This window comes from Cherax quadricarinatus, chromosome 31, assembly GCF_038502225.1.
Source record: "Cherax quadricarinatus isolate ZL_2023a chromosome 31, ASM3850222v1, whole genome shotgun sequence".
NCBI lineage: Eukaryota > Metazoa > Arthropoda > Malacostraca > Decapoda > Parastacidae > Cherax > Cherax quadricarinatus.
In genome coordinates this window covers 11,933,546-12,077,724 of record NC_091322.1, presented here as the reverse complement: position 1 = coordinate 12,077,724, position 144,179 = coordinate 11,933,546, and the positions used below count along the sequence as shown (strand labels likewise).

The 144,179-nt window shown below is 40.0% G+C and overlaps 4 protein-coding genes across 12 annotated transcripts in view; 2 read left to right on the top strand and 2 right to left on the bottom strand.

The window, feature by feature from the left end:
* Positions 1-23,506, bottom strand: part of mRpL3 (mitochondrial ribosomal protein L3) — a 49,131-nt gene extending 25,625 nt beyond the window's left edge. Inside the window, exons 1-6 of the mRNA XM_070090205.1 lie at positions 23,197-23,506; positions 14,087-14,180; positions 10,489-10,695; positions 7,274-7,396; positions 3,831-3,991; positions 1,590-1,779 (exon numbers count right to left, since the gene is read on the bottom strand). Coding sequence (XP_069946306.1) covers positions 1,590-1,779; positions 3,831-3,991; positions 7,274-7,396; positions 10,489-10,695; positions 14,087-14,180; positions 23,197-23,288 — 867 coding nt within the window. The 5' untranslated portion in view covers positions 23,289-23,506. The remainder of the gene's footprint in view (positions 1-1,589; positions 1,780-3,830; positions 3,992-7,273; positions 7,397-10,488; positions 10,696-14,086; positions 14,181-23,196) is intronic.
* A 10,774-nt stretch (positions 23,507-34,280) lies between these two features.
* Positions 34,281-62,915, top strand: Ercc1 (DNA excision repair protein Ercc1). Of its 3 annotated transcripts, none has more exons than XM_053789229.2 (6): positions 34,281-34,396; positions 52,923-53,065; positions 54,351-54,493; positions 54,673-54,867; positions 55,154-55,339; positions 62,579-62,915. In XM_053789229.2, exons 2-6 carry the CDS (start codon positions 52,933-52,935, stop codon positions 62,816-62,818), a joined length of 897 nt encoding a protein of 298 aa, XP_053645204.1. In that variant the 5' UTR covers positions 34,281-34,396; positions 52,923-52,932; the 3' UTR covers positions 62,819-62,915. The 3 variants fall into 3 exon arrangements, with proteins under 3 accessions (XP_053645204.1, XP_069946304.1, XP_053645212.1); XM_070090203.1 differs by lacking the exon at positions 34,281-34,396 and adding an exon at positions 41,628-41,756; XM_053789237.2 differs by lacking the exon at positions 34,281-34,396 and adding an exon at positions 42,822-42,952.
* A 4,506-nt stretch (positions 62,916-67,421) lies between these two features.
* LOC128697507 (phosphatidylinositol transfer protein beta isoform) lies at positions 67,422-90,361 on the bottom strand. 5 transcript variants are annotated; one of them, XM_053789249.2, is made up of 10 exons: positions 89,706-90,361; positions 86,064-86,160; positions 85,842-85,872; positions 83,846-84,009; positions 82,863-82,998; positions 77,444-77,518; positions 73,515-73,682; positions 71,584-71,705; positions 70,573-70,663; positions 67,422-70,398 (listed from the first exon to the last, which is right to left on the bottom strand). In XM_053789249.2, the coding sequence occupies exons 2-10, from the start codon at positions 86,090-86,092 to the stop codon at positions 70,360-70,362; spliced, it is 855 nt and encodes a 284-aa protein (XP_053645224.1). In that variant the 5' UTR covers positions 86,093-86,160; positions 89,706-90,361; the 3' UTR covers positions 67,422-70,359. The 5 variants fall into 5 exon arrangements, with proteins under 5 accessions (XP_053645224.1, XP_053645243.1, XP_053645233.1 ...); XM_053789268.2 differs by having other exon boundaries at positions 82,863-82,962; positions 89,706-90,341; XM_053789258.2 differs by lacking the exon at positions 86,064-86,160 and having other exon boundaries at positions 89,706-90,351.
* A 4,454-nt stretch (positions 90,362-94,815) lies between these two features.
* On the top strand, positions 94,816-132,169 carry LOC128697530 (phosphatidylinositol transfer protein beta isoform). Of its 3 annotated transcripts, XM_053789299.2 has the most exons (9): positions 94,816-94,944; positions 97,040-97,070; positions 102,359-102,522; positions 103,577-103,676; positions 114,592-114,669; positions 120,662-120,829; positions 121,479-121,600; positions 122,337-122,427; positions 130,695-132,169. In XM_053789299.2, exons 1-9 carry the CDS (start codon positions 94,928-94,930, stop codon positions 130,734-130,736), a joined length of 813 nt encoding a protein of 270 aa, XP_053645274.2. In that variant the 5' UTR covers positions 94,816-94,927; the 3' UTR covers positions 130,737-132,169. The 3 variants fall into 3 exon arrangements, with proteins under 3 accessions (XP_053645274.2, XP_053645289.2, XP_053645281.2); XM_053789314.2 differs by lacking the exon at positions 114,592-114,669; XM_053789306.2 differs by lacking the exons at positions 94,816-94,944; positions 97,040-97,070 and adding an exon at positions 95,561-95,734.
* The last annotated feature ends 12,010 nt before the right edge of the window (positions 132,170-144,179 follow it).

Here is a 144,179-nt window from a genome sequence, read left to right as displayed (position 1 = left end):
GCTTTAGCCACCAGGCCACCGGGCCACCGGGCCACCGAGGACAGGCGCAGAGTTATGTAAACAAACCAGGCGAACACAAGTCTTGTAAACAAAGTGTACACGTCTGGTTTGTGTACAAGTTACATTGTGTACAAGTTGTCTCTACATTGATATGGTAGAATAAATAAAGAAGAACACTCCCAATCTCATGTAACACCATTTTTAGAAGAAATGACGCTCTAAGTGAAGGCAATGGAAGCAAGTCACTCTGTCTGACTTTTTTTTGGGTTATCCCAGGTTCTCTACGCATATGCTGTTATGTATGCTAATCTATGTAACTGTATTTGTGTATACCTGAATAAACTTGCTTACATACATACGAAAGGAATAATTTTCTACAGTTACCCCCAGTAACACATTTTCTCTGATGTTGGACCAGAGAAAATGTTATTCTTGTCGTCACTCGTAAAAGTCTGGCTACCACATCTCATATTTGTTTATTTATTCTATTGTGGGGTGCATTTATCATCTTTATATGTTATGTATAGTGTTTATTATATAATTTTGAAAAAAATATCATGGATGGATTAATGAAAATGTGTATATTAACGTAATATACGACATTTAATGAGACTCGGTGATTATTATTATTATTATTATTTCTAATATGGCATCATTTGTGCAAGTCATCTGGCTACCACATCTCATATTTATGTTTATTTATTCTACTGTGGGGTGTATTTATCATCTTTATATGTTACGCATCATGTTTATTATATAATTTTGAAAAAATATCATAGATGGATTAATGAAAATATGTATATTAATGTAATATACGACATTTAATGAGACTCGGTGATTATTATTATCATTACTAATAAGACACTCTTACTGATTTTAATGTGAACCTACACGTCAGCGCAGTATGCAAGTTTATTTAGGTACAGGTATACATAAGCATAATTATCAGAGTATATATAAAATATGAAATAACTTTTAAAAACACTTGAAATTTTGGAGTTTCCAGACATAACAGAGAGACTTAGTGCTTACGGATCTCACAGAGAATGTAAACAAACAGGGTGGGGCATGGTGACCGTATTAGAAAGTCAGGTGGGGAAGCTGTATAGTGAGTTTTGGTTATGATTTGAAATGACCGTATTAGCGGGATGCCGTAAAGCGAAACGCCGTAAAGCGGGGCCCTACTGTATAACATTAGCATATAAATTAAGGATAAGTCGCATTGGCATTAACTGCAACATTCCCATGCTGTTTTGAATTTTCTTCTTCACTATCCATAAACCTTGAAAGTCGTGCAGTGATGCTGCAAATTGGTAGACTGTCTTTCTTGAAAGGCAACAAGGTAGCAAATGATGCTGAATCTATTTTCATTTTCGGTTCATTGAAGGGTTTATAAAAGTTGTAAATTGAAATGTGTAAATATTCATTAATACTGAAATGTTATTACCATTCAAAATAAATTGTCTATAATTTCCATTCCTTTCCTGAAGAGAAGGGATGGATCTAGAAAAGTTACCTTCTATCTACTGAACCCAAAATGCACAAAAAAAATATTTATTTAATCCACCCAAGAATTAACCGAAACTTACCTTAAGCCCAATCAATATTCTTCTCTCCCTGCCCATGTGTCCTGGCATCTTTTGACCTGGAAGCACTCGGGCCTTTTCGCCACCACTGCCAATATTTCCTCCTCTTCGGTGACTCTTGGTCACTCCATGTGAGGCTGGCATTCCTTTAAATCCCCATCTTTTCATCACACCTTGAAAACCTCTATCAATCCTGTCAAATCATAAACATATTACCTCCTCAGGTCTTTACATACATCCATACATTTGAAACCATGAAAAAGATATGAAGTTCATCTTCAAAAACCCCTAAAAGATGTGTCATCAGCAAAGAGCAACTGAGGTAACTCCTACATTGTATCAGACCCAACATTTTTTAATCCCACACCTCTTCCCAACATCCTAGTACAGTCTCTCCTCACTTAATGACAGAGTTCCGTTCCTAAGAATAGGTCGGTAAACAAATTGGTCATTAAACGAGGAGCATACTATACTGGTAGTGAGTTTGTGACAACCATCTTCAAATATTGTTTTAATGTCCTTTGCATCATTTATAACATTTTTAGTATATTTTCAAATGTTTATACAGTTGTGTACTGGATACTGTAACAAACAGAATAGAGGAAATCAGCTCTAATACACATTACTTAGGTATGCACATTGGTCAGAGATCTGGTCGTAAGTCCAAGCAGTCGTTAAACGAGTATGTCATTAAGTGAGGAGAGACTATGAACTTTTTTCACAACCCCATCTATAAATGTTAAACAATCATGGTGACATCATATATCCCTGTCCAATTCTTACTGTCACTAGGATATAGTCCCCCTTCTCTCCTACACATCCTAACCCGAGCCTCACTAACTGCATAAAAAATCTTTCACCCTTACTTTACCTCCTTTTCCATACATTTGCAATATCTTCCCTATCCACCCTATCATATTCCTTTCCTAAATCCATAAATGCAACAGACAGCTCTTTATCCTAAGTATTGCTCACTAATATGCTTCAATGTTCAATGTCAACACTTGTTCTACACATCCCCTACCCGTCCTAAATCCTCCCTGCTCCTCTGCAGTCCTACTTACTGCCTTGCCCCTAATCCTTTCAACAACAGGTTTTTCCCACCAGCCGTCTTCCACTGGGGTAGGGTGACCCAAAAAAGAAGAAACACTTTCACTATCATTTACTTTATCACTGTTTTACCAGAGGCATGCCAATACTACAGTTCAGATCAAAGCAGCAAATATCACCACCCCTCCTTCACAGCAGAAGCATTGTACTTACCTTCTCCAGGACTCAAGTCCTCTTATCCCCTTTTTCCTTATATAAGGGAACTATGCATGCTCTCTGCCACTACTATGGTACCTTCCCTTCTGTCACGCATATACTGAACAAACAAGAACCACTACATCACACTAGCCCCATCTATCCCAGCTGATACCCCCTTTCTCCACATCCACTTCAGTCTCCTCCTCACTCCTATACAATGTTATTCCTCCCTGCTCCATGCATGAAATCACTGCCTCCCCTCCACCACTAACATTCAACAAATCAAAATATTTTCTCCATCTTACCAATATCTCCACCTTTCCATCTAACATCCTTCTGCTTGCATTTTTAGCTGCTACATCCATCTACTCTCCAGATTTCCTCACCTTATTGATCCCTTTTCAAAACAGTTTCCTAGTCTCAGCAAAATTTGTTGATAATGACTCACCCATTCTCTCAATGGCTCTCCTTTTTAACTTCCTCACCACTCTTAACCTCTCTTCTTCATATACTCTACCTTCAGTCTATCACTTTTACATTGTAAAAACCTCTCGTATGTTAATTTTTTCTCCCTTACCAGCTTTACCTCAACAATCCACCAATCACTCCTCTTTCCACCTGCATCCACCCTCCTATACCCACAAACCTCCACTGCCCACTCTTAGCAATGTATTCTTAAATTTACCCCTTACTTCAATCTCCTTTCCTACACTTTCTCTAGCCCACCTTTTTTCCAGTACATGTAGTTGACTGTGTTTCCAAAACTGTCTCTCTCTTTAATTCACTTGTTTTCATTTCCCTCTTACCAACTGGTGCCAGTCTCCTTGTACTCCATCTACTCCTTACTTTTACTGTAGCTACCACTAAATAATGATTTGATATCTTCCAAATTAATTTTTTTTTACTAGTGAAAAAATGCAAAGAAAAAAGTAATCAGCCCTTTACTCCAGGTAAATTAGTTGCTTTCTTTAAATTAACATAAGACAATAAACTTACGTGACACCAGCAATATCAACATAATATCCAGGCCGGAAATGAGACGCATAAAGGGGTGTGCCTGGAGCCAACTTGGCATTAGGTGTGATAAGAAATTTACTCAGTTTTTTCTTTGGGAGAACTCCCGAGTCCGAAAACATATTGAAGTACTCCTTTGTGACCTGAAATAAAAATTTAAATATGTACTGTACTGGAAATAATAAATTACTTTATCAATAGATTTGAGCATACTTCAAGGTGGTTTGGACATTTATAGAGGATACAGCAAATAGGATGGCTGAGGGTGTATAAATCTGTAGCTGATGGTGGGTGAGGTAGGGGGTCATCCTAGGAAAGGCTGAAGACAGGGGAGGATAAAGGAGGTTTTGTATGTGAAGGGCTTGGACATCCAAGAGGCGTACGTGAGCATGTTGGATGGATGTGGAGGCGAGTGGTTTTTATGGCTTGACGTGTTATGGGAGTGTGAGCAAGGTAGAATTTATGAAGGAATTCAGGAAAACCAGTGAGTCGAACTTAGTGCAGGAGGTGGGAAGTACAGCACCTGCACTTTGAAGGAGAGATGGAGATACTGCAGTTGGGAGAGGTACCTGAGCCATTATGTCAGTGTGCCTCTGGCAAGATGATGATGGAGTGAGTAATAAACCATTTCTTCTTCTTAGGGTTACCCTACCTCAGTGGGCGATGGCTGGTGTGTTTAAAAAAAATCCTGTCTATTTTCATTTATCTCATTAATGCAACACAATGAAAAATGGAAAATTCTGAGTGCCCAAACTGCAGATCCACTACCTATGAACCAATTATATTAAAGGAATAAGAATATAAAAATGGAGGAGCACTGCATTATGTCTTTTGGGCCATTGCATGCAAGTCTTAAATCCAACCCTTCTCACTCATACTTTTGTCTGTCTTATTTTTAAGCTACCCAATGACCCTACCCATAAGACGAAGCTCGTAAAAAGCCTATGAGAGCGTTTTCCCCCAATCACTCAGGTACCAAGCAGTCTGTTCCTCTGTCCCCACATTCTTGTCAAAGCAAAATTTAATTTTTTCCTTACTGTGTCAGTAACAATAAAGAGGGAGGATTGCTGCAGAACAAAACTAACAACCCTGGTAATCATCAGAGAACAATTGGCTGATACGTATATGTACTTACAAGTTTCTAAATAAATAGTTAATTCCTATTTTTTTTTTTTTTGCCTTTCATTCTGACTTCTTCCCTTTCATTTCCAATACTAAATTGTAAATACCTGTAAAGGCAAAGTTGCAGAGTTTATCAAGCAAAAGGACTTTGACAGGCTGCAAGATCCTTGATCCCTGTATCTGCATAGTGTCTAAAATGTAGATTAAGATTTATATATACCCTTTCAGGGTCCGTGCTGTAGATCTACAGCTTTACGTTGAGGGTCCAAACCGTACATATACGCCATGAGCTCAGCTCACTCTGATAAGCTGTGAGCGGTAAATTTGGGCCTAGATATGAGAGGATACATCCATGTGGTATGTGTGCACCACATAAAACAAATCCTGCAGCACACGATGCATAATGAGAGAAATAAAACAGACAGTAATTTTCGATTAAAACAGCGACTTTGCAGTGTTTTTCATATGTTTTTATAGTTGTATTTGCGATTTCTTGGTCTCATTTGATAGAATGGAAGATATATTACAGAAATAGAAATGATTTTGATTGGGTTTATTACTGAAAATGGCTGAAACTGAGCTCAAGGTAGCGGAAATGTTAAATTTTTGCCGATGTTCAAGGGTAAACAAATGACCTCACACGTCTAATACACGCCAGCTGGTGGGTCTAATATATGTTCACAAATGTGGTGACATTATTTATACAATTACTGTATTACAATATTGCATAACAGTAAATCTATTTTTTGGTTTGAATAAAAATTCATTATGTGAATTAAAAATCAAAAATGGAATTCATTTGTAAAGCCTGAAAACGTAAATAATGAACAGAGGAAATGTTAGTTTAGTGCCAGGAATGCCTGCATTGTTTATTCTGGACCCTATTTTGAAATTGGAATATTTTGAACTTTGCATTAAATTGGCCAAATTACCAATTTCCGATCACTTTATTTTGTAGTTGAAACAGTTGACTTGGCGATTTCTTGTTCTCAATCGATAGAGTAGAAGTAATACTAGTGAAATAGCTAAGAATTTGGTCGACTGGAATAATGTAATTGGCCTAAAATGGGAGTCAAAGTCGGCAAGATCGTTGGTGCGTAAATATCACCGACACATCAAAATTCGCGAGAGCATAATTTCGTCAATTTCCCACCAAATTTCGTACTTTTTGTTTTATTACCTTCAGAAAAAGATTATCTACCATTTCGTAAGAAAAAATAAAAATTATTTTTTGAAAATTCTTGGGCCCTGATGCACACTTTGAAATTCAGCCTCTGGACCCTGAAAGGGTTAATGGCCTCTGATCTGCCTATGTCCTTTCAATGACTGAGTATAGAGCAATAAGTTTATGGATAATCCTCAGATGAATATTGTCAATGGTAAAAACAATGATTGTTGTAAACTGTATTCCTGTTCTGGAGTCTGCTAATTTCTTTGTAGTGTTAAAGGTTGTCCATGAGAACAAGTGGAATCCAGATTGCTGAAAACTTTCCTGGAGCTGTGTGATTGTGCATGAGGTTTAGAATGAAGTCACTCTCTAATCTATCACTTTCCTTACAAATGCTACTGGAGTGCAGGGTTGAGAGCACACAGTTCAGTATAAATCTTTTATCAACATTTGTATTGGAGACTACATTGTGAATGTGTTCAGTAGTTCCTGTCAATGCTACAGAGACTGTTCCCTAGTTTCCTGGCTTTGTGCAAGGTATCACTGATCAGTGAAGTGATGATTTTGGCACACTCCAGAAAGTAGGTCCAGCCCAGATACAAGAAGAGAAGACCAAAGTAGCAGAATTGGATTGAGGAAGATGTGAGAAGTTCAAATAAATAAATAAAAAAAAAAAGCCAAGATGCTAAACAAAGATGCATAGGTAGATTAAACACATAATTAAGACAACAATTTACTTGTAGATCAAGCTGCACACATTACTTACATATTCCCAAGTTTCCTATATATGTACACACTATACACTTTAAAAAGCTTGGTCTGCCAATGAAATATTCTTAATATTGTGTCCAAACTGCTTATGTGTCCGTTTTGCAACTTGACAGTATTTTATACCACTTATGCCCATCAATTAATTAGTTCACAGAAAGATCAGCTAACTCAGGCAACACTTAAAAAGTAATGAGTGCGTAAAAGAATAACTAATTTGAATGCAGTGCACTGTTAGCTATGATTATTTCTGTGAATGAGCAAGGCTGAGAAAAAACAAATCCAATAATAATTGCAATTAAGATAAAGTTAAGATGAAAACAGGAAGATGTAGGCAAGGTGAGCAGAAACTAATGTGAAAACTTACCATTCTAGGATCAGCTGAATCTGATCCAATAATCAGGGCACCAAATTCTCTCTTCCTCTTTTTAACTCTATGCTCAATTAACTCTTCTGGTGGTATGTACTTAATCACATGATTGTCAGATACCTGAAATTTCACACAAGTTAGATATGCATAAGTAAAGCTTTTATTGCAAGACTTACAGTGTGTTGCCACACAGAATAATATGGAATAATGCCAATTAGTAGGTAAAATCCAAAAAAAAATTTTTCTCTATATACCATGTAAACTAAGGGAGGAGGAAGTTAGGGTGAGATATAAGTAACTATTGGCAGAAAGGTGGGCTAGTGCAAGTATGAGAACTGGGGGGTGGGGATAGGGGGGGGTTAAAGAGGGTTGGAATAGTTTTAAAAATGCATTATTAGAATGTGGGGCAGAAGTTTGTAGCTACAGGAGGGTGGGTGCAGGAGAAAAGAGGACTGATTGGTGGAATGATGATAAAGGGCATGATAAAAGAGAAAAAGGTAGCTTATGAGAGATTTTTACAAAGCAGAAGTGTTATGAAGTGCAGAGTATATGGAGAGTAAAAGAAAGGTGAAGAGTGGTGAGAGTGTGCAAAAGGAGAGCAATTTTGATGAAAATAAGAGAAGATTTTGGAGTGAGATAAACAAGTTAAGAAAGCCTAGGGAACAAATGGATTTGTCAGTTAAAAACAGAGTAGGGGAGTTAGTATATGGGGAGCTGGAGGTATTGGGTAGATGGCAGGAACATCTCAAGGAACTTTTAAATGTTGATGAAGAAAGGGAGGTGGTAATTTCATGCACTGGTCAGGGAGGTATAACATCTTTCAGGAGTGAAGAAGAGTAGGATGTGAGTGTGGGGGAGGTGCATGAGGCATTACGTAGAATGAAAGGGGGTAAAGCAGCTGGAACTGATGGGATCATAACAGAAATGTTAAAAGCAGGGGGGATATAGTGTTGGCAGAGAAGCAAGGAGGCTTTAGAGTGGGTAGGGGATGTGTAGATCAAGTGTTTACATTGAAGCATATATGTGAACAGTATTTCAATAAAGGTAGGGAAGTTTTCATTGCATTTATGGATTTAGAAAAGGCATATGATAGAGTGGACAGGGAAGCAATGTGGCAGATGTTGCAAGTATATGGAATAGGTAGTAAGTTACTAAATGCTGTAAAGAGTTTTTATGAGGACAATGAGGCTCAGGTTAGGGTGTGTAGAAGAGGGAGATTTCTTCCCAGTAAAAGTAGGTCTTCAATAGGGATGTGTAATGTCACCATGGTTGTTTAATATATTTATAGATGGGGTTGTAAAAGAAGTAAATGCTAGGATGTTGGGGAGAAGGGTTGGATTAAATTATGGGGAAGTAAATACAAAATGGGAGTTGACACAGTTACTTTTTGCTGATGATACTGTGCTTATGGGAGATTCTAAAGAAAAGTTGCAAAGGTTAGTAGATGAGTTTGGGAGGTTGTGTAAAGGTAGAAAGTTGAAAGTGAACATAGATAGAGTAAGGTGATGAGGGTTTCAAATGATTTAGATAAAGAAAAATTGGATATCGCATTGGAGAGAGGGAATACGGAAGAAGCGAATGTTTTCAGATATTTGGGAGATGACTTATAAGCAGATGGGTTTATGAAGGATGAGGTTAACCATAGAACTGATAAAGGAAAAAAGGCGAGTGGTGCGTTGAGGTATCTGTAGAGACAAAAAACGTTATCCATGGAGGCAAAGAAGGGAATGTATGAAAGTACAGTGGTACCAACACTCTTATATGGGTGTGAAGCTTGGGCTACAAATGCTGAAGCAAGGAGGTGGCCGGAGGCAGTGCAGATACCCTGTCTAAGGGCAATGTGTTGTGTAAATATTATGTAGAGAATTCAGAGTGTGAAAATTAGGTGGTGTGGAGTTACTAAAAGTAGTAGTCAAGAGGGCTGAAGAGGGGTTGTTGAGGTGGTTTGGTCTTTTAGAAAGAATGGATCAACGAAAAATAACTTGGAGAGCGTATAAATCTGTAGAGGAGGGAAGGCGGGGTAGGGGTCATCCTTGAAAAGGTGGGAGGGAGGGGGTAAAGGAGGTTTTGTGGGTAAGGGGTTTGGATTTCCAGCAAGCACGTGTGAGTGTGTTAGATAGGAGTGAATGGAGACGAATGGTTTTTGGAACCTGACGAGCTGTTGGAGTGTGAGCAGGGTAATAATTAGTGAAGGGATTCAGGGAAACCAATTACAGTGGACCCCCGCATAACGATTACCTCCGAATGCGACCAATTATGTAAGTGTATTTATGTAAGTGCGTTTGTACGTGTATGTTTGGGGGTCTGAATTGGACTAATCTACTTCACAATATTCCTTATGGGAATAAATTCGGTCAGTACTGGCACCTGAACATACTTATGGAGTGAAAAAATATCGTTAACCGGGGGTCCACTGTATTTTTATATAGCTGGATATGTTATATATCTTTATATATGCTTCTAAACTGTTGTATCTGGGTGCCTCTGCAAAGACAGTGATTATGTGTGAGTGAGGTGAAAGTGTTGAATGATGATGAAAGTATTTTTCTTTTTGGGGATTTTCTTTCTTTTTGGGTCACCCTGCCTCGGTGGGAGACAGCCAACTTGTTGAAAAAAAAGAAAAACACAATGAACCCTGATAAACTCCCTTCACTCAACCTGATCTCAAAATATTAGAAGACTCATCCTCTAGTACAAGGCCACAATACGTTAACTATTAAAAGCAAAATGTGCAGAGAGAATGCTAGAAATTATTGGAGTATCAGTATCTGTTACTGCTTCACTGTGTAGAAAAAGGACCTCTACCTCTTAATGGTTCTCTTAAAAGTAACTACCAGAGGGCTACACACTGCCCAATTATAATACAATACTTATCCTTTATTTTGTAAAAAAAAAAAAAAAAAACGGTACTATCCATGTTGAAAGTCAAAACTTACTATGCAAGAAAACTTCAAAATACCTTTCAGAAATACATAATAAATGTAGTAAAAGGCTAAAAATATTATTCATAACATATTCTAAATCATGACTGAATAAGCAGATGTAATATGATGCCAACACCTGAAAATTATTTTGCCAATGGCAATTCACATTAAATATACAGAGTATATGATATATTTTTCAGTTAATATAATTATCATAATTTAGAACCTGTTTGTGAGGGGATGCTAAATAAAGTAAGACAATTCTTGTAAAATTATGGGTGAGCTTACTTGCAATAATGTTGTTAAAAGCCTTGTACCATCTTTGGTCCACAGAGGGTATATACCAATCTTTTTTGCAATGACTCCACACCTAAGTGATTTTTCATTCCAAACACCTCTTTCCCATGGATCTGACTTCAATGGAGAGGAATACTGGTCTGCAATAACTTCACTGACAAAGGCTTCATTCTCTGATGTCAAGTTCTCAGGGTATCTCTGATAAAATAAATATTACATCAATAACAGTATATACAGTACTGTAAGCAATACTTACATAATTATTTGCACAGAATTGTATAATCAAATTATGTAGTTGATACACTGTACTAAAACTCAAAGGGGGCAGAGTAGGAGAAGCCACATAATTAGCCATACATATAAACCAGAGTCAACAAGGGCAGAGGAATTCAGTGAATGGGTAAAATATTTTGAAAAATTACTGAAAAGGATAAAAAAAATCCTGCACCTAATACTTGATATATTATGGTCATCTTGACAAAGCAATGTATAATGAAATATGCAGAAGTTAGAAAGTTGTGCAGCAAGATGCAAGAGTGGGAGGTATATTGACTGAGTTATAGATGGTGCATAATAAGAAAAGCAAATCTCTGACCTTGCATTCAGTTTAAAATAGCAACTTTGGGGTGTTTTCTAGGATGGTTTTATTGGCTGTTTCTTGGTATCAATTGATATAATGGAAAACTTACTCCTTAATATATAGGCATATCAAAGGAGGGGATGGGCAGTTAAGAAATCAATATATTCAATTAAAGAGAGAAATAAAGAAAGGAATAAGAAAAGCAAAAAGGGATTATGAGGCTAAGGTCGCAAGGGATTTAAAGACTAACCCAAAAGAGTTCTTTCAGGTATACAGAAGTAAGATTAGGGACAAGATTGGCGCACTTAAGAGTAACTCTGGTCAGATCACTGACAGTGATAAGGATATGTGTGAAATTCTCAGTGCCTACTTCCTCTCAGTTTTCACCCAAGAAAATACTAGCGATATTCCTGAAATAATAGATTATGTAGAACAGGATGATGATAAACTATGCACAATTGCAGTAACTAGTGACATGGTCCTCAGACAAATAGAGAAACTAAAACCTAACAAATCCCCAGGTCCTGATGAACTGTTTGCAAGGGTGTTAAAGGAATGTAAAGAGGAACTCAGCATACCTTTGGCTAATCTTTTTAACATATCACTACAAACTGGCATAGTGCCTGATAAGTGGAAAATGGCAAATGTAATACCTATTTACAAGGCAGGTGACAGGTCCTTGGCTTCGAACTATAGACCAATAAGCCTTACCTCCACAGTGGGAAAATTTATGGAATCAATAATTGCCGAAGCAATTCGTAGCCATCTTGATAGGCACAGATTGATTAATGAATCTCAACACGGTTTTACAAAGGGGCGTTCCTGTCTTACGAATTTACTAATTCTTTTCACTAAGGTGTCTGAGGAGGTAGATCATGGTAATGAATATGATATTGTGTATATGGACTTCAGTAAGGCTTTCGATAGAGTTCCACACCAGAGGGTATTGAGGAAACTTAAGGCACACGGAATAGGAGAAATTTTTTCCTAGGTAGAGGCATGGCTGACAAATAGGCAGCAGAGAGTTTGGATAAATGGGGAGAAATCAGAATGGGGGCACGTCACAAGCGGTGTTCCTCAGGGGTCAGTGTTGGGCCAGTTGTTGTTCACAATTTACATAAACGACATAGATGAGGGAATAAATAGCGACATAAGCAAATTTGCTGATGACACCAAAATAGGCCGTCCAATTCATTCTAATGAGGACACTAGAGCACTCCAGGATAATTTGAATAGACTGATGCAATGGTCAGAGAAGTGGCAGATGCAGTTTAATATTGACAAATGCAAAGTTCTAAATGTTGGACAGGTAAATAACCATGCCACATATAAACTAAATAATGTAGATCCTAATACTACTGATTGCGAAAAGGATTTAGGAGTTCTGGTTAGTAGTAATCTAAAACCAAGACAACAGTGCATTAGTGTTCGCAATAAGCTAACAGAATTCTTGACTTCATATCTAGAAGTATAAATAATAGAAGTCCTCATGTTGTTCTTCAACTCTATATATCCTTGGTTAGGCCTCATTTAGACTAAGCTGCTCAGTTCTGGTCACCGTATTACAGAATGGATATAAATGCACTGGAAAACGTACAGAGGAGGATGACAAAGATGATCCCATGTATCAGAAATCTTCCCTATGAGGATAGACTGAGGGCCCTGAATCTGCACTCTCTCGAAAGGCGTAGAATTAGGGGGGATTTGATCGAGGTGTATAAATGGAAAACAGGAATAAATAAAGGGGATGTAAATAGCGTGCTGAAAATTTCCAGCCAAGACAGGACTCACAGCAATGGTTTCAAGTTGGAAAAATTCAGATTCAGAAAGGATATAGGAAAGCACTGGTTTGGTAATAGAGTTGTGGATGAGTGGAACAATCTCCCGAGTACAGTTATTGAGGCTAAAACATTGTGTAGTTTTAAAAATAGGTTAGATAAATACACGAGTGGGTGTGGGTGGGTGTGAGTTGGACCTGACTAGCTTGTGCTGCTGGGTCTGGTGCCGTGCTCCTTCTTTGAGTGGAGGTGACCAGACTGGGTGGGTCATTGGGCTAATCCAGGGGGGAAGGGGACATGGACTTGCTCTGCATGGGTCAGTAGGCCTGTTGCAGTGTTCCTTCTTTCTAATGTTCTTATGTTCTTAAGTATAGATAATTTTGAATGGTTTCAGGACCAGAAGTACTGTAGCTTGAACTCAGGCTGAAAGTAGCAGAAACATTTGAGTTTTGATGATTTTCCTGAGAATGGGTAAGGTCTTCCTTCCTTGATTTGTTTGATGGGTTTTTACTAGGTCTGCCAATCATTCCTGGATGTATTTTATTATCCAAAAACATAAGGTAAAACTTTTTTTTTGGGGGGGGGGAGGGCAAGAATGCTGCTTTAGTGGTTGGAATACTTACAATGTTTATTTTGGACTCTAAATTGGAATTTTTTGTAAATTGTGAAAATTTTGCCAAATTAATGACTTCTGTACACTTTACAGGGTAGTTCTGAAAGTTGAATGGGGTTTCACGTGCTCAATCAATAGGACAGAAGGAATACTAGCAAAGTAACTAATATTTTTTCAATGAAAATGGCTTAAAATAGAACTCAAAGTGAGTGAAATTACCAATGCATAAACTGCTCCCAGACCACCATCTTTGGACCTGTGTAATTCCACAAGTTTTCCCTCAAATTTTATATTTTTAGTGTAATTACTTTCAGAAACAAATTCTCTACTGTTTCAGAAGCATTTTTTAAATTCCTGACACAGTTAATGCTTTTACGGTAATTTCAGGGTTTCAACAGTTATGGGGTTAAAAAATGGCATAGTATTAGTGTTAATCCTATAATGCATATTCAACCTAAAATAGTGCTGTATAAAACATTCATAATTAACCAAAGTTCTATGAAATAAAACTTCATATAAAGACAGACAACGAATACACATCACTACAAGGACTCGTGCAACTGCCAACAATGGCAAGTAGATATGAATTAAAGGAAAAGAAAAACATTTGAGACTCACTGTTCTTGTAGTTTTGGGTAGCCAGAATGGTGGTTGAGTATGTCTTCGTTTTACTCTTGACATGGACCGTGTCTGTGTTGTACACACTAGAGACCTGGAAAATATGGTTAGGTACAGTAGTTATCTATCATTGTACGTATATACAGTGGTCCCTCGTTTTTCATAGTTAATCCGTTCCTGGAGTTGCTACTATTAACGAAATCTACGATTTGAGAATCAATTTTCCCCATAAGAAATAATGTAAATACAATTAATCAGTTCCTGACACCCAGAAGTATTAAAACAAACAAATTTTTTACATGAATTATACATGTAGTACATAAACAATACAATGGGAAATGATGAATGAAACATTAACAGCATAACACTTACCTTTATTGGAGATTCTTCTTAGTGTATGGGAGACTGGAGGAGGAGAGAGATTGGATTATTTATAGTTTGGAAGGGGAATCCCCCTCCATCAACACCTCTGGTACCATTTGCTTTTCTGGGGTTGCTTCTCTTCTCTGTTTCTTAATGCCACTAGGACCACCTTGAGAGTCACTGGAGTCCTGTCTCGCAAAATAACTGTGGAGAGAGCTCTGTTTCTGGTGTCTCTTTAACACTTCCCTAAAATGGCCCAAGACTTTGTCACTGTACATGTTGCCAACATGGCTTGCAACAACCTTGTCAGGGTGATGTTTCTCCATAAAGCTTTCCATCTTACCCCACATAGTAAAAATCTCTTTAATTTCTGAAGAAGGCACCTTCTTCCATCTCTCTTCTTCCTCCTCTGCAGCAAGATTCCGAGCTGCGATCTGTTGCTGTTCCTGCTGAAGCTCTTGCAGCTCCTCAGTGGTGAGCTCTTCATTGTGGTCTTCCACCAATTCTTCCACATCCTCCAAACTCACATCCAACCCCATGGAACTCCCCAGTGCCACAATTGATTAAACAACAGACATAGGCAAGTGTATGGTGTAGGAGGTAGGTTACTGAAAGCAGTGAAGAGTTTTTACGAGGATAGTGAGGCTCAAGTTAGAGTATGTAGGAAAGAGGGAAATTATTTCCCAGTAAAAGTAGGCCTTAGACAAGGATGTGTGATGTCACCGTGGTTGTTTAATATATTTATAGATGGGGTTGTAAGAGAAGTAAATGCGAGGGTCTTGGCAAGAGGCGTGGAGTTAAAAGATAAAGAATCACACACAAAGTGGGAGTTGTCACAGCTGCTCTTTGCTGATGACACTGTGCTCTTGGGAGATTCTGAAGAGAAGTTGCAGAGATTGGTGGATGAATTTGGTAGGGTGTGCAAAAGAAGAAAATTAAAGGTGAATACAGGAAAGAGTAAGGTTATGAGGATAACAAAAAGATTAGGTGATGAAAGATTGAATATCAGATTGGAGGGAGAGAGTATGGAGGAGGTGAATGTATTCAGATATTTGGGAGTGGACGTGTCAGCGGATGGGTCTATGAAAGATGAGGTGAATCATAGAACTGATGAGGGGAAAAGAGTGAGTGGTGCACTTAGGAGTCTGTGGAGACAAAGAACTTTGTCCTTGGAGGCAAAGAGGGGAATGTATGAGAGTACAGTTTTACCAACGCTCTTATATGGGTGTGAAGCATGGGTGATGAATGTTGCAGTGAGGAGAAGGCTGGAGGCATTGGAGATGTCATGTCTGAGAGCAATGTGTGGTGTGAATATAATGCAGAGAATTCGTAGTTTGGAAGTTAGGAGGAGGTGCGGGATTACCAAAACTGTTGTCCAGAGGGCTGAGGAAGGGTTGTTGAGGTGGTTCGGACATGTAGAGAGAATGGAGCGAAACAGAATGACTTCAAGAGTGTATCAGTCTGTAGTGGAAGGAAGGCGGGGTAGGGGTCGGCCTAGGAAAGGTTGGAGGGAGGGGGTAAAGGAGGTTTTGTGTGCGAGGGGCTTGGACTTCCAGCAGGCATGCGTGAGCGTGTTTGATAGGAGTGAATGGAGACAAATGGTTTTTAATACTTGACGTGCTGTTGGAGTGTGAGCAAAGTAACATTTATGAAGGGGTTCAGGGAAACCGGCAGGCCGGACTTGAGTCCTGGAGATGGGAAGTACAGTGCCTGCACTCTGAAGGAGGGGTGTTAATGTTGCAGTTTAAAAACTGTAGTGTAAAGCACCCTTCTGGCAAGACAGTGATGGAGTGAATGATGGTGAAAGTTTTTCTTTTTCGGGCCACCCTGCCTTGGTGGGAATCTGCCAGTGTGATAATAAAATAAAACATAGGCTCATCAGGGTCAGTCCCAAACCCTTCAAAATCCCTCTTGTCAACACAATCTAGCCACAATTTTCTCCAGGCAGAGTTCAAAGTCCTAGTAGTCACTCCCTCCCAAGCCATACCTATAAGGGTTATGCAGTGGAGGATGCTGAAGTGTTCTCTCCAAAATTCCCTTAGGGTCAAGTGAGTGTCTGTGGTCACAGTCAAGCACCTGTGAAACATTGCTTTGGTGTAGAGTTTTTTAAAGTTTGCAATGACCTGCTGGTCCATGGGCTGGAGGAGAGGAGTGGTATTCGGGGGCAAGAACTTTACTGTGATGAACCAAAACTCCTCGAAAATTAGGTCATCCAAGTGTGGAGGATGAGCAGGTGCATTGTCCATTACTAGCAGGCACTTGAGATCCAATTTCTTTTCCAGGAGGTAATTCTTCACACTAGGGCCAAACACTTCATTGAACCATTCGGCGAAAATTTCTCTCGTGACCCATGCCTTACTATTAGATTTCCAAAACACACAATTTACTCTTCATAACATTGTTTTTCCTGAACACTCTGGGATTTTCAGAATGGTACACTAGTAATGGCTTCACTTTGCAATCCCCACTAGCATTAGCACATAACATTAGCATCAGCCTGTCTTTCATAGGCTTGTGTCCTGGCATTGCCTTTTCCTCCTGTGTAATGAAGGTCCTCTTTGACATTTTCTTCCAAAAGAGGCCTGTTTTGTCACAATTGAACACTTGTTCAGGTTTCAGTCCTTCAGCCTCTATGTACTCCTTGAATTCATGCACATATTTTTCAGTCGCCTTGTGGTCCGAACTGGCAGCCTCACCATGCCTTACCACACTGTGTATGCCAGTACGGTTCTTAAATCTCTCAAACCAACCTTTGCTGGCCTTAAATTCACTCACATCACCACTATTTTCAGGCAATTTCTTTACCAGATCATTGTGCAACTGCCTAGCCTTTTCACAAATAATCGAAGTCATAAGAGTATCTCCTGCTTATTGTTTCTCATTTATCCACACCAATAATAACTTCTCAACCTCTTCGAGTACTGGTGATCTCATTTTTGTCAGCATAGTCACCCCCTTTGCAACAACAGCATCCTTGATTTCCTTTTTCTTGGCCACTATGGAACATATGGTTGTGTAGGGTTTCTTATACATCCTGGCCAGTTCGGCCGCACTTGTACCACTTTCATATTGTTCAATGATGTTTTTCTTAAATTCAATCGTATTTCTCACCTTCTTTAGCACAGGCTTGGCACTAGGAGCTTTCTTTGGAGCCATGGTAGCTTATTTAGTGTACTTGCAAGCGCTAAAATAAATGGAATATTATGAAATATTTCGCTGGAGCACGTGAGGGGACCTTCGCTCACTGGTAAACAATGCCAGACTGGCTGCCGCCCCGGCTCACACCATGCGTACGCGTCCCGGACAAACTACTACTCGCGAGTCAACCTATGAAAAGCGAGCCCATGTTTATACGAAAATATCCCTATGATTTGCGAAATCTATGATTGCCGAGAACTACGAAAAGCGAGGGACCACTGTATACGTATACAGTGGAACCTTGCCTAACAAACGCATCGCATAACGTTAAATCCCCCTAGCGATACATTTTAACACAAAAATTTTGCCTCGGCTAGCGCTAAAAAACTCGCTCAACGCGGTTCATTTGAGACGTGTCCACGTGCGGCCTGAGCCCGCCTCACTTGTTCCTTGGGTGCAAGTGTTTACAAGCCAGCCACCGTGGTCGCTTCCAAGCATACAATCGGAACATTTCATATTATCACAGCCTTTTTAGTGATTGCACCTGCAAAATAAGTCACCATGGGCCCCAAGAAAGCTTCTAGTGCCAACCCTACAGCAAAAAGAGTGAGAATTACTATGGATATGAAGAAAGAGATCATTGCTAAGTATGAAAGTGGAGTGCATGTCTCCGAGCTGGCCATGTTGTACACAAAACCCCAATCAACCATCACTACTATTGTGGCCAAGAAAATGGCAATCAAGGAAGCTGTTCTTGCCAAAGGTGCAACTTTGTTTTTGAAACAGAGATCGCAAGTGATAGATGTTGAGAGACTGTTATTGGTGTGGATAAACGAAAAACAGATAGCAGGAGATAGCATCTCTCAAGCGATCATATGTGAAAAGGCCAGGAAGTTGCATGACGATTTAATTAGAAAAATGCCTGCAACTAGTGATGGTGTGAGTGAATTTAAGGCCAGCAAAGGTTGGTTTGAGAAATTTAAGAATCGTAGTGGCATACATAGTGTGATAAGGCATGGTGAGGCTGCCAGTTCGGACCACAACGCGGCTGAAAAATGTGTGCAGGAATTCAAGGAGTACATAGACAGTGAAGGACTGAAACCTGAACAAGTGTTTAAATGTGACGAAACAGGCCTGTTTTGGAAGAAAATGCCAAACAGGACGTACATTACTCAGGAGGAAAAGGCACTCCCAGGACATAAGCCTATGAAAGACAGGCTTACTCTGTTGATGTGTGCCAATGCTAGTGGTGATTGCAAAGTGAAGCCTTTATTGGTGTATCACTCTGAAACTCCCAGAGTGTTCAGGAAAAACAATGTCCTCAAGGCTAATTTGTGTGTGCTGTGGAGGGCAAACAGTAAGGCATGGGTCACTAGGGACTTTTTCTATGACTGGTTACACCATGCATTTGCCCCCACTGTGAAAAATTACCTAACCGAAAAGAAATTAGACCTTAAGTGCCTCCTGGTAATAGACAATGCTCCTGGTCATCCTTCAGACGTGGCAGAGTGACTTTCTGCGGAAATGAGCTTCATTAAGGTCAAGTTTTTGCCTCCTAATACCACTCCTCTCCTGCAGCCCATGGAACAGCAGGTCATTTCCAACTTCAAGAAACTGTACACAAAAGCTATGTTTGAAAGGTGCTTTGTAGTGACCTCAGAAACTCAACTGACTCTAAGAGAGTTTTGGAGAGATCACTTTAGCATCCTCAATTGTGTAAACATTATAGGTAAGGCTTGGGAGGAAGTGACTAAGAGGACCTTGAACTCTGCTTGGAAGAAACTGTGGCCAGAATGTGTAGACAAAAGGGATTTTGAAGGGTTTGAGGCTAACCCTGGGAATCCTATACCAGTTGAGGAATCCATTGTGGCATGGGGGAAGCCCTTGGGGTTGGAGGTTAGTGGGGAGGATGTGGAAGAGTTGGTGGAGGAGGACAATGAAGAACTAACCACTGATGAGCTGCTAGATCATCTTCAACAGCAAGAGGCCACACCTGAGGAAAATGCTTCGGAGGAGGGGATAGAGAAATTGAGGAAGTTACCTACTTCAAAGATTAAGGAAATGTGTGCACTGTGGCTTAAAGTGCAAACCTTTTTTGATGAAAATCACCCTCACACAGCTATTGCAAGCCATGTTGGCAACCTGTACATTGACAATGTTGTGAAACACTTTAGGAATGTCATAAAGGAACAGGAGGTACAGGCCTCTATGGACAGGTATGTTGTGCGACAGAGGTCCAGTGACTCTCAAGCTGGTCCTAGTGGCATTAAAAGAAGAAGGGAAGTAACCCCGGAAAAGGACTTGCCACCTCAAGTCCTAATGGAAGGGGATTCCCCTTCTAAACACTAACATCATCAACACTCTCCTCTCCTCCCATCCCTTCAATCATCACCACATCTTCAATAAAGGTAAGTGTCATGTAACTGTGCATGTCTTCTTCAGTTTGTGTGTATTAAAATTAATATTTCATGTGGTAAAAATTTTTTTTTGTTCATACTTTGGGGTGTCAGGAACGGATAAATTTGATTTCCATTATTTCTTATGGGGAAAATTAATTCGCCTAACGATAATTTCGCCTAACATTGAGCTCTCAAGAACGGATTAATAGCCTTAGGCAAGGGTCCACTGTATTGAACTTAAGCTTTAAAAATCACTGTTATATTAAAATAAAGGAATTTATTGGGGCCCCGTCGTTAGTGTTCTCCTTTAAAAATTTCATCAGTAGAGCCTTGTTTACATAATCACTTGCATTCTTCTGTTATCTGCAACGTAAGAGAACCATTCTCATGGAAGAAAAGGTGAAATCAGTCATGTGATCAAATGTATAATATTTTCCAAACTACTGTAATGAAATAAGACCTTAATTAGACAATATACAGTTTGTGCATTTAGCTGACTTGTATATGGATACCCTAACTGTATTAGTGCTGCTGTTCATTACACTGCAAAGTACAGTATTTAAATTTTTATTTAAGCACTGTATGTCAAATGTACTGATAGCCTTGAGTACATTTATCCTCATTTAATGAGTAACTTGGGTTACTTATCAATAACATTACATTTAAGTCTAAGCTATGCTGAATATACAGTGATTTCTCTAGTGGTCACTTGGTTTCCTGTTATTTTTATAAAAGTATTGAGAAGTCTAAATAAATTTCCAATATGGACTGAAAACTGGCAAATGCAATTCAATGAAGACACCTGCAGGGTTCTGAGCCTGCAAAAAAAGAGAATGGATGTGCAAGATATCACCTTAATAGAAGGTTAAGCCTAACTAAAAGAATCTGGGAGTAATATATAACACCTCAATTACTGGGAGCGCTTGAAGTTCCTGAACCTGTACTCCCTGGAACTCAGGCGGGAGAGATACATGATTACAGTGGACCCCCAGTTTACGATCAGCTCCCAATGCGACCAATTATGTAAGTGTATTTATGTAAGTGCGTTTGTATGTGTATGTTTGGGGGTCTGAAATGGACTAATCTAATTCACAATATTCCTTATGGGAACAAATTCGGTCAGTACTGGCACCTGAACATACTTCTGGAATGAAATAATATCGTAAACCAGGGGTCCACTGTATATACACCTTGAAAATCCTAGAGGGACTAGTACCAAACTTGCACATGAAAATCATCCTCTCCGAAAGCATAAGACTCGGCAGACGATGCAACATCCCCCCAATGAAAAGCAGGGGTGTCACTAGCACGCTAAAAGACAACACAATAAGTGTCAGGGGCCCAAGACTGTTCAACTGCCACCCAGCATACATAAGGGGGATTACCAATAGACCCCTGGGTGTCTTCAAGCAAGCACTGGACAGGCACCTAAAGTCAGTACCTGACCAGCCAGGCTGTGGCTCGTACGTTGGATTGTGTGCAGCCAGCAGTAACAGCCTGGTTGATCAGGCCCTGATCCACCATGAGGCCTGGTCACAGACCGGGCCACAGGGGCGTTGACCCCCGGAACTCTCTCCAGGTAAACTCCAGGTATTAAGCAGCCAGTAAAACAATGAATAAATGCCAGAAACAAAGCTAATATAAGTAACAGGATTCATAGCTAGAAACAAAAGTACTTATGTTATATAAATGTTATCTACTGAGAAATTAGCCATAATCATAATTTAACTCTTAAACTGTCCAAACGTAGATCTATGTTGACGTGCGTAGCGCTCTGATCGTAGATCTACTTTTTTTTTTTTTTTACATAAGAAAGCATGTAAAAATCAGACGTAGATCAAGGTCCAGAGCACTACGCACATGAATGTAGATCTACGTTTGGACAGTTTAAGGGTTAATAATAATAACAATGCAGGGAACCAGTGACCCGGCATGTCTAGCTAGGTCACTGATGCACCCTCCCATCACACCATCACCATGCACTATCCTTCATTACCTCCTTAACACAATATCATTACCTATCACCCTAAACAGTAATATATCCTTATTGATTATTATACGTTAGGTTAGGTTGGATTACATTAGCTTAAGTGAGGTTACATTGGTTCTGGTTGGGTTGAATTAGTTTTTTTTTTTTACATTTTCACTAATAAAAACTGTCTCAAATTCACAATGACATCAATTTCAGGCAATTCAGCTCACAAAATAATGGCAAAGTGGGACATGGGAATGTAGTCCACATTCACCCAAATTTCTTCCAAAACACTCATAATATATAACTGATCAATATTTTAAATAGCTAAGGATTATTACATTCATTAGGGAAAATAAATTATTATTATTCAGGTGGAAGAACTAAAATCCATATGGGTCAAGCCCAATTTCTTGGGTCGCACCTTGGCAATTAAGTACAATTCAACAAGAGGATGCCAGTTCCATTTCCTTGGATCAAGAGTTCTTCAACAGTATTAGGGCACCTATTGTGAAGGGATTACTATTATTATTATATTCACTTGGCATGCTAAACCCGTAGTGCCAAAGAAAATGTGAGGCATTCAAATTTAATCCAAGGAAGGGGAAAGCTACTACAATTCCTTGCATCAAGAGCCCCTTAACAACATCAAGACACCACCCTTAAGGGAAAAGGGATTAATAACCTACAAGTCAAGCAGTGTGAATATTTCCGCAAGGATCCCCAGGGTGTTGTTAGGTAAGACACATATGCAACAGTTAGGTATCTTTATTTCGAAACGTTTCGCCTACACAGTAGACTTCTTCAGTCGAGTACATAAAAGTTGATAGAAGCAGAAGAGACGTGACGACCCAGGGTCAGATAAGATAAGATAAGATTTCGTTCGGATTTTTAACCCCGGAGGGTTAGCCACCCAGGATAACCCAAGAAAGTCAGTGCATCATCGAGGACTGTCTAACTTATTTCCATTGGGGTCCTTAATCTTGTCCCCCAGGATGCGACCCACACCAGTCGACTAACACCCAGGTACCTATTTGCTGCTAGGTGAACAGGACAACAGGTGTAAGGAAACGTGTCGAATGTTTCCACCCGCCGGGAATCGAACCCGGGCCCTCCGTGTGTGAAGCGGGAGCTTTAGCCACCAGGCCACCGGGTCACTGTCTAGGACGTGATTAACAGCATCTGACTAACACTAAGTCCTTCTACTTATATTCTTATTTAATGCTAGGGTAACTTACACTGCAGGACCTGCAAACTTTTGAAGTACCGAAGAGAAACTGGCAACATTTCTCCCAAATACTACAATCTTGGAGCCGCAGAGAGCCGCCATGACTGCACTCCTGCAGTTATTACATGCAGTTCATTTAAGAAACTTCATCTCCCGAAGACTGGAAAAGTTATAGATATTACTCTTATTATGTTGGTTCAGTGATGATTACACTCGACTGATTAAACGTTTATGAAGACTGAAGAATTTTCTTTGAGGGATTGCAAGTGCAGCAGTGTTGCTAAGGTTGATAAGGTCCATCACAGCTCGTACAGTCTTGTCCTCTAGTTTAGTAACTTTGGTCTTATTTTAAGTAGGTTTATCTAGGTAAGTAAGTTTATTTAGGTACAGGTGCATATAAGTACAATTACCATACATAGCAGCTAATATTTTTAACTTATTTCTTCAAACAGGTGTAGTGTCTGATGTGTGGAAAATGGCTAATGTAATTCCTATTTTTAAAACAGGGGACAAGTTACCGTCAAATTACCGCCCAATAAGCCTGACCTCAATTGTAGGCAAATTACTAGAGTCAATTATAGCTGAGATTATAAGAGGATATCTGGATAAGAATAATCTGATTAATGATACTCAGCATGGATTCACGAGAGGCCGTTCTTGTCTAACTAATTTATTTCTTCAGTAAAGCTTCACAATGAGGCAGCCATTAATAACTTCACAACAGCAGTAACAAACATTGACTGGCACACTGAGCTAGAAATCTATACAGATATTGACGAATGTTTTAATAATTTTCTAAAAAAGACCCAATACCTTTATAACAAGCACTGTCCTAAAAAAACTAAACAGATGACAGCTAAGAGACTGAACAGTCCCTGGCTAACACCCAGCATTCTCAAATCCATAAATACAAAACACCGATATGAAAAACAGAACAGAATGGGTCACATAACCAGAGACCAAACAAAACGTTACTCGTCAATCCTAACCAGCCTGATAAGAAGGGCAAAAAAAACTGTATTATGAGAACAGATTATCCAACTTACGAGGTGATATAAAAAAGACCTGGAAGACCCTATCAGAAATTCTGGGAACAAAAAAGATATCACGAAATAGCGAAATAAAATTAGCAAAATCAGATGAACCCCAACTCCCACCAACAGAAACAGCAAACAGACTCAATGATTTCTTCTCCACTAAGGGTCAAAACCTTGCCAATAAAATCCCAAGCTCAGATACCCCACCAAATGACTACCTCACTGGCAACTACCCGAACACACTGTTCCTAGCTCCGACTAACCCATACAAAGTCTCCCTTATTATCAACACACTAAAAAACAAGGCAGGAGATTTAAATACCTTACCACCCTTTATATACAAAAAAGTGTCACAACTACTATCACCAATCATTGCAACACTCTTTAACAAATCCATTGAATCCTCCACCTTCCCTACAGCTCTCAAAATAACAAGGGTCACCCCGATCCATAAAGGAGGAGACCAAACAGATGGAAATAAATGGTATAAAATACCGACACAATGGCAATATAAACACAAATGCAGTATAATGTGATCCTTTATTGACTACGTTTCGCCCACACAGTGGGCTTTTTCAAGCCCACTGTGTGGGCGAAACGTAGTCAATAAAGGATCACATTATACTGCATTTGTGTTTATATTGCCAGACCAAACAGAGTTGAATAACTATAGGCCAATATCCAATTTACACCCTCTCTCAAAAATCTTCGAAAAATTAATTCATAAACGAATCTACTCCTACCTCATCTCCCAAAACATTCTCAACCCCTGCCAATTTGGATTCAGGCCTAATAAAAATACTAATGATGCTATTACACATGCTAGAACATATATACACTGCAATAGAGAAAAAAGAAGTCCCACTGGGGATCTTCATTGACTTACGTAAAGCTTTTGATACAGTTGACCATGACTTGCTCCACGTAAAATTGTCACACTATGGTATTAGAGGGCACTCCCTCAACTACCTCAAGTCTTACCTCAGCAACAGAAGCCAATATGTGTACGCAAATGGGGCAAGCTCTTCCGCACAACCAATTACAGTTGGTGTCCCACAGGGAAGTGTCCTTGGCCCTCTTCTCTTTCTCCTATACATAAATGACCTACCAAATGCTTCGCAATTACTCAAACCCACACTTTTTGCAGATGACACTACATACGTCTTCTCTCACCCGAGCCCAGTCACGCTAGCCAATACTGTAAACACCGAATTACAGAAAATATCTACCTGGATGAGGACTAACAAACTTACACTAAACATTGACAAAACCTACTTCATTCAGTTTGGTAACAGAGCTACAGATGTACCTCTTAACATAACAATAAACGGATCACCTATCACAAAGCTAACAGAGGGAAAATTCTTAGGAATGCACCTTGATAATAGACTCAAATTTCATACACATATACAACAAATTTCTAAGAAAATTTCCAAGACTGTAGGCATACTATCGAAGATACGGTACTATGTTCCACAGTCAGCCCTCCTGGCCCTTTAAGATAAGATAAGATAAGATAAGATTTCGTTCGGATTTTTAACCCCGGAGGGTTAGCCACCCAGGATAACCCAAGAAAGTCAGTGCGTCATCGAGGACTGTCTAACTTATTTCCATTGGGGTCCTTAATCTTGTCCCCCAGGATGCGACCCACACCAGTCGACTAACACCCAGGTACCTATTTGCTGCTAAGTGAACAGGACAACAGGTGTAAGGAAACGTGTCGAATGTTTCCACCCGCCGGGAATTGAACCCGGGCCCTCCGTGTGTGAAGCGGGAGCTTTAGCCACCAGGTTCACCTATGGAATTTGTGCATGGGGCTCAACAACAATTAACCATCTCAGACCACTAATTACCCAACAAAAGGCTGCAGTTAGAATGATAACAAATTCTCACTACAGGCAGCACACTCCACCAATATTCAAAACACTCAACCTACTCACCATACAAAACATCCATACTTATTACTGCACCTATTACATACATAGAACACTTAACTCTGATATTAACCCTCCCCTCAAACATCTCCTTGCCAACCTCAACAGAACACATGACCATAACACAAGGCGCAGATCACTCTTTGATGTTCCTCGTGTCCATCTCATGCTATGCAAAAACTCAATGCACATAAAAGGCCCTAAAATCTGGAATTCATTACCTGTAAATATAAAGCCCCTCAAGGAAGGTTCCTTGACGCTGGTGAGGGGCTCTTGATCTAGGGAATTGGATCTGTGCTCCAGTTCCCTGAATTAAGCCTGAATGCCTTCCATCCCCCATAGGCGCTGTATAATCCTACGGGTTTAGTGCTTCCCCCTTGATTATAATAATAATAATGTAAATATAAAAGAAACACTACCTGTTTATAAATTCAAGTCTCTTCTCAAAGATCACTTACTCACTCAAAACCAAATAAATACTGAATAACTGAACCTTATAAATTGTATATCCTATATGTTACTCACAATTATATCACACAAATGTTAAACCTAGTACCCAATCTAACTTTGTTATTTTTTTAATACACAACCTAACAGAATACTCCATTCGACTTAATGTACAGCAATGCATGCAACCATATGACCTGTCTTTGTAATACTCATTTGTGCTTTATAGTTATCTGTTTACAATAATGTTTTATCACTGATTTCATCATTGCTTAGTTAATCTTAAGTTAATTTTAAGCCAGCCCGTAATGCTATGCATATAAGTGGCTTTGGCATGCTGCTCTTACCTGTATTTTTTGTACCTCTGTATGTATGCTTAAATTACTAAATAAATAAATAAATAAATAAAGAATTTGATATTATTTACTTAGATTTTAGTAAGGCTTTTGATAGAGTTCCGCACCAAAGACTATTAAAGAAAGTGGCAGCTCATGGCATTGAGGAAAAAGTGCTGTCATGGATCGAGTCATGGCTCACAGACAGGAAGCAGTGTCCATAAATGGGGTTAAATCCGAGTGGGGATCTGTAACAAGTGGCGTTCCACAGGGATCAATCTTGGGCCCGTTGCTGTTTATAATATATATCAATGATCTGATGAGGGAATTACTAATGAAATGAGCAATTTCGCCGATGACACAAAGATAGGTAGGATAATTAATTCAAACGTAGATATCAGGGAACTTCAGGAGGATTTAAACAAACTCAATACCTGGTCAGAAAAGTGAGATGCAGTTCAGTGTAGATAAATGCAAGGTTCTGAAGCTCGGTAGAACTTAGCCATACAGATTGCGAAAAGGACTTGGGGGGTTATAATAAGCAGTAACCTCAAACCAAGACAGCAGTGCCTAAGCGTACGTAATAAGGCAAACATTACTGGGATTTATATCAAGAAGTGTAAGCAACAGAAGTTCAGCGGTTATATTAGAGCTTTATACATCATTGGTAAGGCCTCACCTAGATTATGCAGCTCAGTTCTGGTATCCATATTACAGAATGGACATAAATTCGTTAGAAAAACATTCAGCGTAGAATGACTAAGTTAATACATAGCATTAGAAATCTTCCTTGTGAAGAAAGATTGAAGACCCTTAAATTACATTCACTTGTTAGACGAAGAATGAGGGGGAGACATGATCGAAATGTATAAGTGGAAGATGGATATTAATAGAGGGAATATAAATAAGGTCTTGAGGATCTCTCTCCAAGAGAGAACCCGCAGTAATGGATTCAAATTAGACAAGTTTAGATTTAAAAAGGATATAGGAAAGTATTGGTTTGGAAATAGGGTAATTGATGAGTGGAACAGTCTACCTAGTTGGGCTATTGAGGCTAAAACCTTGGGTAGTTTAAAATTTAGGTTGGATAAATATTTATTTATTTATTTATTTATTTATTTATTTATTTAGTAATTTTAGCATACATACAGAGGTACAAAAAAATACAGTTAAGAGCAGCATGCCAAAGCCACTTATATGCATAGCATTACGGGCTGGCTTAAAATTAACTTAAGATTAACTAACCCATCAGTTACACAACCCAGGGCAACATGGGTTTAGAACAGGTCGCTCCTGTCTGTCTCAACTATTGGATCACTACGACAAGGTCCTAAATGCACTAGAAGATAAAAAGAATGCTGATGTAATATATACAGACTTTGCAAAAGCCTTCGACAAGTGTGACCATGGCGTAATAGCGCACAAAATGCGTGCTAAAGGGATAACAGGAAAAGTCGGTCGATGGATCTATAATTTCCTCACTAACAGAACACAGAGAGTAGTCGTCAACAGAGTAAAGTCCGAGGCAGCTACGGTGAAAAGCTCTGTTCCACAAGGCACAGTACTCGCTCCCACCTTGTTCCTCATGTGGCAATATAAACACAAATGCAGTATAATGTGATCCTTTATTGACTACGTTTCGCCCACACAGTGGGCTTTTTCAAGTCACAAACAGAACTACCTGGGGTGGAAGGAACGCGAGTATTTATAGTCCGGCTGAGGTCAGGTGAAGAATGCTGCATCTGATGATGTACCGAGTTGGGTTGTAGAGTCTAAAAACTTGGGTAGCTTGGAAAGGAGACTGGACAAGTTTGTGAGCAGACCTTCTACAGTGTTCTTATGTGGGATAGCGATGAAGAAGTTTCTTGGCAAGTGGTTCAGCTATGTTATAGAAGCCACTATTCTGGTTGAAGTTGTCGGATATAGAAATAAGTGATGATTCCAGGATTCTTCGGTATTGGGTGTTGTCTTCTGTGGCGATAAGTCTTGAGTTTCTGTAGTTTATCAAGTGGTTGTGTGAATTACGGTGTTGTACGCAGGCATTCCTTGTGTCGTCAGACCTGCTTGCGTATTGGTGTTCTGAAATACGTGTTTGGAGGTCCCTTGATGTTTCGCCCACGTATAACTTGTTGCAGTCATTACAAGGGATTATGTATACCCCTGCAGAGGATGGAGGCTTGTCCTGCCTACTACTGGTGATGTCCTTGATGGTCGTGGTTGTGGAGGTAGATACTTGGAATGATGTTTTGGCAAAGATGTTGGAAACATGCAGACGGCGAGCACTAAACATCTTCAACACACCCAGAGAAGACACTGCCGAGAAGAGATACATAGTCCTTCCCACCAACTCCATTGCCAAACATGTTTCCAACATCTTTGCCAAAACATCATTCCAAGTATCTACCTCCACAACCACGACCATCAAGGACATCACCAGTAGTAGGCAGGACAAGCCTCCATCCTCTGCAGGGGTATACATAATCCCTTGTAATGACTGCAACAAGTTATACGTGGGCGAAACATCAAGGGACCTCCAAACACGTATTTCAGAACACCAATACGCAAGCAGGTCTGACGACACAAGGAATGCCTGCGTACAACACCGTAATTCACACAACCACTTGATAAACTACAGAAACTCAAGACTTATCGCCACAGAAGACAACACCCAATACCGAAGAATCCTGGAATCATCACTTATTTCTATATCCGACAACTTCAACCAGAATAGTGGCTTCTATAACATAGCTGAACCACTTGCCAAGAAACTTCTTCATCGCTATCCCACATAAGAACACTGTAGAAGGTCTGCTCACAAACTTGTCCAGTCTCCTTTCCAAGCTACCCAAGTTTTTAGACTCTACAACCCAACTCGGTACATCATCAGATGCAGCATTCTTCACCTGACCTCAGCCGGACTATAAATACTCGCGTTCCTTCCACCCCAGGTAGTTCTGTTTGTGACTTGAAAAAGCCCACTGTGTGGGCGAAACGTAGTCAATAAAGGATCACATTATACTGCATTTGTGTTTATATTGCCACTGTTTCGGTATTTTATACCATTTATTTCCACCTTGTTCCTCATCCTCATATCCGACATAGACAAGGATGTCAGCCACAGCACCGTGTCTTCCTTTGCAGATGACACCCGAATCTGCATGACAGTGTCTTCCATTGCAGACACTGCAAGGCTCCAGGCGGACATCAACCGAATCTTTCAGTGGGCTGCAGAAAACAATATGAAGTTCAACGATGAGAAATTTCAATTACTCAGATATGGTAAACACGAGGAAATTAAATCTTCATCAGAGTACAAAAAAAATTCTGGCCACAAAATAGAGCGAAACACCAACGTCAAAGACCTGGGAGTGATCATGTCAGAGGATCTCACCTTCAAGGACCATAACATTGTATCAATCGCATCTGCTAGAAAAATGACAGGATGGATAATGAGAACCTTCAAAACTAGGGAGGCCAAGCCTATGATGACACTCTTCAGGTCACTTGTTATATCTAGGCTGGAATATTGCTGCACACTAACAGCACCTTTCAAGTAAGGTGAAATTGCTGACCTAGAAAATGTACAGAGAACCTTCATGGCGCGCATAACGGGGATAAGATAAGATAAGATTTCGTTCGGATTTTTAACCCCGGAGGGTTAGCCACCCAGGATAACCCAAGAAAGTCAGTGCGTCATCGAGGACTGTCTAACTTATTTCCATTGGGGTCCTTAATCTTGTCCCCCAGGATGCGACCCACACCAGTCGACTAACACCCAGGTACCTATTTGCTGCTAGGTGAACAGGACAACAGGTGTAAGGAAACGTGTCGAAATGTTTCCACCCGCCGGGAATCGAACCCGGGCCCTCCATGTGTGAAGCGGGAGCTTTAGCCACCAGGCCACCGGGCCACCGGGATAAAACACCTCAATTACTGGAAGTGCTTGAGGTTCCTGAACCTGTATTCCCTGGAATGCAGGCGGGAGAGATACATGATTATATACACCTGGAAAATCCTAGAGGGACTAGTACCGAACTTGCACACGAAAATCACTCACTACGAAAGCAAAAGACTTGGCAGACGATGCAACATCCCCCCAATGAAAAGCAGGGGTGTCACTAGCACGTTAAGAGACCATACAATAAGTGTCAGGGGCCCGAGACTGTTCAACTGCCTCCCAGCATACATAAGGGGGATTACCAACAGACCCCTGGCAGTCTTCAAGCTGGCACTGGACAAGCACCTAAAGTCGGTTCCTGACCAGCCGGGCTGTGGCTCGTACGTTGGTTTGCGTGCAGCCAGCAGCAACAGCCTGGTTGATCAGGCTCTGATCCACCAGGAGGCCTGGTCACAGACCGGGCCGCGGGGGCGTTGACCCCCGGAACTCTCTCCAGGTAATGATGTAATCAGTGATAAAACATTATTGTAAACAGAACAATAAAACACAAATGAGTATTACAAAGACAGGTCATATGGTTGCATGCATTGCTGTTCATTCAGTAGAATGGAGTATTCTGTTAGGTAGTGTATTTAAAAAAATAACAAAGTTAGATTGGGTCCTAGGTTTAACATTTGTGTGATATAATTGTGAGTAACATTTAGGTTATACAATTTATAAGGTTCAGTTATTCAGTATTTATTTGGTTTTGAGTGAGTAAGTGATCTTTGAGAAGAGACTTGAATTTATAAACAGGTAGTGTTTCTTTTATATTTACAGGTAATGAATTCCAGATTTTAGGGCCTTTTATGTGCATTGAGTTTTTGCATAGCGTGAGATGGACACGAGGAACATCAAAGAGTGATCTGTGCCTTGTGTTATGGTCATGTGTTCTGTTGAGGTTGGCAAGGAGATGTTTGAGGGGAGGGTTAATATCAGAGTTAAGTGTTCTATGTATGTAATAGGTGCAGTAATAAGTATGGATGTTTTGTATGGTAAGTAGGTTGAGTGTTTTGAATATTGGTGGAGTGTGCTGCCTGTAGTGAGAATTTGTTATCATTCTAACTGCAGCCTTTTGTTGGGTAATTAGTGGTCTGAGATGGTTAATTGTTGTTGAGCCCCATGCACAAATTCCATAGGTGAGATATTGGTAAATAAGAGAGTGATAAAGGGCCAGGAGGGCTGACTGTGGAACATAGTACCGTATCTTCGATAGTATGCCTACAGTCTTGGAAATTTTCTTAGAAATTTGTTGTATATGTGTATAAAATTTGAGTCTATTATCAAGGTGCATTCCTAAGAATTTTCCCTCTGTTAGCTTTGTGATAGGTGATCTGTTTATCGTTATGTTAAGAGGTACATCTGTAGCTCTGTTTCCAAACTGAATGAAGTAGGTTTTGTCAATGTTTAGTGTAAGTTTGTTAGTCCTCATCCAGGTAGATATTTTCTGTAATTCGGTGTTTGCAGTATTGGCTAGCGTGACTGGGCTCGGGTGAGAGAAGACGTATGTAGTGTCATCTGCAAAAAGTGTGGGTTTGAGTAATTGCGAAGCATTTAGTAGGTCATTTATGTATAGGAGAAAGAGAAGAGGGCCAAGGACACTTCCCTGTGGGACACCAACTGTAATTGGTTGAGCGGAAGAGCTTGCCCCATTTGCGTACACATATTGGCTTCTGTTGCTGAGGTAAGACTTGAGGTAGTTGAGGGAGTGCCCTCTAATACCATAGTGTGACAATTTTACGTGGAGCAAGTCATGGTCAACTGTATCAAAAGCTTTACGTAAGTCAATGAAGATCCCCAGTGGGACTTCTTTTTTCTCTATTGCAGTGTATATATATTCTAGCATGTGTATAATAGCATCATTAGTATTTTTATTAGGCCTGAATCCAAATTGGCAGGGGTTGAGAATGTTTTGGGAGATGAGGTAGGAGTAGATTCGTTTATGAATTAATTTTTCGAAGAAGGGTTGGATTTGAGTGTGACATACATATGAGAGTGGATAGAGTTATCAGAGCTTATTTCTTGGGTGGCATTGAAAATTGGGTTGGGCAAATGTTTTGTTAGTGGGATGGATTGTGAAGAACTTGCCTATTATGGGCCGATAGACCTGCTGCAGTGTTCCTCCTTTCTTATGTTTTTTTTTTTTATCACACTGGCCGATTCCCACCAAGGCAGGGTGGCCCGAAAAAGGAAAACTTTCACCATCATTCACTCCATCACTGTCTTGCCAGAAGGGTGCTTTACGCTACAGTTTTTAAACTGCAACATTAACACCCCTCCTTCAGAGGGGTGTTATGTTCTTATATGTGTAAATTACTTACTTACTTACTAAAAAGTCAAAATGAGTTATTTCCATTGTGGTTACTCAAAATTTAGGTGACTATAACTTATTTGACTGAATTTTAATATAACTTTTTTTCTTATTGTCATGTACCAATCTATGCTTTTTTTCCTTCTGCTTACATATACATTTGTCATATTCATTGAATCTATTATATTGTGTGCATCTTAGTTAGTTTTAATTTAATATGTTTATTATGCACCCCATACCCATCTTGAGGCGGTAGTCAAAAGATTACAGAGGTACATAATGGGTCCAGGGACTGGACTCCAAAGTTTTGATAGCTGAGCAAAAGCTCTCGCTTCACACGGTGAGGGTCCGGATTCGATTCCCGGCTTGAGTTGAAACATTAGGCGTGTTTCAAGAAATCGTAATGACACGATTGCAAACGAACCATACCCCCTGCCGGGATTGAACCCGCGGTCATAGAGTCTCAAAACTCCAGCCCGTCACGGCCACGCTAGCTGGAGATTCGTCTGTAAAAACTTGCATTTGTGGTCACAGTGGTGCCTGTGCTAACCTTCCTATGGTGTAGAAATATACCTAGTTGGATGAATCTTATTGTGGCTAGCTGGTCTAGTGGCTAACGCGACGGGCTGGAGTTTTGAGACTCTCTGACCGCGGGTTCAATCCCGGCCGGGGGTATGGTTAGGCGTGTTTCCTTACACCGGTTGTCTGTGTGTATCCATCAGTATAAAATGAGTACCTGGGTGTTAGTCGACTGGTGTGGGTCGCATCCTGGGACACTGACCTAATTTGCCCGAGATGCTCAGCATAACAAGTGACTTTCCATATAATAGTATGTCATTGATATCAGCTAGGCCTGTATACCTTGTACACGTACTTGTAGAAATAAATATTATTATTATTAGGTACAGGTACAATTATGGTGTAAATTACCTAGGATAACCCCCCAGAAGTCAGAGTGACTTATTTCCATTGAGGTCCTTGTAATATCTTATTATTTAAACCTTAAAATTTAAAAACAGCTGTATTGTAATCCATTTTTGTATCAACGATGTATCACGTGGAAAAAAAACCCACCTGAATTTGAAAGGGGAAGCAGAGCTTTATAGGACCTAAGCTGTCATTGGCCCTTATCAACCTAACAACAACATCCAGGGAATTGGATAATTCTCTACTTCCTTGGATCAAATCTGATTGTTTCCCATTCCCCAGGTACTGTAAGGCCTGTACGGGTTTAGCTCTTCCCTATAAAGTTATAGTAACTCGTCCTCTTCAAAGGGGGCTCCTTGTGGTGAAGAGGCTCTTGGTCTGAGGAATTAGACCTGTCGGTCTCCTTCCTCAGACTGAACCTAATTACCCCCCAATTCCCCTTCCCTATCCCATCCTCCCCTTTTTCCTTTCCTCCTCCTCCTCCCCACCCCTCCCTTTTACCCTTCCTTTTTGGCCTTTGGGATTTTTTCCCACAAGCACGCTAGTTCCTAGGTAGGGGAAAGGGTACCGGGGTCCATCCCATTCCGTTCAGGTTCTTGGCAGTGGCGTAGTTTGCCGTGGAATCTGGATTGCCTGGGGATGTCCCGATCCCTCTCCGGTATCCCAGAGGGTGGCTTTGGGTGCCTTTCGGATTCCGGGGGTGGTGGCCGAAGGAGGTATGCTTTGTAGTGGATATCCGGCCGCCCTCTCTTGTCCACCGAGGTAGCTCAGCAGATGTGAGGTTGCTATCCCGGATTGCTGGTTTACTGGCATGATGGGTAGGGTATGACACGGGTTCCATGCTGCATCTACGCTACTTACGGTGCTGAGACCCTCTTGGGCACGGAGGGAGATTTCTGGCCCTTTCATTCCTCCTAGGAACTATCCCTCCCCAGTCCCCCCCTTTTTTTTTATTCTTTTTTTTATTTTTATTTTCTTTACTTCTTTCTTTTTTTTTTTCTTAAAAACAAAAAGAAAGAAGTAACCTAACCATGGCAGCCTGGGGGTATCATGAACCTGATACCCCCAGGCCCCTTCTTGATACCGCACCCTGTTCTGACCCCGCCTCATCTTTGGACCACTCTTCGGACACTCCTCATGTCTCTGTACCTCTTGCCAGTGCTGTTTCCTCACCCGCTTCAGGTACTGAGGTCTCGACTGACTCCTTCGATTTATCCGACCTCCGCTCTCCTTTGACATGCTTCTGGCCTCTCCCTCTACGGTGCGGCAATTTTCGAATTGCCGGCCCGTTCCACGTCGGACCAACTCTAGTCCCACGCCTAAACGCCAATGACAATTACCTGCTGATGATACTTCTCCACCTTCTCGTTCTTCTCAGAAAAGATCGACGCGTCCTGCACTCCCTTTCCATGCTCAGTTTCAGAATGCACAATGGACTAAATTCTTCACTTTACGACCGACTTCCTCTACCGCCTATCTTTCCGACCACAGTATTGGCAAGGCACTCCTACGCCATGTTGGTAAAGATATTTCTTTTCATGCTCTTAAGAGCGGTACGCGCATCATCACTGTACAGAATGCTACCCAAGCTCATGATCTTTCTCTTCTTTCCCATATAGATACTGTTCCTGTCACTATTGAAAAACATCATTCCCTCAATTCTTGTAGTGGTACCATCATTCTGCCCCATACCATAGTTCAACAAAATTTCCAAACATGTGGCAATGACATTCTTGAACAGCTGGAACTCCAAGATCTCCCAATCCTCAAGGTAGACACTTATGTTCTTCCTGCCCGCGGGCGGAGACGATACCCTAGCAATGTGGCTCGTTTAACTTTAGACAGCCGTGAACTCCCATCCTCAGTTTATGTAGCAGGACATCGGTTACAAGTTCGAAAGGTGATCCCTACACCGCAACAGTGTAGAAATTGCTGATGATTTGGCCATCCAGCGAAATATTGCAGATCTATAGCCGAATGTCCAGTCTGTGGTGCCGATGACCATTCAAATACGTCTTGCAAACGACCTCCCTCTTGCCTTAATTGTCATGAGGCTCACCTTTCGTACTCTCGCCATTGCCAAGTCTACTTAAATGAGCGGGAAATCCGTTACCTCAAAGAGGCTGAAGGTCTCCCTTATGCCATTGCTGTTTCTCATCTCCACCTCCAAGGGAGACTACCTCGTGTTTCTTATTCCCGTGTTTCAAAACGTCCTCCCACTTCTGGGGTCCCATCTTCTGCAGCCTCCTCTGTGGTTACCTTTCCCATAGTCACTCCTGTATCTAATTCTTTTGCTGTCCTAGGCTCAGACGTCCCTACTTCAACGCCTCAGTCTGTTCTCGCTTCTTCGTGTTCTCCCTCACAAGCCTCAGTATCGACGAGATCTCGTACGACACCTCCTCCCAATCACCCCTCTACTTCTCAGAAGTCAAAAAAAGGTCCTTTAACCCCTCCTTCCCTTCTTCCACCTCCTCATTTTACCTTCCCTGTCTCTGTACCGGGTTCTTCCCCTCTCACTGGCTCTGTTACAAGTGTAGAGGTTCACCCTCCTCCTCGTACTATACCTACCTCCCCTGTTCCCTCCCAAGTTTCTTCCTCTTCTGCCACCTCCCAGGTTTCTGCCTCTTCTCTCCCCTTCCACGCTTCTTCTCCAGTTCCCTCCACCCTTTTGCCCCCCCCCCTACCTTGGTACAGTCCATTACAGTTCCAATCTTTACTCATCCTCCCCCTACCATCTCCAATATTGTCTCCCATACGACGTCTCTGAATTCCGAAACACTTGAAGCAATCTTTGAATATATTGCAGAGACCAAACCATCAATGGACACTGATCCACCCTCTGTTCCTTCTCTCTCCTCTCCTCCATCTGCGCAACTCCTTTCTTCACAGCGCACCATTCCTTCGCTGCTTGAACATTTTCCACTGCCTCCGCATGTGGACTTTTCTAACCCCTCTAGTCTGTAGGAACCCTTACCTGCGGATTTCAGGTATCTTTATCATTGCCAATCATGGCCTATTTACAGTGGAATATACGCGGCCTCGGGTAATCGGGGTGAGCTTCAGATGTTACTCTCCCAGTTTTCCCCTGTTAGTGTTTGCTTACAGGAACCAAAATTACATTCTGCTGTTATCTCTCCCATCTCAGGCTATAATTTATTGTATTCTTCAGATCCTTTTCCTGATGGGACCTTTAATGAAAGTGCCCTTCTACGCACTGATATTCCATACCATCAGCTATTTGTTCATACTTCGCTGCATTACACAGCAGCCCGTATCCACTTGCATAGGTGGTATACGCTCTGTTCTTTATATCTCTCTCCTTCTCGGGCATTATCTATTCCGGATATTGCCTTTCTTGTTTTGTCATTACCGCCACCGATTCTGTTACTTGGAGATTTTAATGCCCATCATTTCCACTGGGGGGGTCTCACTGTGATTCCCGTGGCATTCAGTTAGAGGCTTTTCTTGCCACCCACCCCCTCCATGTTTTAAATACAGGTACTCACACCCATTTTGATCCTTGGACTCACACTCTCTCTTGCATCGATCTCTCAGTCTGCACTTCCTCCGCCGCATTAGACTTCACCTGGTCTGTTCTCCCGGATTTACATGACAGCGATCATTTCCCAATCATTCTTACTTCCCCTTCATATTCACCACCTCTTCATAACCCACACTGGCAATTTGATCAGGCAAATTGGAACCTTTACTCACACCTAACTGTTTTTAGTGAGGTTCCTTCTTCGTCCTCCATAGATGAGCTTTTACACCTCTTCTCATCCTCCGTTTTAACCGCAGCTTCTCATTCTATACCCCGAACTTCGGGCAGGCATTCTCCGAAATGCGTGCCTTGGTGGTCTCCTGCTTGTGCTCATGCAGTACGTTTGAAGCGTGCTGCATGGGGCAGGTACCGGTACAATAGAACCACAGAGAGACGTCTTGATTTTAGGCAGAAGCGTGCAATCGCTCGCCATGTCATCCGTGATGCTAAACGCACTTGCTGGCGAGATTATGTCTCCACCATCACCTCTGCTTCCTCTGTGAGTGCAGTCTGGGAAAAAAGTACGAAAACTGAGTGGTAAATATTCTCCTGACCCGGCTCGTTCTGCGGGTTGCTGGTGTTGATAAAGCAAACCCATTAGATGTTGCCAATGAAATTGACAATCATCTGGTCTGTATTTCTCAGGGGCGCCATCTATGCCCCTCATTTCTTTCCTCAAAGTCTGCCAGAGAGTTAGCACCCTTGGACTTTTCTTCTCTCAAAGAAGAACATTATAATGTGCCTTTTACACTTCAAGAACTGGAGGCAACACTCTCAGCTTGCCGATCATCGGCAGCTGAGCCCGACGACATTCATATTCGTATGCTACAACATTTACATCAGTCAGCCCTTGCAGTCCTATTACGCCTTTTCAATCTTATTTGGTCACAAGGAGTTCTTCCACAGCTGTGCAAATCTGCCATTGTTCACCCTTTCCGCAAACCAGGCACTACGGGACATGAAGCCTCCCACTATCGTCCCATTGCTCTTACCAGTGCAGTTTGCAAAGTGATGGAACGCCTGGTAAATAGACGTTTAGTGCGGTATTTAGAGACACGCAACAGTCTCTCCACTCGTCAATGTGGCTTTCGTAAGGGACGTTCTACCATAGACCCCTTACTGCGCTTGGATACGTATGTTCGTAATGCCTTTGTGAATAACCACTCAGTTATTGCCATATTTTTTGACCTTGAGAAGGCATATGACACAACTTGGAGGTATAATATTTTGGCCCAAGCCCATTCCTTAGGCCTCCAAGGCAATCTACCATCCTTCCTTAAGAACTTTTTAACTGACAGGCATTTCCGTGTTCGGGTTAATAATGTGCTCTCCCCGGACTTTATCCAAGCTGAAGGTGTCCCCCAGGGATGTGTTCTGAGCACAACACTTTTTCTCCTTACTATAAATGACTTGGCCTCTAGTCTTCCATCAAATATTTGGTCATCACTCTATGTTGATGACTTCGTTATTGCCTGTGCAGGCGCTGACTGTCACCTCATTACAGTTTCTCTCCAGCATGCGGTCGACCGTGTTTCCAATTGGGCCACCACACATGGGTTTAAATTTTCCAGCACCAAAACTCGCCAAATTACTTTCACTAGACGCTCTGTCATCTCCGATCATCCTTTGTACCTCTATGGCTCCCGTATCCCTGAACGTGATACAGTCAGGTTTCTGGGACTCCTCTTTGACCGTAGGTTATCCTGGAAACCTCGCATTACCTCTCTGAAGGCAACTTGTCACAGCCGGCTGAACCTTCTTAAAACCCTTGCTCATCTTTCATGGGGAGCTGATCGTCGAACTCTCCTTCACCTACATTCCACCCTCATTTTATCGAAACTTGATTATGGTGACCAGATCTATTCAGCGGCCTCTCCTGCTACTCTCTCTAGCCTTAACCCCATTCATCACCAAGGATTACATTTATGCCTTGGTGCTTTTCGCTCTTCCCCTGTTGAGAGCCTCTATGCAGAAGCGAACATTCCATCCTTATCCGATCGCCGTGATGCCCATTGCCTTCGCTACTATGTACGCTCTCATGATCTCCGCAATCCTTCCATTTATAGAATGGTCACTGATATTAGTAGACATTCTTTATTTGTTTGCCGCCCCTGTTTACTCCGTCCCTTCTCTCTTCGCCTACATTCGCTCTTGTCTTCTCTTCAATTACCACCTTTCTATGTTCATGTAGCATCTCACTTTTCCCTACCCCCCTGGGAAGTTCCAGCTGTTCGAATCTGTTCTTTCTCTCTCCCTTGCTCGAAAGCCCAACTGCCTATGGTCGCTTACCGCTCTCTTTTTCTTGACCACTTCCACTCTCATTCTCATGCCATTGCAGTGTACACAGATGGCTCTAAGTCTTCTGATGGCGTAGGATTTGCAGCAGTGTTTCCGGACAGCGTCGTACAAGGGCATTTACTATCTTCGGCTAGTATTTTTACTGCTGAATTGTATGCCATTCTTGCAGCGCTTATCCGTATTGCATCTATGCCTGTGTCATCATTTGTGGTTGTCTCAGACTCCCTTAGTGCTTTACAGGCTATACAGAAATTTGATACACCTCACCCCTTAGTCCTCCGTATCCAACTTTGGCTACGCCACATCTTTACCAAGCATAAAGATATTGTTTTTTGTTGGGTCCCTGGTCATGTTGACGTACAGGGCAATGAACAGGCAGACACTGCTGCGCGGTCAACAGTACATGACCTACCAGTTTCATATAGAGGTATTCCATTTACGGACTATTTTGCTGCAATAGCTACCCACCTTCACACCCGTTGGGAACAACGTTGGTCTGCTATGCTCGGTAACAAACTTCAATCTATTAAACTGAGTATAGGTTACTGGCCGTCTTCTTGTCACTAGTGTCGAGGTTGGGAGACTACTCTCTCCTGTCTTCGCATTGGCCATACTCGTCTTACTCATGGATATCTCATGGAGAGGCGCCCTGCTCTTCTCTGTGAGAATTGTCAGGCTCCCTTTTCAGTCAGCCACATTCTGTTGGACTGCCCACTTTATCAACGAGCACACAGAATTTACCTCCATCGTCGTCTTCGCTCCGCTACTCTCTCTTTACCTTCCCTTCTCGCTGATGGACCCACCTTTCATCCGGACTCTCTCATTGACTTTTTGACAACAACTGACTTACTTCACAAACTCTGATGCCTTCAGGCCTTTCTACCTCAATCTCTTACTACCCTCTACCCCTGCACTATCCCCTGCCCTGCTATTTTCTGTAACCTGATCATCCCTCCCCCCTTCTGCCGCCCAATACCCTCGCTTCCTTCCCTACCCTGCAGCGCTGTATAGCCCTTGTGGCTTAGCGCTTCTTTTTGATTATAATAATAATAATATAGTAACTCGTGTGTTAGTGCTGGGGCCCACAAAGGAAACAGTCATTGTCCAGATGGAAAATCAAGAACCCATATGGAATTGTCACTGACTTTTTTGGGGGGTTATCCTAGGTAATTTATACATAAGTTATACTGTGCAAGATAATTGTATTTGTGTGTACCTGTACCTAAATAAACTTATTCGCTTCAAGTTTTGTCGTGGTTAGAAATTAAAACCAGCATTTTTAACGCCGGAGGGTTAGCCTCCCAGGATAACCCAAGAAAGGCAGTGTCTTTGAGGGACTATCTGTCTTATTTCCATTAGGGTCCTCAATCTTGTCCCCCAGGATGTGATCCACACCAGTCGACTAACACTCAGGTACCTACTTGCTAGGTGAACAGGACAATAGGTGTAAGGAAACATGTCGAAATTTTCTTCCCCACCGGGAATCGAACCCAGACCTTCAATGTGTGAAACAAGAGCTTGCCAGCTGACATCAGTGACATACTACTACATAGAAAGCCACTTGTTATGCAGAGCATTTTGAACAAATTAGGTCAGTTTTGTCCCAGGATGCGACCCACACCAGTCGACTAACACCCAGGTATCCATTATTAGTGATGGGTGAACATAGACAACCGGTGTAAGGAAACACGTCCGATGTTTCCATCCCTTTGCCAGGAATCGAATCTGGACCCTCACTGTGTGGAGCGAGAACTTTTGCCACCAGGCCACGGGGCACTTTGACTTTTTTGGGGGTTATCCTAGGTAATTTACACTGTATAATTGTACTTATGTGTTCCTGTGCATAAATGAACTTACTAATGAGTTTGTAGTGCCTGTAGTAGGTGTACAGACCTCAAACATCTTTTTATTATACAGCAATAAGGAAGTGGAAGGATTGCCTGAACATGCCAATACTAGTAGCATAAACCAGGTCAGGAAGAGAGCTAAAAGGTTCCTAATCATTAATGACTTTCAGTGGCAGTAAGATACTTAAATGATTCTGAGATTGTAACTCCATATTGTATTGTGTTCATTAGCTGTATATAGAACTTGTAATATGTATAAATTGACTAATACAGTTTTTCATGATGCAACCATGCTTGGTGGTCTGATAAAGACCCATTGTATTTTTTTTTTTTTTTTTTTGGCATTACCACTCACAGGCTAATCATGAAGTACACAATAAACTAGCTGCACAGGCATCACAACTAACTAAAAGTTCCTAATTAATGAAGCTACAGAAGGCGAGGAAAGTGATTTTTTGTGTAGTTAACTGTTGTGTACTTATTATAGTCAGCTGATTTCCTCTATTAAATGTTCATGTAAAGTACTAAGTTTACTTTATCCCTAGTGTATCTGTTGTAACTGATTTCATGCAGTTAATTTATTAGTTTATTTTATTTGTACGATTATAATTCTTGATCGATTTCTACTGTATCTAGTAACTAGGCTGCTAATAAGCTATTACAAGAACTGCATTGGAAATAAGTTACTTTGTCTGATTTTTTGTGGTTATCCTAGGTAATATACACATAAGTTATCATGTAATCATCCAAAACTTGTTTAATTGTATGTACTTATGCATAATTGTACCTAAATAAACCCACTTATGCATGTATGTATAGAGTGTTTTCATGTGACTTTGTAAACTTCCATGTTGGTTGCATCTGATAGTACACATGTTTAGAAGTGTGAGGTTTAAAAAAAAAATTGTTAACATAGTTAATTTGTTTTCAACATGAGCAGTATGGTATATTTGTAGTTATTGGTTGTTGTAATAAGTTTGATTATGATTCACATTTAAAGTGTTACAAACTCCCTAAAGTGATCAAAAATCAAGGTGTGCTTGTGAAAAGCTATCAGAGAGATGACTGGTGTAGATGTCACACCTACAGCAAAACTTTGAGGAAAAAATCTTGAAAACATAATACTAGTGTTTTCAGCACATTTTATATCAGGTAAGACTTCTATGTTTTAGTGTTTTAACTAAACATTAGTGACCTGCTATACAGGTACAATGTGCTGCTAATATGAACCCATCTTTGTGTACAAATAATCCATGGTTGTACATACAGTTATTCAAATACAACTGTTAACTTACTGGGTATATCATACATCGTTTGAACCATAATGTGTAGTTGTGCAAGCGAAGATGACATATTAAATGTCCATTACAGTGCCCCATGGCTTGGTGGCAAAAGCTCTCACTTCACACAGTGATCGTCCGGGTTCAGTTCCTGGCGAAGGGGTGGAAACATTGGATGTGTTTCCTTACACCAGTTGTCTATGTTCACCCATCAGTAAAATGGGTACCAGGGTGTTAGTCGACTGGTGTGAGTTGCATTCTGGGACAAAACTGACCTAATTTGCCTGAAATGCTCTGCATAACAAGCTGCTTTCTATATACTAGTAGTATGTCATTGATGTCAGCTAGGCCTGTATACCTTGTACATGTACTTGTAGTAAATAAAGATAGTTATTATTATTATTATTAGTAGTAGTAGTAGTAGTAGTAGTAGTATTTATTTATTTATTTACCCTGAAGATGCTGAAGCATTAATTTTTTAAAATGACTATGGAATAAGTCATTAAAATACTTATGTAACTAGAGTAAGTTTCGTAAACACATGCAATAACTCATAACTGTTAAATTTAATTGTATTAATATTTGTTGTTAAATAAGTCAGAAAAACTTTGCCATGACTGGGAATTTATCATAAAACCTTTTAAATCTTCAGGTGTGTAGAGACTAGATGAAAATACCAAGTAGTTAACAGGACAAACTCTCACTATTATATATTTTACCTGTTATATAATTAATCCTTTAGTCATTCTTCTGACAGATTCTCTTCTTGAATGGGTATTTATTTCATATAAAACAAATGTTTTGAAAACATTTAAAGGAAATTATTTTCCAATCCCAATAACTTATTAATTTAGTTTAAATTAAAATCAGTTTAAATCATGTAAAAAAGACCAAAGAATTCAAAGACAGCGGAAGAAACCTTTCTCAAGCCATATACGTATCATATAATCGAGGTAAAGTCCCCCGCATTCAAATAAATGCAGATTTAACCATTACCAATTTTATGTAAAATCCTAATCTGTACTAGGAAGTACCCTAACATTTTCTCATAAAACAACTTCATCCATTTCATCATACAGTATGGATCTTCCACTACAGTGGACCCTCGACCAACGATGGCATCGATTAACGATAAATCCAACTAGCGATACATTTTAATGCAAAATTTTTACCTCGACTAGTGCTAAAAAACTAGGCCAACACTATTCATTCCGTCTGAGACGCATCCACTTCTGGCCAGTGTTTACAAGCCAGCCAGCCACCGCGGTCACTTCCAAGCATACAATCGGAACATTTCATATTATCACAGCCTTTTTAGTGATTGCACCTGCAAAATAAGTCACCATGGGCCTCAAGAAAGCTTCTAGTGCCAACCCTACAGCAAAAAGGGTGAGAATTACTATGGATATGAAGAAAGAGATCATTGCTAAGTATGAAAGTGGAGTGCATGTCTCCGAGCTGGCCAGGTTGTACACAAAACCCCAATCAACCATCACTACTATTGTGGCCAAGAAAACAGCAATCAAGGAAGCTGTTCTTGCCAAAGGTGCAACTATGTTTTCGAAACTGAGATCGCAAGTACTCGAAGATGTTGAGAGACTATTATTGGTGTGGATAAATGAAAAACAGATAGCAGGAGATAGCATCTCTCAAGCGATCATATGTGAAAAGGCTAGGAAGTTGCATGACGATTTAATTAAAAAAATGCCAGCAACTAGTGGTGATGTGAGTGAATTTAAGGCCAGCAAAGGTTGGTTTGAGAGATTTAAAGGGAAGGGAAGTAACCCTGGAAAAGGACTTGCCACCTCAAGTCCTAATGGAAGGGGATTCCCCTTCTAAACACTAACACCATCAACACTCTCCTCTCCTCCCATCCCATCAATCATCACCAGATCTTCAATAAAGGTAAGTGTCATGTAAATGTGCATGTCTTCTTCAGTTTGTGTGTATTAAAATTAATATTTCATGTGGTAAAAACAATTTTTTTTTCATACTTTGGGGTGTCCTACACGGATTAATTTGATTTCCATTATTTCTTATGGGGAAAATTTACTTGACTAACGATAATTTTGACTAACGATGTGCTCTCAGGAACGGATTAATAGCGTTAGTCGAGTGTCCACTGTAATCGGTTGTAACTTAACTTTATGTCTTTTTTCTTTTATTTGGTTGAAGACCGGCTTCATTAACCCTTTGAGGGTTTTCGTCGTACTAGTACGTCTTACGCGTAGGGGTTTTTGACGTACTAGTACTCATAAATTCTAGCGGCCTCAAATCTAGTGGGAGAAAGCTGGTAGGCCTTCATATGAAAGAATGGGTCTATGTAGTCAGTGTGCACAGTCTAAAAAAAATCCTGCAGCACACAGTGCATAATGAGAAAAAAAAAACTTTGACCATTTTTTTTTAATAAATCAGCGACTTTGCAGTGTATTTTCGTATGGTATTTATTGTTGTATTCTAGTTTTCTTGGTCTCATTTTATAGAATGGAAGACATATTACAGAAATTGAGATGATTTTGACTGGTTTTACAAAGAAAGGTGCCTTGAAATTGAGCTCAAAGTAGCAGAAATGTTCGATTTTTACCAAACTTCAAAAGTAAACAAATCGTGCCAAGCGTGCAATACACGTCAACTGGTGAGTCTAATATTCTTTCACAAGTGCACCAATAATATTTATACCATTTTTTACACTAATGCAGTAGTCTGCATATCAGTAAATCTTATATTTTTTGTGAAAATAAAAATTCAAAGTGGAAAGCAAAAGAATATAAGAAGGGCCTTGAGACATGACTAATGACTAGAGGAAATGTCATTTTAGTGCCAGGAATGTCTTTCTTGTTTATTCTGGACCCTATTCGGAAATTGGCATCTTTTGAAATTTGTGTGAAATTGGCAAAATTGTTAAATTCTGACCACTGTACTGGATAGTTGAATTTCATAAATGAGTGGTTTCTTGCACCCATTCGATATAAAAAATGGAGTTCTAGCGAAATATTCAAGTTTTTTGTCGACTAGTACAGTGAAATTGGCCGAAAATGGGGCTCAAAGTGGGCAAAATCGCCGATGCGTAAACATCGCCGAGACCGGTAACTTTGCGAAAGCATAATTCCGTAAGTTTTCTATCAAATTTCAAACTTTTGGTGTCTTTATGATCGGGAAAAGATTCTCTATCTTTTCATAAGAGAAAATAATTTTTTTTTTTTTTTAAATTTGGCCGACCCTGAGAACGAGTTTCGGAGAGGGCCTGTCGACCCTCAAAGGGTTAAGTCTGTATATGTAGTGTTAATTCAGTACAGTACTACAAGATGCCACTTCGATTATTTCATTGTTAATGTAATCTTACAATTTAAAGTAAACATTTTACAATAGAAGTATCTAAATTATTCACACATTTCTTTAAACACACATTGCATTTTGTTTACAAAACATATGTAGAAGAAAAACTTTATAAAACTGGGATGCTTAAATGTGCGTGGATGTAGTGCGGATGACAAGAAACAGATGATTGCTGATGTTATGAATGAAAAGAAGTTGGATGTCCTGGCCCTAAGCGAAACAAAGCTGAAGGGGGTAGGAGAGTTTCAGTGGGGGGAAATAAATGGGATTAAATCTGGAGTATCTGAGAGAGTTAGAGCAAAGGAAGGGGTAGCAGTAATGTTAAATGATCAGTTATGGAAGGAGAAAAGAGAATATGAATGTGTAAATTCAAGAATTATGTGGATTAAAGTAAAGGTTGGATGCGAGAAGTGGGTCATAATAAGCGTGTATGCACCTGGAGAAGAGAGGAATGCAGAGGAGAGAGAGAGATTTTGGGAGATGTTAAGTGAATGTATAGGAGCCTTTGAACCAAGTGAGAGAGTAATTGTGGTAGGGGACCTGAATGCTAAAGTAGGAGAAACTTTTAGAGAGGGTGTGGTAGGTAAGTTTGGGGTACCAGGTGTAAATGATAATGGGAGCCCTTTGATTGAACTTTGTATAGAAAGGGGTTTAGTTATAGGTAATACATATTTTAAGAAAAAGAGGATAAATAAGTATACAAGATATGATGTAGGGCGAAATGACAGTAGTTTGTTGGATTATGTATTGGTAGATAAAAGACTGTTGAGTAGACTTCAGGATGTACATGTTTATAGAGGGGCCACAGATATATCAGATCACTTTCTAGTTGTAGCTACACTGAGAGTAAAAGGTAGATGGGATACAAGGAGAATAGAAGCATCAGGGAAGAGAGAGGTGAAGGTTTATAAACTAAAAGAGGAGGCAGTTAGGGTAAGATATAAACAGCTATTGGAGGATAGATGGGCTAATGAGAGCATAGGCAATGGGGTCGAAGAGGTATGGGGTAGGTTTAAAAATGTAGTGTTAGAGTGTTCAGCAGAAGTTTGTGGTTACAGGAAAGTGGGTGCGGGAGGGAAGAGGAGCGATTGGTGGAATGATGATGTGAAGAGAGTAGTAAGGGAGAAAAAGTTAGCATATGAGAAGTTTTTACAAAGTAGAAGTGATGTAAGGAGGGAAGAGTATATGGAGAAAAAGAGAGAGGTTAAGAGAGTGGTGAAGCAATGTAAAAAGAGAGCAAATGAGAGAGTGGGTGAGATGTTATCAACAAATTTTGTTGAAAATAAGAAAAAGTTTTGGAGTGAGATTAACAAGTTAAGAAAGCCTAGAGAACAAATGGATTTGTCAGTTAAAAATAGGAGAGGAGAGTTATTAAATGGAGAGTTAGAGGTATTGGGAAGATGGAGGGAATATTTTGAGGAATTGTTAAATGTTGATGAAGATAGGGAAGCTGTGATTTCGTGTATAGGGCAAGGAGGAACAACATCTTGTAGGAGTGAGGAAGAGCCAGTTGTGAGTGTGGGGGAAGTTCATGAGGCAGTAGGTAAAATGAAAGGGGGTAAGGCAGCCGGGATTGATGGGATAAAGATAGAAATGTTAAAAGCAGGTGGGGATATAGTTTTGGAGTGGTTGGTGCAATTATTTAATAAATGTATGGAAGAGAGTAAGGTACCTAGGGATTGGCAGAGAGCATGCATAGTTCCTTTGTATAAAGGCAAAGGGGATAAAAGAGAGTGCAAAAATTATAGGGGGATAAGTCTGTTGAGTATACCTGGCAAAGTGTATGGTAGAGTTATTATTGAAAGAATTAAGAGTAAGACTGAGAATAGGATAGCAGATGAACAAGGAGGCTTTAGGAAAGGTAGGGGGTGTGTGGACCAGGTGTTTACAGTGAAACATATAAGTGAACAGTATTTAGATAAGGCTAAAGAGGTCTTTGTGGCATTTATGGATTTGGAAAAGGCGTATGACAGGGTGGATAGGGGGGCAATGTGGCAGATGTTGCAGGTGTATGGTGTAGGGGGTAGGTTACTGAAAGCAGTGAAGAGTTTTTACGAGGATAGTGAGGCTCAAGTTAGAGTATGTAGGAAAGAGGGAAATTATTTCCCAGTAAAAGTAGGCCTTAGACAAGGATGTGTGATGTCACCGTGGTTGTTTAATATATTTATAGATGGGGTTGTAAGAGAAGTAAATGCGAGGGTCTTGGCAAGAGGCGTGTAGTTAAAAGATAAAGAATCACACATAAAGTGGGAGTTGTCACAGTTGCTCTTTGCTGATGACACTGTGCTCTTGGGAGATTCTGAAGAGAAGTTGCAGAGATTGGTGGATGAATTTGGTAGGGTGTGCAAAAGAAGAAAATTGAAAGTGAATACAGGAAAGAGTAAGGTTATGAGGATAACAAAAAGATTAGGTGATGAAAGATTGGATATCAGATTGGAGGGAGAGAGTATGGAGGAGGTGAATGTATTCAGATATTTGGGAGTGGACGTGTCAGCGGATGGGTCTATGAAAGATGAGGTGAATCATAGAATTGATGAGGGGAAAAGGGTGAGTGGTGCACTTAGGAGTCTCTGGAGACAAAGAACTTTGTCCTTGGAGGCAAAGAGGGGAATGTATGAGAGTATAGTTTTACCAACGCTCTTATATGGGTGTGAAGCATGGGTGATGAATGTTGCAGCGAGGAGAAGGCTGGAGGCAGTGGAGATGTCATGTCTGAGAGCAATGTGTGGTGTGAATATAATGCAGAGAATTCGTAGTTTGGAAGTTAGGAGGAGGTGCGGGATTACCAAAACTGTTGTCCAGAGGGCTGAGGAAGGGTTGTTGAGGTGGTTCGGACATGTGGAGAGAATGGAGCGAAACAGAATAACTTCAAGAGTGTATCAGTCTGTAGTGGAAGGAAGGCGGGGTAGGGGTCGGCCTAGGAAAGGTTGGAGGGAGGGGGTAAAGGAGGTTTTGTGTGCGAGGGGCTTGGACTTCCAGCAGGCATGCGTGAGCGTGTTTGATAGGAGTGAATGGACACAAATGGTTTTTAATACTTGACGTGCTGTTGGAGTGTGAGCAAAGTAACATTTATGAAGGGGTTCAGGGAAACCGGCAGGCCGGACTTGAGTCCTGGAGATGGGAAGTACAGTGCCTGCACTCTGAAGGAGGGGTGTTAATGTTGCAGTTTAAAAACTGTAGTGTAAAGCACCCTTCTGGCAAGACAGTGATGGAGTGAATGATGGTGAAAGTTTTTCTTTTTCGGGCCACCCTGCATTGGTGGGAATCGGCCAGTGTGATAAAAAAATAATAAAATGTAACCAATATGGCCACTCATCAGGGTAACAGGTGAAATTGTCATATCTGTGAACTCTACTCTTTAAGGAATGTGTGCCTTGGTGCCAATGAAGGGCTTGATCTTGGGAAATGAAGTTATCCTCCACTTCCTTGGATCAAACCCAATTGCCTTCCATTCCCCATTCCTCAAATGTAGTATGACCTCTGAGGATTGAGTGTTTTCCCATACACATAAAAATAGCAAATATATATGTATGTGTATTAGACCAGTGAAATTTTCGTTCCACAAGTTTTATTTTGTTACACTGTTCTTAAGTAACATTCAGACCAATTTTCAGGAAATTTTGTTCAATTTTAGGGGTTGCACAAAAAGGTGTATCTCGCCGACAGAAGAGAAACTGAAGAAATTTTAATTTTTGTTCCTCTTTCACATAGCATAGCTCCAGTTTTCTCTGAAAGCAGAATGACTGAATCAATAACCAGTTTTTAGCGCTTTGTTGAGCGCGAAACGAGCGAGTGATTATATGTGCATTGAATAGGAGATACCACTCAATTTAAATAAAGCACATGTTTGTCATGAATTCTTGGATGAGAAATAGTCGGTTTTGATCGACCCTCGCCAACCACTGGATTATGTATTCAACTGAAAATGGGTGTTTTCCCCAGCTTATTACTCCCACTGAAAGTTGAAAAAAACGTTAATGTAAATTCTTAATCGTATTCTCCCATCTTTTCTCTTTTGAATTCAGTAAAGAAAACATAGTGTCACAACAGAAAATCTCACGCAGTTCGCTTCTCAAGTTGAACAAACATCGAAATTTGACCAAACATCTCCTCAAATACCGTGGTTTTCTGGGGGGTTCCTGTGGAATTTCGGTGAGAAAACGGTTAGTAACAATTTATTTCATGAGACTGTCAGATTCAAAAGGTCTCCATCTTATATAGGGAAAAAGTTATTAGCCTCTCAAAAGCATCTGGTCATGTTGGGTGAAGTCAGGTTGTGTCAAGTCGCTCATTTCTCACACCATCTGCCAGTAAGACGTCGCTGCACTCACTCTCTTTTAATAATGCTTCCTCGTGCCTACTTGAATGATGAAATAAGGTGGGACTTCAATCTGCCCCTCTAAAATTTAGCAATCACCCTCCTTCATTAGTCTCTCCTTGGTCGGAGCAGGGAAGCTGTGACGGTGATCCACCATGAGGTGAAGAAGGTACTGTTTCTGCTCCTTGTCCTTGGTCAGTAATACATTGAAGGTCTGAATGAGGGAAACAGCCCTTTATGCTGCGTTGTTCACAACCTTCAAAGAGCCTGCAGACTTCTTTATTTCCAGGAATGTTGTGTTTGTCTCCCACATTTCGGGGTCTTCATTCAAGAAGGAAGATTTTTCCTTCCCCTTCCTCTGCTCAGCAATGATGGTAAACATCTTCAGCGTCCTCTTAGTCATGAAGTCCTCCAGTCTGACTCCGATCTCTGGTACACCTTGCAAGTGATGGGGGCACCTTGGTTTCTTTTCCCACTCTAGGTTGGTCATGATCTTGAGCTTTGTCGCAATGTCCACTTTCTCATCAAAGAATGCCAATCCAACCAGGTGCTTCGCCAGATACTAGAGATGGCATGCAAAGGTGATGACAGCAGCATTCATGATCTCTTTGTCCGGATACACTTGAAGGGTTTGGAGGAAGTCCAAGTCATTGCGAGAGCCTTGCACGCCATGCAGAGCCTTGTTCCAGAACAGGACGTAGATCAAGGCAACGAAAAGTGAGAGTAGGTTCTGCTTCAGGTGAAAGAATTGTGACATGCGAAGTATGTCACCTCGCGTCGGAAGCCAGGCAGTTGAGAAAACTTGAGGGGACACCCTACTAATCACCATTCCGATGCACTTTGTGTACCCAGTGCTGAGGATGCCATCTGCGATAGAGAGAAACCAAAGATGAAGTTTTGCGAAACTTTTAAATATGCATGAAATGATCCAAATTTTGGCACACAATTCAGGCTCATATAGTGGAATAAAAATTACATTGTGGAGTGCACTTCCTTTGAAGTTTTAAAATTAACATGTATTTTTGGACCTGTCTAATGTGTATGCATTTATATATATATACATGTATGTCAGACTGAGAGCCTATAAACTCAAATAAAGCATGCTCACACATTTATAATTATGTCAGACTGCATGTCCGCAGACTCAAATAAAGCACACATATAAGTATGTATGCAAGTCTGTACATTCATCTTAAACTCAGATACATATATGCTCAATCTATAGTTTCAAGGAGGTCAGAGGAGGCAAGGCATGCCCTTATAGAGAGATGAACAGTTTGCAACAGTAGTTCATTTATTACCTTATGGTGAGAAGAGATGGGGAAAATACGTATTACTGTAGAAAGGGTGCTTTAAAAAGGGAGACATTAATAAAGTACTGAGGGTGTCGAACCAGGTAAGAACCAGGAATAATGGATTTAAGTTGGATAAATTTAGATTTAGAAAGGACATAGGTAAGTACTGGTTTTCTAACAGAGTTGTAGATGCGTGGAACAGTCTTCCCAGTGGGGTGATAGAGGCTAGGACCTTGGGTAGCTTTAAGAAGAGACCGGACAAATATATGAGTGGGAGGGGCTGGGTTTGATTGGTGTCAAGGGGTACGGGAGTTATTTCTTGAGTAGCTTTAGGTAGATGTCGTTTTGATAAGGACCTGCCTCGTATGGGCCAGTAGGCCTTCTGCAGTGTTCCTACATTCTTATGTTCTTATGTTCTTGTTAACCAGTATTTTTTTTTCATAAATGGCAGGGGTATTTCTCCCTTTTATCTAAATTTGTTTTGACTTTTAGCTAATGCCCTTATATTGCATTATGAATACCATTTGTGAAATGTGAATAATTGCCTTTGATTTGTGTTGTACAGTATGCCATAAATATTTAGTGTAGGGGCTGGTGTGAGCTCAGCCAAAATTTCCAGTTTTAAGTTACTAAGATTGCTAGTTTCTGCAGATTGAAAAAAAATAAATGATTTTGTGTACAGTATATTTTAGCCAAATCCAAGTGCTGTATTTAGGTAAATTTTCTTATTGGATCACCTTGCCTTGGTGAGAAATGGCCAATGTGTTAAGAAAAAGATTAGGCACATAATACAATTTGTTCTGCTCAAGCTGCACTATTATCATTCAGTTAGATCATAATTTGTTTAAGGAATTTTAAAGTCTAATTTAATATCTAAGCTTAATTCCCATCAGATTAGTAATTATGTCTGAACTAGAGGAAGAAATTGGACAACAAGGAAACTCAGATTCAAATTCTACAGAAAACAGAATTAAATCTGGTTACATTGACATTGCCAAAAGACAGGATGAAAATGGTGCTAAATCATCTTTCTCCAGTAAGTGCATTAAGTACCATTAGTTCTCTTTCTCAGTATGCCCTCTTTTACATTAATATAATATAATATACTTAAGATTATTCATCTTAATACACTTTCTTACCTCACTTGATGCTGTCCTCCTATTCTTAGATTAAACCTGATTTACCTCCCATTTCTCAAGTGCTGTGTAGCCCTGATGGGTTAATGCTTAGCATAAATACAATAATATTTTATGTTTTTCACTTTTCTGAAGATGGCAACAAATAATTAAGAATTATGACATCCACATACAATTGTGGGGAAAGAAAGACCTGCCTAGCTAGCATGGGCCATTAAACAAATTATAGTGCTGTGTTTTTATGTAGGTTTTTATAAGTTTTTAGATTAATCTGAAGTATTTGGCATTGTAGTAGTATTGTATAATATAAATGTAGTGATGTGTAATATAAAGATAAATGTGTATATCAAATGCAAATTGACATTTTGGGAATTTTGGTTAAGAAAAGGTGAAGTCAAGAGATAGTGTGTGTGTGTATCAGGTATACAGAATGCAGTAATTGAGAAACAGGAATACTACTGCACTTTACATTAAAGATAAGAGATGTCAAAAGAGAATACAGTAATGGCATATTGAGACAAAAGGAATTTAAAGAATTTTAGAATTGGTGAGGAAGCATGGTAACTGCCAATAGGATGTTTGCAAAAAACTGCCTCTCTTTTGTTATGTTTTTTTATCATTTTACATTTATAAAGGTATTTTAATAAACAAAAACTTATTAAGCTTGAAGACATTGAAATTGAGGTGCTTCATTTGAAATTTAATTGTTACACTAAAAACATTCATACAAGAAAATCTGTTAAAAAAATAAAGGAGCAGCCTACATTACAGTATACTTTTATTTATTAAAGACAGGTGTAAATTACACTACAGTACTTAGGTTGATGCCAGTAAGGCCCCTAATGGAAGTGCCACATTAATTTTATTTTTAGGTTATCCTAGACTAATATACAAAAATTATTAATAATGTGTGCCTACAACACCTGTGTACTTTCAGAAGAACCATTGTACATGTACATATGACTGTACTGTAAAATTATTTGTAGATTTCCTGAATAAAGCCTATCTTTGTCTCAAGACGAATTTTCCCTATGGTAAGTCCACTGTTAATCACTTAAATTTTAATTCACTTACTATACTGCTGTGTTTCTTCCCTCCCTAACACTCCCCACAAACACACTATCCCATAACCTATACCAGATATTTTTCCTCATTTTCAAAGTACAGTGCATAATTTTCCAACAGAGGCATTCAGTAACTTGAAGAAATCAGAATTCTATGAGGAACCTCCATCAGAGGTGAAAACAGCAGGAGAAAATGCTGCAAAATCTTCAGGGGCTGGAACAAAGCCTTCTGCAAAGAACTGTGTCATTGTTAGTTTAAGGCAAGTAAGTGGTCTAAAACTACAAATTTCCATTAATTTACTCATTTGGTATTGCGTTGGGCATATAGAATGATTAAGTTTAATGTACTTTCTCTTATCCTTATTGATGTAATTGGCATCCTGATATTTTATTTCTCGTTTTAAGATTTTTTGTTGAAATTTATGAAACTTTCTTCTTCTCAGAGGGGTAATCCAATACTTAAATCTATTCGTAATGTTCCTTGGGAGTATGGAGAGATAATTCCTGATTATGTTATGGGAGCCACCACTTGTGCCATGTTTTTGAGTCTACGTTACCACAATCTCAACCCAAACTACATTCACGACCGACTCAAACAGCTAGGCCGTCAGTACAAGCTGCGAGTTCTGCTAGTGCTTGTAAGTAAAGTGATATTTAGAATAATCTTTATTAAACAAAATGGTTAATGTGCTTATTAAATTATTTACCTTGAGATTTGTCTAATATATATTTATGTACTGTATTTTTAACAGCGGGAACTCAAATGCCTTTCACTTATTTGCAGAATAAATTAATTTTCATTTAAACATATGAAGGCGGACTGACTGACTTGAAATTTTTTTTGCTTGTTTATACACTTCGTGTTGAAAACATGACAGTTGAGATTTTTGGGCCAAGAATTAGTCAATAGTTTCTCATCTTCAGGTTGATGTTAAGGATCCACATCATGAGTTAAAGCAATTAACCAAGATCTGTGTGATGGCAGACATGACTCTGATGCTAGCATGGGACCAAGAAGAGGCAGGGCGCATTATAGAAGTATACAAGATGTTTGAGCACAAGCCACCTGACCTTATAATGGAGAAACAAGAATCCAATCCATACTCAATGGCAAGTAGATTTTGTATTTTTTTGCTAGCTCAATTCATAATACTTATTTCTGAATTATATATTCTGCAAATTTATACCTCTTAATTAGGCTTTGCATTTTTGGTATGCATGCCTTGACCACTGGTTGTCATTTCTCAAGTAATGTAAATCTTCTTCTTTCAACAAATCGGCTATATCCCACCGAAGCAGGGTGACCCAAAAAGAAAAATGAAAGTTTCTCTTTTTAACTTTAGTAATATATATACAGGAGAAGGGGTTACTAGCTTCTTGCTCCTGGCATTTTAGTCTCCTCTTACAACACACATGGCTTAGAGGAAGAATTCTGTTCTACTTCCCCATGGAGATAAGAGGAAATAAACAAGAACAAGAACTAGTAAGAAAATAAAAGAAAACCCAGAGGGGTTTGTATGTATAGTGGTACCTCAGTATACGTCTGCTTTGGAATAAGTCCAACTTGGTATACGTCCTGTTTGGACGTGGAAATTTTTGCTTGGTATACGACCTTTGTTTGGAATATGACTCGTGTGCTAGAACTTGTATGGGTCAGAATGAGTCACAACACTGCGCGCTAACCTTGAGACAAAGCCACAGCTGGAGGAATTTGTGGTCAGAAGCAGTGGCTGAAAGGGATTTTGAGGGCTTTGAGGCTGTGCTTATAGTGGAGGATATTGTCTCTCTGGGCAGGTCCATGGGTCTGGATGTGAGTGATGGTGATGTGGAGGAGTTATTGGAGAGGCAAAGGGAAGAGCTGACCACTGGGGAGCTGCTCGGAAGAGGAGATAGAGGAAGCCCCTACTTCATTAATCAAGGAAATCTTTGCCAAATGGATAGATGTCAAAAACTTTACAGAGAAGTACCACCCAAACAAAGCCCAAACAAGCTGTAATAGCATTGTCTGGAATGACCAAACAATGTCACATTTCCAAAACATCCTGAAGAGAAGGCAGAAGCAAAGTTCTTTGGACAGATTGTTAGTAAAAGTCAAACCTGGTGAGCTTCAGCCAGATCCAAATAGGGAAAAGAGACAGGAAAGAGAAGGGGAATCTCCTTCCAAACAATAACATTTCCTCCTCCTCCCTTCTCAGCACTATTCTAGTAGACACTCGACTCTTTTCAGCAAAGTAAAGTGAGGTTAAATTTGCATTTATTTCATCTAATTCTTTGTATTTTATTATTAAGCAGTGTTTAAATTACATGTGTATTTTAGTATTAAGCAGTGTTTTAATTATTTATACAACCCCATCAATGTATAATATGGCAATAACAATAGGATTTTTTTTTTTCATGGGAATGGATTAATCATTTTCCGAATATTTCTAATGGGAAAATTCGTTTGGTATACATCCTGTTTGGTATAAATTCTAGGTCCTGGGATGGATTAAGGATGTATACCGAGGTACCACTGTATATGCTTGTACATGCATGTATAGTGTGACCTAAGTGTAAGTAGAAGTAGAAAGACATAACTGAAACCTTTCATGTTTATGAGACAGAAAAAAAGACACCAGCAATCCTACCATCATGTAAAACAATTACAGGCTTCCATTTTGTACTCACTTGGCAGGATGGTAGTACCTCCCTGGGTGGTTGTTGTCTACAGCCTACTACCTTGAGTAATGTAAATCTTTCTTTCTTTCAACACACTGGCCGTATCCCACCAAGGCAGGGTGGCCCAAAAGGAAAAACGAAAATTTCTCCTTTTACATTTAGTAATTTATACAGAAGAGGTTACTAGCCCCTTGCTCCCGGCATTTTAGTCGCCTCTTACAACACGCATGGCTTACGGAGGAAGAATTCTGTTCCACTTCCCCATGGAGGTAAGAGGAAATAAACAAGAACAAGAACTAGAAAAAAATAGAAGAAAATCCAGAGGGGTGTGTATACAGTGGTCCCTCAATAATCGTCCGGCCTGAAAGTCGTCCATTTCGGAAATAGTCCTGTTTTTTTCATCAAAATATTGGCTCGCAAATGGTCCGGTAACTCGCTAATAGTCCTTCGTCCCGAACGCGTACTCACGCTCTGAGCCACCTCGGCCTTTCCTTCCCAGCCAGTGTGCCATTGTTTACCAGTGAGCGACGGTCCCCTTACATGCTCCAGCGAAATATTTCATAATACAGTGGACCCCCGCATACCGTTGGCATCACATAACGGTTAACCCGCATACCGCTTGCTTTAATCGCAAAAATTTTGCCTCGCATACCGCTTAAAAACCCGCTCACCGCTGTTCGTCCGAGACGCGTCCAATGTGCACCCTCAGCCAGCCTCACGTGTGCCGCCCGTGCCATTGTTTACCAGCCAGCCTCCGCGGTAACATCCAAGCATACAATCGGAACATTTCGTATTATTACATTGTTTTCAGTGCTTTATCTGGAAAATAAGTGACCATGGGCCCCAAGAAAGCTTCTAGTGCCAACCCTACAGCAATAAGGGTGAGAATTACAATAGAGATGAAGAAAAAGATCATTGATAAGTATGAAAGTGGAGTGCGTGTCTCCGAGCTGGCCAGGTTGTATAATAAACCCCAATCAACCATCGCTACTATTGGTGGTACAGCTGCTGCTGCTGCTGCACTGTCAGCTGCTGCTGCTGCTGTAGCATCGTCTGCTGCTGCTGTAGCATCGTCTGCTGCTGCTGTAGCACTGTCAGCTGTTGCTGCTGCTGTAGCATCGTGTGCTGCTGCTGTAGCATCGTCTGCTGCTGCTGCTGCTGTAGCATCGTCTGCTGCTGCTGCTGCTGTAGCATCGTCTGCTGCTGCTGTAACATCGTCTGTTGCTGCTGTAGCATCGTCTGCTGCTGCTGTAGCATCGTCTGCTGCTGCTGTAGCACTGTCAGCTGCTGCTGCTGCTGTAGCATCATCTGCTGCTGCTGTAGCATCGTCTGCTGCTGCTGTAGCATCGTCTGCTGCTGCTGCTGCTGTAGCATAGTCTGCTGCTGCTGTAACATCGTCTGTTGCTGCTGTAGCATCGTCTGCTGCTGCTGTAGCATCGTCTGTTGCTGCTGTACCACCGTCAGCTGCTGCTGCTGCTGTAGCACCGTTGTTGGTGTGGCTTATTGAGAATACCAAGAAACAATTAACCCCAGAGGATTTGCCACCCAGGATAACCCAAGAAAGTCAGTGTCATCGAAGACTGTCTAACTTATTTCCATTGGGGTCCTTAATCTTGTCTCCCAGGATGCAACCCACACCAGTCGACTAACACCCAGGTGAACAGGGAAAAATGCCTGGAACTAGTGCTCATATTGGTGAATTTAAAGCCAGCAAAGGTTGGTTTGAGAGATTTAAGAATCGTAGTGGCATACACAGTGTGATAAGGCCTGTTCTGGAAGAAAATGCCAAACAGGACCTACAGTACTCAGGAGGAAAAGGCACTCCCAGGACACAGTGTCTCATCAGTCATTGCTGCATCTTCAATAAAGGTAAGTGTCATTTATTCTTCATTTAGTAGACTAGTACATGCACAATATATACTGTGCATGTACTACTCTACTATTGTGCATGTATCCTTCTCTTTGTGTGTAGGAAAATGTATATTTCATGTGGTAAAAAATTTTTTTTCATACTTTTGGGTGTCTTGCACGGATTAATTTGATTTCCATTATTTCTTATGGGGAAAATTCATTCGCATACCGATTATTTCGCATACCAATGAGCCCTCTTGCACGGATTAAAATCGTTATGCGGGGGTCCACTGTATTCCATTTATTTTAGTGCTTGAAAGTTATTTAAGTGCTAATAAGCTACCATGGCTCCAAAGAAAGCTCCTAGTGCCAAGCCTTTGGTAAAGAAGGTGAGAAATACGATTGAATTTAAGAAAAACATCATTGAACAATATGATAGTGGCGTACGTGTGGGCGAACTGGCCAGGATGTATAACAAATCCCATACAACCATATCTTCCATCATAGCCAAGAAAAAGGAAATCAAAGACGCTGTTGTTGCAAAGGGGGTAAATATGCTGACAAAAATGAGATCACCAGTACTCGAAAATGTTGAGAAGTTATTATTGGTGTGGATAAATGAGAAACAATTAGCAGGAGATAGTCTTATGACGTCGCTTATTTGTGAAAAGGCTAGGCAGTTGCATGACGATTTGGTAAAGAAATTGCCTGCAACTAGTGGTAATGTGAGTGAATTTAAGGTCAGCAAAGGCTGGTTTGAGAGATTTAAGAAGCGTACTGGCATACACAGTGTGGTAAGGCATGGTGAGGCTGCCAGTTCGGACCACAAGGCGGCTGAAAAATATGTGCATGAATTCAAGGAGTACATAAACAGTGAAGGACTGAAACCTGAACAAGTATTCAATTGTGATGAAACAGGCCTCTTTTGGAAGAAAATGCCAAAGAGGACCTACATTACTCAGGAAGAAAAGGCGCTGCTAGGACACAAGCCTATGAAAGACAGGCTGATGCTAATGTTCTGTGGTAATGCTAGTGGGGATTTCAAAGTGAAGGTGTTACTAGTGTACCATTCTGAAAATCCCAGAGTGTTCAAGAAAAACAATGTTATGAAGAGTAAATTGTGTGTGTTTTGGAGATCTAATAGTAAGGCATGGGTTACAAGGGACATTTTCGTCGAGTGGTTCAATGTAGTGTTTGGCCCTAGTGTGAAGAATTACCTCCTGGAAAAGAAATTGGATCTCAAGTGCCTCCTAGTAATGGACAATGCACCTGCTCATCCTCCAAACTTGGATGACCTAATTCTGAAGGAGTTTGGGTTCATCGCAGTAAAGTTCTTGCCCCCAAATACCACTCCTCTCCTCCAGCCCATGGACCAGCAGGTCATTGCAAACTTTAAAAAACTCTACACCAAAGCAATGTTTGAAAGGTGCTTGAATGTGACCTCAGACACTCACTTGACCCTATGAGATTTTTGGAAAGAACACTTCAGTATTCTCCATTGCATAAGCCTTATAGGTAAGGTTTGGGAGGGAGTGACTACCAGGACTTTGAACTCTGCTTGGAGAAAATTGTGGCCAGATTGTGTCCACAAGAGGGATTTTGAAGGGTTTAGGGCTGACCCTGATGAGCCTATGTCAGTTGTTAAATCCATTGTGGCACTGGGGAGTTCCATGGGGTTGGATGTGAGTTTGGAGGATGTGGAAGAGTTGGTGGAGGACCACAACAAAGAGCTAACCACTGAGGAGCTGCAAGAGCTTCAGCAGGAAGAGCAACAGATCGCAGCTCAGAATCTTGCTGCAGAGGAGGAGGAAGAGAGATGGAGGAAGGTGCCTTCTTCAGAAATTAAGGAGATTTTTGAAATGTGGGATAGGATGGAAAGATTTATGGAGAAACATCACCCAGAGAAGGATGTTGCAAGCCATATCAGCAACTTGTACAGTGACAGAGTCTTGGCCCATTTTAGGGAAGTTTTAAAGAGACGCCAGAAACAGAGCTCTCTGGACAGTTTTTGTGCGAGACAAGACTCCAGTGATTCTCAAGGTGGTCCTAGTGGCATTAAGAAACAGAGAAGAGAAGTAACCCCAGAAAATCAATTGGTACCCGAGGTGTTAATGGAAGGGGATTCCCCTTCCAAACAGTAAATCATCCAATCTGTCTCGTTCTCCAGTCTTCCATACACAAAGAAGAATTGCCAATAAAGGTAAGTGTTATTCTGTTAATGTTTAATTCATCATGTGCCACTGTGTTGTTTATGTACTACATTTATATTTCATGTAAAAAATTTTTTTGTTTTAATACTTCTGGGTGTCAGGAACGGATTAATTGAATTTACATTATTTCTTATGGGGAAAATTGATTCGTAAATCGTCCATTTCGATAATAGTCCCACTTCCAGGAACGGATTATGGACGATTATTGAGGGACCACTGTATATATGTTTGTACATGTATGTATAGTGTGACCTAAGTGTAAGTAGAAGTAGCAAGACGTACCTGAAATCTTGCATGTGTATGAGACAATAAAAAGACACCAGCACAACCCTACCATCATGTAAAACAATTACAGGCTTCCGTTTTACACTCACTTGGCAGGAAGGTAGTACCTCCCTGGGCGGTTGCTGTCTACCAATCTACTACCTAGAAGTAATGTAAATATTATTTTAAATTTTACTATGCCCACCTTACCTGTATCAGTTCATCTTAATGAATGTGGTTTATTACTAGTAAATTATAATGGAGGGTCTATCTGTGATGAGCAATATGTTTACTATTGTGTAGGTGAACATAAAATGGTTGCTGACTCATGTTGATAATCAAATACAGTACACAATTAAAAGATACTAGGAATTTGTATTTTGGATTATGCAAAATGAGGAATTGCATGTGAAAGTGGAAAATTAAATGGGGGTGGAGATCTCACTTATAAATTAACTTGTCATAAAGGGACATAAACCCCTCAGCATATTGGACTAATAGGGAAGATTTTCCATGTGTCTATTAAATCAGAATAAAGTTATAGAAATTGCAGAAGAAGCACTAAGGTACTTTATTGTATACCTAATATAGTACTATCCATATAATTTACAAATATGTATACTGCAATTATTATTGAAAATAAATGTGTTGTAAGTACAGTTTAGAGAGTGGATTTTGTTATTTCTTAAGTTATTTATATTGAGGGTTTACCTGTATGTTATAGACCAATTTGAAAGTCTGTATTAACTCTTTATTTCAGTCAATATAATCTTGAATGTCTGCTTTTAATGAGGATTTATAAGCATTCATTTGTAACTGATTTAGTTGCTAACACACAGGGTGACATATTTTTTTTTTTTTTTTTCAACAAGTCGGCCGTCTCCCACCGAGGCAGGGTGACCCAAAAAAGAAAGAAAATCCCCAAAAAGAAAATACTTTCATCATCATTCAACATTTTCACTACACTCACACATTATCACTGTTTTTGCAGAGGTGCTCAGAATACAACAGTTTAGAAGCATACACATATAAAGATACAAAACATATCCCTCCAAACTGCCAATATCCCAAACCCCTCCTTTAAAGTGCAGGCATTGTACTTCCCATTTCCAGGACTCAAGTCTGATTATATGAAAATAACCGGTTTCCCTGAATCCCTTCACTAAATATTACCCTGCTCACACTCCAACAGATCGCCAGGTCCCAAGTACCATTCGTCTCCATTCACTCCTATCTAACACGCTCACGCACGCTTGCTGGAAGTCATATATAAAGTAAAAATAAAATATACTGATAGAATATACGTATATACAATATTTGAAAAAGTCCAATGATATTTTGAAAATTTATTACTTACTTTTTTCAGCTTATTGATTCCCTAACATCTATCAAGTCTATCAATCGTACAGATGCCATGACACTCTTATCAACCTTTGGTTCCCTAGAAAAGATTGTGCAGGCAACTGAGGACGAGTTGTCCATGTGTCCAGGCCTAGGTCCTCAGAAAGCTTCTAGGCTTCACAAGATACTGCACCAAACCTTCAAAAAACCACAACACCAGAAAAATAAACTAGAAAAGCAGCCTTCCAATAACTCTGCAAACTAAGTGACTTTGCAAGGTCTTGAATCTTCGGAATAAAGTAAAATGTAAGGTACTGTAATTATTTTTGTATATTTTTAGGGAAATATAATGCTAAATTATGGTTTGCATTTTATTTAGACCTTTTACATATAAAGATTAATAGAAATATTCTAAGTACAGTTTATGTACTTGTTATGTATGAAAGGAAATTTATTATTATTAATATTACACAGAATTATTATTTTTTATTAACACATTGGTCATTTCCCACCGAGGCAGGGGTGACCCAAAAAAAGAAGAAAAACTTTCATTGTTCACTCCATCACTGTCTTGCCAGAGGCATGCCTACACTACAGTTAAAAAACTGCAACATATCAACACCCCTCCTTCAGAGTGCAGGCACTGTATTTCCCATCACCACAACTCTAAGTCCAGCTAACCAGTTTCCCTGAATCCTTTCATAAATGTTACTTTGCTCATGCTCCAACAGCACATCAAGTCATGAAAACCATTCATCTCCACTTCCTCCTATCGTGCATGCTTGCTATAAGTCCAAACCCCTCCCTCCTACCTTTCCTAGGATGACCCCTACCCCGCCTTCCTTCCATTACAGATTTATATGCCCTCCAAGCCATTGCATTTTGTTCCATCCTCTCTAAATGTCCGAACCACCTCAACAACCCTTCCTCTGACCTCTGGATAATACTTTTAGAAATCCCACACCTCCTAATCTCCAAGCTATGGATTCTCTGCATTATATTCACACCCCCACATTGCCCACAGACACGACATCTCCACTGCCTCTAGCCTTCTCCTAATTGCAATATTCACCATCCCATGCTTCACACCCATAAAAGAGCATTGGTATCACTATACTCCCATTCTTTTTCCCCCTTCGTTTCCATGGATATCTTTGTCTCCACCGACTCCTGAGTGCTCACATTTTTTTCCCTCGTTAGTTCTGTGATTCACCTCGTCTTTCATATACCAATCTGCTGACAAGTCCACTTCCAAATAGTATCTGATTACATTCACTTCCTCCATACTCCCACCCTCCCAGTCTGATATTCAATCTTTCATTACCTAAATTTTTTGTTATCCTCATCATCTTGCTCTTTCTTACATTCACTTTTAATTTCCTTCTTTTACATACCCTTCCAAACTCGTTCACCAACCTCTGCAACTTCTCTTCAGTATCTCCCAAAAGCACAATGTCATCAGCAAAATGCAACTGTGATAACTCCCACTTTATCTTAGATTCCTTATCTCTCAATCCCACACCTTTGCCATCACCTGAGCATTCACTTCTCTTACAACACCATCTATAACTATATTGAGCAACCATGTTGACATCACACATCCCAGTCTAAGGCTTACGTTTACTGGTAAATTATCTCCCTCTCTCCTACATACTCAAACCTGAGCCTCACTATCCCTGTAAAAACTCTTTAACTGCTTTCATTAACCTACCACCTATTCCATACATTTGCAACATCTGCCACATTGCTCCACTATCCACCCTATCATATGCCTTTTCCAAATTCATAAATGCAATGATAACCTCTTTACCCTTATCTAAATACTGTTCACCTATTTGCTTCACTGTAAACACTTGGTCTACACACCTCCCCTTCCTAAAGTCTCTTTGTTCATCTGTGATCCTGCTCTGCCTTACTTGTCTTTCAATAATAACTACCATACACTTTACCAGGTATACTCAACAGTTTTTTATTTTCCGTCAAACTGGCCATATCCCACCAAAGCAGGGTGACCCAAAAACAAAAGTTTCTCTTTTTAAATTTAGTAATACTGTATATACAGGAGAAGGGGGTTACTAACCCCCCTTCCCTGGCATTTTAGTTGCCTCTTACAACACTCATGGCTTACAGAGGAAGAATTCTGCTCCACTTTCCCATGGAGAATTCAATAGGCTTCTTCTTCTTCTTTCAACGTACCAGCCGTATCCCACTGAGGTGGGGTGGCCCAAAAGAAAAAACTGAAGTTTCTCCTTTTAAATTTAGTAATATATACAGGAGAAGGGGTTACTAGCCCCTTGCTCCCAGCATTTTAGTCGCCTCTTACGACACACATGGCTTACAGAGGAAGAATTCTGTTCCACTTCCCCATGGAGATAAGAGGAAATAAACAAGAACAAGAATTAGAAAGAAAATAGAAGAAAACCCAGAGGGGTGTGTATATATATGCTTGTACATGTATGTGTAGTGTGACCTAAGTGTAAGTAGAAGTAGCAAGACTTACCTGTAATCTTGCATATTTATGAGACAGACAAAAGACACCAGCAATCCTACCATCATGTAAAACAATTACAGGCTTTCGTTTTACACTCACTTGGCAGGACGGTAGTACCTCCCTGGGCTGTTGCTGTCTACCAACCTACTACCTACCTTCAATAGGCTTCTCTCTCTATAATTTTTACGCTCTCTTTTGTCCCCTTTGCCTTTGTACGGAGGAACTATGCATGCTCTCTGCTGTTCCCTAGGTACCTTCCCCTATTCCATACATTTATTAAATAAAAGCATCAACCATTCCAAAACTATATCCCCAACTGCTTTTAGCATTTCTGTCTTTATCCCATCAATCCTGTTAGACAGGAGCAAATGGAGACAAATGGTTTTTAGGACTTGACGTGCTGTTGGAGTGTAAGCAAGGTAACATTTATGAAGGGATTCAGGGAAACTGGCAGGCTGGACTTGAGTCCTGGAGATGGGAAGTACAGTGTCTGCACTCTGCAGGAGGGGTGTTAATGTTGCAGATTTATAACTGTAGTGTAGGCATGCCTCTGGCAAGACAGTGATGGAGTGAATGACGGTGAAAGTTTTTCTTTTTCGGGCCACCCTGCCTTGGTGGGAAACTGCCGATGTGTTAATAATAATATAATACATGTAATAGGGGAAGCACTAGGCCTGAAGAGGGTCATACAGCACCAGGGAAAATGGAAGGTAATCAGGTTCAGCTCAAGGTAAAGGAGTATTGATCCAATTCCCTGTCCATGCAATGGACAATGACTGTCGACACAAGACAATGCCCAGAAATTTTAAATCTCAAAAATGACATAAGGTGTTTGTGTGTGAGGTTATGCTAATAGAGACGGAACATTCGCTAACACCCTTCCCATCGGCAGCAAATCACCAACTGATGATCTCTGAGCAAGTTTGGGGAGGTGGAAGACTGAACCCCACTTTGTATGCAAGCACCAGGCAGTTAATGCAAGGTATGCCAAGTACTGCACCCCTGGCTCACTCAGCATATAAATACACATCAAGCCTGTTATACAATATATAAAAGTGCCATATATGGGTTATTTCTATTTGGGTTTTTCTTTCTTTTTGGGTCGCCCTGCCTCGGTGAGAGACAGCCGACATGTTAAAAAACAAAAGAAAAAAAAATGGGTTATTATAATAGATGACCTTGAAAGTATTTCAGCTATACACAGTGGAAGGTATTCCTTGTGATGATAATCCTAACAATAAATCTTCATAATTAAATACTAAACAAACTGACTAGCACCAAATAATATACAGATGTGTGTTCCTCTTGCCATAAAAATACTCCATATATCCACTTCCAAAGTGATGAATGTAGAAATGTGTAGATGATTTAAGCATCATGTACTATTTCTGAAATATGCATCTTAGATAATTGGTTAAAACTAATCCCATTATTTGCATTATATTCTAAATAAAAGTTGGTGGTAGGATATGATTTCTTCTGTTTAAGATAAATGATGAGTGCTGTCTGGTGTTCACTAAGGGTGCATGGTGAACTGTTGGTTTAAATTGCTATATAGTGTTAGCTAAAATAACGTAGTAAACTCTGTTATTCATCTCATTTTTTCTCTCTCCTTTTCTATATCAGTGGTATACAATGCTGATGAATTAAACCCTTGAAATTTTCAGAAATAATCTTAATTAACCTGGAGAACACTAAACCAGTAAATACCAAATATTTCAACCAAGAAAGTATTATCATCACACCAAATATAGTATCTCAACCAGTAGAACACTATCCCAGTACCAAATATCTCAACCAGATGAGTACTGTTCCAGTACTAAATATCTCAATCAGATGAATACTCTCCTAGTACCCTTGTAGGTTTAGTGCTTCATTGTGATTATAATAATAATAATAATCTCCTAGTACTAAATATCTCAACCAGAAGAGTGCTATCCCAGTACCAAATAATGTACAGTATACCAACCAAAAGCAGCACTGTGATCCTAGTGGTTTAGTGCATAGGTTTGATTATAATAATACTGTAATACCAACCAAAAGAGTATTATCCTAATATTAAATACTGCATATCAATCATGGTACAGTGGTACCACGAGTTTCCAATAGCTCCCAACTCTACCAATTATGTAAGTGTATTTTTGTAAGTGCTTTTGTAACTGTATTTTTAGGGGTCTGAAACGGACTAATCTAATTTACATTATTCATTATGGGAACAAATTTGTTCGGTATCGGCACTTGAACAGCCTCCTGGAAAGAATTAAGTTCGTTTCTCGAGGTACCACTGTACCAAATACCCCAATCAGAAGAGTACTATCATTGCAGAATATGATTAACACCTCAGATTATTTAAATACAAGGACAGTAAAACATGCCAAACATTAAATTAATATATATTATTAAAAAATCTAGATTTCATATGGGATCATATACAGACTAAGTTAAAAAAATAGCATTATCAAATCAGTCATCACAGCATTTTTAAATACATTACAGGTATTTGGCCTATATTTGATATTACAGTGTTAGCTGTTAATGAATTTTATGATTAGAGGTACAATATTTTCAAATACTGTTATTTTTTTTAACACTCCAGCTGTCTCCCACCAAGGTAGGATGACCCAACAGAGAAGAAAGTACTTTTACTATCAATCACTATCTTTCCAGAAGCATGCTGACATTACAGATGATCCTCCAAACCACAATAAAATACTGTATCTTAAGAAAATATGTATACTGTATTACAGTATAATGTTACTTCATATACTATTAGTGACTTAATATAAATTTTAAGGAAAATATTTTTCTATATAATAATACTTTATGACCCATTCAAGTTTGGTGCACTTTGTGACTACAATAATTTTCTACATTATACTATTTGTGGAGAGTGTCCCCCCTCAAAGGAGGTTCCTTGATACTAGTGAGGGGGCTCTTGATCTAGGGAATTGGATCTGTGTTCCGGTTCCCTGAACTGTGCCTGAATGCCTTCCACCCCTCCCCCCTTCCCCCATGGGTGCTGTATATCCCTACAGGTTTAGTGCTCCCTTATATTAATAATAATAATAATTGTGGAGAGTGCTAAACAAACAACGGTCATTCAGTGCTACACAGTGGAGATACGAGAGGAAGAGGAAGAAGACACAAGGGAAGGACACAGGCAGAGTTGCCACTGTATAACATTGAATATTTCAACTGACTTCCTGTAGTAATTACACTAGTCCTCTAGTATTGTTACAACTAATGATGGAGCCTTCTTTATGAACAGGAAAAAGTTTTATTATAAGGTATGGATGAAGAATAACAAAATTATCATGTACACTGCAACTTTTTCATAAAACTCATTTTTTTTTTTGTATACTCTGTATATGTGGTTTCTTGAAAAAGTGATAAAACATTCAGCTTAGACATTTAACGTTTCATCTGTATTTTCAACAAATCAATATGGACACTTATTATAATACTGTACAAACTTGTCCTCATTTTATTATATTAATTTTCTTCAACTATTCCCAATTTCTGACTGTTTCCTGTAAACCTGCGAAAATTATTTTCTTGTTATGTTAGAGTAAGTTATGTAAACGTGTAAAGAATACTTACAGTATATTAACCACATATGAGCAAATTAAAAAAGACACTTGTATCACTTGTGGCATGAGAACAGGATAAATAATATCACTATTTTAAAACACATTAATCTAATGTGAAAACTGATATATAGTATTTGAAATAAAATTTTAATAAACAGGGCATATGTCTAAGTATAATACTGTACTGTGCAGTTATACTAAACCAGCCTATCCTCAAGGATAAGTGTCCTCTCTAGTATGCAAAACAAACCAAAAAAAAAATTTTTTACTAAATTTTCTTAATGTGTAAACCAATAAGCAGAACTCAATCAAATCTGCTAAATGTGTACCTGCCTGTTTTTCAAATGTACCATAATGGTACAGGTTGGCCATCACTAATCCGGCAATCAGCAATCCAGTTCCATCAGTAATCTGGCACTAAGTCAGCTAACATACTTTCAGATTTCAGGGGTCACCACACCAACCTGCCACTACTGTTTGGTGGTGCTACTTGCTGCACAAGTCATTCCAATTTCTTTTTCTCCATTTATTGTTATAACCTGCTCACTTTCAGCCCTAGCCATAGTTCCAATGAATAATAGAAATGCTTCTCATTGTGTAAAGCACATACACCATACATTGTCCATAAAAGATTAAGGGGCTTTGAAGCCACTGTCGTCACCATGAGCTCAGTTCACTCAGATAAGCTGTGACTGGTAAATTTGGGCCTACATATGAGAGAATAGGTCTGTGTGGCAAGTGTGCACTATATAAAAAAATCTTGCAGCATGCAATGCATAATGAGAAAAAACTGCGACCGTGCTTATGGTGTAAACCCGACTTTGCAGTGTATTTTCACATGGTTTGTATGGTTGTATTCTCGTTTTTTGGTCTCATCTGATAGAATGGAAAATATATTACAGAAATAGATATAATTTTGATTGGTTTCACGCTGGAAAGTACCTTAAAATTGGGCTCAAAGTAGTGGAAATGTTTGATTTTTGCTGATGTTCAAGAATAAACAAATGATGTCACCATCCAATATGTGTCCAACTGGCCGGTCTAATACACAGTCATGAATGAGTTGACATTATTTATAGAATTATTATAATAATGCAGTAGTCTGCATAACAGTAAATCTTCTATTTTTTGTATGAATAAAAATTCAAAATAGAAAGCAAGCATAATATAAGAGGGGCCTGGAGATGTGACAAATGAACAGAGAAAATGTTATTTTAATGCTAGGAATACACATTTGCACTGTTTATTCTGGATCCTATTTCGGAACTGGCATCTTTTGAAATTTGTGTGAAATTGGCCAAATTACCGATTTCTAACCACTTTATTGGGTAGTTGAAATAGGTGAATGGGTGGTTTCTTGTACTCAGTCGACAGAATAGAAGGAATACTAGCGAAATAGCTATGAGTTTGGTAGACTGGAACAATGGAATGGGACAAAAATAGAGCATAAAGTGGATGAAATCACCGATGTGTAAATATCACCATTAAGTGTATTCTGCCCTAACCACTCTGTAATCCAGCAAAATCATTAATCTGGCACTCTACAGGTCCCGATGATGCCGGATTAACGATGGCCGACCTATACAATGGTTATTTATCTTTACATGATAAGTTGCCAGGTGCGAGCCATTTGGTGAATGACTCAAATTTGAATTATACAGGATTATAAATAACTGGTTATAGTGAAGAAGACAGCTGCATTCTAAGCAAACTTGAAAGACAGCTTCATCCCAGGGTGCCTCTTACTGTTCCCTCTCGTCTTTGCTGTAAATAAATAAATACAAGACTAATTCTCACTTGTGAAAATATTTTTAAATTACATGAATTATATAGTATATGCACACACATGTACATGGGTGTCTTTGTAAACTCTTTTTCATCAATACTGGCAAGCCTCATAATGTGTGATAAGCAAAGATGCAATGGATTTGCACTGACCTGATCCAGCTCTTTCTTGGTGAGATCCTCAATGCAGCGAATGTCCTCCATGGTCAAACCATACCATTCATCCATCCAGCAGAACACTTGTCTGTCCATACACAAAGATATTAGGATACCATTAACAATCAGACTTGATGTGGATACAAGTGTGTCCTCATCCAAACATTCTTACACAAACACAAGATTTCCAATAGCTCAAGAATATGCATAACGAGTAAATAACACAGGCAGACTCCATACATGAATTCAAATGGTACAATGAATGGTAGACAAAATTACTTGGGGTGGCCCGGTGGCCTGGTGGCTAAAGCTCCCGCTTCACACACGGAGGGCCCGGGTTCGATTCCCGGCGGGTGGAAACATTTCGACACGTTTCCTTACACCTGTTGTCCTGTTCACCTAGCAGCAAATAGGTACCTGGGTGTTAGTCGACTGGTATGGGTCGCATCCTGGGGGACAAGATTAAGGACCCCAATGGAAATAAGTTGGACAGTCCTCGATGACGCACTGACTTTCTTGGGTTATCCTGGGTGGCTAACCCTCCGGGGTTAAAAATCCGAACGAAATCTCATCTTATCTTACCTTATCTTACCCCTGATTGGAACAGACAGGGTTGCTTCCCAGTGGTAGACAGACCAAATGGAATTCAAGAAGAGGTACAATATTAAGGGCTTTACAAAATTTGTAAAGAGCTCCGCTTTTTACAAAAAAAATAGGTAATAACGAACAGGTAGTAATCACAGGATACAAGGCATGAGATGCTGATGTGATGGCATAAAAGACATATGCAGAGCAAACTTATATTATGACAACATTTTGCTTTCTGTGAAGACTTAATAAAGGTTTAAGTACTGTAGAACGTAACACTCATAATAAAGGCTTGTTTTGTATTTGTCTTTTTATTCCATCCAATAATCACAGCCTGAGTGAGTAAACAGGAGAGACATGAATGGATAGATCACTTGGCAGACAAAGACAGACACACTCCTTCAAAAAACAGCTCCTTGCCTATGGAAATTGGTGATGATGCGGCGCTCAAAGTCCTGGATATAACGCTCTACCCGTGCCTGTATACCAAACCACCTGAATTCACATGAAACCAGCTTGTAGCATGTCATCACTGGCTCACTCTGTGGGTATATACGTACAGGACATAAGTGTTTGTTGCCTACAGAGGAAATAGGGTTGTCAAGAGAATAAAAATTAGAGACAGGATTCAACTAATTAGGTATCCTCAAAGGGGGCCCTTTAATACCTGATTTTCTTTGTTTCCTTTCTTCTTCCTCTAACTTTTTGTTTTTATTTTGCTCACAACTTGAGGCCTCATCCAGTCACCAAAATTTCAACCTTTGTGTATAGTCACTGGAGCCAAATTCCTGGAACAACTGTCATGTACAAGTGCAGTATAACCAAAGTTGTTGAACCCATTCCCAGCTCTGGAATGGCTAAGAGAGCCTCCAAAACCCTCAGTGGCATAGTTTCAACCATTCAAAAAAAAAAAAAAAAGAATGGTGGCTCCTAATGTGACAGCAGCAGTGAATAAAATTCAAATATGTAGATGCAGATTCGACCATTTTATGTGTAAGAATAGTTTGAAATTTTTATTCCCCTTTACATCATGTTAAATATGTAAATTCCAATTTACCTCTTCTGAATGTCTTCAACATTTAATGGCTGATGCATCCTATGGCCAACATAGTTCCCATTAAGTTTTGTTTGCATACAGGCAAATTGGTCAATGCAAAAATAGCTAAAAAATTTGAATTGCTGGGATTGCACCATAGCTGGAGAAAACTCATCCGGTCGGTTTAAAATTTTCACCGCTGGTGTGGTTTCCTGAGCACAAGGTTCATGCTGCTATTAGGTGGCATAAGTCCCAGTGTGCCAATTTTATTGAATAAATAGTGAAATTCATTTATATTCAATAACTAAAGAATGCCTCTTATGATCAGCTTCAAAATATTAATGATGATGTATTCTGTAATAAGAACGATGTGTACTCCATAAAGTTTAGTACAAGTTGGTGTAACTTTGAAATTTGACTGAATTTGTTAAAAAAACGTGGAACTGTTGCCATCAGATCAATTATCAAAGAATGCTTTTTCTGAAGTGCTTCAAACTTTCACTGTTAGTGGGCTTTGAAAAGAAAAGTTGGCATTCACTTCGAGTGTAAATTTCAATTAGCAATTTTATTATGTGTTTCCCATGCAATAACTAATGAATACCTCTTCTGATCTTCCTCAAACCCTAAACACTGGTGTATCTTAGGCAAAAGTAATTTTGTATTGATGTTTAGCACTGAATGTGAATACAGTATCCTCTTTAAAGATGGCACTATCTGTTAAGTAATACCATACTCTTGTTTATATTTGGTATGGATTCATCACATCATACTGTTCAGTTATATGTTACATATATGTAGTATGTATAGCATTTAATGCATGTATACTGCATAGCAACTTCACCAATCATAATTTATGAATATGGTATATCCTTACCTTTTTCAGAAAACCAACCTTTCAAGATGCCTTGAACTAGAGCTACCCCCTCTCCTTTCTTGTACCAAATCTGATAACCCTTCACCTTTACTATAATTCAGATGCTGTATTACACTTCCCCATAAATATAATAATTGTAATTTATTAGTAGGTTAATTATCTGTGGGTTGCCATAGCCAAAAAAGTTCTTTTCTTATACTACACACTGAGTGCAGTTATTCTATGATAGTTCATTCAAAAGCCCTGCTCTATCTAAGGTATACACTAGCACCCCATAAGCTGTGACTTGCAACAGTTGACTAACATCTAAGTACAGTATCTATTTATTGCTAGATGAGCAGGGATAGCAAGCATAAAAAGATTTGTTCTACTGAGCTATAGGTCACTGTATACTGAGACTGATGTATACATAAACTGACCTATCCAGGACTCACCACTGACCTGCAGCCACCAGTATGGATCTCGAAGAGGTCCTCGACCAGTCTTCTTAGAGATGTATTTGGTGGGGTCCTCATCAGGGTGGTAGTCAGCAGCAGAGACAGGATCGTTGGCAATGTCTACCATCACCACCTCTACCTCCCGCCACTTGCTCCTCATTAGCCCATGTATCTATTAGACATGAAAGGTAAACAAGAAAGCATAAACGTAGATGGTTTCCTTGTTACAAGCATATGTATAATGAAGGGAGATAGTTTGTTGCATTGGAGGGAGTTATCTTTCTAAATAGAAACAAGAAAATGAGAAAATTAATATAAGAAAATGTGAGAATACTTTATAAGCTATTTCCATTATTTACATGAAATGTAAAATAAGGCAAGAAAGTGCACAGTAAGTGCTCATTAAGGTTACAAGGAAGAGACCCCTCAAGGAAGGTTCCTTGATGCTGGTGAGGGGCTCTTGATCTAGGGAACTGGATCTGTGCTCCAGTTCCCTGAGTTAAACCTGAATACCTTCCATCCCTCCCCCAAGCACTGTATAATCCTATGGGTTTAGTGCTTCCCCCTTGATTATAATAATAATAACAAGGAAGAGAACAATGGTGAAATGCAAAAGAAATATTAAAATACATACATGATGTACAATGATAAAATGTAAAAGCAGTACTGTTCTCATCACATACTGTACTGCATACACTATAGATCATGCAAAGTAAAAATATTTAATATGAATAAAATATTTTTACAATGGATTCATAAAAAAAAAACTGTTTGGTCTATATATTGCACTTTGCTGTGATTGACAGATTTGGAAAAGTGGGAGTTGGATAATGAAGAATGGAAAGTGTTGATGTATAGCATTTTTCAGAAATATTAATTTTATTTTAAATTTATTAATTTTACAGGTTTGCTCTCTGCTGCTACAACACTAAATGAAAATATATATAAATGCTTTAGTTCCACATCACACAAATTTTTATTATGTGGAAAGCCTCTGGTTATGTAGGGCATTTCAGGCAAGCTTAAATCTAACATAAATCACGATGAGATGTACTTCTCTCAAATTACGTATATACTATGCTGATAGTTTGCTTTAATCCCCATTTTAGGGATTAAAATACTCCTGTCTGATGGTGTAAACATTACTGCAGCCTCTGTGATCCCTAATGAAGTCAAGAGGCTTTAAACCCCATTAACCAACCAATCACCACTGATACAGCTAACAGTCAGTTTCATAAATTGAAGTGGTCCTACTTAATTCCACTAGTAGAAAGCCACCTTAGTATTATTAATTGTGCTGTATAATCCTATGGGTTTAGCACTTCCCCCTTGATTATAACAATAACAATAAGTATTATTAACTTGGTCAGGCATTGTAAGCTACATAGACACTATAGACTGTAGTGGCTGGGACTTTAATGTCAAGAAATATAGTACATATTAGAGATTGATTATGAGCTGCCCCTGTAGGATTACTATGCCTGAAGACCTGTACAGGCACTGCATGACCACATAAATATAATATTAAATGAAGACCTGTATGATCCCCAAGTCTCCTTGTTTGGAAATTGAACTTACTCTAGAGTAGCAGCTCGTCAACAGGCAATACACGTTTTTGACCAGGGTCAAGAAGACATAGGAGAGTATGCATCCTGTTGGTCCTGTGGCTGTTACTAACACCTCTAAAGTTCACCCCTCAAGGGAGGTTCCTTGATGCTGGTGAGGGGCTCTTGATCTAGGGAATTGGATCTGTGCTTCAGTTTCCTGAATTGAGCCTGAATACCTTCCATCCCCCCCCCACCCACATGCGCTGTATAACCCTACGGGTTTAGTGCTTCCCTGTGATTATAATAATAATAATAATAATAATAATAATAATCTAACGTTCACCAAACACCTACACTCAAAGGTGGAACTTTATGACAACATTTCGGTCCAACCTGGACTACTGTCAAGTCAACTTCATGAGAATAGTAGTAGTAGTAGTAGTAGTAGTATGAGCCAGTAGATCTAGTGCCCTCTGTTCTTTTGCTCTTACTCTCCACCAACACTACCACTACTTACTACTACTACTTCTATTACTACTACTACTCCTCTCAAGGCAGGTTTCTTAATGCTGGTGAGAGGCTCTTGATCTAGGGAATTGGAATTGCCAATAAACCCCTGGCTGCCTTCAAGAGAGAGCTGGACAGATACCTAAAGTCAGTGCCGGATCAGCCGGGCTGTGGCTCGTACGTCGGACTGCGTGCGGCCAGCAGTAACAGCCTAGTTGATCAGGCCCTGATCCATCGGGAGGCCTGGTCGTGGACCGGGCCGCGGGGGCGTTGATCCCCGGAATAACCTCCAGGTAACCTCCAGGTAACCTCCAATTCCCTGAATTAAACCTGAAAGCCTTCCATCTTATCCACACAGATGCTGTATAATCCTTGCAGGTTTAGCGCTCCCCCATGATATTACTACATTATTATTGCAACTACTATTGCTACTGCTACCACTTTCTTCCTTCGTGACTCACGAAATCGTAATGACACGATTGCAAACTGGTCCAGTGGCTAACGCGACGGTCTGGAGTTTTGAGACTCTGATCCCGGGTTCTATCCCCACCCTTGGTATGATTTCTTCCTTCGTCCCCTACCGTACTGTCTTCTGGCATTATCTGTTTTAATAATAATAATGATCTTTATTTCTACAAGTACATGCACAAGGTATACAGGCCTAGTGTGTTTATACCATTTTAATGTTTATACAGGCCTAGCTGACATCAGTGACATACTACTATATAGAAAGTCCCTAGTTATGCAGATCATTCGGGCAAATTAGGTCAATTTTGTCCCCAGGATGCGTCCTACACCAGTCAACTAACACTAACTTATTTACGAAGGTGAACAAGGAAACATGTCCTAATGTTCCCACTCGTACCGGGGATCGAACCACGGACCTCAGTGCGTGAGCTGAGTGCGCTAATAATCGAGCTATAGTTCCATTTGTGATTTGCTATGGTCCAGGACTGACCAAAATGTCATTGTTTCATAAATGTGGGGTTTTTGGTGAACTGCTCTAGCTACGGCATTGTAATTTTATATTCTTCACCTCCAAAGTTTTTAGCATAATAGAACGATTTTGACTCTTCATCCCCGCACCTCCAGAGGCTCTCAAGACCCCTGGAAAGACAAAATAATTATATTTTGTTATGCGTACTTACGTCTTTCCTAGGACCAGGCCTGTGAGATGCTCACCCCTTCAAGGTTTGTAACAGTTAACCTTATTCATGTTGCATCACCACATATACCACCTCCATCCTGAGCGACATTCACTCATGACGATAATTTTTATAGGGGTGGACCGGTAAGCCAGCGGAAGGCCTCGGTCAGATGACCAAAAGCTCCAACGGCGGGTCACCATCTAAGACCCGCGTCAGGAAACACTCATCCTGTTTCCTGATGAATCTTACTTAACCAATCCTGCACATAAGTAAATGTCAGGTAAAGTGATAAGTGTGATGCTGAAGAGTGAATGTTGTATGATTAAATCAGGCAGATGAGTGTTAGATGAATAAATAATGCAAATGTGTTAGTCGCTGAATGTGGCAAAATACCTATGAGAGGCTCTTCATCCGAAGAACTGGAGCTGCCCTCCTTTACGATCAAATCCGATTGTCTCCCACTGGAAGGCAAAGCTTTGTACGATCTCTATGGGTTTATCGCTCTCCCATGAAATAAATAAATGCCCTTCCTCGGATCAAACCTAATTACCTTGCATTGCCCAAGCATTCTGTGATCCTTATGGGTTTAGCGCTTCCCCTTTCATAAAATCATAATATAGTAACAGCAACAATAATTCATTACTTGTAATGACATAAAAACAAATATATAAATAATTTCTTAGGATTGAAAATGTGCAAGACACAACTTAAGCACCTGAGTCACGACTTACATTCTCTGTATTTCCTCTATCTGCTGCATGCACCGTCTCTACACTGATTAGGAAGTCATCCTTCATGTAGGGGTTCTGAAAAGTACCACAAGTCTTTTAACTATCACCAAAAGGGAGAAAGTCAGTGTAACCTTGAAATATGTCACCGACTTAATTTTTAGGACGACACTCATATAGGCCCATATAGGCAACTATATTTTACCAGAAAATTAAAAAAAAAAATTTAACCTACACATCCTGTGTGTGTGTGTGTGTGTGTGTGTGTACTCACCTATTTGTGGTTGCAGGGGTCGAGTCCTAGCTCCTGGCCCCGTGTGTGTGTGTGTGTGTGTGTGTGTGTGTGTGTTAGTTAGTTACCATTCTGTCCTAGGCACATGTCGATTAGACACTTGGCCTGTTGTATATAAGTGTGTGAGTGCGTGCGTGCGTGTGTGTGCGTGCGTGCGTGCGTGCGTGCGTGCGTGCGTGTGTGTGTGTGTGTGTGTGTGTGTGTGTGTGTGTGTGTGTGTGTGTGTGTGTGTGTGTGTGTACTCACCTAATTGTACTCACCTAATTGTGGTTGCAGGGGTCGAGACTCAGCTCCTGGCCCCGCCTCTTCACTGATCGCTACTGGATCGTGTGTGTGTGTGTGTGTGTGTACTCACCTAATTGTACTCACCTAATTGTGGTTGCAGGGGTCGAGACTCAGCTCCTGGCCCCGCCTCTTCACTGATCGCTACTGGATCATCTCTCTCTCTGCTTCCTGAGCTTTGTCATACCTCTTCTTAAAACTATGTATGGTTCCTGCCTCCACTACTTCACTTGCTAGGCTATTCCACTTGCTGACAACTCTATGACTGAAGAAATACTTCCTAACGTCCCTGTGACTCGTCTGAGTCTTCAGCTTCCAGTTGTGACCCCTTGTCCCTGTGTCCTCTCTCTGGAACATCCTATCTCTGTCCACCTTGTCTATTCCCCGCAGTATCTTGTATGCCGTTATCATGTCTCCCCTGACCCTTCTGTCCTCCAGTGTCGTCAGTCCGATTTCCCTTAACCTTTCCTCGTACGACATTCCCTTGAGCTCTGGGACTAGCCTTGTTGCAAACCTTTGTACTTTCTCTAACTTCTTGACGTGCTTGACCAGGTGTGGGTTCCAGACTGGTGCTGCATACTCCAGTATGGGCCTAACATACACAGTGTACAGTGTCTTGAACGATTCCTTATTAAGGTACCGGAACGCTATTCTCAGGTTTGCCAGGCGCCCGTATGCTGCAGCGGTTATTTGGTTGATGTGTGCCTCCGGTGATGTGCTCGGTGTTATGGTCACCCCAAGGTCTTTCTCCCTGAGTGAGGTCTGTAGTCTTTGTCCACCTAGCCTATACTCTGTCTGCGGTCTTCTTTGCCCCTCCCCAATCTTCATGACTTTGCATTTGGCTGGATTGAATTCGAGAAGCCAGTTACAGACCGGGCCGCGGGGGCGTTGACCCCCGAAACTCTCTCCAGGTAAACTGGACCACATGTCCAGCCTCTCCAGGTCTCTTTGCAGTCCTGCCTCATCCTCGTCCGATTTAATTCTTCTCATCAACTTCACGTCATCTGCGAACAGGGACACTTCAGAGTCTATTCCTTCCATCATGTCGTTCACATATATCAAAAATAGCACTGGTCCTAGAACTGACCCCTGTGGGACCCCGCTCGTAACAGGCGCCCACTGTGATACCTCTTCACGTACCATGACTCGTTGCTGCCTCCCTGTCAGGTATTCCCTTATCCATTGCAGTGCCCTTCCTTTTACGTGTGCCTGATCCTCCAGCTTCTGCACTAATCTCTTGTGGGGAACTGTGTCAAAGGCCTTCCTGCAGTCTAGGAAAACGCAATCTACCCAACCCTCTCTCTCGTGTCTTACTTCTGTTACCTTGTCATAAAACTCCAGGAGGTTTGTGATACAAGATTTGCCTTCCTTGAACCCATGCTGGTTTTCATTTATTATCTTGTTCTTTCCAGGTGTTCGACCACTCTCCTCCTGATAATCTTCTCCATGACTTTGCACACAATACATGTCAGAGACACAGGTCTGTAGTTTAGTGCCTCGTTTCTGTTTCCTTTCTTAAATATGGGGACTACATTAGCTGTCTTCCATTTCTCAGGTAGTTGCCCAGTTTCAAGGGATGTGTTGAAGATTGTGGTTAGAGGCACACACAGCATCTCTGCTCCTTCTCTAAGGACCCATGGGGAGATGTTGTCCGGTCCCATCGCCTTTGAGGTGTCAAGGTCACTTAAGAGCTTCTTCACCTCCTCCTCAGTTGTTCGTATGTCATCCAACACTTGTTGGTATATTCCCTCTTGATGTTCCCTTCTGTTCTGTCTTCCCACAGCCCTTCCTGTCTCTACTGTAAAAACTTCCTTAAATCTCCTGTTCAGCTCCTCACATACCTCCTGATCATTTCTTGTGAGTTCTCCACCTTCTGTCCTTAATCTGATCACCTGGTCTTTGACTGTTGTCTTCCTCCTGATGTGGCTATACAACAGTTTCGGGTCAGTCTTGATTCTCGATGCTATGTCACTTTCATACTGTCGCTGGGCCTCCCTCCTTACCTGTGCGTACTCATTCCTGGCTCTGCGACTGATCTCCCTATTTTCGTGTGTTCTCTGCCTTCTGTACTTTTTCCATTCTCTATTGCACTTTGTTTTTGCCTCCTTACACCGTCGGGTGAACCAGGGGCTTGTTCTGGTCTTCCCGTTGTTACTGTTGCCCTTGGGAATGAACCTTTCCACTGCCTCCTTGCATTTTGTTGCTACATATTCCATCATTTCATTTACTGGCTTTCCTGCCAGTTCTCTGTCCCACTGAACCTCCCGCAGGAAGTTCTTCAACCCTATGTAGTCCCCTCTTTTATAGTCAGGTTTTTCCCATTCTACTCCTGTTATTCTCTCCACTTGCAGCTCTACTATGTATTCAAAGCACAGAACCACGTGGTCGCTAGCTCCTAGGGGACTCTCATACTTGATGTCCTCAATGTCTGAGCTGCCCAGGGTGAACACAAGGTCCAATCTTGCTGGTTCATCCTCCCCTCTCACTCTGGTAGTGTCCTTAACATGTTGGTGCATGAGGTTTTCCAGCACCACGTCCAACATCCTGGCTCTCCATGTTTCGGGACCCCCATGTGGCTCCAGGTTTTCCCAGTCAATCTCCCTGTGGTTGAAATCCCCCATAACCAACAACTTTGCTCTGCTGGAGTGAGCTCTTCTTGCCACCTCAGCAAGTGTGTCCACCATTGCTCTGTTGCTCTCTTCATATTCCTCTCTTGGCCTCCTGCAGTTCTGTGGTGGATTATACATCACTGCAATGACCACTTTGTGTTCCCCCGACTGAAGTGTACCTGCTATGTAGTCTCTTTCTCCCGTCTCATCTATTCCTTCCATTTTCTCGAATTTCCATCTGTGTGTGTGTGTGTGTGTGTGTGTGTGTGTGTGTGTGTGTGTGTGTGTGTGTGTGTGTGTGTGTGTGTGTGTGTGTGTGTGTGTGTGTGCGCGCGCGTGCGTGTGCGTGTGCGCGCGAGCATGCGCGCGAGCATGCGCGCGTGCATATACTCACCTATTTGTGGTTGCAGGGGTCGAGTCACAGTTCCTAACCCCCACCTCTTCCCTGTATGTATGTGTGTGTGTGTGCGTATATACTCCGAGTTGTGTTTGTCAAAGGGTGTCAAGACTAAGCTCATGGCTCTGCCTCTTAGACAACCGATTTCTAGCCTCTTGGGCCTTGTCGTACCTCTTTATCTAATATTTCGTGTCCTTTCACGTCCTTGTATGTGGTTATGGTGCTACTTGTCCTATCAGCCTGCGTGGGCACCTTTACTGTGTTTAATCTTTACCTGTGACTCATATTTAGTAACTGGTAACCCTTTCGTAGCTCGTCTTCGGATCTTTTCTAACTTAACCACGTACTTACTAAGGTGTGCACACTACAACACAACTGCATATTCCAATTTTAACTTAATGTATGTTGTAAACAGCTTAGTTAGCATGTCTTCATCCATATATTTAAAAGCCATTTTATAATTTGCCAGTGTAGCATTTGAGTGTCTCAATTTTATTTGTGATCTTCCGGTGGCATTTTGTTTGTTAACAATAACCCCTACGTTCCATTCTGATAATTGGAGAGGGTTTCGGGAATCAACGCCCCTGCGGCCCGGTCTGTGATCAGGCCTCGTGGTGGATCAAAGCCTGATCAACCAGGCTGTTACTGTTAGTCGCACGCAAACCGACACACGAACCGCAGCCCGGCTGGTCAGGTACTGACATTAGGTTTGGGTGGCCCGGTGGCCTGGTGGCTAAAGCTCTCGCTTCACACGCGGAGGGCCCGGGTTCGATTCCCGGCGGGTGGAAAAATTTCGACACGTTTCCTTACACCTGTTGTCCTGTTCACCTAGCAGCAAATAGGTACCTGGGTGTTAGTCGACTGGTGTGGGTCGCATCCTGGGGGACAAGATTAAGGACCCCAATGGAAATAAGTTAGACAGTCCTCGATGACGCACTGACTTTCTTGGGTTATCCTGGGTGGCTAACCCTCCGGGGTTAAAAATCCGAACGAAATCTTATCTTATCTGTCCAGCGCCTTGAAGACAGCTAGGGGTCTATTGGTAATTTCCCTTATATATGCTGGGAGGCAGTTGAAGTCTTGGGCCCCTGAAACTTATCGTATTGTCTCTTAGTGTACTCGTGGCGTCCCTGCTTTCCATTAGGGGAATGTTGCATCTCCTGCCCAGTCTTTTGCTTTCGTACGGAGTGATTTTCGCGTGCAAATTTGTGACTAGTCCCTCTAGGATTTTCCAAGTGTATATTATCATGTATCTTCTCGCCTGTGTTCCAGGGAATACAAATCAAGGGACTTCAACCATTCCCAGTAATTTAAGTGATATATCATTTAAGTTATTTATCGTACTTGTATGTGCCATGAAATTTCTCTGTACATTCTCCAGGTCTGATAATTTCAATACTTCATCAATCAGTCTTTATTCACGTGGCCTCATTTCATTTTCTCCCGTGTCCATTATACAGTAACTATTTATATTAAATTCCATCAACCATCTGTCACTCCATTTGATCAATTTATCTAAGTCATCCTGTAGAGATTTAAAGTAATTTTTATTATTTATTTTTGCCTAATATTTTTGCATCATCTGCAAACACATTCATATATTTTTTATTCCTTCTGGTAAATAATTTATATGAAGTTAAAAACATTTTTGGGACAAGAACAAATACCTGAGGCACCCCACGTGATATTCTTCATATTTCACCCATACATTTTTCGTTTCATAACTGTTCGCATTTTCCATCCATCTAAATAGTTTACCGTTTGTTTCTCCTATATTCCGAAGTTCTAAATTAATCTCCCATGTGTGTGTGTGGGTGTACAAGGTGGGGTAAGTATACTCACACAATAGAGAGTCTTGCTATAGGGGTAGGCGTTCCAGGACTTTTCATGGACCTCAAGAGCTCCCTCGGGAGCTAGAAGACGAATAAAGGACGGTACCTTGCTGCAACACACCATATATACTATACTGTATATAAATCTAATGAAGTAGTATAAGAAAAGAAAATAAGCTATAGTAACACACAATACAGGATCCACCAGGTTGTTACTTCACATGTTACAACTGCACTCACCCTTTCTACATATATTCACTTATCTATGAACATTATCCCACTACAAGCCATTCGAGAGGGATGTTAATGCAGATAAAGAGTTCTCGATTCAAGGAATTGCAGCTACCCTCGGATAACACTGACCATTAGCCCAGCCATCTCTATTTTATTGCATGCAAAAGGAATATTACCTGTTGCAACAAAAGTTTTTAATACAGTGAAATCTCGGTTTTGAACATTTAAAACTAAAAGAAGAAGCAAACACAGATAATCACATGAAAACTATACTAGTTTCTTAAAAAAAAATGGTAAATTAGTACCTACACAGCTCAAAACTAATTTGACCCTAGAAAAAAAAGTACCAACTCTGAAAGTTCAGTCACTGCAGAAATTCTCAACTTCTTTTTTTAATTTTTTCCCTATAACCTGCGTTAATATGTGCAACAATTAGGGATCTTTATAAGAAATTATTTTTTTTTTTCAGTGCAGTCGGTAGTCTTTACCAGTAACAAACCAACCTATAGCCTCTTACCTCTCTCAGTGACGGTGCCTTGATGACGGTGAAGGGTTCTTGATCCAATGAACTGGACCAATTTTCCCCTTGAGCCGAACCTGAATTCCTTACATTTCCCCGGCGCTGACCCCCTACGGGTTTAGCACCTCCCCCTGATTAAAATAAAAACACATCCCGTTTCGCGAGGAAAAAAAAAAACACCCGAGTAAATTTAATTTAAAATTAAATAGGCAAGTGTGCGAATAAAAACAGTGACTTACTGCTTGAGGTGGAATATCTTGTAGGTATATTGGCCGCTGATGTACCGTCCTGCCATCAGTGGGTAGTCTGTGAAGTGCTCGTTGGTGATCACTTCTATACCCTCACCACCACCTGTCTCCCTCTTGCTCGCCTCTGCCACTGCCCACAGCTGGGCCAGGTGGTACTGCAACACACCAACAAGCACTACAGGTGGTACTACAGCACATCATGCAATATAGTTCGTACTGCAACATGCACTACATGAGGTACTGCTGCAACACATTAATTTACATTACAGCTGGCTCACGTGGTATTACAAGCTACAACATATTAATATATAATACAATTGACCTATTGTTAGGTAAGACACAATACCTAACAACCTGTCGGTATTTTATACCATTTTAATGTTCACAGTTGACCTAGTTGGTACTATATTAGCGTATAATATAGGTGGCCAAGAGGATATCGCAGTATTAATACATTGAGCCCAGATGGCACCTCAACATCAATACATCTAGCCCCGGTGGTATTGCAACATTAAGACATTAGCCCAGGTGGTACTGCATCATCATTACTTCTAGCCCAGGTGGTACTGCGTCATCATTACTTGTAGCCCAGGTGGTACTGCATCATCATTACTTCTTGCCCAGGTGGTACTGCATCATCAATACATCTAGCTAGATGTATTGCAACATCAATACATCTAGCCCAGGTTGTACAGCATCATCAATACCTTAGCCAAGATTGTACAGCATCATCAGTACATCTAACCCAGGTGGTACTGCATCAATACATCTAGTCCAGGTGCTACAGCATCAATACATATAGCCCAGGTGGTACAGCATCAATACATCTAGCCCAGGTTGTACAACATCATCAATACATCTAGCGCAGGTAGTGCTGATGCACAGTACAACAGCAGAGCGTTCAGCTCACGATCGAGAAAGACCAGGTTCAATCTTAGGAGGGAAGAGATGTGTTTTTACAAATCTCGTACACCTGCTGTCTCTGCTCACCTAGCAGTAAATAGGACACGATATATCAGTGAACCAACATAAGTAGTCACTCCACATCACAGCTTGTGCAGTCGTCAAGAGGAGTGAGCCTATAAGCAAACTGCACGAATCGTGAAGAAAAATAGGCACTTGGGAAAGTATTCGTCGGCTGCTGTGGGTCGCATCCTGAGGACTCAAGGAATTAACACTGTTTGGGTTTCTTGGGGCTTTCTGGGTCATTAGCCTTCTAGGGTTAATAAGTCATATAGAGCTATATGACACCTTAGGATTTCAGCGCTTCCAGTGAATATTCATCTACTGCTACTACTACTACTATTAATAATAATAATTCGAATATTTTTCCTCTTCTGCACATTGCACGTACATTTTTAACAAGTCAGCTGCCATTTGAAAGGATATGTTAGGTCATTCGTTCTTCAGTAGCTATGAATTAACTTTATTAGTTATTACTGGAAAGAACCAAACTTTATTAGTTATCACTGGGAAGCGCCAAACCCGAACTGGAGTATTGGGTTTTGGTAAGAGAATGATTTGATTAATAGCCCCAATTCGTAGTTTCATGCTAAAGTCAGCAGGCAACGAGATCTTTTGTAATGAGCGAAGAACTGTAAGTGATGCAGTCAAGAGGTTGAATGTAAAACCGGTGGTTTCAACATGGAGAAGTGCTGAAATGGTCGGTACACTTTTTCAATAACACAAGAGGAAAACTATCCAAGGATAAACTAAAAACGTGTGCGGTTCCCAAGGAGAAAGAGAGAGAGAGCACTTGAACCTAATCCTTGTGGCAATCTTTAGTTCCCGAAACCTCTTTGAAGAAGATAGGGCCTTAACGCTGGTAACTGGCTCTTAATCCAAGGAATTGGAGCTAATCTCACCTTCCTCAAGTCAAACTTTATTACCTCCTATTCTCAAGGCGCCATATGAATGACACCTATGGATTTCTTTTACTGTGATTATAATAATAATAATAATGACAAAAACTGTTAAAAACACCTACCTCCTCCACTGTGAGTGGTAGGGGCACCCGACTGCAACAAAAAAAAATTATTAATGATCACGTCCGTTAAAAAATATATCAATACTAATCAAATATTATCACACCTACCACTGCTTCTTTTACTAAAAGCAATTTTTTTTTTTTTGCGAACTGGACGAATCGAATATTACTAAACATAAACGTCGGTCATATAAATATTTAAAGGTATATCGGAAAAGGTACCTGAAAGAGGTTAACATTCTTTTTCGCATCCTCCAAGGTTTTCATTGAGAATGTGTCGTCCGATTGGCTTCAAATCTTCGACGCTGGTGCACTGTAACTAGGAAAAAGTTTATGCAACTACTGGCATATCAATTTTATACGGCCCAGTCCCGATTTTGGTTTCTGTGCAATAGCTTGGGAAAAGTTTCAACACTGGTATATCTTAGCGTGTAGTAATATTATGGTATTTTTTCGTAAAATTGAGTATGTCACTTCTGAATGACTTCAATCTTTAATAGCTGACACATGTAATAAATATGATGGTCATCTAAGTTTAGGATGTGTAAGTGAAAATTTACCATTTACTAACACACGTAGATTCAGAGCAATACTTGAAGAATGATTCTCTTGATCGGTTTCAAACCTTCAATGAAATCAATCCAAACTGTTCTTTGAGAACATTTTGGATTGATTTTGGGCTGTGTAAGTTTTAACTTGCCAGTTTGATTAAACTAATGAATTTCTGAGCAGTATTTGAAAAATGGCTCTTCTGATTAATTGGTTTCAAACCCGAGAGGCTGGTGCATCTCAATTAACGAAGCTTTTGTATTTCTCTTGTACTGTATAAGAAATTTTGAAAAATTAAATAATGGGTTTTCATGCGATAATTTGTGAATGCCTTATTCATGGCCTTCAAACCTTCAACACTAATATAGCTTAGAGGAAGCTATGGATTGCTATTGGAATGTCTGGGTGTTATTTTCCAAATTTTAACTTCAGACTTTCGGCTGTCATTGTTTGGTGCCTCATAGGAGGTAAATAAATTCCAGTTTCTTAAAAAACAAAAATATTTTTTAAGAGTGTAGAGTATAGCTGATGAAAGAAAACCGAGAAATATTGAAAACTCGCATTTTTATGGCGTTTCTAAGTTTTGCGTTTAATGAGCAATTAAATATAATTTACGACTATTGTAGAGCTAGTCATGTTTGCAGGCACGATATTATTTTTTTTCTGTAAGGTTTTTTGTTTATAATTTGAGAATGCCGTATCTCAGTGTCTGCAAATATTCAAAGCTGCCAAACTATAACTAGGGAAAAGGTTCATGTAACTACTGGGATAGGCAAGTGACCTTTTGTCAATACAGTATTATAAAAAAAAGGCACAATACCGTGACTGGAACAATACACAAATAACTCGCACGTAGGAGAGAGAAGCTGACGACGACGCTTCGGTCTGACTTGGACCATTATTATAAAGCCGTCCCTTATTTTAGTGGCTTCAAACTTCCAATACTGGTTTATCCAGGTCCTTCACATTTGTTTCTCGCTGTATTGTGTGGTCGAAATTTGTTTTATACTCCGATACAGTTTTTTATTTCCTGGAGTTTTCTATAGCAGAGTAATTAAAATTTGTTTTCATTGAACTTAATATTGTTTTCTGCAGCAAATTTAAAGATTTGGCTGATGTCCGCTTGGAGATTTACAGTCTTCGATGGATGGCTCTGTCATGCAAATTAGTGTCATCCGCAGAGGAGGTCACGGTGCTGTGGCTTACATCTCTGTCTACTATGTCAGATGTGAGGATGAAGTACAGGATGGGATCGAGTACTGTACCTTGTGAAACAGTTTTTCACTGTAGCCGCCTCTAGCTTTACTGTTTACTATTACTCACTTTTCCTGTTAGTCCTTTATTACGCATTTTGTGTGCTATTACACTACGATCGCCCTTGTTTTTCATCCAGAGTATCCAAGACCATGTCATAGTGGTCCAATAGTTGGGAGAGGTAGAAGCTACCTGCTGTAAACCCAAGCTGCCCTGGGTTGTGCAACTAATGGGTATCCAAGTGGATGACGATCTAGCTTCTTAGAACCCTTTCAAAGATTTTTATGATGTGGGACGTTAGGATTAGGCTAAATTAAATTGCGCTTGTTATAATAAGGTTAGGTAAGTTTTCTAAGATTCTTTTGGTGCAAAAATATAATTTTTTACATTAATTCTTTGCAACTGCTTTACTGCCACCTTTATGAGTGGAGCTATGTCTGTTGTTTTTAGTGACTGAGGGATGACCCGAGTGTTCATGCTCCATCTCCATAGAATACTTAAAGGCACGTGAAAGTTTTTTTTTTTTTCAGTTCTCCATGAACACGGAGTTCCACGGGTCTGGGCCTGGAGCAGAGTACATGGGCATGTCATTTATTACTTTTTCAAAGTCTTACGGTGTTAGGATTATATCAAAAATTCTTGAATTAACCAAACTTTGAGTCTCGGTCATAAAAAAATCGACCCTTTGTCAGATTAACGGCTCACTAAATGCTGAGTCACATTGGGAGTTCAGTATCTCACTCTTTCTTTGCTGTCATCTATGTAAGTCTCAGCTCGTTTAAGCAGGGAGTCCAATACTGGATGTGATTTCCCCCCTAGATCTGGCATTAGAAATTAAGTATTGTGGGTTATTGTCAATTTCATTTATGGCTTAAGTTGTTCCTGTGTTGTTTGTTTCCTGTATGATATACTGATTACCTTATTATTATTATTATTATTATATTCATGAGGAGCGCTAAACCCGTTGGGATCAGACATCATTTGGGAAATGGGAAGTAATCATATTTGACTATGTCCAGTTCCCTGGATCAAGATACCATCGCCTCTGAAACTTATGATATGAGGACGATAGGTTAATGTAAATAATTACTTCCATTTCAAATAAGAGAGAGAGATTTTTAGAAAAAATAGAAGTTGGAACAGTTCCAACGAAGATTTACAAAATGGCTACCCGAGTTGAAAAGTATGAGTTTGCTAATAGTGGGAAAAGAGGAGACATGATAACCACATATAAGATCATAAAATTACATGAAAGGGTAGGTAAAGATTTCATCTCACCTGCAGTATTGATAACAAGAGGCCACAGCTGAAAATAGAGGAAAAAGTGGAGCCGAAGTGATAAAAGAATATTTTCTTCGCCGAGTGGATAATTATTGACATGACTTAAAAGAGGAGGCAGTAAGTGTTACAACTGTTAGAAATTTCAAGAATTTATATACCTGGGTCAACGCCCCCGCGGCTCGGTGACGCAAAAAAAAATGAAGACACACCACGAGCATAGCTCGTGTCCAGTAGCTGCAAATGGATGATTACACAGAACTAGATGATCTGAGTGCATACTCATAGAGCTACGTGAGTATACTCAAGAATACAATTTTACGGCCAGATAGGTGTTACTGGGCTTGTTAAATCACTGTAAGTCTTACTATTGTAACTTGCTTACCTATCAGAATGACAAGGCCCATTCCTTGGACCCATTATATGCCTCTATACTCTGACTTACGCCCACATGTTAAACATGAGGTGAATAAATTGAGCAAACTAACTCGTGTAAATCTGTATTAATGATATATAGTTTTAAGCATACAGTTGTACATATAAACGATACGTGAATCTGTGTAGGTTACTGGTTATATTATATTCAACAAGTACAGTAAAGAACAGCCGAAGAGTTGACAATAATCCAGAGTCGCATAATCGAGTTCATCCGCCTAATTCTGCCTCCTTGACAAAAACACACCATCAATGGACACAAATATTTTTATCTTTGTAATTCCATGATAATATACTAGTATATACTTAAGCTTACATTGAACATTTCGTTGCAGGCAAAAGACTTACAATTCCTTAATAAGCATCTTCGCGTGAAGCTCACTGAATACTGAGTTTTAACACACTGACGTGTTGACACTGCTTCCTGCATAACTCTCACACAATCTTATCAAATCTTATCGATGGAGAGAACACAGCACCGTACATTGAGGTCGGGTAGGCTCAACCACACACTGCAGCAGCAGCAGCAGCACTTGGCAAACACCAGCAACTTCACCAGTGAGTCAGACACCACTGACGATGTGAAGCATTTACCTCACATCCACTTTCTCCCCGTCACTACCACCACCACCTCCACCACCCTATCTCCCTCACCAGGACGACCACGTCTTCATCAGGACCACCCCCACCGTATCTCCCTCACCAGGACCACCATCATGTCTGATTCATCAGGACTATCACCACCGTATCTCCCTCACCAGGACCACCACCACCGTATCTCTCACCAGGACCATCACTACCCAATCTCCCACCAGGACTACCATTGTTACAGCTACCACCAAATGTTCCTCACCAGAACTACCACCATTACACCTCCCTCACCAGGACGACTACCACACCCCCTCACCAGGACGACTACCACACCTCCCTCACCAGGAAGACCACTACAACACCCTTATTGGGACCACCAGTACCAAACCTCCTTCCCTGGAACCACCATTACCACACCTCCCTCACTAACACCTTCCTCACTACACCTCTCCTCATTTAGATAGTAAGTTTATTCAGGTATACACAAATACAGTTACATAGATTATCATACATAGCAGCATATGTAGAGAACCAAGGATAACCCAAAAAAGTCTGACAAAGTGAATTATTACAAATCCAATTTTGCTAAATAAATAAAATCTTTCTCTTTTCATATTTATTTCTCCTATCAGTGTATTACATCACTTTTGTGTTAGAGCTAATAATAGGCCATGTGCCTGACGTGTCGGATACATTGTCATGTTCAAGTACAGATATGAAATACTCCCACATACTGTAAATTGCCAAAATACAGTATATACATCATCAGCAATTATTCTATGTGTATTGTCTTCAGTCTTTCCTCCTAACTTATTATTTAGTACTGATAGCTATTATGTAGCTCCTTTGATTTTTTTATTAAATTGATATGATAGACTTTATTAATGTTAATTGAAAAATGGTTTTATGGACTTTATATATGATGCATTTATACAGTGGTTGCATTATACATAATTGTTACTGGTAGTAAATTATGCAGATTTGACCTATGATAACCACAAAAATGTCAGTGTAGCTTATGCTCACTGGGCTCCCATCTTGTCCATGTTCTTTTTCAAATACAATACCACAACTTCATATAGTATTCTGAGTTTGGCAGAACGTATGCCATTAACACTTTTTTTTCAACATTTCCCCCATCCACATATCTAAATTAAAACTATTTTTAAGCTAACCATTGATGCATATGACTTTCTCACGTGACCTGATGTCTTTTTTCAATGATAGTTTATATCTCCTCTTTCTATTACTCGTTGGCTCTCAAAGGTGCCCTAATGCCGGTGAGGGGCTCTTGATCAAAGTAACTGAATTCTTCCTTTGGATCGTGCCTGTTGCCTCGCGCTCTATGACCCCAACGGGTTTAGCGCTTCCCACTGATTAAAATTAGAAAAAAAATGTACTTTTTGGCACTTAACAACATAAAACTCAATCCACCACGTATCACTCTACTTGCCTGATTTATCCAGATCTTGCTGGTATATGTAGTCATTTTTATTTTATCTTGCATAGGCTCTGTGCATCATTCGCAGTCATGTTCATATAATTATGTATTCCTGCTGACAAGTCGTTTATATTATGAAAATTGTGCAAGCGCCTCCCAGGTGATGACCTCGCCTTCGGGTGAGGACCTCACCCTCAGGTGGTGACCCAACCCTCAAAGTTAGGACATCACCCTCCAGGTGGTGAACCCACCCCTAGATGGTTACCTCATCCTCCAGGTGGTGAGCCCACCCATAGATGGTTACCTCTCTCTCTCCAGTTGGTGACCTGACACCTTAAGAATATTTTAATTTATGACCGCATTATCTTTTCAAGCAGAAAACAATTATGATCTAGTTTTTAAGTTTGCTTCTTATTCCTCCCGTATCCTGGAAGTTTCCGTAACAGGTTGGGGGATGTCCCTGGGTCCCGGTGAGGGCTCTTGCTCCAAGGAATTGGCTCTACTACTCTTTCTTTGATAACATTTGATTACCTCCCATTTCTTAGGCATTGTGTTTACCTGGAGTTTACCTGGAGAGAGTTCCGGGGGTCAACGCCCCCGCGGCACGGTCTGTGACCAGGCCTCCTGGTGGATCAGAGCCTGATCAACCAGGCTGTTGCTGCTGGCTGCACGCAAACCAACGTACGAGCCACAGCCCGGCTGATCCGGAACTGACTTTAGGTGCTTGTCCAGTGCCAGCTTGAAGACTGCCAGGGGTCTGTTGGTAATCCCCCTTATGTGTGCTGGGAGGCAGTTGAATAGTCTCGGGCCCCTGACACTTATTGTATGGTCTCTTAACGTGCTAGTGACACCCCTGCTTTTCATTGGGGGGATGGTGCATCGTCTGCCAAGTCTTTTGCTTTCGTAGTGAGTGATTTTCGTGTGCAAGTTCGGTACTAGTCCCTCTAGGATTTTCCAGGTGTATATAATCATGTATCTCTCCCTCCTGCGTTCCAGGGAATACAGGTTTAGGAACCTCAAGCGCTCCCAATAATTGAGGTGTTTTATCTCCGTTATGCACGCCGTGAAAGTTCTCTGTACATTTTCTAGGTCGGCAATTTCACCTGCCTTGAAAGGTGCTGTTAGTGTGCAGCAATATTCCAGCCTAGATAGAACAAGTGACCTGAAGAGTGTCATCATGGGCTTGGCCTCCCTAGTTTTGAAGGTTCTCATTATCCATCCTGTCATTTTTCTAGCAGATGCGATTGATACAATGTTATGGTCCTTGAAGGTGAGATCCTCCGACATGATCACTCCCAGGTCTTTGACGTTGGTGTTTCGCTCTATTTTGTGGCCAGAATTTGTTTTGTACTCTGATGAAGATTTAATTTCCTCATGTTTACCATATCTGAGTAATTGAAATTTCTCATCGTTGAACTTCATATTGTTTTCTGCAGCCCACTGAAAGATTTGGTTGATGTCCGCCTGGAGCTTTGCAGTGTCTGCAATGGAAGACACTGTCATGCAGATTCGGGTGTCATCTGCAAAGGAAGACACGGTGCTGTTTATCTGGAGAGAGTTCCGGGGGTCAACGCCCCCGCGGCCCGGTCTGTGACCAGGCCTCCTTAGGTCAGTGTCCCAGGATGCGACCCACACCAGTCGACTAACACCCAGGTACCCATTTTACTGATGGGGAACATAGACAACAGGTGGAAAGAAACACGTCCAACGTTTCTACTCTGGCTGGGAATCGAACCCAGGCCCTCACCGTGTGAAGCGAGAGCGTTAACCACCAGGCCATGTCGGATATGAGGATGAGGAACAAGATGGGAGCGAGTACTGTGCCTTGTGGCTTGTTCTGTTAGTGAGGAAATTATAGATCCATCGACCGACTTTTCCTGTTATTCCTTTAGCACGCATTTTGTGCGCTATTACTCCATGGTCACACTTGTCGAAGGCTTTTGCAAAGTCTGTATATATTACATCTGCATTCTTTTTGTCTTCTAGTGCATTTAGGACCTTGTCGTAGTGATCCAATAGTTGAGACAGACAGGAGCGACCTGTTCTAAACCCATGTTGCCCTGGGTTGAGTAACTGATGGGTTTCTAGATGGGTGGTGAGCTTGCTTCTTAGGACCCTTTCAAAGATTTTTATGATATGGGATGTTAGTGCTATTGGTCTGTAGTTCTTTGCTGTTGCTTTACTGCCCCCTTTGTGGAGTGGGGCTATGTCTGTTGTTTTTAGTAATTGTGGGACGACCCCCGTGTCCATGCTCCCTCTCCATAGGATGGAAAAGGCTCGTGATAGGGGCTTCTTGCAGTTCTTGATGAACACAGAGTTCCATGAGTCTGGCCCTAGGGCAGAGTGCATGGGCATGTCATTTATCGCCTGTTCGAAGTCATTTGGCGTCAGGATAACATCGGATAGGCTTGTGTTAATAAAATTTTGTGGCTCTCTCATAAAAAATTCATTTTGATCTTCGACTCTCAGTCTGGTTAGCGGCTTGCTAAAAACTGAGTCATATTGGGACTTGAGTAGCTCACTCATTTCCTTGCTGTCATCTGTGTAGGACCCATCTTGTTTAAGTAGGGGCCCAATACTGAACGTTGTTCTCGATTTTGATTTGGCATAGGAGAAGAAATACTTTGGGTTTCTTTCGATTTCATTTATGGCTTTTAGTTCTTCCCGCGATTCCTGACTCCTAAAGGATTCTTTTAGCTTAAGTTCGATGCTTGCTATTTCTCTGACCAGTGTCTCCCTACGCATTTCAGATATATTGACCTCTTTTAGCCGCTCTGTTATTCTTTTCCGTCGCCTGTAAAGGGAGCGCCTGTCTCTTTCTGTTTTACATCTACTCCTCCTTTTTCTTAGAGGAATAAGCCTTGTGCATACATCGAGTGCCACCGAGGTAATCTGTTCTAGGCATAAGTTGGGGTCTGTGTTGAATCTGTGTTGAGTCTGTGTGAATCATACTCGTTTAGCCCTTATCCATTAAACAATATATTTCATAATGCCTAGGCATAATAGAGGCTCTCTTTCATTGCAACCCATTATTATAAATACATAATCTCAATGTACTATTTGCAAAGACATAAATAAACAAATAAATAAATAAATAAGGGACCCCAATGGAAATACTATGTCAATGACTTTTTTTGGGAGTTATCCTAGGTGATTTACACATGCTACTACGTATGATAATTGTACTCATGTGTGTCTGTACCTGATTAAACTTAAAAAAATAAACTCACTAAATCCGTAGGGGTTATACAACTCGTGGGAGAACGAGGAACATTCAGTTGTGATCCACTGAAAGGGAGGAAAAGTTCAATTCCTTGGATCACGAGCCTCTCACCGGCATCAAGACACTTTTGAGTGTTATGTAATAATAATGATGTAGTTTGTGTGGGAGCGCGCGCACGTGGTCCCTTATAGGTAGGTAATGGTACGTGGTATAGGGGCTAGGGGAGGGGTGTTAGTGTGACATCACTCGTGCCGTGATGAGTGTGGTGTGAGGTGTGTCAGTGCCACTCCTTCTCATGTTCTAGTCCCACTCAACATGCTCGTCAAGGAATTGTAAGTTGAGGCGGTCTAGTACACCATGCTAGGTTATGGTATCAAACATCGGTCTGTGAGTATCCACCCCTCTCAAGGGACCATCCTTGATGCTAGTGAGGAGCACTTGATCCAAGGAATTAGATTCTTCTTCCTTCCTTGGATCAAACCTGATTTTCTCCCATTCCCAAAGCACCATATGACCCTTACGACCTTAGCTCGTTTCCCCTGAATATAATAATAATAATAATAATAATAATATAGGTATCCATGGCAACCACACCACTCAGCTGGTTATTGATTCTACACCTGAGAAATCTTTATGCGTTTTATTACTCGTCTTTTCTTTCTTTTATATCATTACTTTCATAACTGATTATAACGTGATAGAGAAATAAGGTCGGTATAGGGCCGGCTTAATTCAAGCTAGTCTAGTTTGACAGGTACTGAAGAGCGGCTCTAGCAGGTGTCAGAATTGACAGGTAATGTCAATTTTTACTTTATAAAAACACGATACCCTGACAATTCGGTTAACAATATAAAACACAGCATGACCTTCCTGATAATTTACTGTATGCGGTGGAAATATATTTATACAATACTGGTTTAGTTAGGTTACCCTTTAGGAAATCCTTGGTATGCCTATACTGATTGTGTAAGACGCCCTTCAAGTGAGGCTCCTTGAAGCTGGTAAGGGGCTCCTAATCTAAGGAATTGGGCCCATGTTTCAATTCCTTGAATGTAGCCTGAATGCCTTCCATTTCCCCAGGAGCATTATGACACCTTCGGGCTTAGCGCTCCCCCCATGACGGTAATAATAGTTTAAGCTTCAACTATTTAAATTATTTTTGTAAAATATAAATATATTAATGGTTTAACCTCAAATAAACATTTGTGTTAATATAACTGGATTTAATAGTATATTCGGGAATTATGATGTAAAAGCATGTTGCCAGAATATTAATAGTTGATACTATCCAGGTACCAGGGTTTACCCCATCTTTTATGACCGCCTTTTTTATTAGCCTGGCATTATACAGTGGTAGTAAAAAGCATACCTATAAGTAAATGATTTTCATATTTGTATTTGTATAATATAACGCATGTAGTCATAGATACACAAGTGACGTTATGATGACTTAACCAAGCATATCTCTTATTTCCTGAAGAGTTGTTTTCATCGAAGTAAGAAAAGAGAGTTCTGTGTTGTGTATCCAACCACTTCCATCCTGTATTGTTGATTTCACTTTGATATAAAACTTTGACAAAAGCAAAAAATATTAAGACTGCTTATAACAGTTCTAAAAATGGTTAATAAATGTTTGACTTCAATATTTCTATTAAGCACATAATTTTTGTTATAAGCATGCAGTGGTCATAATTAGTCAGAAATAAGCCAAATTTTCATAAATATATATAAATAAAATCATATATAATTATATTTTTCTTTGATATATATTTTTTAATGTGAAATAATGTGGTCCTCTACAAGTTCTCTATATTGCACAAAAACTATCTTTTACCCTAGCCTAATTATAGTGAATCCTTCCCAGTCTATTAGGATAAACCTAAATTTAGTTTGTTGTCTTGTTTGGAGAAATTTTTCAGATATAAATGATGGTACTGTATAAATGATGTAAGAGTATGTAATATATATTGTTTACTTCTTTAGCATAAATTGTTGCTTTATAAACCAAGGCCATGTGCTCTTAATAAGGTGTGAGGGCAATGTGGTATTTTAAAAAATTCTGTAGTTTTTTATGCATTATTTTGTACTGCTGTAATAAATCCTTGAAAGATGCATCAAAAATGACATAATGCTGTAAATGCATAGGTTTTTATTTTGGCTCCTTTATTTAGGCTTCACCCAAGCTAACAAAATACTGTACTGTATTTGTTTTGTCATTTATTGCCATTAATTAAACAATGTAACCAGATTGGTTTCAAATATAGTACAGTATTGTACATACTATATGTGCAGTACATTATTGGGTTCAGACTGATCTTTGACAAGTGTTTCCTAAGACAGAATTTGAAGGAAATAATTTTCATATAAGACCCAACACACCCTTCTTGATCTGTGGATTGTACTACTTACATTATTTTATTTTTTCAGTCGAGTAATCCTGCCACTCACAGTTGAAGAGGTATGTTCTTAGCAAGCCATATAATGTGTTCATAATTATCTATTTTTTTTTTTAATTAAAGGAACTGAAAACATTAAAAGTTTGAAGATGTTCAGGAAATTATCTTGATATTTAAAATAAATAAAGCTTACTGATGAGCTTATTTTTTTGGAAGGAAGGGTTGGGACCATCCACAGATAAGTTGCAGGGAGGGTGTTAGAGGTGAAGGGGAGGGGTAGAAATGTAGTGGTGGCAACAAGCGATTACCTATTTGTAGGTATAAGAGCATAGCTACATTCATTGTGTCAGCATCAAGGAACATTGTATGTGTGTTATTTTATATTTGTAATGGTTGGAGTGCTTACTACCCCTTTCAATTCATTCCATTCTTCCACTATTTTGTCAAGATTCATTTTCGAGTATTCTTTTGGAACCACTTGTTTCTTGCTCTATATCTGTGACCTCTTTTCATCCCTGTTTAAGATACTTAACTTGTTTATCTCTTCCATATAATTTCATAACCTTGTAATCATCTATGTTATCATATCTCCTCCTTTTCCTCTTATCAGGCAGTGGGAATTGTTAGGGTTTTCAGCCTTTCATCACAATTCACATTGCCTAGCTCTAGAATCCATTTTGTAACTTTGAACTTTTCCTGACTGATCCATGTTTCTTTAGGTGTAGACACCCATAACTGAATATACCTTTGTTATACCTTTGAGTTCTGTGTTTTTTTCTACTACTGGAGTCTGGCCATGGGCCAAGCTTGTCTGGTGCTTGCCTGATCAACTAGGCTGTTGCTGCTGGTGGCCTGCTGACCCACATATTCTAAATTTCCAATTTTTGGAGGGTCATATGAACTGGCAAAACAGTAATTGAATGAAAGACAGTAAATGTTTTTTTTATTTGGGTCACCCTACTTTGGTGGAGGATGGCCAGTAGGTAAAAATTAGTTATGCATTACATCATATGCATTTCTCATATTAGTAACAACTTCTAGATCCCCTTTTTTTTTATGCTCCCAAACTTTTATCACACAGTCTAATGAAGACCTCATGAGGTATATGTTTTGTGGTCTGATTTTGCTTTCTTCCATTTCCATTAAATGGCATTTATCTGCATTAAATTCCATCATTCATCCGTCACTCTGCTGAATTTGTACAACTTGTCTTTTAAAAAATTACAGTAACTTTTATTTATTTTGAACAAGATTTTTGCATCAGGAAACAGTTATATACAATAGTTTTTTTATTCTTTGTGAAATCATTTATATACCTTAAGCTGAAAACATTATAGGAGGATGTACAAATCCTTGTGGCACCTCACTGATTGCATTTCCTGAAGAAGCCCTTTTTCTCTTATCTCTGCATTTTCCTTTCAAGCAGTCTCTCATCCATTCTAATAATTTGCCTTTTATTCCTGTTTTGAGATTTCTATATTAAGCTTTCTTAAGGAGCTATCAAAAGCTTTCTTAAGTCTATATAAATAAAATCATCCCATCCATTAATTTACTTGAACAATTTCTTTGACTGTCATAATAGCTTAATAGATTCTGTAATAAAGTTGGTAGAATTACCGACAATATGTAAAGTAAAAGGACACAAGTGCAACTAATGTGACATTTTATTGTGGCAACATTTTGCTCTCCAGGAGCTTTATCAAGCCATTACAAACAATACATGGACACAGTGGGTATATAAAGGCTCAGAGTGAGGTGCAATACTAGTGAGGTACCATTTCGATGTTCACTAGTGGTAGTAGTAGTAGTGACAAAAGTAATACAATATGGTAGAGCAATTAATTCGTACATGAGTAAAAGGATAAAAAAGCTATTACTTGGGTAACATAAAAATAGGTTGGACAAATAAAGACTGGAAAGAGGCAGCCTGTTTCAGTGTTCACTCTCTGTAATGTGCTTTGTGTAGTATAACAGGAGAGACTGTGATGGCAGGGTTTACTGTTTTCAGGAGGATTCTTGCTAAGACTTCGGAGATGGTGAAGCTGCCGTTGTTTTGTTTAATTGTATTCGAAACAGCGATCAGTGCTGATTCGAGGCACTTGCGTCTGCGTAAATTAGTTTCTTTGATCACTAATTGGGCGTCCCTGAATTTCATGAGATGATTGGTGGAATTTCGGTGTTGTACACAGGCGTTGTTCAAGTTATCGTTCCTACATGTGTAAATGTGTTCATTGAGGTGGGTGTCGAGGTTTCTTGCTGTTTCACCTACGTAAATCTTGTTACAGCCTCCACAGGGACCATCAGCCCCGCTCATCTTAAACATTCAGGCTACCTTCTCAACCGCATCCGTAACCTCTCCATCCGTAACAAGAAACTAAGCAGTTTGGATGTGACTTCCCTTTTCACAAAAGTACCTACCAAAAAAGCCATCGAGGTTCTACGACGTAAAGTCAATCAGGACCTTAATCTTCCTCTACCTCCCGGAGATTTTGTTGACTTGATTGAACTCTGTGTTAATTTCAACTGTTTTTCTTTCAATAACAAGCTCTACAAACAAACCTACGGCATGGGAATGGGGTCCCCCATCAGTGCCGTCCTAGACAACCTATACATGGAACTCCTAGAGTCCGGACACTTCGCCAACATCATCCCTTCAAGCGTCACTTGGTTACGTTACATGGACGATGTCCTCGTAATAACTCCCAAACGTTTTGATGTATGGGATCTTCAGGCAAGGCTCAACGCAGTTGAACCGGCGATCCAGTTTACACTAGAAGAAGAGTCCAATGACAAGCTACCTTTCCTCGACGTCCTCATTCACAAAGTAGACAACAACCTAAGATTTCAAGTTTATCGGAAACCCACCAATAAAAATGATCTCACACACTTCTATTCCAGTCAAGATACCAAGACCAAAAGAGGCATCATCATCGGTTTTTTCCTAAGTGCATACCGAATTTGTAGTCCTGAGTTTCTTGACGAGGAATGTACATACATTCACCAAACATTCACTGAGTTACATTTTCCTTCTTTTTTCATCAAAGACTGCAAGAAAAGAGCTCTTCAGATCATTAATTTTCCACGCATCAACACCACTCCCAACAAAGTTATAATTCTTCCCAACAGCCAGGTTGCACTGAACGTCTCAAAAGTACTTTCACAAGCAAACACCAGAGTCGCCATCGCTTCTAGCACTTCAATAAAGGATCTAACCAGGACAAAATCCAAGCACCACGAACCAGTCAATGCAGGAGTTTACACTATACCCTGTGGAGGCTGTGACAAGATTTACGTAGGTGAAACAGCAAGAATCCTTGACACCCGCCTCAATGAACACATTTACGCATGTAGGAACGATAACTTGAACAACGCCTGTGTACAACACCGAAATTCCACCAATCATCTCATGAAATTCAGGGACGCCCAATTAGTGATCAAAGAAACTAATTTACGCAGACGCAAGTGCCTCGAATCAGCACTGATCGCTGTTTCAAATACAATTAAACAAAACAACGGCAGCTTCACCATCTCCGAAGTCTTAGCAAGAATCCTCCTGAAAACAGTAAACCCTGCCATCACATAGTCTCTCCTGTTATACTACACAAAGAACATTACAGAGAATGAACACTGAAACAGGCTGCCTCTTTCCAGTCTTTATTTGTCCAACCTATTTTTATGTTACCCAAGTAATAGCTTTTTTATCCTTTTACTCATGTACGAATTAATTGCTCTACCATGAACATCAAAATGGTATACAATACCGACAGGTTGTTAGGTAAGACACATATGCAACAGTTAGACAACTTTACTCCGAAACGTTTCGCCTACACAGTAGGCTTCTTCAGTCGAATACAGAAAGTAGGCAGGAACAATAGAGATGTGAAGACGATGTAATCAGTCCATCACCCTTAAAGTCGTAGAATTTGAGGTTGTCAGTCCCTCGGCCTGGAGAAGTTCAGTTCCATAGTCAGGAACTATCTGATAGTTCCTGACTATGGAACTGAACTTCTCCAGGCCGAGGGACTGACAACCTCAAATTCTACGACTTTAAGGGTGATGGACTGATTACATCGTCTTCACATCTCTATTGTTCCTGCCTACTTTCTGTATTCGACTGAAGAAGCCTACTGTGTAGGCGAAACGTTTCGGAGTAAAGTTGTCTAACTGTTGCATATGTGTCTTACCTAACATTGCTCTACCATGTTGTATTACTTTTGTCACTACTACTACTACCACTAGTGAACATCGAAATGGTACCTCACTAGTATTGCACCTCACTCTGAGCCTTTATATACCCACTGTGTCCATGTATTGTTTGTAATGGCTTGATAAAGCTCCTGGAGAGCGAAATGTTGCCACAATAAAATGTCACATTATTTGTACTTGTGTCCTTTTACTTTACTTAATAGATTCTGATTAGCCAGATTTGAGTCCTGGAGGTGGGAAGTACAGTACCTGCACTCTGAAGGAGGGATGGAGATATGTTGCCATTTTTAAACTAGTATTGGCACACCTCTGGCAAGACAGTGATGGAGGCAGGTCACCCTACCTCGGTAGAAAACGGCCAGTGTGTTAAAAAAAGAAAGATTTGATATACATGTACATAAGTTTCCAGATAGAAAGCCTGATTGCTTACTAGTCAGTCAGTTGTGAATGATGATTGGAATGTAGATAAGCATGTTGTAGTTGCACATTTAGTAATAAAAAAAATGAGAGTTTGAACATGTTTGAAAAGGTCTGGTGTTACTGGACATTTATACCATAATATTTTCCAACATGTTTCATTATTTTTGGATGATTGAAATGAGGATGAAGCAATGATGAAAATGGCAATTTATTTTTTTCATATTTGATGATCACTAAGAAGAGCATCCTCTAAAATTTTTCCAGATCAGTGACTGTAATGCCTTACCTTATAAGTTACAAAGGTATTTAAAATGTGTTTTAAAAGCAATAGGTTCAGGAATACATGAATTATTTGATAATAAGTGATTGAAGAATATATTTTGTATTAAGTGGACTGCTTGCAGGATTTATTTTTTAAAGCTTTGTAGCATAATGTAATTGCTAAACTATTGGGGTAATATGTTTAACTTGCTTTAATGACTTCTGGTCTTTATTATAGTAATATAGTTTTTTGCCCAGGTACGTGCTTGAGTTTGTTAATCGGTAAGCTTAATTAACACTGAAAAGCTCAGTAATAGTCTTGCATCATAATTTTGTGTTTGCATTTTCCAGTAATTATTATGTAAGAATTATTTTTGCTGAGAGTTTATACATCTGTTTCATAACATACAGATGGTAATGTATTAAGATCAAAAATATATATAATGTAAATGTTTCTTTACAGTATCAAGTTGCACAGCTGTACAGTGTTGCTGAAGCCAGTAAAAATGAAACAGGAGGTGGTGAAGGTATTGAAGTTCTCAAAAATGAACCCTTTGATAATTATCCACTGCTTGGGGACAAGTACAGCAGTGGACAGTACACTTACAAAATTTACCATCTTAAGAGGTATTGATATGTTAACACTGACTATTCTTCTACAAAAGCATTATAGGCATAGATGGACATGTCATACTTGTACAGCACTATCCCCTGTCCCGCTGTTTTCTGTAACCTACTGATTATCCCTCCCCCCTTCTACCGCCCAATACTCTCGCTTCCTTCCCTACCCTGCAGCGCTGCATAGCCCTTGTGGCTTAGCGCTTCTTTTTTATTATAATAATAATAATACTTGTACAGCAGTCTCATCTACTGGATGTGTGTACTAGAAAATATTAGAGAATGGCTAAGAGTTTCACCTCATCATGGCACCAGAAATTAAAGGCATAACTCAGAGCCACAGCATTTGTTCCATATTGCTATGTACTCTCCTAATTGTGGTTGCAAGGGTCGAGTTATAGCAATGGGAACATTGTTTTCCAGTCATTCTTTGACTGGACTCTCACTTGCTATTCTCCTGAAATTTTCTCACAGGGCAGACTTGTTAAAAATGCAGCAGGAGAATTAAAATAAATGAAGTGCAGTGTGGTTGAGATTAGGGAAAATAAATGTATTAGTAAGTAGGTAAGTAATGTTGTACTTGAGGAACTGACTAAAAACTTAATTTTCTTCAGATTTCTTATTACAGTGTGCCGTGCACCATGGCTATACAAGCCAAAGTTCATTTGGGCTACACTACAAAATTACATAGGAAGTAGATATGAAGATGCAAAAAAATAACCCATGAAATGGCCAAAAGTCCTGCAATAAGTACAATTTCTTCACTGAATGTAATGAACAAGATCATTAATTTGCATACATTATACAGTGGACCCCCGCATAACGATATTATTTCAATCCAGAAGTCTGTTTGGGTGCCATTGTAGACCGAATTTGTTCCCATAAGAAATATTGTGAATTAGATTAGTCCGTTTCAGACCCCCAAAAATACACCTACAAAAGCACTTAAAAAATACACTTACATAATTGGTCGAGTTGGGAGCTGATCTTTATGTGGGGGTCCACTGTACTTCTTTATGTGTATAAGCTTGTTAATACCCTAATCCAAGATTGTCTCCTCCAGCAAAGTACCATCCTTTATCCGTCTCCTAGCACCAGAGGGATCATTAGAGATTCATGAAGAAGCATGGAATGCCTATCCTTACTGTAGAACAATCATCTCGGTATGTACCATGACTTTTTTTTTTTTTTTAATACTGTGCTTGTACCATATAGGAATAGTGTCCAGACACAGTTTACATTATACGAGTTTATTTCTGTAATCTGAAAGGTTTATTGGACATTATTTGCTCCAAGCATGGGCTAGCCCCTCATATCCCAAGAAAGTAAACCAGCCCACTCATCTTACTGAGGGGTTTATTCTATATAAAAGGTAATTAGTATATTTTGGAGTGGTTTTATTCTGATTTTCTCTGAAATTTTATTCATTTAATAGTTTTACACAGTGTTTAGATGTAGTTTGATAAATAACAGATATGCATTTGAGTTCATAAAATTGAACCCTTTCAGGGTCCAGAGGCCAAATTTCAAAGTGTGCACCAGGGTCCAAGAATTTTCAAAAAATAATTTTTTTATTTTTCTTACGAAATGGTAGAGAATCTTTTTCTGAAGGTAATAAAACAAAAATTACGAAATTTGATGGAAAATTGACGAAATTATACTCTCGCGAATTTTGATGTGTCCGATATTTACGCATCGGCAATTTTGCCGACTTTGACTCCCATTTTACGCCAATTACAGTATTCCAGTCAGCCAAATTCTTAGCTATTTCACTAGTATTACTTTTATTCTATCGATTGAGCACAAGAAATGACCAAATCAACTGTTTCAACAACAAAATAGTGACCGGAAATTGGTAATTTGGCCAATTTATTGCAAAGTTCAAAGTATTCCAGTTTCAAAATAGGGTCCAGAATAAACAATGCAGGCATTCCTGGCACTAAACTAACATTTCCTCTGTTCATTAGTTATGTTTTTAGGCTTTACATATGGATTCCATTTTGATTTTTTATTCACATAATGAATTTTTATTCAAACCATAAAATAGAAGATTTACTGTTATGCACCTCTTCAAGGGGGGCTCCTTGGCGTGGTGAAGAGGCTCTTGGTCTGAGGAATTAGACCTGTCGGTCTACTTCCTCAGACCAAACCTAATTACCCCCCAATCCCCCGTTCCCTATCCCATCCTCCCCATCTCCCTTTTGCCCTTCCTTTTTGGAGTTTTTTTTTTTTTTTTTTTTTTTGCACAGGCACGCTAGTTCCTAGGTAGGGGAAAGGGTACCGGGGTCCATCCCATTCCGTTGAGGTTCTTGTCGGTGGCGTAGTTTGCAGTGGAATCTGGATTGCCTGGGGATGTCCTGATCCCTCTCCGGTATCCCGGAGGGTGGCTTTGGGTGTCTCTTGGGCGACGGGTGTATCTCTGGAAGCCACCTTTCGGATTCCGGGGGTGGTGGCCGAAGGAGGTATGCTTTGTGGCGGATTTCCGGCCGCCCTCTCTATTGTCCACCGAGGTAGCTCGGCAGATGTGAGGTTGCTATCCCGGATTGCCGGTTTACTGGCATGATGGGTAGGGTATGGCACGGGTTCCATGCTGCATCTGTGCTACTTGCGGTGCTGAGGTCCTCTTGGGTGCGGAGGGAGATTTCTGGCCCTTTCATTCCTCCTAGGAACTATCCCTCCCCGGTCCCCCCTTTTTTTATTCTTTTTTTTATTTTTATTTTCTTTTCTTTCTTTTTTTTCTTAAAAACAAAAAGAAAGAAGTAACCTAACCATGGCAGCCCTAGTCCATGAACCTGGTACCCCCGGGCCCCTTCTTGATACCGCACCCCGTTCTGACCCCGCCTCGTCTTTGGACCACTCTTCGGACACTGCTCATGCCTCTGTACCTCTTGCCAGTGCTGTTTCCTCATCCGCTTCAGGTACTGAGGCCTCGACTGACTCCTTCGATTTATCTGACCTTCGCTCTCCTCTGACTATGCTTCCGGCCTCTCCCTCTACGGTGCGGCAATTTTTGAATCGCCGGCCCGTTCCAAGTCGGACCAACTCTGGTCCCACGCCTAAACGACAACGACAATTACCTGCTGATGATACTTCTCCACCTTCTCGTTCTTCTCAGAAAAGATCGACACGTCCTTCACTACCTTTCCACGCTCAGTTTCAGACTGCACAATGGACTAAATTCTTCACTTTACGACCGACTTCCTCTACTGCCTATCTTTCTGACCACAGTATTGGCAAGGCACTCCTACGCCATGTTGGTAAAGATATTTCTTTTCATGCTCTTAAGAGCGGTAAGTGCATCGTCACCGTACAGAATGCTACCCAGGCTCATGAGCTTTCTTGTCTTTCCCATATCGATACTGTTCCTCTAACTATTGAAAAGCATCATTCCCTCAATTCTTGTAGTGGTACCATCATTCTGCCCCATACCATAGTTCAACAAAATTTCCAGACATGTGGCACTGAACAGCTGGAACTCCAAGATCTCCCAATCTTCAAGGTAGACACTTACGTTCTTCCTGCCCGCGGGCGGAGACGATACCCTAGCAATGTGGCTCGTTTAACTTTTGACAGCCGTGAACTCCCATCCTCAGTTTATGTAGCAGGACATCAGTTACAAGTTCGAAAGGTGATCCCTACACTGCAACAGTGTAGAAATTGCTGGCGATTTGGCCATCCAGCGAAATATTGCAGATCTATCGCCGAATGCCCAGTCTGTGGTGCCGATGACCATTCTAATACGTCTTGCAATCGACCTCCCTCTTGCCTTAATTGTCATGAGGCTCACCCTTCGTACTCTCGCCGTTGTCAAGTCTACTTAAACGAGCGGGAAATCCGTTACTTCAAAGAGGCAGAAGGTCTCTCTTATGCCATGGCAGTTTCTCATCTCTGCCTCCAAGGGAGACTACCTCGTGTTTCTTATTCCCGTGTTTCAAAACGTCCCCCCACTTCTGGTATCCCATCTTCTGCACCCACCTCTGTGGTTACCTCTCCCATAGCCACTCCTGTAGCTAATTCTTTTGCTGTCCTCGGCTCAGACGTCCCTACTTCAATGTCTCGGTCTGATCTTGCTTCCTCGTGTTCTCTCTCACAAGCCTCAGTAGCGACGAGATCTCGTATGACACCTCCTCCCAATCGTCCCTCTACTTCTCAAAAGTCAAAAAAAGGTCCGTTAACACCTCCTACCCATCTTCCACCTCCTCATTTTCCCTTCCCTGTCTCTGTACCTGGTTCTACCCCTCTCACTGGCTCTGTTACAAGTGTAGAGGTTCACCCTCCTCCTCGTACTGTACCTTCCTCCCCTGTTCCCTCCCAAGTTTCTTCCTCTTCTGCCACCTCCCAGGTTTCTGCCTCTGTCCCCTTCCACGCTTCTCCAGTTCCCTCCACCCTTCTGTCCCCCCCTACCTTGGTACAGTCCATTACAGTTCCAATCTTTACTCATCCTCCCCCTACCATTTCCAATATTGTCTTCCATACAATGTCTCTGAATTCTGAAACACTTGAAGCAATCTCTGAATATATTGCAGAGACCAAACCATCAATGGACACTGATCCACCCTCTGCTCCTTCTCTCTCCTCTACTCCATCAGCGCAACTCCTTTCTTCACAGCGCACCGTTCCTTCGCTGCTTGAACGTTTTCCACTGCCTCCGCATGTGGACTTTTCTAACCCCTCTAGTCCGTAGGAACCCTTACCTGCGGATTTCAGGTATCTTTATCATTGCCAATCATGGCCTATTTACAGTGGAATATACTCGGCCTCAGGGGTAATCGGGGTGAGCTTCAGATGTTACTCTCCCAGTTTTCCCCTGTTGGTGTTTGCTTACAGGAACCAAAATTACACTCTGCTGTTACCTCTCCCATCTCAGGCTATAATTTATTGTATTCTTCAGATCCTTTTCCTGATGGGACCTTTAATGAAAGTGCCCTTCTTCTACGCACTGATATTCCGTACCATCAGCTATTTGTTCATACTTCGCTGCATTACACAGCAGCCCATATCCACTTGCATAGGTGGTATACGCTCTGTTCTTTATATCTCTCTCCTTCTCGGGCATTATCTATTCCGGATATTGCCTTTCTTGTTTCGTCATTACCACCACCGATTCTGTTACTTGGTGATTTTAATGCCCACCATTTCCTCTGGGGAGGTCTCACTGTGATTCCCGTGGCATTCAGTTAAGAGGCTTTTCTTGTCACCCACCCCCTCCATGTTTTAAATACAGGTACTCGCACCCATTATGATCCTCGGACTCACTCTCTCTCTTGCATCGATCTCTGTCTGCTCTTCCTCCGCCGCATTAGACTTCACTTGGTCTGTTCTTCCGGACTTACATGACAGCAATCATTTCCTAATCATTATTACTTTCCCTTCATATTCACCACCTCTTCGCATCCCACGCTGGCAATTTGATCAGGCAAATTGGAATTTTTACTCACACCTAACTGCTTTTAGAGAGGTTCCTTCTTCGTCCTCCATCGATGAGCTTTTACACCTCTTCTCATCCTCCGTTTTAACCGCAGCTTCTCATTCTATACCCCAAACTTCGGGCAGGCATTCTCAGAAATGCGTGCCTTGGTGGTCTCCTGCTTGTGCTCGTGCAGTACATTTGAAACGCGCTGCATGGGGCAGGTACCGGTACAATAGAACCACAGAGAGACTTCTTGAATTTAAGCAGAAGCGTGCGATCGCTCGCCGTGTCATCCGTGACGCTAAACGCACTTGCTGGCGAGATTGTCTCCACCATCACCTCTGCTTCCTCTATGAGTGCAGTCTGGGAAAAAGTACGAGAACTGAGTGGTAAATATTCTCCTGACCCGGCTCCTGTTCTGCGGGTTGCCGGTGTTGATATAGCAAACCCACTAGATGTTGCCAATGAAATTGGCAATCATCTGGTCCGTATTTCTCAGGGACTCCATCTATGCCCCTCATTTCTTTCCTCAAAGTCTACCAGAGAGTTAGCACCCTTGGACTTTTATTCTCTCAGAGAAGAACAGTATAATGTGCCTTTTACACTTCAAGAACTGGAGGCAACACTCTCAGCTTGCCGATCATCGGCAGCTGGGCCCGACGACATTCATATTCATATGCTACAACATTTACATCAGTCAGCCCTTGCAGTCCTATTACGCCTTTACAATCTTATTTGGTCACAGGGAGTTCTTCCACAGCTGTGGAAATCCGCCATTCTCCCTTTCCACAAACCAGGCACTACGGGACATGAAACCTCCCACTATCGTCCCATTGCTCTTACCAGTGCAGTTTGCAAAGTGATGGAACGCCTAGTAAATAGACGTTTAGTGTGGTATTTAGAGACACACAACAGTCTCTCCACTCGTCAATATGGCTTTCGTAAGGGACGTTCTACCATAGACCCCTTAATACGCTTGGATACATATGTTCGTAATGCCTTTGCGAATAACCACTCAGTTATTGCCATATTTTTTGACCTTGAGAAGGCATATGATACAACTTGGAGGTATAATATTTTGGCCCAAGCCCACTCCTTAGGCCTTCGAGGCAATCTACCATCCTTCCTTAAGAACTTTTTAACTGACAGGCATTTCCGTGTTCGGGTTAATAATGTGCTCTCCCCGGACTTTATCCAAGCTGAAGGTGTCCCCCAGGGATGTGTTCTGAGCACAACACTTTTTCTCCTTGCTATTAATGATTTGGCCTCTAGTCTTCCATCAAATATTTGGTCATCACTCTATGTTGATGACTTCGCTATTGCCTGTGCAGGCGCTGACTGTCACCTTATTACAGTTTCTCTCCAGCATGCAGTCGACCATGTTTCCAATTGGGCCACCACACATGGGTTTAAATTTTCCAGCACTAAAACCCACCAAATTACTTTCACTAGACGCTCTGTCATCTCCGATCATCCTTTGTACCTCTATGGCTCCTGTATCCCTGAAAGTGATAGTCAAGTTTCTGGGCCTCCTCTTTGATCGTAGGTTATCCTGGAAACCTCACATTACCTCTCTGAAGGCAACTTGCCACAGCCGGCTGAATCTCCTTAAAACTCTTGCTCATCTTTCATGGGGAGCTGATCGTCAAACCCTCCTTCGCCTACATTCCACCCTTATCTTATCGAAACTTGATTATGGTGACCAGATCTATTCAGCGGCATCTCCTGCTACTCTCTGTAGCCTTAACCCCATTCATCACCAAGGATTACGTTTATGCCTTGGTGCTTTTCACTCTTCCCCTGTCGAGAGCCTCTATACAGAAGCGAACTTTCCATCCTTATCCGATCGCCGTGATGCCCATTGCCTTCGCTACTATGTACGCTCTCATGATCTCCGCAATCCTTCCATTTGTAGAATGGTCACTGATATTAGTATACATTCTTTATTTGTTCGCTGCCCCTGTTTACTCCGTCCCTTCTCTCTTCGCCTTCATTCACTCTTGTCTTCTCTTCAATTACCACCTTTCTATGTACATGTAGCATCTCACTTTTCCCTACCCCCCTGGGAAGTTCCAGCTGTTCGAGTCTGCTCTTTCTCTCTCCCTTGCTCAAAAGCCCAACTGTCTACAGTTGCTTCCCGCTCTCATTTTCTTGACCACTTTCACTCTCATTCTCATGCCATTGCTGTGTACACAGATGGCTCTAAGTCTTCTGACGGCGCAGGATTTGCAGCAGTGTTTCCGGACAGCGTTGTACAGTGGACCCCCGCATAGCGACTTTAATCCGTGCAAGAGGGCTGATTGTTATGCGAAATGTTCGGTATGCGAATGAATTTTCCCCATAAGAAATAATGGAAATCAAATTAATCCGTGCAAGACTCCCAAAAGTATGAAAAAAAAATTTTTACCACATGAAATATACATTTTCCTACACACAAAGAGAAGGATACATGCACAATAGTAGAGTAGTACATGCACAATATATATTGTGCATGTACTACTCTACTAAATGAAGAATAAATGACACTTACCTTTATTGAAGATGCAGCAATGACTGATGAGACAGTGTCCTGGGAGTGCCTTTTCCTCCTGAGTACTGTAGGTCCTGTTTGGCATTTTCTTCCAGTACAGGCCTTATCACACTGTATGCCACTACGATTCTTAAATCTCTCAAACCAACCTTTGCTGGCTTTAAATTCACCAATATGAGCACTAGTTCCAGGCATTTTTCCCTGTTCACCTGGGTGTTAGTCGACTGTTGTGGGTTGCATCCTGGGAGACAAGATTAAGGACCCCAATGGAAATAAGTTAGACAGTCTTCGATGACACTGACTTTTTTGGGTTATCCTGGGTGGCAAATCCTCTGGGGTTAATTGTTTCTTGGTATTCTCAATAAGCCACACCAACAACGGTGCTACAGCAGCAGCAGCAGCTGACGGTGGTAGAGCAGCAACAGACGATGCTACAGCAGGAACAGACGATGCTACAGCAGCAGCAGACGATGCTACAGCAGCAGCAGACGATGCTACAGCAGCAACAGACGATGCTACAGCAGCAACAGACGATGCTACAGCAGCAGCAGACGATGCTACAGCAGCAACAGACGATGCTACAGCAGCAGCAGCAGACGATGCTACAGCAGCAGCAGCAGACGATGCTACAGCAGCAGCAGACGATGCTACAGCAGCAGCAGACGATGCTACAGCAGCAGCAGACGATGCTACAGCAGCAGCAGACGATGCTACAGCAGCAGCAGACGGTGCTACAGCAGCAGCAGACGGTGCTACAGCAGCAGCAGACGGTGCTACAGCAGCAGCAGACGGTGCTACAGCAGCAGCAGCAGCAGCTGACGGTGGTACAACAGCAGCAGCAGCTGACAGTGCAGCAGCAGCTGACGGTGGTACAGCAGCAGCTGTACCACCAATAGTAGCGATGGTTGATTGGGGTTTATTATACAACCTGGCCAGCTCGGAGACACGCACTCCACTTTCATACTTATCAATGATCTTTTTCTTCATCTCTATAGTAATTCTCACCCTTATTGCTGTAGGGTTGGCACTAGAAGCTTTCTTGGGGCCCATGGTTACTTATTTTCCAGAAAAAATCACCAAAAACACTGTAATAATACGAAATGTTCCGATTGTATGCTTGGATGTTACCACGGAAGCTGGCTGGTAAACAATGCCACCGGCAGAACATGCGAGTGTGGCTCAGGCCGCACATTGGACGTGTCTCGGACGAAGGGCGGTGAGCGGGTTTTTGGGCGGTATGCTAGGCAAAATTTTTGCGAAAAAAGCGAGCGGTATGCGGATTGTACGGTATGCGATGCGTGCGGTATGCGGGGGTCCACTGTACAAGGGCATTTACTGTCTTCGGCTAGTATTTTTACTGCTGAATTGTATGCCATCCTTACAGCACTTATCCGTATTGCATCTATGCCTGTGTCATCATTTGTGGTTGTCTCAGACTCCCTTAGTGCTTTACAGGCTATACAGAAATTTGATACACCTCACCCCTTAGTCCTCCGTATCCAACTTTGGCTACGCCGCATCTTTACCAAGCATAAAGATATTGTTTTTTGTTGGGTCCCTGGTCATGTTGACGTACAGGGCAATGAACAGGCAGACACTGCTGAGCGGTCAGCAGTACATGACCTACCAGTTTCATGTAGAGGTATTCCATTTACGGACTATTTTGCTGCAATATCTTCCCAACTTCACACCCGTTGGCAACAACGTTGGTCTACTATGCTCGGCAACGAACTTCAATCTATTAAACCGAGTATAGGTAACTGGCCGTCTTCTTATCACCAGTGTCGAGGTTGGGAGACTACTCTCTCCCGTCTTCGCATTGGCCATACTCGTCTTACTCATGGATATCTCGTGGAGAGGCACCCTGCTCCTCTCTGTGAGAATTGCCAAGTTCCATTATCAGTCAGCCACATTCTGTTAGACTGCCCACTTTATCAACGAGCACGCAGAATTTACCTCCGTCGTCGTCTTCGCTCTGTTGCTCTCTCTTTACCTTCCCTTCTCGCTGATGGACCCACCTTTCATCCAGACTCTCTCATTGACTTTTTGACAACAACTGACTTACTTCACAAATTCTGATACCTTCAGCCCTTTCTACTTCAATCTCTTGCTACCCCCTACCCCCGTACTATCCCCTGCCCCGCTGTTTTCTGTAACCTACTGATCATCCCTCCTCCCTTCTGCCATCCAATACCCTCGCTTCCTTCCCTACCCTGCAGCGCTGTATAGCCCTTGTGGCTTAGCGCTTCTTTTTGATTATAATAATGATACTGTTATGCAATACTGTAATAATTGTATAAATGCTATCACCACATTTGTGAATGTATATTAGACCCACCAGCTGTCATTAGACTTGTGAGGTCATTTGTTTACTCTTGAACATCGGCAAAAAATTAACATTTCTGCTACATTGAGCTCAGTTTCAAGCCATTTTCAGTACGTACTAAAACAATTCAAAATCATCTCTATTTCTGTAGTATATCTTCCATTCTATCAAATGAGACCAAGGAATTGCAAATACAGTGGACCCCCGCATAACGATGGCATCACATAGCGATTTTTCCGCATACCGATTACTTTTATCGCAAAATTTTTGCCGCGCATACCGATTAAAAACCCGCTTACCGATTTTCGTCCGAGACGCGTCCAATGTGCCCTCACATGTGCCGGCCGTCCCATTGTTTACCAGCCAGCCTCCGCGGTAACATCCAAGCATACACTCGGAATATTTCGTATTATTACAGTGTTTTCGGTACTGTTTCTGGAAAATAAGTGACCATGGGCCCCAAGAAAGCTTCTAGTGCCAACCCTGTGGTAAAAAAGGGTGAGAATTAGTATGGAAATTAAGAAAGATTTTGAAGGGTTTGGGGCTAACCCTGAGAAGCCTATGCCAGTTGTGGAATCCATTGTGCCTACTTCAAAGATTAAGGAAATGTGTGCACAGTGGGTTGAACTGCAAACCTTTATAGATGAAAATCACCCTGACACAGCTGTTGCAAGCCGTGCTGGTGACTATTTCAATGACAATGTTATGGCCCATTTTAGGAAAGTCTTGAAGCAACGGGAGGTACAGAGCTCTATGGACAGATTTGTTGTGCGACAGAGGTCCAGTGACTCTCAAGCTGGTCCTAGTGGCATTAAAAGAAGAAGGGAAGTAACCCCAGAAAAGGACTTGCTACCTCAAGTCCTAATGGAAGGGGATTCCCCTTCTAAACAGTAAGAAGATAATGCTCTCCCCTCCTCCCATCCCATCAATCATCACCAGATCTTCAATAAAAGTAAGTGTCATGTAATTGTGCATGCCTTTTTCAGTTTGTGTGTATTAAAATTAACATTTCATGTGGTAAAAAAAAATTTTTTTCATACTTTTGGGCGTCTTGCACGGATTAATTTTATTTCCATTATTTCTTATGGGGAAAATTCATTCGCATAACGATTATTTCGCATAACGATGAGCCCTCTTGCACGGATTAAAATCGTTAACCGGGGGTCCACTGTACAACTATAAAAAAACACACAAAAAAACACTGCAAAGTTTCTGTTTTAATCGAAAATTACGGTCTGTTTTTTTCTCCCATTATGCACTGTGTGCTGCAGGATTTATTTTATGTGGTGCACACATACCACATAGATGTATTCTCTCATATCTAGGCCCAAATTTACTGCTCACAGCTTATCAGAGTGAGCTGAGCTCATGACATAGATCTACGGTTTGGACCCTGAATGTAAAGCCGTAGATCTGCGGCATGGACCCTGAAAGGGTTAAAAATGTAAGTCAGAATAAACATGTGTATCAGAGCTTAACTATACATATATGATAAGCCAATTGATGCATGTATTACAGGGAAAGCAAATTGGTTGGTTGTACTGCTCAATTACCTTTATTGTTTTTCCTGTCTTTGGAAGGCATATTGACATTTTCTTATCTGTTAGGTTATTTTCATTTTCATGTCTTCATCTTATTCATTATCTATTCCTTCTTCCTTCCTGCATTTTTCTATTTTTTTTTAATTTTAAATGCTAAATCAGTCTCTTAAATTTGTCATATTTAACACAAAATCATGTCAGTATTAAACTAATAATATTTTGTATCTAACAGACTGTTTAAATATTTCTTTACTAATAAGTTGCCTTTCAGAATCCAGGCTACATGAAGGACAGTTTTTATATTACCATAGAGACACTTCATTCAGCTGATGATGGAGAGTCTGAGAATGTGAGTGGTGCAATACTTGATTTGACAATATTTTGGCTCTGTTGCTTTTCATAGCCTTGACAGAACTTTGCTTACTTGGCTCTCCTCTGTATGTTATCATTAGAGCATTGATGGCACTCTACTTAATGTTGCTCTTCTCTCAAGGGAGGCTCTTTGATGCTGGTAAGGGGTCCTTTATCCAAGGAATTGAACTTTACTTTCCTTTCTTTAGAATGAAACCCCACATGTTTATTGCTCCCCATGATGTAATAATAAATAATGCTCATCTCTTCTTGGGAGTAGAATCTTTTACATTTGGGCTTCATTTATCCAAAATTCTTAGCACTGAGGTCCCAAAGGTCCCATATCATGAGCAAATTGGGTTCCTGGTGTTTAAACTTAAGAACAAGTCATTTGTATCCCTTAACTATAAAAAAAAAAAATTACAGTATGAAGTATGGTTGTCCTTTTGTACATGTCACACGTTTGTAACTGCAGATAGGTATTCATAAAACAAAGAATTTCTCAAATGTTACTACTTTTGGACCTCATTCCTAAATGTAGCTCAGGGTAATTTGGGTAAGTTGAGGTCCAACTGCTCTGTTTTCCAATTTGGTGAACACTTTCAGTTCAAAGATCTCTTCCCTACGTCACTGGTGATTTACTGTTCACACAAAATTACTAATCTGAAAATTTGACAGAGGGACAAAAATAAAGAAATCACAGTAATTAAAAGAGCATTGTTTATCCTCTTTTCAACTTGATAATTTAGGGAAATATTCCTGGGCTTAAATACATTTATGACAATATTTTTATTTGTAGTAGAAGCTTAATGCAGTATATGGTTAATTCTTTATTTAATTCTTGTACACTGAATTAAAGCTGTTGGTTTCGCTTTTATTATTTTAATGTGCCACGTGTTTTATAGTAGTTTAATATTTTTCCATAGTTGCTAAGCATTTTGTAAAATTTAGTACTGCATCCATTAGGTGCATGAAGTATTCTATGCTTGAATTTTAGGTACACTATGGTACCTAATTGTTTATACCACAGCTGGAGTAGATCAAAATTGTATCTTAGTCATGTTTAATAGATCTGCTGGTTTCAACAGGAATTGGTATCCTAGATATGCTAATGCTTATTCCTACTCATCTTTTCAATTTGTTTTCATTAACTGTACTATTATTCTAGAGTAGATTTTGGACTGAATATTGTGAATATGTTTTCCACATGTCTTCCTGAATTGGTGGAAGATGGCCATAAAGTTTAAAAAAAAAATTGGTTTATTAGGGAAGAAATAATTATTTTTACAGTACATTCATCTATATCAATAAATTTAGTGTCTTTATGTATCCATACATATTTTATGCAGAAGAGGATAAATAAATATACAAGGTATGATATAGCACGTATTGAAAGTAGTTTGTTAGATTATGTATTGGTGGATAAAAGGTTGATGGGTAGACTCCAGGATGTACACGTTTATAGAGGGGCAACTGACATATCGGATCATTATTTAGTTGTAGCTACAGTTAGAGTAAGAGGTAGATGGGAAAAGAGGAAAATGGCAACAACAAGTAAGAGGGAGGCGAGAGTGTATAAACTAAGGGAGGAGGAAGTTCGGGTGAGACTGGTGCAAGTATGAGCAGTGGGGGGGGGTTGAAGAGGGTTGGAATAGTTTTAAAAATGCAGTATTAGAATGTGGGGCAGAAGTGTGTGGTTATAGGAGGGTGGGTGCAGGAGGAAAGAGGAGTGATTGGTGGAATGATGAAGTAAAGGTTGTAATAAAAGAGAAAAAGTTAGCTTATGAGAGGTTTTTACAAAGCAGAAGTGTTATAAGAGTAGAGTATATGGAGAGTAAAAGAAAGGTGAAGAGAGTGCAAAAGGAGAGCAGATGATAGTGGGAAAGGCACTGTCAAGAAATTTTAATGAAAATAAGAAAAAAATTTGGAGCGAGTTAAACAAGTTAAGAAAGCCTAGGGAACAAATGGATTTGTCAGTTAAAAACAGAGTAGGGGAGTTAGTAGATGGGGAGATGGATGTTTTGGGTAGATGGCGAGAATATTTTGAGGAACTTTTAAATGTCGACGAAAAAAGGGAGGCGGTAATTTCATGCACAGGACAGGGAGGTATGCCATCTTTTAGGAGTGAAGAACAGGATGTGAGTGTGGAGAAGGTGTGTGAGGCATTACATAGAATGAAAGGGGGTAAAGCACCTGGTACTGACGGGATCATGACAGAAATGTTAAAAGCAGGGGGGGATATAGTGTTGGAGTGGTTGGTATTTTTGTTTAATAAATGTATGAAAGAGGGTAAGGTACCTAGAGATTGGCAGAGAGCATGTATAGTCCCTTTATATAAAGGGAAGGGGACAAAAGAGATTGTAAAAATTATAGAGGAATAAGTTTACTGAGTATACCAGGAAAAGTATACGGTAGGGTTATAATTGAAAGAATTAGAGGTAAGACAGAATGTAGGATTGCGGATGAGCAAGGAGGTTTTAGAGTGGGTAGGGATGTGTAGATCAAGTGTTTACATTGAAGCATATATGTGAACAGTATTTAGATAAAGGTAGGGAAGTTTTTATTGCATTTATGGATTTAGAAAAGGCATATGATAGTGGATAGGGGAGCAATGTGGCAGATGTTGCAAGTATATGGAATAGGTGATAAGTTATTAAATGCTGTAGAGTTTTTATGAGGATAGTAAGGCTCAGGTTAGGGTGTGTAGAAGAGAGGGAGACTACTTCCCAGTAAAAGTAGGTCTTAGACAAGGATGTGTAATGTCACCATGTTTGTTTAATATATTTATAGATGGGGTTGTAAAAGAAGTAAATGCTAGGGTGTTCAGGAGAGGGGTGGGATTAAATTATGGGGAATCAAATACAAAATGAGAATTGACAGTTGCTTTTTGCTGATTATACTGTGCTTATGGGAGATTCTAAAGAAAAATTGCAAAGGTTAGTGGATGAGTTTGGGAGTGTGTAAAGGTAGAAAGTTGAAAGTGAACATAGAAAAGAGAAAGGTGATGAGGGTATCAAATGATTTAGATAAAGAAAAATTGGATATCAAATTGGCACGGAGGAGTATGGAAGAAGTGAATGTTTTCAGATACTTGGGAGTTGACGTGTCGGCGGATGGATTTATGAAGGATGACATTAATCATAGAATTGATGAGGGAAAAAAGGTGAGTGGTGCATTGAGGTATATGTGGAGACAAAAAACATTATCTATGGAGGCAAAGAAGGGAATGTATGAAAGTATAGTAGTACCAACACACTTATATGGGTGTGAAGCTTGGGTTGTGAATGCAGCAGCGAGGTGGTGGTTTCAGGCAGTGGAGATGTCCTGTCTAAGGGCAGTGTGTGGTGTAAATATTATGCAGAAAATTCAGAGTGGAAATTAGGAGGTGTGGAGTTAATAAAAGTATTAGTCAGAGGGCTGAAGAGGGGTTGAGGTGGTTTGGTCATTTAGAGAGAATGGATCAAAGTAGAATGACATGGAGAGCATTTAAATCTGTAGGGGAAGGAAGGCGGGGTAGGGATTGTCCTCGAAAAGTTTGGAAGGAAGGGGTAAGGGAGGTTTTGTGGGCGAGGGGCTTGGACTTCTAGCAGGCGTGCGTGAGCGTGTTCGATAGGAGTGAATGAAGACGAATGGTATTTGGGACCTGATGATCTGTTGCAGTGTGAGCAGGGTAATATTTGTAAAGTAAAAGGACACAAGTGCAACTAATGTGACATTTATTGTGGCAACGTTTCACTCTCCAGGAGCTTTATCAAGCTTTATCAATGGCTTGATAAAGCTCCTGGAGAGCGAAACGTTGCCACAATAAATGTCACATTAGTTGCACTTGTGTCCTTTTACTTTACATATTGTCGGTAATTCTACCAACTTTATTACAAGGGTAATATTTAGTGAAGGGATTCAGTGAAACCGGTTATTTTTATATAGCCAGACTTGAGTCCTGGAAATGGGATGTACAATGCCTGCACTCTAAAGGAGGGGTTTGGGATATTGACAGTTTGTAGGGATATGTTGTGTATCTTTATACGTATATGCTTCTAAGCTGTTGTGTACTGAGCACCTCTGCTAAAACAGTGATTGTGTGAGTGAGGTGAAAGAGTTGAATGATGATAAAAGTATTTTCTTTTTTGGGGATTTTCTTTCTTTTTGGGTCACCCTGCCTCGGTGGGAGACGGCTGACTTGCTAAAAAAAAAAAAAAAGTTATTATCCAGTTGTCACATTCACCTTCCTTTGCGCTTTATCCAGCATTCTGTCTTAAATGGCCAGATGTACGGAGTGGAAATTCTAATGGCTTGTGAATCCACTTAATTTATAGAAAGATATGCTACTCAAATACAATAAATGGGCAGGAATAATTTCAGTCCTGCTTACTTTTCATAAGCCTTGCAACACCTATTTTGAAATTTTATCTTTACACTGCATAGCAGAACCTTAGCCATATGTTATGTCCAACAAACGAGCAAATTTTTTATTTGTGAACTATAAATATATAGTTTACATGTAATAAAATATTGTTAAACACAAAAGAAAGCCACTAGCATGGGGAGAATGTCAAGTGAGGTGCTGCATTGCTGATAAGTGTCTTAATAGAAACATTGTTTTGTAATTTAAAATTTATTTGACATTGTGTTGTAATAAAAATTGTCATAATCATTATGAACCATGTCATTTTAAAACAATATGAATTAAGTTAAGAAATCCATGTTTACATGTGTTGTTAGTCTGTCAGGTTCAAGGTGAATATGAGAGCTTGCTGAATTATTAAATGAAAATGTTTAGTAGAGTAACATGCAACTTTATATATATTACAGTAAAGTTGAGTAGCAGTTGTTACCAAATACACACTTCCAGCATTTGCACGGTGAATGGCTTAAGACATGCTATGTACCTTTGGATTTTTCATGTTCATAGAACTACTGTTATAGTAATTGGCTTTTGCATAAAACACTTAGTACAGTGGAACCTTGGTTTTCAGCTGTTCTGGATATCAGCCAATTCGGTTTTTGCCTGCTTTTTTAGCCAAAATTCTATCCGGGTTATAGATCGTTATTTTGGTTATTGGCTATATTGGACATGTCCACCCGCCGCTCCGCCGCGTTCGTGAGTTAGTCTGGCTGAGTCTCTGGGTGAGTGAGGAAGCCTCTGCGCATTCATCCAAACATTTCGCTGTAATCCATTGTTTTTTTGTGATTGATTGAGTGCAACTGCAAAATAAGGAACCATGGGCCCAAAGAAAGTTCCTAGTAAAGTTCCTTTGGTAAAGAAAGTCAGAAACATGATAGAATTCAAGGCAGGCAGGCAGGCATAGAGGCAGGGAGTGTATCAGGCATGCAGGGAGTGGACAGTTTTTTTGTGCGACAGGGTGCAGTGACTCTCAAGCTGGTCCTAGTGGCAGTAAAAGACACAGAAGGGAAGTAACCCCTCCTCGCTTTCTTTCATATGCCAACAAGTCTTCAATAAAGGTATGTAATGTTCATTTATTAGTAAAATTAGTGCTTTATATTTTTTTCTCATTGTTTTGTGTATGTAAAACTATAGTTAATCTTTAATTCTTATGGGAAATATTACATATTTTTGTTTTCGGCTATTTCAGTTTTAGGCCGACATTCTGGAACGAATTATGGCCGATATCCGAGGGTCCACTGTATCTGGGATTGCTTATTTAGAAAAGTGCTAAAAGTACCACGTGCATGTTAATACTGGACTTAAGCATCAGTCTGTCTCTTTTTACAGCAGCAATAATTTGTGATTACATTTGTACATTGAATAGTGTCCTACTTTCTAAGACACATTTCTGTTTATTGAAGTGCTGATTGATTTTCTACATAGCCATTTATGATATTTCTAAAATAATAAAAGTAATATATAAGAGGAGATAAAAACAAATTTCAAGTTTAGTTAAAGGAGAGGATTTAGTGATTTTTGTAAATATAAGAACATGATTAATAACACTGATGAAAAGACTTCAGATAATGAATATTATTTACAGGCTCACAGACTAACAGGAGAAAAGCTGAAAATCCGAGAAGTAGTGACAGTTGATGTTGCCAATGATCCAGTTAAACCTTCAGATTATAAACTTAACGAAGACCCAACAAGGTTTAAATCTGAGAAAACTGGTCGTGGTCCTCTGCAAGGGCCACGCTGGTGGAAAAAGGTATGGGGCACAAACTACAGATTTTACTGCCTATCAGTCGAACATGAAGAAATTCTTGCTCGCTTCAAAAACATTAATAGTTTCAACAGTATTACCTCTTTAAGTATATCTTCTAAGCAAATTTTCATTGTCTAGAGAGACTGGGATTTCATTTACTGTGATGTGTGGAGATATAATATTCTTTGTACATAAACAGCTGCAGTAATAGGCACAATAATGTCACTATTAAGAGGTCCTAAGTTCAGATGCTTGGAAATACTTAATAATTTAGGAAAGAAACTTGCAGTGCATCAGTGTACATCCAGCAGTGATTGTGAACTTGGATTCAAAGCAGATGTTACATGTTGATCAAGGTGATACTAGGATTTGACTTTAGGGTTAATTGAGATAAGTCAAGTTAGCAAATATACTTTGAATAATAAAACACCCTCCAGAAATTGGGAAAGTGGTAGCAACCATTTCTCATTTCTGGAGAGTTGTCATCTGTGATTCCTTTTCCTACTCATTGTTTGAAGTATGATTTTAAATTGCTTCATTACAAAATAATAAATTAATATCTTGCTAAAAATTTATACATGCACTAGAGATTTTAATTATTTTAATCTAAAATAGTATTTTATTTTCAATATTACTTATTTTCATGTGGTAGTGTGATCCAGTGATGACTTGCTACAAGTTAGTGACATGCGAGTTCAAATGGTTTGGGTTACAGTCACGCATAGAGAAGTTCATCCAGGATGTTGAGCGCAGACTGTTTACTAACTTCCATAGGTAAAGCTCCTCATAATGACTTTTTGTTGTACAGTGCTTCATTTGATTAATGGCACACTTTCACTAGTAAAGATTAATGTAAGTTTACAGTAGAAATAAAGTAGCTTGTATGCATTAAAAGACTTGGTCCTAGATGAAAAACTATAATAGTACAGTACTGATAAATTAGTGTTGGTGTAGAATGATTTGATAGCTTATGAGAATGTATTTAATATAGTTCTGCAAAGAGCACTTGTCTTGTAGTTTATAAATCTTTTTCATAAAAATTTGGAAGCATTTATGTACATCAACTAACTTTTTTGTCTGCTGCCATTGTAAATTAATCCTGAAGTGACTGTAAACTTTTGGTAGGGATGTAAATGACAACTATAATGAAAGTTTCTCCAAAGATGTTGTCAGAGATAGAAAAGCAGCTTGATGCAGGTGGTCCATGCCCTTTAGGAAGGCACTCAACAGCTTTTGAGATTATTCTACTGAAAAGAACCTTTCAAATATTTGAGGGAATATGTTATAGTACTTTATATGCATTTTTCTATACAGTATGCTATGCAGTGGGGAGATTAAGCTTGTCAGTTTGAAGTTTCTTGTATTATTGGTCTCAGATTTAAATTATAAGGTTGAAAATTCTCGGATTGTAGCTTGTTGTGGGAAAAAAAGCATGGTAAGTCTGTTAAAGAAAAAAACCATGACTAAGGGGAACTAGGAATGCTTAATATCATAAGTGGTTAATTTCTAGGCAAGTGTTCTGCTGGATGGATGAGTGGTATGGAATGACTATGGATGACATTCGGCAGTTGGAAGATGCAACAAAAGAGGAACTTGACCAGGTAGGTGCTTGGCATAGCATTACCACTTAGCCTCTTTTTTTTTAAGGAGATAATGCTGGATTTGTGATTATGCATATCCAGTAGAGTATTTCTCTTTTTTGTAATGTTAAATACACATGCATTTTCTTTGTGGGAATCAATGTCATATTATGTATGTAACTTGCCTCAGTAGGAGACGGCTAGTGTCAAAACGAATAATATATACATAGAGGTAGCTTGATTGTGTGATTTTTTTTTTTTTTTAAATATGTAATACTGCACAAGTGAGATTCATTTTTGGAACTTTATTTGAAAGGAAAGTGATAGGAGTTAGAATTCTGGGGTTGCAGTGTGGGTGGCACCAGTAATCTAAATTGTAAGAGTAAGAAGTATTTTATTCTTCAGTTTCTTAGAGTTACGACAGTTAATTGATAAATATAATGTAATACGTATTTTTTTTTTCCAACAAGTCGACCATCTCCCACCAAGGCAGGGTGACCCAAAAAGAAAGAAAATCCACAAAAAGAAAATATTTTCATCATTCAACACTTTCACCTCACTCGTACATAATCACTGTTTTTGCAGAGGCAGCCAGATACAACAGTTTAGAAGCATATACTATAAAGATATATAACATATCCCTCCAAACTGCCAATATCCCAAACCCCTCCTTTAAAGTGCAGGCATTGTACTTCCCATTTCCAGTGCTCAAGTCCGGCTATATAAGAAAAACTGGTTTCCCTGAATCCCTTCACTAAATACTACCCTGCTCACAGCCCAACAGCTTGTCAGGTCCCAAAAACCATTCGTCTCCATGCACTCCTATCTACCAGGCTCACGCACGCTTGCTAGAAGTCCAAGCCCCTCACCCACAAAACCTCCTTTACTCCCTCCAACCTTTTCGAGGATGACCCCTACCCCACCTTCCTTCCCCTACAGATTTATATGCTCTCCATGTCATTCTACTTTGATCCATTCTCTCTAAATGACCAAACCACCTCAACAACCCCTCCACAGCCCTCTGACTAATACTTTTATTAACTCCACACCACCTAATTTCCACACAGCGAATTTTCTGCACAATATTTACACCACACATTGCCCTTAGACAGGACATCTCCAACTGCCTCCTCACTGCAGCATTTACAACCCAAGCTTCACACCCATATAAGAGTGTTGGTACCACTATACTTTCATACATTTGCTTCTTTGCCTCCATAGATAATATTTTTTGTCTCCACATATACCTCAATCTAGATAGTAGGTTGGTAGACAGCAACCGCCCAGGGAGGTACTACCGTCCTGCCAAGTGAGTGTACAACGAAAACCTGTAATTGTTCTACATGATGGTAGGATTGCTGGTGTCTTTTGTCTGTCTCATAAACATGCAAAATTTCAGGTATGTCTTGCTACTTATACTTGCACTTAGGTCACACTACACATACATGTAGAAGCATATATATTCACACCCCTCTGGGTATTCTTCTATTTTCTTTCTAGTTCTTGTTCTTGTTTATTTCCTCTTATCTCCATGGGGAAGTGGAACAGAATTCTTCCTCCGTAAGCCATGCGTGTTGTAAGAGGCGACTAAAATGCCAGGAGCAAGGGGCTAGTAACCCTTTCTCCCGTATAAATTACTAAATTTAATAGAGAAACTTTCGTTTTTCTTTTTGGGCCACCCTGCCTTGGTGGGACATGGCCAGTGTGTTGAAAGAAAGACATACCTCAATCTAGGTAATAGGTTGGTAGACAGCAACCGCCCAGGGAGGTACTACCATCCTGCCAAGTGAGTGTAAAATGAATGCCTGTAATTGTTTTACATGATGGTAGGATTGCTGGTGTCCATTTTTCTGTCTCATAAACATGCAAGGTTTCAGGTACGTCTTGCTACTTCTACTTACACTTAGGTCACACTACACATACATGTACAAGCATATATATACACACACCACTGGGTTTTCAATTTTCTTACTAGTACTTGTTCTTGTTTATTTTCTCTTGCTTCCATGGGGAAGTGGAACAGAATTCTTCCTCCGTAAACCATGCGTGTTGTAGGAGGCAACTAAAATGCCGGGAGAAAGGGGCTAGTAACCTCTTCCCCTGTATACATTACTAAATGTAAAAGGAGAAACTTTCATTTTTCCTTTTGGGCCACCCTGCCTCGGTGGGATGTGGCCCACCGAGGTTAACCTATAGTTAACCTCATCCTTAGAATCTCCCGTAAGCACAGTATCATCAGCAAAAACTAACTGTGTCAATTCCCATTTTGTATCTGATTCCCCATAATTTAATCCCATCCCTCTCCCCAACACCCTAGCATTAACTTCTTTTACAACCCCATCTATAAATATATTAAACAACCATGGTGACATTACACATCCCTGTCTAAGACCTACTTTTACTGGGAAGTAATCTCCCTCTCTTTTACACACCCTAACCCAAGCCTCGCTATCCTGGTAAAAATTCTTTACAGCCTTTAGTAACTTACTACCTATTCCATATACTTGCAGCATCTGCCACATTGCTCCCCTATCCATTCTATCATATGCCTTTTCTAAATCCATAAATGCAATGAAAACCTCTGTACCTTTATCTAAATACTGTTCATATATGTGCTTCAGTGTAAACACTTGATCTACACATCCCCTACCCACTCTAAAGCCTCCTTGTTCATCCGCAATCCTACTCTGTCTTACCTTTAATTCTTTCAATAATAACCCTATCGTACATTTTCCCTGGTATTCTCAGTAAACTTATTCCCCTATAATTTTTAAAATCTCTCTTGTCCCCCTTCCCTTATATAAAGGAGCTATACATGCTCTCTGCCAATCCCTAGGTACCTTCCTCCTCTTTCATACAGATTTTAGGGCCTTTGACATGCATTGAATTTTTGTAAAGGTTCAGTTGGACACGGGGAATGTCATAGAGATGTTTGTCACAGGCACAATACCAGACACAAACATCTCTGTCATTCCCCGTGTCCGACTAAACCTTTACAAAAATTCAATGTATGTCAAAGGCCCTAAAATCTGGAACACCCTACCTGAAAATTCTAAAACTGCAGACACATTCATCACCTTCAAAACTACCATCAGAAAACATCTTATCTCCCTGATGCACCCTGTCAACTAATTACACGAATACCACCTGGTGGTTAACACTTACACTCACTCACCCATTTGACCATAAACAGAAATATCAATCTGTGATACTCCAATACTGAAACTATGTATAGTGCCAAATCAAAAGCATTCACATTGCTAAACTTACAAACTAGTATTTAGTCACTTAGCCATAATACCAACTTACCTCATAATTTTATAATATTTTAAACTTAAATTAAATCTTAAGTCTGCCCGAAATGCCTAGCCATGCTAGGTGTTCTAGTGGTACACTCTGTAATTATTATTTTACTACATGTAAGCAATACAATAACCAAATTCTGTAAACTCAGCATTGTAATCCTTATAGAGAATAAACTTTGAATTGAATTTGAATTTATTAAACAAAAATACCAACCACTCCAACACTATATCCCCCACACTCGCATCCTGCTCTTCATTCCTAAAAGATGTTATACCTCCCTGGCCAGTGCATGAAATTACCACCTCCCTTTCTTCATCAACATTTAAAAGTTCCTCAAACTATTCCCACCATCTACCCAATACCTCCAGCTTCCCATCTACTAACTCCCCTACTCTGTTTTTAACTGACAAATCCATTCGTTCCCTAGGCTTTCGTAACTTGTTATCTCTCTCCCAAATTTTTTCTTATTTTAATCAAAATTTCTTGACAGTGCCTCTCCCACTCTATCATCTGCTTTCTTTTTTCATTCTCACCACTCTCTTACCTTTCTTTTACTCTCCATATACTTTGCTCTTCTTATAACACTTCTGGTTAGTAAAAACCTCTCATAAGCTACCTTTTTCTCTTTTATCACACCCTTTACTTCATCATTCCACCAATCACTCCTCTTTCCTCCTGCACCCACCCTCCTATAGCCATAAACATCTGCCCCACATTCTAATACTGCATTTTTAAAACTATTCCAACCCTCAACTCCCCCACTACTCATACTTGCACTAGCCCACCTTTCTGCCAATAGTTGCTTATATCTCACTCTAACTTCCTCCTCCCTTAGTTTATACACTTTCACCTCTCTTACTTGTTGTTGCCATTTTCCTCTTGTCCCATCTACCTCTTACTCTAACTGTAGATACAACTAATGATCCAATATATCAGTTGCCCCTCTATAAACATGTATGTATATCCTGAAGCCTACCCATCAACCTTTTATACACCAGTACATAATCTAACAAACTACTTCCATTATGTGCTATATTATACCTTGTATACTTATTTATCCTCTTTTCATAAAGTATGTATTACTTATTACCAAACCTCTTTCTACACATTGCTCAATTAAAGGCTCCTCATTTTCATTTACCCCTAGCACCCCAAATTTACCTACTACTCCCTCGACAACATTTGTACCCACTTTAGCATTGAAATCCCCAACCACAAGTACTCTCACACTTGGTTCCAAACTCTCCATGCACTCGCTCAGCATTTCCCAAAATTTCTCTGTCTCCTCTACATTCTACACTTCTCTCTTCTCCAGGTGCATAAACACTTACTATAACCCACTTTTCACATCCAACCCTTATTTTACTCCCCATAATCCTTGAATTAATACAGTTATATTCCCTCTTTTCCTACCATAACTTATCCTATTCTTCAACATTATTACTACTACTCCTCTAGCTCTAACTCGATTTGAAACCACTAACCTAATCCCATTTATTACTCTCCACTGAAACTCGCCCACCCCCTTCAGCTTTGTTTCGCTTAAAGCCAGGACATCCAGCTTCTCATTCATTTGTTAAACATCCACAATCATCTCTTTCTTATCATTTGTACAACATCCCTGCTTATTCAAACATCCCACTTTGACGGTTTTCTTCTTTTTCTTTTTAGTAGGCTCTATGGGAAAAGGGGTTGCTAGCCCATTGTTCCCGGCATTTTAGTTGAATTCTACAACATGCATGGCTTACGGAGGAAAGATTCTTATTCCACTTCCCCATGGATATGAAAGGAAAATCAATAAGAACAGAAACTATAAAGATAAAATCAAAGAAAACTCGGATGAATGTGTATACATAAATGTGTACATGTGTGTGTAGTGTGACCTAAGTGTAAGAAGTAGCAAGACACCTGAAATCTTGCATGTTTGAGACAGAAAAAAACACCAGCAGTCCTACCATCATGTAAAACAATTACAGGCTTTCGTTTTCACTCACTTGGCAGGATGGTAGTACAGTGGACCCCCGCATAACGATTACCTCCGAATGTGACCAATTATGTAAGTGTATTTATGTAAGTGCGTTTGTACGTGTATGTTTGGGGGTCTGAAGTGGACTAATCTACTTCACAATATTTCTTATGGGAACAAATTCGGTCAGTACTGGCACCTGAACATACTTCTGGAGTGAAAAAATATCGTTAACCAGGGGTCCACTGTACCTCCCTGGGTGGTTGCTCTCTACCAACCTACTACACGTTCTATAATATGTAATCTATTTAACTTTTTTCTTTTTGGGCCACCCTGCTTTGGTGGGATATGGCCAGTTTGTTGAAAGATCTATAGTATATCTATACTCTTCTCCTTGTAGGTTTAGTGCCTCTTTTTGATTATAATAATAATATACCCCTCTCCCCAGTGCTAGGTTGTTGGGGAGAGGAGTGGGATTAAATATGGGAAATCAAATACAAAATGGGAGTTAACAGTTATTTAGCTGATGATACTGTGCTTTTGAAAGAGTCTAAAGAAAAGTTACGAGGATTAGTGGATGAGTTTGGGAGGATGTGTAAAGGAAGAAAGTTGAAGGTGAACATAGAAAGAGTAAGGTGATGAGGGTATCAAATGAGTTAGGTAAAGAAAAATTGGATATCACATTAGAGGGAGGGAGTAGATCACAGCAGAGACTAAACAGATCCTGGCTTACAAACAGCATCCTCAAATCTATTGATAAAAAAAATCTATGAAAAACGGTACAGAATGGGTCTAATAACAAAGGATCTCGCAAAACGTTACTCGTCAATACAAACCAATCTAATAAGGTGGTCAAAAAAATTGTATTATGAAAACAGACTTCATGACATAAAAGGTGATATGAAAAAGACCTGGAAAACCTTATCTGAAACTCTAGGAACAAAAAAGCTGTCACAAAATAGATTGATTAACTTAACTAAACCAGATGAACCTCTCCTACAGCCAACTGATACTGCCAACAAGCTTAATATCTTTTTCTCTACCATAGGAACAAAACTGGGAAGTAAAATCCCAAGCTCAAACATTCAACCAACAGACTACTTCACTGGCAACTACCCTAATACTCTATTTTTAGCCCCAACGAACCCAACTGAAATCTCGCTTATCATCAAAACGCTAAAGAACAAGACAGAGGACCTAAATAACTTGCCACCACTCATGAATAAAAAAGCTTCTCATGTGTTGTCACCAATTATTGCAACTCTTTTTAACAAATCCATTGAATCTTCCACCTTCCCATCCATACTCAAGACAGCAAGAGTCACCCCAATCCTCAAAGGAGGTGATCCAACTGAATTGAACAATTACAGTAGGGCCCTGCTTTACGGCGTTTCGCCTTACAGAGTTCCGCTAATACGGCGATGTCAAATTATGACCAAAGTTTGCTATACGGCAAGCAGTCTTTTAAATACGGCACGCCCCCACCCGGTTTGTTTACATTCTCCATGACCACATCTATTATGTCTGGAAACTTTCCAAAATTTCAAGTGTTTTACAGTTATTGCGCATTTTATATGTACTCTGATAATTATTCTTATGTGTACCTGTACCTAAATATACTTACACACTGTGCTAGTGTGCAGGTACACATTAAAATCGCTAAGTCTCTCTCTACTCATGACGCCAATAGTAATAATAATCATCACTCTTGGGCACATTAAATGTCTTATTTTACATTAATATAAACATTTTCATTAATCCATCTATTATATTTTCCTCAAAGTTATATAAGAAACACGTTACATAGCATATAAACATGATACATACACTCACAGAATAAAAATTGACGTAAATATGAGATTTGTTTACAAAGCGGCTGTGTAGGTAGTGTCAGAAGAATTACGTTTTCTCTAGTCAAACACTGGGGGATACCTGTAGAAAAAATATTCCTTTCATATACCTTCATTCTATATATAGCAATTCACGACCCTTGTGGGTTTAGTGCTTTTTTATTATGATATCATCATCATCATCATCATCATCATTATTCACTCTAAAAATGGTGTGTTGCATGAGAATGGGAGTGTTGCTGTTTGTCTATTCTGTAATAACTTGTACAACTTGTACACAATATAAGAGTACATGTATTTGTATTGTGAGGTAATTATTATTATAAAAATATTGAGGTAAAAGTTTTACAAACTCTTACAAATGTACATGAATGAACTAAAAGCAGACACATATTAATACGCATTTATTTCGCCTGACGGTGATCGCCCACTACCTGTTCAGTTTGTGTTACATTTTCTGAACTCTGTATCTCATTCTCTCTCTTGTTTACTCTTTCGTTAACTAGTTGGCTCTCGTTGACAATGGCGTCTAAGCTTAGCTGTGATAAAAAGAGGAGTCGTAAACCTCTTGCTTTAAGTGCCAAGTTAGAGGATGATGGTGTGCCATTCTGATTTTATTCAATAAACACCCTGCCACTTACCTCTCACACATTAATATTAATATTTTAAGGGAAGTAATAAGTGTACTCTGTGTGTATCTTACCTTTGGAGATGAATGTTTTTTGGGACTTGACATACTGGTGGAGTGTGAACGGGGTAATATCTTGTGAAGGGATTCGGGGAAACCGGTTAGCTGGACTTGAGTCCTGGAGGTGGGAAGTATAATGCGTGCACTTTAAAGGAGGTATTTGGGATATTGGCTGTTTGGAGTGACTTCTAAACTGTCATATCTGGGTACCTCTGCAAACATAGTGATTATGTGTGAATGATGGTGAAAGTGTTTTTCTTTTTTGGGTCACCCTGCCTCATTGGGAGACTGCCGATGTGTTAAAAAAAAATTTTTATCTTGTACAAAATTCCAAGTTAATAATATAAAGAATATAAATCAAACTCCATTTGTGTGTTTAAGTCTGTTACTGTTTATATATGTTAAGTTAAGTTTTAACTTTGCCCTAATGTAGGTTGGCATTTGATGACTATAGAAATTAATATTTCTCTCTTCACAGCAACGACAGAGAGGAGAAGTCCGAGGCATAAAGGATGAGTAGGGTTCAAATAATTTTATTTGTATTTTTATGCTGGAATTGCTAAACTCGAGTCATTTATTGTTGCTCTGTATCAGGTGGCAGAAAATCCCTGGTAGGTGGTACAGACAACTGTTAGGTTTTGACTTTTGTTGGGTACTTCAGTATAAGATTAATATTTCAGAATGTGAGCTTTGCATTAAGTTAATAAAAAGAATATGTATTTACTGTATTTTATGTCCTGTTGCACATTATTTACAAGCTGTGTTTGTAGATCCTTGACTGGCATATAATATTAGTGTGCTATCTGCAAGCTCGGAACCCATAATTGTAACTTGCCTGTGGTAATATAGCACTATCCATGAGCTAAATTCATAAAACATCATTATACATATTACAGTACAGTATATATCTGTTAAATGACTTGCGTATTTGTATAGCATTACAACTGATCCAGAATAGTGTAAAAAAAAAAATTATATTTGAGTACAGAGGCTGCACTGTACTGTAATAATCAAGAACACTTTATGATGGCAAGCTGCCCATAATAGTGAAAAGACAAGTTAATAGGGAAGCTTTTAATTAATGGTGTGTTCTGCATTCTTTTTTTTTCTCCCCCATGCAGCTTACTATAGTCTAAAATATATTTTTTGTTACTTGTGTACAGGGGTAGTGCCAGAATTTTTATACCAGGGGGGGGGGGGGTTAGGAGTGGCATGGTTATGCGATTAGAAGGGAGAGGGGGACATAGACTTGTTTTGAAGCAGCATTTTTATTATAATTTTTATTGGGGGCTGAAATTTCCAAAGCCTTTCCTTGGCACTCTTGCTGCTTGTTAACCTAAGGTGTGTGCACTTTAAATATAGAAAACTATTAACAAAATTGAGTGGCATTTCTTGATATGTCGTTGCACATTAATGGTGCTTAAAATATAGAAATATATTATCAAAACTGGTATTTCTTGATGTGTTGTTGCAGATTAGTTTGTTACTGTTGAAGTACTGTACTGTATTTGTAAGAGGCTAGTGAAATGCTGAGTAGCTCTATTAACTATGTTGTATTTTCCCTTCAAGGGAGGTGCCTTGATGCTGGTGAAGGGCTTTCAATCTAAGGAATTAGAGCCTCTCCCCTTTACAACATTTGTACTTGCTTCTCCGTCCCCAGGTGCTACACAATCGCTTTGGGTAAATTAAGCGCCTCCCCATGAATGAAGTAATAATAATATGCTGTCATGTATTGTGATACAGTACAACTGTCAGTGTTAATGTATGTTAAATTCATGATTGTACAGGTTTCACTGTAATTATAGGAATGGTGTTGATAGTTTGTTAATCATTAGAATGTGTACTGACTTACATTAAGAGAACTGAATTCTATTATTGCTTATTCGTATTGTACACTAGTCTACTGTACTTTGAAATAGATAGCTCATTTTATTAATAAATGGTTGTACAATTCTCATTCTTTTTTAACTTAAACTTACAGGCATTAACTTAGTCAACAGAATACATCTACATTATACTTCGTAGGAATTTACATGGATCACATTATAGATTTTTCTTCAACACACTGGCCAGCTCCCACCCAGGCAAGGTGAGCCCCCCCCCCCCCCCCCAAAAAAAAAAAAAAAAAAAAAACTTCACCATTCATGCCATCAACATCTTGCCAGAGGCACACAGATATGACAGTTCAGATGTCCTTCCAAACAGCAAATATCCCAAACCCCTCCTTTAGAGTGCAAGCACTGCACTTCCCACCTCCAGGACTAAAGTCCAGCTAACTGGTTTCCCTGAATCCCTTCACAAAATATTACCTTGCTCTCATTCCAACAGCTTGTCAACCCAAAAACCACTTGTCTCTACTCCTAACATTGACTGTCTCCCACCGAGTTAGGGTGACCTGAAAAAGAAACTCACCATCATTCACTCTATCATTGTCTTGCCACAGGTGCATAGATACTGCAGTACAGATGCCCTTCCAAAACTGCAAATATTACAACCGCTTCTTTAGATTACAGGCACTGTATTTCCCACCTCCAGGACTGAAGTCTGGCTAACTGGTTTCCCTGAATCCCCTCACAAAATGTTACCTTGCTCACACTCCAATAGCATGGGTTTCCTTAAGTTAGATTGTTGCTTATAAGGAAAATTTTACAAATTGTACCATGTCATTATGCAATACTTTATTATATAAAGGTAACAAACTTTTGGAGCACAAAAAAAAAGACCCATGCAAGCATGCTAAAATAATCACTTATTTTCATTTCAGTATCAATCACACATTTGATGTCTTTGTTAGGAAAATAGGACTAACCTTTCATCGAAGCCATAGTGAGAGGCCATTCTGCTTTCCCCTGTTGGAGGTAATTTCTCCACATTCTTAGCCAAAGTGAAGCCTATAGGAGGATGATTTGCAAAATAATGACCAAGTAAAAGAGGTGTACACTGGAGTCAGCATTTAACACTCAGTTTTGAGTAGATAGGCACTAAGTAAACCATGCTTCATTTATTTTGTTAATGGTCACTTGATGCCATGAAGGGCAATTGATCCACAGAAATGGATCTTGTCTGACTTCTTGAAACTGAATCTGATTGTTTCCCATTACCCTGGTGCTGTATAACCCTTATGGGATTAGCACTACCCTCATAAAAGTACTGTACTCTAATAATAAAATAATGACTGATAGGACCATCTTTGCCAGCAGTCCTGTCAAGGAGGGTAGCTTAATGCTGGGAAAGAGCTCTTGATTAAGACTGAAGGAACCATTTCCTTCCTTATATTAAACTTGATTAACTTGAATTCCTGAAGCATTGTATGACCCCTGCAGGTTTAATGCTCATCCATGAAAATAAATTTCTAGCAGTGCAAACAATACATCAGAAACACTTTGTATGGTCAGTGATATACTGGGTAAAACATTGTGATTTGAAATTTTTTTTACACAAATTTACAAGCTAAGAAATGGAATGTCAGTCCAGCCATTTTTAAGGTATACTACCCTCTCCTCCAAGAATAATATCCACAATACTCAATGAACATTTAGTATGTATTGCTAGGTAAACAGGGCCAGGAGCTTTAAGGAGATTTACTTCTGTTTTCCCTCACCTGCAAATGGAACTCTGGGCAGGGGTGTTATGCATGGGGGGAGGGGGAGGTGACACCATTTAGGGGGTGACACCATAGAGCCTCTAAAGGTGACACTAATGCCCAAAATAGTGCTGCACCAACATAAGAGAAGAATCCTTCGTTTCTATATAGCCTATTATATATTAACAATGTACAAATAAGCCTATATAGGGAAAATCATTGATTTTGATGTGATAGATGATTTTGCATAATTGAAAGCAATGAAATGCAAGATCAGATTCACTGAGATGTTACCTTTACTCAAGGTCAAATTGGAACTAGTGTTTCTCTGATATTGCAATGTTTTCTTTATTTTTCGTTTTTTTTTTCTCTCTCCATTGTTGAAAATGAATAAACGTAGGAGCTGTTGCCTGTACTCAAAGTGGTATTTAAGTTTGTTTCCTCAATATTACATCGATTATTTATTTTATCATTAATAAAGTTGAGAAGTATTCTGTTCAGTTTATGGCCCTTAAATGTTCTCATTACTAAACATTTGTTACTGGTCATGCAGTAGTGACATAACTGGAGTTTACCCCCCATCCCCCCACCCTTGAATTTCATGGGGGTGACACCAAGGATGCTGCCCTGGGTGACACCAGAGATTCTGCCCCAGGTGACACCAACTCGAGCGATGCCTCTGACTCTGGGTCCCTTTGGATCTACCATTGAACTACAGGAACCCCAAAGAATTATCCTATCTTGTATATAATTTATTACTCTCTATAAAACCATTGTTCAAGTTTACTGTGTGAATGAAACCTAATTGAAAACTTTTAGTAGGTTACCTCCAACAGGAGTGGTGCCAAAGTGTAGGGGCAGGGGGAGGCAGAAGCCTCAAAAAAAACTTGTCCCCTAAAACTCGCCAAATAAATATAATACAGCTGGAGACAAGTCCTTTAGTCCCCATCTTCCAACCAGACAACCACCCCTAAGCCCCTCCTCCATATAATTAATGGAGTCACTCTTGCTCTCGAGGGAGGTGCCTCGATGTCGATGAGGGGCTCTTGATCCAAGGAACTGGGCCTATTCGTTCCATTCATGGGTCATACCTGATTGCCATACATTCTCCAGGCACTATATGACCTCTATGGACAGTTTAGTGCCCCCTCCCCCATTAAAATCAATAATAGCCGAGGCACTGCAGGCAGAGGATGGAGCCTTATAAGTCGAGGCCTTATCGATCCAAATTTCCTAACAGTTAAAAAGTTTAAATTATTAGATTCTAAGTAAAGACTACAGAATGCCTATTCTGATCACCTTCAAACTCCTGGCAATTAGATTGAAATTTTCTACACTGGTGTATTAATAATACATTTACATTTCTCCCTTTCTACCTCGATGCTGTATAGTCCTTGTGGCTTAGCGCTTCTTTTTGATTATAATAATAATAATAATTTCTACCTCGATCTCTTAGCGCTTCTTTTTGATTATTATAATAATAATAATAATGCTGTATAGTCCTTGTGGCTTAGCGCTTCTTTTTGATTATAATAATAATAATAACCTCGATCTCTTGCTACCCTCTGCCCTGCACTATCCCTTGCCCCGCTGTTTTCTCTAACCTACTGATCGCCCCTCTCCCCTTCTGCCACCCAATACCCTTGCTTCCTTTCCTATCCTGCAGGGCTGTATAGCCCTTGTGTCTTAGTGCTTCTTTTTGATTATAATAATAATTTACATTTCTACAAGTACATTTATAACATACAGGCTTAGCTGACATCAGTGACATACTATATAGAAAGCCACTTCTGCAGAGAATTTCGGAAAAACTAGGTTAATTTTCTCCCCAGGATTGCATGATGCAGGGTGAACAGGGACAACAGGTGTCTTAAGGAAATGCCCTGTTTCAACCGTACAGGGCTGTATAATCCTACGGGTTTAGCGCTTCCCCCTTGATTATAATAATAATAATAATCAACCGTACAGGGGATCAAACTATGGACCTCGGTGTGTGAGCTGAGTGCACTAGCAACTAAGCTACAGGAAAGGTTCATGCAACTATTGGCATATGCAAGTGCCCTCCGGTCAGTTTTGCAGCGCTGTATGACTCTTCTGGGTTTAGGGCTTATTTTGATTATAATAATCCAGTCAGTTTTACATGCAGTACACCTCTCAAGGAAGGTTCCTTGATGCTGGTAAAGGGCTCTTGATCTAGGGAATTTGACCTGTGCTCCAGTTCCCTAAATTAAGCCTGATTACCTTCCACATCCCCCTCCCCCACAGGAGCTGTATAATTCTACAGGTTTAGCGCTTCCCCTTGATTATAATAACAATAATAATACATATAGTACACCATTCACAGAGAAAACCCCTTCTGATTGGCTTTAAACCTTCAACATGGTGTATCCTATTTAGACATGTTAGAATTGTTATTGTGGTGTGTAATGCCCATTTATCAATTATGTTGTTAGTAATGGTCTTCATTTTGTGATATAACTTATGCCTCTGCTGAACGGTTTAAGGAGTAATTAGCACTTACTCAGCGCGAACGAAAAATTGTCGAAAAATTCACAAACTGAGTTAATCTTATAGAAAAATAGCTTAACTCTCTGGCAACACAATGGTACCAGAATCATTGTTCTATGACATTCCTACAAAGAATTATGGTCATTTAAAACACCTAGGGTTACGTCACCACCCGCGGCAGGTGTGCTCACCTGTCGTCAATTTTTTTTCCGTTTTTTTTTCGTGTATTTATTGTATTATTCGTTCTAAGATAATAATTGACGATTTGGCATCATAATACAGTGGGCGGGACTTACACGTAGAGTTCCAACCAACCAGGAACCTCCCGACACCATTTTGCTGACGTCATGGAAAATTCCAGTCTCGGGGTGTCCGGGGAGTATGGCTCAATATAACGCTATTATAGCTTCTACGGCTTATTTATCTATCATAATTGATCTAATATGACATAATAAACAATATAAATAACAAAGAAATATGGTAAATACTCCAGAATGAATAATATATGGCATATTCTCAGAGCGCTCCATCGGGAATAATAGATTCCCATTCTCAGAGAGGGGCTTCCATTCTCTTTCTTTCACCTCCAGGGTCCTTATATTAAAGAAAACGAACATGGGTAACTATGATATACACTCGTAATGCAGTATAAGACAGAGAAAAATGTTATTTTCTCGAAAAAAAACAAAAAAAAAAATCGGTGGTCCGGCTGTTTCGCGGATTATCTCGGAAGTAAGTTATTCATATATATGAGCCACTAAATTCGTTAATAATAGCAGGAATGTAATGAAATTCACAGAGAACATAAAGGAAAGATTGTTTTACAAGCTAGTGGTTAGCTTTTTGAGATACCTTAATTTGTTTTTGATTTTTGTGAGGGCAAAACTAAGATATTTGGCTGAATGTCAAAACCATACAAACTTTATTTTTTTTAAGAATGAAGAAAGGATAAATTACAGAAAGGATAATCATTGGAAATACAGTTTAGCATTGTTTTATGCGTAGATAATGCCAAAACAGCTTCTCCAAGTCCCATTACGAAGTTACTGTTTAATATGTTTACCTGGAGTTTACCTGGAGAGAGTTCCGGGGGTCAACGCCCCCGCGGCCCGGTCTGTGACCAGGCCTCCTGTTGGATCAGAGCCTGATCAACCAGGCTGTTGCTGCTGGCTGCACGCAAACCAACGTACGAGCCACAGCCCGGCTGATCCGGAACTGACTTGAGGTGCTTGTCAGTGCCACCTTGAAGACTGCCAGGGGTCTGTTGGTAATCCCCCTTATGTGTGCTGGGAGGCAGTTGAACAGTCTCGGGCCCCTGACACTTATTGTATGGTCTCTTAACGTGCTAGTGACACCCCTGCTTTTCATTGGGGGGATGGTGCATCGTCTGCCAAGTCTTTTGCTTTCGTAGTGAGTGATTTTCGTGTGCAAGTTCGGTACTAGTCCCTCTAGGATTTTCCAGGTGTATATAATCATGTATCTCTCCCTCCTGCGTTCCAGGGAATACAGGTTTAGGAACCTCAAGCGCTCCCAATAATTGAGGTGTTTTATCTCCGTTATGCGTGCCGTGAAAGTTCTCTGTACATTTTCTAGGTCGGCAATTTCACCTGCCTTGAAAGGTGCCTGGAGTTTACCTGGAGAGAGTTCCGGGGGTCAACGCCCCCGCGGCCCGGTCTGAGACCAGGCCTCCTGGTGGATCAGAGCCTGATCAACCAGGCTGTTGCTGCTGGCTGCACGCAAACCAACATACGAGCCACAGCCCGGCTGATCCGGAACTGACTTTAGGTGCTTGTCCAGTGCCAGCTTGAAGACTGCCAGGGGTCTGTTGGTAATCCCCCTTATGTGTGCTTTCGTAGTGAGTGATTTTCGTGAGCAAGTTCGGTACTAGTCCCTCTAGGATTTTCCAGGTGTATATAGATCCTCCGACATGATCACTCCCAGGTCTTTGACGTTGGTGTTTCGCTCTATTTTGTGGCCAGAATTTGTTTTGTACTCTGATGAAGATTTAATTTCCTCATGTTTACCATATCTGAGTAATTGAAATTTCTCATCGTTGAACTTCATATTGTTTTCTGCAGCCCACTGAAAGATTTGGTTGATGTCCGCCTGGAGCTTTGCAGTGTCTGCAATGGAAGACACTGTCATGCAGATTCGGGTGTCATCTGCAAAGGAAGACACGGTGCTGTGGCTGACATCCTTGTCTATGTCGGATATGAGGATGAGGAACGAGATGGGAGCGAGTACTGTGCCTTGTGGAACAGAGTTTTTCACCGTAGCTGCCTCGGACTTTACTCTGTTGACGACTACTCTCTGTGTTCTGTTAGTGAGGAAATTATAGATCCATCGACCGACTTTTCCTGTTATTCCTTTAGCACGCATTTTGTGCGCTATTACTCCATGGTCACACTTGTCGAAGGCTTTTGCAAAGTCTGTATATATTACATCTGCATTCTTTTTGTCTTGTAGTGCATTTAGGACATTGTCGTAGTGATCCAATAGTTGAGACAGACAGGAGCGACCTGTTCTAAACCCATGTTGCCCTGGGTTGTGTAACTGATGGGTTTCTAGATGGGTGGTGAGCTTGCTTCTTAGGACCCTTTCAAAGATTTTTATGATATGGGATGTTAGTGCTATTGGTCTGTAGTTCTTTGCTGTTGCTTTACTGCCCCCTTTGTGGAGTGGGGCTACCTGGAGTTTACCTGGAGAGAGTTCCGGGGGTCAACGCCCCCGCGGCCCGGTCTGTGACCAGGCCTCCTTTGGTCAGTGTCCCAGGATGCGACCCACACCAGTCGACTAACACCCAGGTACCCATTTTACTGAAGGGGAATATAGACAACAGGTGGAAAGAAACACGTCCAATGTTTCTACTCTGGCTGGGAATCGAACCCAGGCCCTCACCGTGTGAAGCAAGAGCGTGGGACGACCCCCGTGTCCATGCTCCCTCTCCATAGGATGGAAAAGGCTCGTGATAGGGGCTTCTTGCAGTTCTTGATGAACACAGAGTTCCATGAGTCTGGCCCTGGGGCAGAGTGCATGGGCATGTCATTTATCGCCTGTTCGAAGTCATTTGGCGTCAGGATAACATCGGATAGGCTTGTGTTAATCAAATTTTGTGGCTCTCTCATAAAAAATTCATTTTGATCTTCGACTCTCAGTCTGGTTAGCGGCTTGCTAAAAACTGAGTCATATTGGGACTTGAGTAGCTCACTCATTTCCTTGCTGTCATCTGTGTAGGACCCATCTTGTTTAAGTAGGGGCCCAATACTGGACGTTGTTCTCGATTTTGATTTGGCATAGGAGAAGAAATACTTTGGGTTTCTTTCGATTTCATTTATGGCTTTTAGTTCTTCCCGCGATACCTGACTCCTAAAGGATTCTTTTAGCTTAAGTTCGATGCTTACTATTTCTCTGACCAGTGTCTCCCTACGCATTTCAGATATATTGACCTCTTTTAGCCGCTCTTTTATTCTTTTCCGTCGCCTGTAAAGGGAGCGCCTGTCTCTTTCTATTTTACATCTACTCCTTTTTTTTCTTAGAGGAATAAGCCTTGTGCATACATCGAGTGCCACCGAGTTAATCTGTTCTAGGCATAAGTTGGGGTCTGTGTTGCTTAGTATATCTTCCCAGCTTATATCGGTTAGGACTTGGTTTACTTGGTCCCACTTTATGTTTTTGTTATTGAAGTTGAATTTGGTGAATGCTCCCTCGTGACTAATCTCATTATGCCGGTCTGGGGCTCCGCGCATACATGTCTGAACCTCAATTATGTTGTGATCTGAGTATATTGTTTTTGATATGGTGACATTTCTTATCAGATCATCATTGTTAGTTTCAGATGAGGTCTAGTGTATTCTCCAGTCTAGTAGGCTCTATTATTTGCTGGTTTAAATTGAATTTTGTGCAGAGATTTAAAAGCTCGTGTGAGTGTGAGTTTTCATCAGAGCTGCCTCTTGGTGTTATTACTGCAACAATATTATTTGCTATATTCCTCCATTTTAGGTGCCTTAAATAATAAATAGTAATAGTAAATAGTAAATAATTTTTTTCTCAGTTGTTTTTTGAGCTATCTTATTGAAACTTGGTCACATTACTATTGAAAGGTGCTTCTTTACGTACAAAAAAAAAAGAAAGAAATCGAACGAAAAATAAAAAAGTTAATGTGTTAACGCTAATTACCCCTTAAATCTAAACAGATTGATTTATGAGTTTAGTTTTCCCATCAATATAATACAGTGCTCGTTTGTGGGAGGGGGGGGGTATTTTTACCCTAGTGTTTTATTATCCTGTTCACTAGAATGCCAACTACATGTCACAGCATTACCGAGTGCTACGTGCAAAGCTGTACTGCCGATGATAATTGAGACAGGTAGAGAGCCAACTTGTATTGCAACAATGTTCCAAGCAGTGCAAAGATTAATATACATAGTGCAAAACGTGGCAATGCAAGCTAACTCTTCACCTGTGTTAGGTTTAGCGCTTCTTTTTCATAATAATATTACTAATCTCCATCTGTGTCTTTCCTTCAACCTCACGGGAGGTTCCCGGATGCCATTTGAAGAGCTCTTGATCCAAGGAATTGTCCAAGCGAGAAAGCCAATCGGTCTTATTCTCGATGGATCCCTATTACGTCCTCTTCCCTACGTTGACACCCACAACAATCTATTTCATTTGGATGAGGATCGCGTTTTCCGAGACCTTAACTAATTTTTTGGGGTTATCCTAGGTTGTCTACACATATGCTGCTATGTATGATAAGTTATGTAACTGTATTTGTGTATACCTGAATAAACTTAATTACATACCACCGCACATCTATGAACTTTTTGCAAACTTTGAATTGCTATAATTCATTAACTGGGTTTCATCTAACTGTACATCACTTGAGCTAGTTTTTAATAACGAACATTATAATAAAACTTAAAAAAAAAAAACCCAGTTAGGCTTATGTTATTATCTAAATGGAGACCGGTAGCTGTACTGACCACGTCAGGTGAATACTTTCAACCATTCCAACTTATCCTTAAAAACCTCATTCAAACACGTGCCTCATATTAACTCATGTATGTATGCATGCATGAATGTATGTATATGTAATATTATATATATATAAACATTGAATATAATATAGGGAAGTACCACCTATATATATATATATATATATATATATATATATATATATATATATATATATATATATATATATATATATATATATATATATATACATACATATATATATATATATATATATACATATATATAGGGAGGTACCACCTCTAGAACCGTTATAGGGACCCTCATCCTCAGAGAAAAGAATAAACTTGCTTCAGAGAAAACTCTAGGTTCTCCCTGAAGCTGTTTGAGAATTTTCTCCTACCACCCCCTATATTTTATATATATTTTATTTAAAGACAAAATACATTGACAAAACATTCACAAAAATACGATAGAAAGTAAAACAACTCAGAGCTACATCTCGAATACTTCGTCCAGCTCCCCGGCGGTGGGCCGCGTGCCCAGAATTCTGCAGGCATTTCCTCTCTGGATCGCAACACTGAGTCTCTGAAAGAGGAAGCTGGTCGCCCTGTGGTCCTTGGTTTCTATGATGAGCTTTTCACCCAGCTCTATTAGGAACTTTAGAGCACACTTGCCCCATGCTCCAAGGGTCTCCGACCTTATTGGGATGAAGTTATAGCAAGGGGGAAGGTCTTCATATTTGCGGATCTTCTGGGTCTCCCTGTGGCTGAGATGGGAAGTACAGTGCCTACACTCTGAAGGAGGGGTGTTAATGTTGCAGTTTAAAAACTGTAGTGTAAAGCACCCTTCTGGCAAGACAGTGATGGAGTGAATGATGGTGAAAGTTTTTCTTTTTCGGGCCACCCTGCCTTGGTGGGAATCGGCCAGTGTGATAATAAAAAAATAAAAAAATATATAATATATATAAATATATATATATATATATATTTATATATATATGTATATATATATATATATATATGTATATATATATGTATATATATATATATATATATATATATATATATATATATGGAACACGGCCGGTGTGTCAAAAACACGTCGTGTTTTGTGTATGTACTAATCATCGTAAAATCTCCCATAGATCAAAGCAGCCACACAGTGTGACCTATATAACTAGTTAAAATTGTTAATTTCTAACGCCTCTTATTACCTTTGTACATTGTTCATCTATCATAACTTTGGAGTCCAGTCCCTGGACCCATTATGTACCTCTGTAATCTTTTGACTACCGCCCACACCATGGGTATGGGGTGCATAATAAACATATTAGACTTACTTTTGGAAGATGGTTGAACACAGGAATTCATTTAGGTGTCGTTGGTTGTAGTATTTGATTTATCAGGAGAAATATGAAAACTTTCTCCTGGTCCTGGTGGCTAAAGCTCTCACTTCACACGGCGAGCTCTGCGTTCGATTCCCAGCGAGGGTAGACACATTGGGCATGTGTCTTTACACCTGTTGTCTATGTTCACCCATCAATAAAATGGGTACGTGGGAGTTAATCGACTGGTGTGGGTCGCATCCTGGGACAAAGACCTAATTTGCCCTAAATGCTCTGCCTAACAAGGGGCTTTTTATATAGTAATATGTCACTGATGCCAGTTAGGCCTGTATACCTTGTACATGTACTTGTAGTAAATAAAGATATTATTATTATTATTATTTTTATATTATAGAGAACGTAATCACGTGACTCAGGGGTTCTTGCTAGCTTATCAGTTCACTATGGAAAAATTAGATATCACGTTATATTATGTGACGGTTACATTTCCAGCTCATTAAAAAAAAGACATACCCACAGTAGTGTCCTATAATAATAATAATAATTTTATTTCTACAAGTACATGTACAAGGTATATCCTTGCTGACATCAATGACATACTACTATACATAAAGCACCTTGTTATGCTGAGCATTTAGGGCAAATTAGGACAGTGGTATTATACGACTGACCTACACCAGTCAAGTAACACCCAGGTACCTGTTGTACACTGATGGGAGTGATGATTATGTCATCACTCAGGTTCATCGATTATTGCATATATGGATGTGATAGATTTGTTTGGGTGTTAGGAAACTTGAATCATGTTAGAGGTATTCAAATGTTGGGTAAAAGCTATAGCTGTCCAGTTTAGTATACTTAATGATGACTGGTTAATTGGATGTAAGGTCTGTTGATTAGACGTGAGACATTAAGGCTGTAAGTATCCTGTACACCTCGGTGTATATACCACTGATGTCTAATTAATACAAATTCTTTGCATGATAAGGTGACACATGCTTATCATTAACGGACTTCTCACAAAACCAGCATTACCAGTACATATTGCATGAGAAATTAGTAATAATAATAATAATAATAATAATAATAATAATAATAATAATAATAATAATAATAATAATATTATTATTATTATTATTATTATTATTATTATTATTATTATTATTATTATTATTATTATTATTATTATTATTATTATTAAACCAGATTAAGTGCTTTTATTTAGGAAAATCTTCACACAGTTTTATGTGAATTCATTATATTCCTCTGTAATTTCTTGACTACCTTCCAAACTAAGTTAAGTTAACCTTAATCAGTCCAGCTGATCAACATACTACAGATATAAATCAGTCGTGATTTTATAAAGAAATGTAGTGTCGAAAATATTGTTCACTATGAATCGATATTATTTTTTTTAAAGCATATAATTATTCTCGATTAAAATCAGTGTTCATAATTACACGTCCAAAAAATCAATTCGTCTTGATTCTTTGAGAAACAGATAAATCGTTAATAGACATAAATATGGAAAGAAAGACACAAGCTGCGAT

Coding starts and splice junctions, on each gene's coding strand:
- LOC128697530 (XM_053789299.2), top strand. Junction 102,523..103,576: donor AAAATTTACCATCTTAAGAG/GTATTGATATGT, acceptor TGTCTCCTCCAG/CAAAGTACCATCCTTTATCC. Junction 114,670..120,661: donor ATGATGGAGAGTCTGAGAAT/GTGAGTGGTGCA, acceptor TATTATTTACAG/GCTCACAGACTAACAGGAGA.
- LOC128697507 (XM_053789249.2), bottom strand. CDS start 86,092: ATGCGAAAAAGAATGTTAACCTCTTTCAG. Junction 85,873..86,063: donor AGAATGTTAACCTCTTTCAG/GTACCTTTTCCG, acceptor TTTTTGTTGCAG/TCGGGTGCCCCTACCACTCA. Junction 70,664..71,583: donor ATCATCACCAATTTCCATAG/GCAAGGAGCTGT, acceptor GTGTATGGACAG/ACAAGTGTTCTGCTGGATGG.
- Ercc1 (XM_053789229.2), top strand. CDS start 52,933: ATGTCTGAACTAGAGGAAGAAATTGGACAACAAGGAAACTCAGATTCA. Junction 53,066..54,350: donor TGCTAAATCATCTTTCTCCA/GTAAGTGCATTA, acceptor ATTTTCCAACAG/AGGCATTCAGTAACTTGAAG. Junction 54,868..55,153: donor TGCGAGTTCTGCTAGTGCTT/GTAAGTAAAGTG, acceptor TCTCATCTTCAG/GTTGATGTTAAGGATCCACA.